Source organism: Lepisosteus platostomus, chromosome 10, assembly GCF_059453375.1.
Source record: "Lepisosteus platostomus isolate fLepPlt1 chromosome 10, fLepPlt1.hap1, whole genome shotgun sequence".
Classification (NCBI taxonomy): Eukaryota; Metazoa; Chordata; class Actinopteri; order Semionotiformes; family Lepisosteidae; genus Lepisosteus; species Lepisosteus platostomus.
This window is the reverse complement of record NC_142620.1, coordinates 49,111,062-49,232,957: the sequence shown is the minus strand read 5'-3', so window position 1 is coordinate 49,232,957 and position 121,896 is coordinate 49,111,062. Positions and strand designations below refer to the sequence as shown.

The 121,896-nt window shown below is 36.7% G+C and overlaps 2 protein-coding genes across 5 annotated transcripts; one reads left to right on the top strand and one right to left on the bottom strand.

Moving 5' to 3' along the window:
* Positions 1-243: 243 nt before the first annotated feature.
* tbc1d8b (TBC1 domain family member 8B) lies at positions 244-27,541 on the top strand. 2 transcript variants are annotated; one of them, XM_088596831.1, is made up of 21 exons: positions 244-500; positions 5,488-5,598; positions 7,064-7,182; positions 7,830-8,055; positions 8,254-8,494; positions 9,188-9,395; positions 10,150-10,317; positions 11,714-11,875; positions 13,375-13,525; positions 13,943-14,157; positions 14,290-14,407; positions 14,998-15,283; positions 15,579-15,711; positions 16,452-16,550; positions 16,808-16,876; positions 17,974-18,214; positions 18,670-18,735; positions 19,051-19,140; positions 19,520-19,573; positions 21,034-21,131; positions 22,273-27,541. In XM_088596831.1, the coding sequence occupies exons 1-21, from the start codon at positions 374-376 to the stop codon at positions 22,693-22,695; spliced, it is 3,405 nt and encodes a 1,134-aa protein (XP_088452957.1). In that variant the 5' UTR covers positions 244-373; the 3' UTR covers positions 22,696-27,541. The 2 variants fall into 2 exon arrangements, with proteins under 2 accessions (XP_088452957.1, XP_088452958.1); XM_088596832.1 differs by lacking the exon at positions 19,051-19,140 and having other exon boundaries at positions 10,150-10,328; positions 11,722-11,875.
* A 1,747-nt stretch (positions 27,542-29,288) lies between these two features.
* Positions 29,289-120,665, bottom strand: npas2 (neuronal PAS domain protein 2). Of its 3 annotated transcripts, none has more exons than XM_088596834.1 (22): positions 120,048-120,665; positions 63,583-63,779; positions 60,426-60,482; positions 59,090-59,244; positions 58,434-58,525; positions 57,475-57,564; positions 56,765-56,885; positions 51,077-51,190; positions 50,510-50,628; positions 49,915-49,997; positions 47,666-47,772; positions 47,095-47,242; positions 45,700-45,781; positions 43,664-43,790; positions 43,049-43,146; positions 42,299-42,385; positions 41,529-41,690; positions 40,353-40,568; positions 36,988-37,187; positions 36,111-36,203; positions 35,497-35,707; positions 29,289-35,363 (listed from the first exon to the last, which is right to left on the bottom strand). In XM_088596834.1, the coding sequence occupies exons 2-22, from the start codon at positions 63,636-63,638 to the stop codon at positions 35,163-35,165; spliced, it is 2,619 nt and encodes an 872-aa protein (XP_088452960.1). In that variant the 5' UTR covers positions 63,639-63,779; positions 120,048-120,665; the 3' UTR covers positions 29,289-35,162. The 3 variants fall into 3 exon arrangements, with proteins under 3 accessions (XP_088452960.1, XP_088452961.1, XP_088452959.1); XM_088596835.1 differs by lacking the exon at positions 120,048-120,665 and adding an exon at positions 89,039-89,155; XM_088596833.1 differs by lacking the exon at positions 120,048-120,665 and adding an exon at positions 78,409-78,749.
* Positions 120,666-121,896: the final 1,231 nt, after the last annotated feature.

Below are 121,896 nucleotides of genomic sequence, written 5' to 3'. Positions count from 1 at the left end.
CTATATGTAGCCTCACACCTGTAAGCAATTTGCTGTCAGCACTATGAACGCAATATTACCAACGTCACATGTAAATCATTAATGAAGTATTTTCTTGCTGAATAAGCATTCAACTGAATGAAGTACCTAGTTTTCGGCCGAAAGTATGGGATTGTGGGAAATGAAGTCCGTGGCGTGAGGAATGTGAAGTCTTCCTATAGAATTTAACCAGTCCGTGAAACTACTATCCCAGAAACGCCTGGCGCTGTTGACTTTGGCAGGCTTGCTGCCTACGTGGGAAATGATTCAACTGCAAACAGAAACAATTATGGGGAGTAGGTGTTTCTGGCGATGAACCCCTTGTCGTGCGACTCTGAAACAGCTGAGTTACAAAATGTGGCTAAAACCTGAAGAAGTGCTGTTGAAGAATGCCCTAAAGCTCTGGGTCACTGAGAAGTCAAATGATTATTTCATCTTGCAGAGAAGGCGAGGATATGGAGAGGGAGGAGGTGGCTTAACAGGTACAGAACTAGCATTGCACTGTAATTTACCGTAACAATAAGAATTTGCACCACTAACGCGTGTCAGCAACCTATTTTTTTGTTTAAATATGGTTTATACAGCAGCTGCACGGTGTTATGTACTGCGGAACGTTTTTTTCCCCTAAATGTAACTTTACAATTTCATTAAGTGACCAAACTGCACGTTGCAGTCTCCTTAGGAGAAATATAATTTAATTATTATTTAATTGATCAACGTCGGTATGTTTTCATCGTTGCTGCTGTGCCCGTTCTTGCGTAGTGATGAACTTTTCATTCCTAGAGTTCATGTCCGCAAATCATCATTCTAGAGAAAGGACGAATACCGCATCACTCTTTCAATCCAGTATGCTGTTTCGGTGTCACGATCCCTGTGTTTATGCAGAATATTATCGAAACAGAGACTGGCATGATAGGTCCCATTCTTTAGCGAATCCTTTGTCTTCTGCTGCTACAGCCCCAGATGTTGAGATGATAAAACAATCCGCACGCTGTCAGTGTCATAGACCCAGATGTGTTTACGGCTCCGAATTTCGAAGATGTTTTTTTTTTATAAGTGTGTTTTTGGGTGGAGCCTTAAAAGTAGTGTAGTTCAAAATATTCTTCCTGTCAGACGGTATGCTAGAATACATAATACTGCAGCTATTAATGTCTTAAAAAAGATATGGACAGCAGTAATTTTCACTCAAGTAAAATTTAATACTTGTGCATGCCTCCTATTGCCACCTTTTGTGTTTTTTTTATCAATTTTTATTATGTGCACAGCATGTGTGAAAAATTGCTTTTGCATTATGTTTCTTCGCTACAATAGACATCATTAACCTTGAAAACATTTCTTGTCCATACACTACGCATGGGGAGTGTATAGACATTAACATAATAGAGGACAGCTGCTTACTGAAGAAATTCTGTCACTGTACCTTGCATACTATATCATTGTTAGTGTGACCTCGCTGACATAACAGATTGGCCCCTCTTCATGAAGTGACAAGGTCAGTAAAAGCCATTCACAAATCAGTACCAAGCACACTACCAGATAAATAATACTTCACTCTGGTGTAGTATATACATGGACAGAACACTGCTATGTTGTTTTATCTTTTTAATGAACATTATGAGAGCAGTGGTTTATACCTAGTTGTGAATGTTCTTGATCTTGTATTGTACAGTATGGTTTGCTGATTACTAGTTGCTGTTGAGATTTGACAAGGGAAGTCCAAAGTGTTTCTAAAATGGATTTTCATATTTTAATGTAAGTAAATGAGGTGGGTAAGAAGGGACAGCTGTAGGCATTTCAGTTACTAAAGCTTAATCAGTGGGCTTACAGTCTTCCCCTTACTTTGATGAAGGCGACCACATTTAATGCCCCTAAATTTGCTTCAGATTTTAGATCCTTAAATTGTCAGTCTCTGAAGTTAATCAGCAGATGTGTAATTGCACAAACGCTGACCTTTGCTTCATTTGTTTCTATTGTTTTCTCTTGAGAATTTATTTTTGCTTTGAAAGATTTAAAAATTGCGTGGAAGGCAAATGAGCTTGACTCAATGGACAATGCAAAACACATCCAAGCAAACGTACAGTGAAGCTCTTTTTTTTTGTGGTGGTATCTGCGATGTGGCAGGTTGGCCTATTGGCTCACAGCTTTTGATTCCCGGGCCCAAGTCAAGACTTGAGTGCCTTATTGTGTGGAGTTTGCATGTTCACCTCATGTCTTTGTGTTTTTTTCTGGGTGCTGTCCAGTCCACCTCCTAAAGACATGCTGTTAAGGTCAATTAAAGTATCTAAATTGCCTGTGTATATTTGTATGTACAGTATGTGTATCTGTGCCTTTTGATGGAGTGCTGTTCCACTTTGTGTTCTATGATTCTGGAATAGGCTCTGGACTGCTGTGAATCTTACCTGCAAAAACCAGCTATATGCTAATGTTTGGAATAGGACAGAGTCTCTTTTGATATTTTTATGGAGTACAAATACAACAATACTCAGCCTGGCTATAAATGTGTGCGTTAGGTGATGAACAGTATTTTTGGATTGTGAAAACACACATATTTCAATCAATAACAATAACTCACCTTTAATATCGAGATTCATAATTAGGAAATTAAATGGAAAGAAGAACGACCCTGCTCATATCTACAGCTATTAAAAGCTTTGGGAAAATTAGAAGTCACTAATTGCCTGTGTTAAAATCTTCTTTCATGAGCGATAAAACCATCAGTAAGGAAGACAGAAGCTTCCTGTGGTTGTAAATGTCACTGCAGAAATAGAGAATTAATTAATTTCTGTAAAGAAATGTAAAGCAATTGACAGGTTTTGACTGCACAATATGTGTTGTGAATTCCACTAGATGAAGTAATTATATAGAATAAAGTGTTAAAAAGAGCACTATTCCAAATAATGTGCTTCTATTTTTCAAAGACAAGTATTTTTAGAAATGATCAATGAAAGTGGATGTGTAATCTCACTTCAGCATACTTTATGTTGATGCTGTTGTTTGTGTTAATTATTGGATTGTGTTAAAGTACAGTATATCTCAAATGCTTGATTAACTCCCATAGCATTTAAGGCTGGTGTCTGACATAAGTAATATAAATACATAAGTAAGAACGTACAGAAATGATTACAGGCAAAGGCTGCTATTTATTTATTCTCAGAGTGTAAGAAAAGAAACATTAAAGGGAAAACAGAGACAATGCTGTCTTTCCAGTGACATTTCAAAAAGTCTTCTCCTTAAAAAAATAAAAATAATTAATTAGAAAAATTTGTGTGTGTAGTTTTTGTCTGCTTTTGGTTATTTTTGATTGTTAAAACAGTTTAAAAGGTGGCATTGAAGACCTTATTGCTTGCTGTTTGGATAAAAGCTGATGACTTAGTTACACAACTATTTTAAACAGCTTGGAATGAACTGTTATAAGTACTGTTTTGTGTGGATTTTAATTTGCAGACAACCATCTTGGCTGATTTTCACCAAATGAAAATGTTGACTTTGAGTACAATGAAAGGGGAGCTTTCAGAAAGGTCACTGACTCAGAGGCATATTGAACTGTCATTACAGCTTATTAGCAAGTAATGTCCTGAAGTGGGCTGTACGTTCAGTGACGTATCCTTTTGAGCCAAGGAGTCTGGGATGAGCACTTCGCTGCCCACTCTCCAGTGAAGTGCCTCTTTTGAAAGCCATTCCATGTTCAAGGATCTGCACTGCAAACTTTGCATAGACACATTAAAGCTGCTCAATTTATCAAATAACCCATGAGAGACAGAAGCCGCCTGTCAGAAGTTTAAAAAAAATAATAAATAATAACTAAATAATATATCATCAATGTATTCTGTTCTGCTAAAAAAAAGGAGTAGAAGCCTGTGAATAGTTAGTAAAGCCAAAAGTAGCTCTTTACAGTGTGTTATCACTGCATGCCATAGAGCAGTGGTTCCTAATTCTGGTCCTTGGGTCCCACACACCTAACAGTTTTCATTCCATCCCACCTTTGTTATAAAATCGAACCCTTACCTTAATTTAGCAATCTAACTAACTACTCTAATTGAATTTGCATTTTGTTTCTAGTCACAGGTTTGCAGTTTTATTTCACTTACCAAATACAACGGTTAAAGTCCCAATATTTTTAAGAGCTGGGGACAAACAGTTCATTTTAATCTTATTGGTAAGTCAATGCAGGATTTGATTGCGTAACTGAAAGTGTGGCAGGGACAAAAACCAACAGGTATGGGGATCAGCAGGACCAGGATGGGCAACTACTGCTATAGGGCTTGACTACCTTATCGGATATGAGTTTTTTGTTTTAAGTGTGGCAACTATTCTATGAGAAACCCAAAGCTACGGGAAAAATAATTTGGTGTATGTACAGTGCTTTGCAAAAGTATTCATAGCCTTTCTTGGTGTCTCATTGTTGCAGTAAATGTTAGCAAAAACTACAGAGAAAAAAGTGAAATATGTTGATTGCTTATTCAAAACTGTGAACTGTTTTTGGTGGAAGCACCTTTGGTAGCAAATATGACTCCACGTTTTTTGGGTAAGTTGCTCCCACTTTGCACACTGATACAGTATCTGCCCATTCAAGCTTAGGGATCATTTATGGACAGCAGTTTTCAAATCTTTAAGCAGATTCTTAATAAGAGTAAAGTCGGGACTTTGATTGGGCTACACAAGGAGTTCACTTTCTCGTTCATAAGCCACTCAAGAGTAGCTTTGGATCATCATGTCGAAAGGTGAATATTCACCCCAGTTTTAAGTCTTTAGCAGACTTGGATGGATTTTTCTCTAGACTTTTCCAGTCCTTTGCTCCTTCCATTTTTCCTTCAATCCTAACAAGCTTTCCAGTCCCTTTCCTTCCCCTTAGGGAAGGATGAGGATGTTCCTTTTCCTGTTCACAGTTTTCCACCTTACCTGGTGGCTCATTTTGGAGGAACACCCCGGCCTAGGCAGTGTCTGTGTGCGACGATGCACCTTCCATTTCTTGAGACTGTGCTCACAGGGCTATTCAAAGACTTTGATGTTGTTTTGTACCCTTCTTCTTAGTGTGAATTTTCCTTAGTCTTGCTTATGCAAATACATTCACAGAACACATTTCTGAGTATCATGTAGCTCTGTGTAAGGTGACCTCGAATTAATTTTCTAAATAAACTGCTGTTTCATGTTGCCTCAATACAACAAAATGTCCTGCCAATACTTGGATACAACTGTTCCAAGCAGCAAAATAGCACGATGCAGGTTTGTTTCCTCTTTGACACTGCTGCTTCCAATACTTGTGACCTGTATATTAATAATCTCATATTGACAGGTTTAGAAGGGAGGAGAAGGGTGCGAAAAGAGGAAGCAGACCTGTATTTGTACATGGCAATGAGCTGCATTGTAACCTTGAATTCCCCTGTTGTGCTTCTGTTGTCACCAGTGCAGAGTAGTGTTACATACTGCAGAGTAACCTTTTTTTCCCCTTCTCTGTGAACACTGACACAGGTCTCCTTGTGGGAACACTAGACACCGTCCTGGACTCCACGGCTAAAGTTGCACCATTCCGTATACTCCACCAGACGCCCGACTCCCAGGTTTACTGGTCAATAGCATGTGGTGAGAACAAACCCATCAGAACTTCATTTGTTTAAAACTAGAACAGTGGTATTTCTGTGTAGGAATGCCCTTAAATCATGTTTAACGGAGTAAAATAGTTTCGTTTGTTAACATTACGGTAAGGTTTGAAGCCTTTAAAGTAAAATTAGACAGCTCAATATTAGGAAACCATTGCTTTACTTTGTATCCCAGCAGTAATACGCAGTGGTATGCAGCATGGTTATGAAACTCTGCATCTGTTTTGTCTTTTGATGTGAATAAATTATTGTGATGAGCACAAAGAATGGAATATTTAGATGTAGTTATTGTATTTTTATTGTACTGTGCAGTGAAAGCAGAGAAACAGATGGGATAAAATAGTTAATATGGACAGGTAAAATGTCTCCAGATGAAAGATGAGGCTCTGCAATAAGTGTCTGCAAAAACAACTTGCATTGTACATAAAGTAACATGTAATTTCCTATTTAATTCATTTTGAATATACAAGAGGTCAGCCTGTATTCATAAGCTATTCCACATTGATCATATTATTTTATGTTAAACATATGCTAAGTATGAACAGTTACTTGTAATAAAGTACACGTATTACCACGGCAACTACAAGGCCTTATTTTAAATAGTTCAGGTGGGGAGCTGTGTCAGCATGTATAGGCTGCAAAGGAGCAAGTAATAGGTTTATTCCATGCTGAAAAGAGAAGAAAGAAAACAATGTTTCGGCTGTGAAGCCTTCTTCGGGTGTGGCATATGGCTCCACACCCAAAACGTTGTGTTTCTTCTCTTTTCAGCATGGAATAAACCTATTACTTGTTCCTTATTTTATATAGCTTTCCATCTGACCGAGGTTTGCTATACTTTTGTCATTCTTTTTTTCCTAATTTTCTATACTACAGTGTTAAAACTATGAGGGTGCTATTTTGTATGTTATATTTTTGGAAAATGAGTATAGAAATCTGAGCTATTGATCCACTGCCATGACTTATTGCATTTGGTAAGAAACTCATTTACCCGGAGGCAGAAGTTTCATCACTGCTTTTCTGATAGCCCCTTTGTCCCAGTAAATACACTGGTTCTTTGACAAATGGAATTGCTGTGCTGTGTCAGCTTTTCAAAATCTCCTTGTCTTTGGCCCCTGTTCTAAAGTAAATAGCATGCTCCTGAGGGTACCTTAAGGCAGTGATGTAAATTATTGCTTCAAAAGGTGTCTCAGGCATCTCATGCTACTGTAATAACCTCAGGGGAAACCATAAGGTCAACTAGTGGTATTAACCTGAAAGTGCTCTTTAACCTACTTGTTTTTATTACTCTTAACATTGCACTGAATCATTTTATATAATCCTAAAGCAAGGTGATCATTTCAAAGAGGGCACACAATTCAACATCTTTCTTTTGTTTGTGTTAGAGTGTGTAGAAAATAAACCGATTCAAAAGGATTTCACATGAAATTCTAACCTTCTCCTTCACTCAGGTGCCACCAGAGAGGAGATTGTCAAACACTGGAAGTGGCTGGAGCAGAATGTCATGAGGACGCTCTCGGTCTTTGATTCCAGCGAAGACATCACCAGCTTCGTCCAGGGAAAAATAAGAGTGGGTTTCTTTTTTGATTTAAGTATTTTAGATCTCAGTTGTAGATAAAATAGTAGATACTATTTTACACGAATAGAGCTTCTTTAGCTGAACTGCATCTTTTGACTTTTTTATTTTTATTTTCTTATTAAAATACGTTGCTTAATAATGAGTAGGTTAAATCTCTTCAATGTATTTTTACTTGAATTTTTAATAAGGACCTCTTTATGCAGACTCTTTACAACATATCCTCATATGTCTGCTAAATTGTTAAAATAGTGTGTATGTATATGGTAATTGACTACACTGTGTGTAAACTCTGTGATGGATGGGCGGACGAACCTACGGATGGGCAGAGGGACGGATAATGGGAGAACCAATAGGCTGATAGATGATGGGCAGACCAATGGATGGGTGGAGGGACGGGTGATGGGTGGACCGATGGGTGGAGGGATGGGTGATGGGTGGGCCAATGGGTGAATCGATGGGCAGACCGATAGGTAGAGGGATGTGTGATGGGCTAGATTGGAAGATCAATGGTTACATAGATAGATGATTGAATGGATGAGCATTTGGTCTGCTATCCATCTTATTAGATGTGCAGTGTGCACAAGGCTTCAGTCTGGTATGTTGGTTTTTTTTAAAAGGGACTTCTGTTCATTTCACAGGGCTTGATAGCAGAGGAAGGAAAAAGCTCTCTTGTGAAAGAAGAAGATCCTGAGAAGTTCCGGGAGGCTCTGCTGCGTTTCGAGAAGTGGTTTGGCCTGCCGGAAAAAGAGAAGCTTGTTACCTATTATTCCTGCAGCTACTGGAGGGGGAGGGTCCCCTGTCAGGGCTGGCTCTATCTCAGCACCAACTTCCTCAGTTTCTACTCCTTTCTGCTTGGATCTGAGGGTGAGCAGAGAATGCAGTTCTACTTCACATTTCTTCAAGTGATCCTTTTCTTTAGTTGTATTTTCTTTAAATCTCACAAAATACACTTTTTTATTGGGGTTATGATTGGTATCCAGATATGGTTTCTGTCTTATTATTTAGTAGGTGGCAATAATGTAGAATAGAGGAAAAACGTTAATAACACGTTTTCTTTGGCAGTGAAGTTCATTATTTCATGGGATGAAATCTGGAAACTGGAGAAGACCTCCAATGTGATCCTGACTGAGAGTATTCATGTGTTTGCACGGGGGGAAGACCATTACTTCTCTATGTTCCTGCACCTCAATGAGACCTTCCTGCTGATGGAGCAGTTGGCCGATTATGCCATCAAGAGACTGTTTGACAAGGAAACCTTCGAAGGAGATCCTGCTCTTAGTGACCCTCTTCAGGTCACAAAGAGGTACAGAAATCATGGCATTGACTTGTATGCGAAGGAATGTCAGTTCAGTCAGTGAATAGGCCTTTTCTTGGATGTATCTGAAACCCAGCTCTGCATACTGCCTCAGTGTTTTTTCTTGAAATGTAAGAAAGGGATGTTTTTCAGATTTAAATAATTAATAATACTGCCTTATAGTGTTGAGAGTACTGAGAGGAATAAAATTAAACATTTGTATTTATTCATATGCTCCTGTTCGGAGCTTTATGCAAAGGCGTTTGAGTAGGGAACTGCATCACGTGCATAAGCTGCAAAGTTACAGGTAAAGGTTCATTCCATGCTAAAAAGTAAAGAAAAGAAACGCAACATTTTGGCTATGGAGCCTTATTCAGGTGTCAAAGTTCAGGTTCCTTTGAGATTTGAATTCGGATCACTGGATTCAGAGCCAAGAGTGCTAACCATTACACCACAGAACCAACATGGGACCATGACACCTGAAGAAGGCTCCACAGTCAAAAAGTTGTGTTTATGTTCTTTTCTTTCCTTTCAGGATGGAATGAACCTTTACCTGTTCCCCCGTAAAGTCATAGCACAATACTACGTATCTGGGGATTTACAGATCTTAGCTTTCTGTTTGCTACTCTGCTCACATGAGGTATTCTTGGTGACCAGCTTCATTTCTTCATTTACATTCCCCCTTCACCCTCTTTCCCCCAGAGGCTTGGAGACGCGGGCCCGGAACGAGCAGTTCAGGGCTTTTTTCCGGCTGCCGCGAGAGGAGAACCTGCTGGAGGTCCACGAGAGCTTCCTGTGGGTTCCCTTTAGCCACTTCAACACCCTGGGCAAGATCTGCGTCTCCGAGAACTATCTCTGCTTTGCAAGCCAGGACGGCAGCCAGTGCTACGTCATCATCCCCGTGCGAGAGGTAAGAAGCTGTTTTTTCGATGCCCTCCTGGACAGCACAAGATATCTGGAATTTTTTTGTGCCTTTCTGACCATGATTTTATGGATATTTCCTTTGATTCAAAATACTCAGAGGTGCTGACAAAGTCAATTCAGAGAGCTTCTAAATGAACAGTGAATCGCCAACCAGACAACAGAAGTGGAAATGGTGTGAAATTGCTTTTAAAACTGAGAACAAGAGGCGCCTCTTTTCCCAAAGGCTTGTGGGAGTATGGAACAAGTTTCTCAGTCATGTGGTTTAAGGCAAACATTCTTTGGTCTGCTTTAGGAAATAGCTAGATGAGATCAATAAGCAACTAATGACCAAACGGGCCTGATCTTCTCATTATTTTTTTAGCCCATGTAATGGCATTTTACACTATATTCTACAGCATAGGTTAGTCCTTGTCCCAAGTTAAAGAACTGTAATTCTGTAAAGGCTGGAGATTGATATATGAATGAAATACTGTACATATTAAGTGATAGAAATGAATGGTTACATATTTCTTTTAAAAAAAAATAAAATTTTGACATTTAAATCTTTGTTAGTATGCTGTTATGGTTTTCACATCCTTTGCTTTTTCCATAATGAGACCTTATCGGCTTGAGGTAAAAACTAGTGGAAATCTTCTCAAATACTGTCTGCTATGACTGTGATGAGACCAGAACTGTACTAAGCACATTTTCATGGGATTGGAAGGGATCTTTCCTGGTTTTAATGAGATACATCCTGGCAGGTTGTTGGAGTGGAGAAGTCGGACAGTGCGAACAAAGCATTGACTGTGTGTGTCAGGGGGAAAAGAGCTGTCCGCTTCTCAGAGGTCAGGGATTTTGAGCGCCTTGCCTATATAATCCGGATGAGGTGTGGGACAGCAGCCAGCCCCCAGCACAGCGGCACAAGAGAGGTATTGATCCGCTCGCTCATCCTTGCTTTCAGACAGGCCTGCCACTTGTACAGTATGATTACCAGTTGGATGCCCTTTTGAGGGCTTCCAGTCCTAAATCTGCACATACAGTACCTTCTACAGTCATGATTTCTCCTTTACAAAGAAAGGAAAAGTCAGGCTACAAGGGTGAGTGCCAAGATAAATCAGAACATCCTTTCACTTTCACTGTAGTTCAAAGATAATGAATTGTGTGTGGATTGACACTGATTCAACACAAAATCCATTTTAGGATCCCAACATACAAATCTTCTCACTGTATCATATATAATTACATTGCTTAACAACCAATGTCTGATGGCTTGTGTAGCTCAGCCAGCCTGTGCAGGCAGCAGCACTGTTAGGCTGTCTGAGTCACGCGATGATTAGCTGCTCTTCCTCCTAGTCCACAATTATTTGAACAGTTGCTTTGCCAAATTAGTAGTTTTTCCTTTTTCAAGCCAAACTCAAATGGCTAAGTTGTAATGGCATTTTAAAGGTTTTTCCCGTCATCTAGAAACATACTGTTTTTACTGAAGCAGTGAGTCGATGCATATTAATTTCCTTTAGCAACAGGTGCATGAGGGAATTAAGGCTGACAAAGAAAGAGGAGACCCTGGTCCATCTCTTCATTAGTCATTAAATTCATGTGGATTTTGGCTTTGAGTTGGACTTGCATGCATAAACGTTTGCCAACATGACTATCCTTCTCCAACACTGAAATCTGAGAGTGGCAGCCATGCACAGTGAATCCTCTAAGCTGGAAAATAAATCTTGTATTTAAAAAACGAAAGGAATATTTAATCGTTTAATCATCCCCTGTGAATTGTATGTCTTGTAAATAGAAATAACGCTATTTAATTGTTAAACTAATGGCAGTGCTTTGGTCTGTGTTTTGTGGTTCTTAGAACATGATTATCTTCTGTTATTTTGCACTTGCAACACACCTTGAAATGCTCGCCACTAGTTAAGTGTATCATTAAAAATAGTGTTGTCACTGAGAGATCATGTAACAGTATATTAAAATCCAGAACAGAGGGTGCCTGTTAAAACTAATCTTGTATCTTGAGCTGAAATTAATTCATTTTAATGCCTTTTAGCAAAAAAGATAAACCATCCGTTCTGTCTCAGTAGAGATTTGGGATATCTTTTATTGCTCCAGTTCTAATCTTTCTTAAAAATACAGATAATGTTAAGTGACAATGTGGATAATGTTAAGAATTTCAATCATTTGAGATCAATTTTCATCCACCCACATACTCACATACTGTCATATTCATCTACTGTCAAGATCTGTGTGAGAACATATCGCTTATATTCCCTGATGGTGGAAAGGGATTTTGCCCAAAGGCTGAATGGAGCACCTTTCATACCTCAGCAGATCACTGAGGCCTGTCAGAGTCTCATTGAGCATTTTGAGGACAATCCTGAGGAGGTAGCTCTGATGGTGGGACAGAAAGGCACAAGCAAGACCGTTAGCACAGAGGCCCTGATGACGGTCTTCCATCCGCAAGATGCAGAAAACCTGGATCCCAAAATGGTATGTTAAAATAGGCTGATGGACCTGAAAGATCTATCCGAGTGTGATACACGGTAGATTTACTGAGTAGAGTTCAATTCCTCGTTCTTGGGGAAAACAGCAATGGTTTTCTGTAATTACCCTGCATGCATTTCCCTGTAGCTTTCACCTTATGTTCTGTGACAGCTGGAGCAAGATTGTGCATGAGGCTTATCATTTTTTTATGCACAATACATGTTGGCTTTTGAAAATCACAACTTATTTTATCTAAGATGCAAAGGGTGCACACACAGCCTTGTGCCCAAATAAATTACTCTATGCCAGGTTATTTCAATGCCATATTAATGTACCCAAAGTCTTTTGAATTTACTTCCATGAAATAATGCAGCAGAAAATGCCAGCTCTTTTTGTCTTGTGTCAGCTGTATTGTTCAGTTAGCAATGTTTTGCTCAGAAAGACTGGGCCTCCTGGATTGCTTAAGTATTTTCAGATGACTGTGGCACCAAATTAATTTAACTGTCCCATAATCATATTACTTTCAAATCAGAGTGAGATGAGGACTTCCCTCTCAATTCTGCCTAGTGCATTCTATTTATTCTGTGTTATTGATTTTTAAATGATCTTGCTTTATAGTCCCTACGACCTTTTTATACCCTTTAGTTTCCAGGAACAAACATGAGAAGACATCGATTCAAACCACTGAAAGACAAACCTAATCCAGTTACATTCATCAGCTACAGCCTTGTAGTGATTTGTTATACCTGCAGTATTTTACAAATATTGAGAACTTCGTTTTGGTGATAAAATGACTGTTTCCAAATTGATTGAAAATTATTTGAAAAATGAAGACATTTTGGTGAGTTGTATGTTATAAAATGTAAGGAGGTGGATTTTATAGCAGTTAAGGATTTTCCATAAGAAATATCTCTCGTCAACGTTTTGCCTGTGGGTTACATGTACATAATAAGACCTCAGGGACCAGTGACACAAAAATAAGTCATATTTGTAGGTACTCCTATATTATATTAGTAACAGAAAGCAATCAACTTAAAAACTATAATTTCTTAATAATAAAGGAAAAGGTTAATCTCTTAGAAATTTGAAGTTATTTTACCTTACTGACTAGAACAAACAATATAATGTGAAAGTTTTTTTTCTGGTTGACATTTCACAAAGCAGATAAGTACATCTTAAGTGTTCTTTACTGCATTATGCTTGGGTACACAATACACAAAACAGCTGGAGACGTGAAGGTAAATTGTATTATTTCATTGTCCCTTGTGTGACAACTACAGGTGCAATGCATGAGGAAGATAGCAGTGTTGGGAAAGTGCTCAGTAGTACCCTCTAGTGCTCCAGGTTGTATTTACAAGAAGAACTGAAGTTCAGCTGCCCAGTGGAGCTAAACAAAGACATAATAAATACTGTTTTTTTTTTCTTGTCAGAATTTGCAAAATGTACTGACAGGTACTTTACGCTACTGATGTGTCTTGCTGCATCCTTCATTGATGTGTTAACAGCTTAAAGAGAAGATGAAGGAGCAGTCGTGGAACATTCACTTTGCAGAGTATGGTCGGGGAATGAGCATGTTCCGCACGAAGAAGACCCGTGACCTCATTGTCCGTGGTGTTCCCGAAGCCTTACGAGGAGAGCTGTGGCTGCTATTTTCAGGTGCTCATTCTGGCTGATCAGATAAATCCTTCTAGAAACTAGCTGAATGACTGCCAGCAGCCATTTTGTTCCAGTATATGCATCTTCAAAGCCAGTATATGATCATAACAGCAAGTAGTTTACTCTCACTGGCACTGGGAGTTTATAAAACTGATACCTGTTCTATGGTCTTGGCTACCTAATGGAAAGTAAAAATAGACTTCTGGGTTTTATTTAAAATCTGACTTTGTGAAATGAAAGACGTTTCCAACCATGTAGGTTTCCTTTTCCATCTAAAAGCCCAAGGGCTTTTAAACAATTTTCCTTACAGTAGGTCTGAAGGAAATTCTTCATTCGTTAATGTAGCCAAATTAAGTGTAAAATGTAGTGAAAATTGAAATAGGATTCTTCAGTCAGAGATTTCTTCATATCTCCCAGGTGCTGTCAATGATATGGCCACTCACCCTGGTTACTACACTGAGCTGGTAGAGAAGTCTATGGGCACGTGCACCTTGGCCACCGATGAGATCGAGAGGGACCTGCACCGCTCTCTCCCTGAGCACCCCGCCTTTCAGAGCGACACGGGGATCTCCGCCCTGCGCAGGGTGCTCACGGCCTACGCCTACAGGAACCCCAAAATTGGATACTGTCAGGTAACCCCACCCCGTTCCACAACTGCTCCAAATTGAAGACTGGAGGTTTGCATTTTCTAAAGCTATGTCATGAAGCGGCATTTTGTCAGGAGATGTTTCTTGTTCATTCGTTTTTGTCTTTGATTCGTGAAGGCGATGAACATTCTCACATCAGTCCTGCTCCTGTATGCAAAAGAAGAGGAGGCCTTTTGGCTGCTGGTGGCAGTATGTGAGAGGATGCTGCCAGACTATTTCAACCGGAGAATCATCGGTAAGTGGGCAGTTTCATTCCAGGGCTGTAAAGGTAAACTTACCAGGTATTGCATCGGTTTATCTCCTTACTGCACTGTTCTTTTTTTCCAGTTTTAGAATTGGTTGTAATCTTTAGCCAGTGTGCTTTGTAACTTTTTCTGTTGTGTGCTTGTGCACACATGCTTGGCTTACACTTGTTTTGCAGATAGAAGATCCTTTTTATTTGCCTATAGAATAAACTGCTTAGCAAATCGAACCAGATTCCTAATAATTTGTGCACCACACTAGGGAATTGCAAAAATGTGTCTAAATAACTTGCAAAAACCCTACAGGTAGGCAGTACAGCTTTTACGATCTTAACTCCAAGGTTTTTTTTAAATCGTAAATGGCTTGGAAAGAGAGAAGAAAATTATCTTTTTATCTCGTATTTCATTGCTATTTTGATTCCACGGAGATGATTTAAAGAAGCCTCATCCCTCCATTGGAGACAAAGTAGACAGACTTTACTGTTACTATGTGTGTCTGGCACTGCTAGGCAGTTCTTCCTCTTGAGCTGATTGGTGTGCTGTGCTGTCAGTCACACGGTTCCACAAATGTGTGCGCCTGCAGGAGCCTTAGTGGATCAGGCTGTGTTTGAGGAGTTGATCAGGGAGCGCCTGTCCCAGCTGACTGAACACATGACAGACATGACCTTCTTCTCGTCTGTGTCGCTGTCCTGGTTCCTGACTCTGTTCATCAGCGTGCTACCCATCGAGAGCGCCGTGAATGTAGTGGACTGCTTCTTCTACGATGGCATCAAGGCCATCTTGCAGCTGGGGCTGGCTGTGCTGGACTACAACATGGACCGGCTGCTCACCTGCCGTGATGATGCTGAGGCTGTCACTGTTCTCAACAAGTAAGGCGCTTATGGCTCCTTGATACTGCTTCCCTTCTCTGGACTTTTTGATAGTACTTGTTTTGTCAGCTCTGCTGTTACGCCAAATCAGTAAGGTGATTTTAGAAGGCAAGTGTACTTTTGACATTGTAGAAGATGAATCACAGTAGGTGTATACATAATGGTTAATGTTACATCATAGCATTACGTACTGTAGAGTAAAATGCCACACTACATAACTGTCATTTTATCTGCTACAATACATTTTCGACTCACTGCTTTTATTTTCGGATCTCTAATAAAATCTTGTTTTCAGGTTCTTTGACAATGTTGCCAACAAGGACAGCCCTTTGCCAGCTACTGTGCTGCAACAGGCTCCTGTAGGGAGCGATGGGAATAAGTCTCATCCCAGAGTGGATATCACTGACCTTATCAAAGACTCCTATGAGGTACTATACCCTTTTGATCAATTGGATTGTTTTCTGTAAAGGCTGCCCTGGCTGTTTGGAAAGAGAACGGAGGCTAGCATTAAGTCCAGATGTTCCTAAAGATTTATAACAGTTTTAGAACTAAAATAAAAGCATGTAAACCTCATTGCAAAATAGCTCTAGATTATTTTTATTGTACAATATAAGCTTTATATTAATCTTCATTTTATTCTGAATGTTGTAGTTTCGTAGTCTTGTGTTTCAGTATTCATTCTAATTCACCTTTGTAGAGCCAAACGTGGTCGTCTTTGTTACACAGTTCCATCAGGATACTACTTCCATGTATCTTTTTTAATCTTTGTGGATGAGGGTCTTCAGATACCAAACCAGACTTTTTTGTGTCATATTCTTCATAGCCAGACTATCAAAAAAACATGTGTTAACAAGATGATTGGCTTGGGCAGGTTGGAGGAGTCTTCCTGCACTTCCTCATTCTCCTCTGTGTGCAGGATTTATAGTCACAAGCCGGGCCTGGAGTGGTGATTCCAAAACAGATGGATAGAATGGAAAATAATTGGTGATTCTAAATTGATGGCACAAATCATTAAGGTAGTGCTAAAGCTGTCCATTGAATGAAATTTATAGTTCAAAACTATCAACAGTGTGTTAAAATGGAGCAGTCTGAATTAAACTGTGTACTTTTCTGAATAAGTATAAGTAATTTAATGCTGAATGCTTACAAAGAACAATGTAATCCTTAGAAATATGGTGGCATTCGATCTGAGGAAGTGGAGAGCATGAGGAGAAGAAACAAACTGTATGTGATCCAGACTTTAGAAGACACAACAAAACAAAATGTTGTAAGTAATATATACTCCTGTTACCATTAAAATTCTTGAAATTTAAGAGCTATCTGGGAACAGTAGAATATTTAAACATCTGAACAGGAATTCCAGATGTTTTCACTTATATTCTGTCAGCTTGTAATAGCTTGCTGTTTCATATTTTTCTAAAAAATGATGAACGTTTTGTGTAGAGTTGGTTTGTCTATGCCCTCTGATGATTGAATACACTGTTTCCAAAAGCTTCTGAAAATATAATGTAACTTATTTTTCAGTTAAGAGTTGTGTCTCAGGAGGTGAAGTTTAGTTCAACTGAACTGGAAGACCTTTACAATCTTTTCAAGGTATGAATGAAAGCCTTTCATGTCTTATACTTGTAACGGCATTGTTATCTAGCCAGTTAATGAGAAATTTAAAATTAATGATCCCAGCAGAGTTTTGTAACAAGACAGGTAGATGGCGGTGGTTTACCCTAACCACAATGCAAAACCTGACATGCTGAATGAGAACTAAAAACCTGAAAATCAGTAAGACTTTTCAGTTAGGCTTTTAAATATTTTCTTATCAAAATTGAGTATCAGCTGGTTCACTGTGTTTATTTTAATGGCTTTCCTTGGAGCTGTCCGTGTGCTGGAATGCTCAGCATTAAAATTTAGGACAACAGACAAGTGATTTGGCTTAGCCAGTTCCACAACGCTGGGTGAAAAACATGTGACTCTACAGATTAACATGTTATTTATCAGTTACTACACAAAAAAAACACAAACTTTCAGTTCCTGTTCTTTCAAATTTTTCAGGCAACTCTTGGTTGTCCAGCTTTTCAAATAGGATGTCTGTACAAGCAAAGGCTTCTGTGATGTCAAACGTTTAGGGAATTTCATGCGTGTCTGTTTTCAAGTAGGTCTTTGTAACAAGGATGTCACTGCGGTTTGTAAGATGGAGCTACAGTTTCAGCTTTAGCCTCTTTTGATGAAAATTAGAATCCATCCTTTTCAGGAATGATCCACAGTGAAATTACAGGAAGTTCTGAAGAGCTTACTTCATTCTCTATGTAAAGCTCCTGGTGGATACTATTTTGTATGATCAGTTGCCAATACACTTAACTTTCCATCACCTTGCCTTACTTTTGCCCTGTATTACACTATGTGTATAGTATATTGAGCATAACACAATGATGTCAATGAAAGAATGACCACTTTCTCTCAATATCCATGAGGATTAATATGATGTGTGATTGTGGAAGTTCTGGTTAAGGATTGTTTGTACAAAAGACTTCATCTATGTATTGAAACAGGAATACTTCAAAAAAGTAAAAGCGGTCCATGGTGTTTGGCCAATTTCTTGATTTCCATGCAGTTGGTCAAATTTCATAGAGCCTTAAATCTGATTGTGCTTGTGGTTTTAGCATGTGGTCTGTTTCATGGGTCTCGGCTTTATACAGAGGCAGCATTTCCTGAGTTGTTACTGGACGATGAACAGCCCCATCCTCCTGCACCATGACCCCAGCCTGCCATATCTCGAGCAGTACCAGCTGAGTCACCACCAGTTCCGTGCCCTCTTCCTCCTTCTGAGTCCCTGGGCCCATTGTGCCAACCTGGATGCCCTTACTCTCTGGACGTTCCGCCTCCTAGATGAAAATCAAGATGGCCTTATCAACTTCAAAGAATTCTGCTGTGCCCTGGGTAACAGGAGTCCATTGACCTACATTCTTGAGTTCTCTAAACATAAGAAGGGCTGAATGGCACCCTGTTGTTTGTAACCATGTTCGTATCTGGCCCGTTTGGTACTTAGTAGTTAATTGATCTGAGGCTTTCATTCAGCGGTTTCTACTTGAGGCCTCTGGTTTGTGTTTGACTCTTTATTCTAAAGATATCTGCTATAAGAAATATTACTGGATATCATAACAAAAACATGTACAGTACTGCTATCAAGATAAAGTTCCAGAACAATTTTTTTGGTTGCAGTGGCTAATAGACTTTGAGTAGCTTCAAGGCCACTGACAAAAAAAAAATCTGCTATAAAGTAATGTGGGGAAGTTGAGATGTGTGGGTGGTCTAAATTAGTGAACTACAGATACACCATCACTATAGTAACAATAGCATCAGTACCCCTTTGTATGTCTATTTTGTGTTTACAGATGTTACATACAGCGGAACATTTACGGAAAAACTGAAATTCCTTTTCAAGATACATTTACCACCAGGTAAATCTGTCACTCCAAAAATCAGGATAATAAAAGTCAAGTTATCATTAAATGGTAGTTTCAGTATTGGTACTTTACTGTTTCTGCTCAGTCGAATTACTGTCTGTATCTATCGCAAACTGTCTCAACCTTTAGGCTATTTTATAGTTTTTTTAACACTACAAATAATCCAACTTGTTTTTTTACCATTCACTGCTACAGCAGGACATTCCCTTGTGTCCTTAATAGCTACTGACTTGTAATCTTCCGGCTTTCTCTCTACTTACAGTATCTTGCCTTTCTAACATCTTTCTTTCACTGCTGTATGTCTTTCAGCATTTACAGAGATAGAAACAGAGAGTCCTGTGTTCTCAAAAGGCAACAGCTTTTCTAAAGAAGATCTGTCACACTTGAGTCGCCTGAATGGTCAGCTTTGTTTCTCTCTTTTCTCACCTCTGCTGCTTTTATCCACTTCACTGTCTGAGAGAGAGCTTCATTTTCTTTTCCTTCATTTGCTGTGCGTTGCTTTTACATCAGTCTTCAGAATCTAGGTGCCATCTTTTGAGCAAGAGTCAGATCTCTGACAAGGCAGTTATAGTTCTTAACCAAAAGCCTGTCAAAGTTCCAGAAAACCTGACATTTGAGCAACAAATGAGAGGGCGGTGACCAACTGCAAGCTAGCATTTCTTCTCAAAAGTTCTGGTGCCTAATTTTTCATAGCAGCAATATGAAAGACTCAGTATATAGGGATGAAGTCTGATGTTTTTCTGCTTTGTCTTGTGACACAGTTATTTATCCATTTCAGTGTCTGTACCAGATGCTTCTGAAGATGGAGTCATCAGGAAAAGCCCAGAAAGAGGTAATCTTCTTACAGAAAACGTCCTCTCTGATAGTTGTTGCAGCAGGGAACACTCGGTCTTAACATTAAAATACACAGTCCCTTTTCAGTTTAAGTTGAACATCTCATAGTTTCAATAACTAGAAAAATAATAAAGCTGACATTTTTCCTCTCACAGATATAAATAAATCCATGCTCAGGACATAAATGGCTTGAAAGCCTGCTGAAGTTAATTTTCATTGAGAAAGTATTTGGCCTGAGGTCTTTTGTGGCCCAGCTGTTCCTTGTGAGAATGCCCTGGACTGAGCTGTTTTCATTGATAATCAATCAAGCTTAAATAGGCTTTGAGAGTGTTTTTATTACACAGATTCCTTGTGGTTATTCATGTGTCAGCTACCATGGCTATAATATTTTATTTCTATATAAAAAGGAATACTTCTAATACACGGATACAGTCAGTTTTTATGTACTGCTGTTCATGAAATGTAGTGTTGCTGCAAAGCAGTGGAAGTGTCTAGAAATAATACTCACATGAAACAGGAGGCAAATGAGCTGAGCTTTTCAAATTAAAGTCAAAGGAAATGTCAGTACAGAGAAGAAGCTGGTCAGGTAGGAATATCACTATCAGACATCTCCGATACTGCCTTTCAGATAGTTTTTTTTCCTCCAGTGCTGGCCCTATGTTAAATGTTATTACGGCATTAAAGAAATTTCACATTTTGTAGACCAGTTTGGGAGTAGGCGTGCTTTTTTTTTGTTGAGGTTAGTGTTCAGATACTCATGAATGAGAGTGATCCATTTGAACATGTTTACATTTACTTCAGTGTACCTCTAATTCCTGTTACTGAAGGAAGTTTCGAAAATGATTTGCTTAATAAGTGATTAATCTTACTCTGAGTGCACTGTACTCACGGCTAGAGTACATTTGCAGAATCTGAATTTTATTCAGATTTATTAAGTGCTACTGTGGATTAAATTTTATCACAGTCATCTTGTTTTAATCAAACAAGTTAACAGATGTCAGAATTAACTGCACTTCCCATATTGCAAGATGTCTGGGGTGCAGGGAATTAGAGAAACATTGTGGTGAAAGTAACACCAAACTAAACTGTGACAAAGTCAGCTGTGCACAGTGACAATTCTGAATTGGATGAAGTAATTCAAACAGGCGATTAAATGAGTACTTGATGGTAAGAACTAGAGATTTTCAGCTTTTTCTGGCCCAAGGAACCCTTTTAAAGAAATATTTCCCCGTGTAAGGACACTCTGTTTAAAAATAGTTTTTTTAATTAATTATAGATAAATCAATTTTTAATTATTATAAATAGATTTTTATGAATGATCAAAATTTAAAAACATAATTAGAGGTGAACACATCCACAATAAGCATCTACAATGTAAGCAAATGAATTTACACATCATGAGACTTGGGATTGAAAATCCTTGATCTAAACTAATCACTTCTGTTGTTTTTTTTTCAGGGAAAGGTAAAGTCGATCTTCAGGCTTACCTTAAACAATGGCAGGATGAGCTCCTCAAAAAAGAAGAAAGCATTAAGGATTTGCCAAGAATAAACCAGGTAAGGAAACTTATGCTACTTGCGCTTATGTCAACTCAATGGAAAGACCTTGATTTAATTAATAAAAGTACAGAGTGTGGTTTTTGGTGAAAAATGTCCACATTTATGGTCATGACATTGTTATAACTCATGCAATGTGCAGTAAATGATGTGCACATCCATGTGGCCAAAATTTCTATTTTATATATAGCAGAAAACAACAATAGTCCAATTAGTGAGTCATTACATCACCAGTTCATGTATGTTACATTTACACTGTAAAATCACAAAATCCCTAAATAAAGATTTGGAATCCCTTTCTAAATAGGGATTTCAGTCCCAGCTTTAATGTTCTTACTGTAACCTGTAGGTGTATGCATAAGTATGTATAACAGCATCTGTAAATACAGATGCTATCTCTAAGTGATTGCTGTTTTGAATTTGCTTCTATACAAAACTGGATTTTGCATTCACACGATCTTTTCCCAGAAGACCTTTATTTACATTTTCAGAGCTAAAAACAATTTTACCCCCCTCTGTTTAACTGCAAGGCCTAAAGCAGCATGTTGTTGCACATAAGTGTTTCTAAATTTCTGGTGTGCCTGGAGCCTGAGTGGGCAAGAGTCTGCGGCAGTCTGTGACGGTATATTCTGAGCCACACCTCAGGGTATATGTGCAGATTAAGGAGGCTCCACTGGCAATGTGCATGTGCTACAATGTGAAAGAGCTACCATACAGGTGTTTTGAAATCAGTAATTGGTATACAATGAATTAACACAGGATTTGGAAAGGTGGGATATTGCATGTTTTAATGTCAGTCTACTTCCTACAGTATGTTGCCTTTAAATATACTTTTCTTTTCTCTTTACGTTTCTAAAAAGTAGTAGACTTTATGTTACATTTCAAGTTATACCACTTATCCTGAAATGAACTTCTATTGTTAAGATCTCAGGATAATGAAGATGTCAATTAATCTGCTTATCTTTTCAATTACGGGTGCAATGAGGTGGCTGTGAGTTCCACTGTAATGAAACCCAGCAAGCGCAGTGCTCGCATGGACCCGGTTATTTGAAGGCCTGCTGGTAACCACAATGAATCCTTTCACCCAGTGTTTTTAAATTAAGGAATGAATCCCAATGCTCCCTCGCTCTATGTCCTGAAGGCCCAGTTCATCCAGTTCTCCAAGACGATGTACAACCTTTTCCATGGGGACCCAGAGGAGGAGTCCCTGTACCGGGCAATCGCTCGAGTCACAAGCCTCTTACTGAAGATGGAGGAAGTCGGAAGAAGGCTGCAAGGGTCTGGCACTCTTACCCAGGCTGCCTCAGTGCAGTCGGACACCGTGCAGCCAGAGAGCAAGGCCCTGCTGCCATCTGAGAGCTCCCCAGGCAGCCCCAGCATGCCAAGCACAGCAGAGGGTGGGTTGCAGCCAGAAGAGATGGAGTGGTCTTTCTCCTTCGAGCAGATCCTTCCTTCCCTTCTCAATGAGCCTGTGATCGTCCGATTCTTCGAAAAACCCGCAGGCATCCAGGCAAAACTGGAGCACGCCAAGACTGCTCAGCTCCGAGCTCAAAACAAGAAGTGAAGGATCCTTTTTCCAATCCTTCATTAAAGCCATAAATGATTTCTTACTTATTTGTGTTAAAGGGATGCACCTTATATACCCTTTTATTAAACACACCAAGAATCCTATCCTTTTTCGGAAAGGTTTTGGCAACAAAGGTAATAAAAGCCTTTATTTTTCAGGACACCTCAGATACTTGCTTTCCAGTTGTGAATAGCAGGCAGGTGTCTTGTTTTAAAACACCTGCTAACTAGATTGACAACATACTGTACTAGTTGCTGTTTTGGCAGCACCAGTTTTTTTAAAGGAAATTCAAGTATTTGGGGATAAAGTTGGTTAAAGTAGAAGGAGCATTTCTCCTTGCAAGTATCAGACCATTTAAGGTACTGTCTGTTGTGAGTTTTATGTTGGCTGGAAATGGTTTGGAATGTGTTAAGCCACCATTGCTGTTGGTTTTTTTAATTGTCCCAAAACTAAAGCAAAGGGAAATAGACAGTAAACTGGCTGGCTGAAACTTGGTTCATAGATAAGGTGTCGTCCGCTGTCAAGGTGCCATACACTGAGCTGATAAATTTCAACATCAAAAAAGGCATAAAGAGAATTTTTTCTTATACTTTAATGATTTGTTAATGCACAAAACACCTGTTTGGAAACAGCAGTACCCAAAGGTTTCCTTAGTACGGATGATTATTGAGTATTGAAATACACAAACTCCACTGGTTGTGAGCAGATTTTACTGTTTTTAAAGAACCAGTTTTAACCAAATTCAAAACAATAACCTCTTAAAACTGGTCGAGTCTGAACAAGCTGTTGGCATTTTCCTTTCAGGGAAATGAAATGAAACCGCGGGTCTGAAAATTCTTGGGTCACCTTCAAAAAACTATAAAAGTCCTATCTGAATTATCAAGATCAAGATCTGGGCACTTTCCTTTATCAGCATCAGGAAAAAATATCAGTTTGAAAGCAGTAGTTCAAATGTTGAGAGTTTTAAAGCATGTTAATACCTACATTAATCAGCTGTGATCTGTGCTTTGTACGTTTAACACTGAAAGGTATTTGGAAAGCGGGAAATGCAGAGGATCTTTTGAAAAGCTTTTATTAAATGCTTTTTAGACAAAGTATGTAAAGTTGGCCACTTCTTTATGCATGCTCTTTAGGAACATATTTTCCTGATTTTTTAAAGTAAACATTATTGAAAGGTGTATTTAATAGCAATGTAAAGTTTCTTGTTAAAATCGCCCTAAGAATCTTTTAGGTCATCTTAAAAGTTCTAATTTGATAACACGTTTTGCTCGATTGTGCATGTAATTTCTCATTGCTGATAAGCTAGCCAAATATTCGTTTGCAGCATTGTTAGAAGACTTAATAAAAAAAGAGAATTCAGGCAGGTTTTGAGGGTCAGCAAAATGCAGAGGGTTGTGGTGTTGCTATGCCTCTGTTGAAATTAAATTTAACAAGAGATTTTTTTCTTTCAGTTTGAACATTTCTTAATTTTGTTGATAATGGAATGTATTAGGAAAAAAAATTGGAGAAACAGGTGTTTAGTGTGTGTTAAGTGAACTTTAAGTTAAGAGTTTCAGTTTTTAATAAGGGTGCTGTAACTGTTCGGCTGTTAACAGATTTAATTGTGGAAGGTACAATGTTGTGTCTTTAATTCAGTACTATGCCTTCAGATGGCAACAGCTGATCTCTTACTTTAGATGAAGGGAACAATAATGTGTTCTAAAGTATGTTTATTTCAAAATACTGTAGCAAACAAAGGGGCATGTTTCTTTTGCTGTTTAAAACAAGTTGGATTCATGTACAGATAACATTCCTGTAGTATATTAGGTTTGGTGAGTCTTGAAAATTATTAACTATATTATTTAATATATTTTATAATTTAATATTAATTTATAAAAAAGAATGCATTGGTTAATGGATTTTGAAACAAATACAGACAGTCTTTTAAACAGGCATTAACAGTTGGAGTGTTTAAGACGTGGTAGATAAGACCTTGAAATAAAGTCTGTTTCATTCAACAGTATGTTCTGAAGTACTGTACGTACCAGTATTAAAAACTTCAGAACAAATATCATGCTAGATGCAAAAGTACTACTTGATATATCAACTGTATTGCAATTTGCAGTTTGCCTTTAATCAATATGCAACTTTGTTATGCTAATTAAATGAGTTGTCTGATGATATCCATCATTAATATTCCCACAACAAAAAACAGAAGGGTATAACTAAAACCACAGAAACCACTTTCACTGTGTCAATGCGAGCGTTTTCTGAAATTGTATTTTAACGTATTCCAGCTTTACAGACAATACTACATACCTCTATAAGTGTCCCAGTAAGAGTGCTCACTTTCAAGTAGTACATATACTTTTATATTTCTTGTATATTAGTCTCATAAAGAGAAGAAAATATAATTTAAAAATGTTAGTTGAACAATGTTTGATACTTTAAAACGTTGTACCCTCATACATAACTAGACAGCTGGTTTCTAAGACTATTTTCGCAATGTCTGTGTGAACCATACTGCCAAATAATACAGTATATGTAGAAAGTCTACATCTACTAAATTGTGTTGAATAGGAAGACTTAAATACCTTCTGTGTAGTCAGGAGGAAAAATGTGTTAAATTTAAAAAATGAACCACTTATAAGAAAGTTTGACTAGCATGTAGAATTAGGAGTGTCACATTTTTGCACTTATAGTTCAGTGCTTTAGATAGGGAGGACATCTGCAGTCTAATACAAAAGAAATATAAGGTATTTATCAGAAAAAATGGCTGTACAAATAGAGAACTCTTTTGTTTTGACTTTATAATTATTATATTCTTTAGTATGAAAATGTAGTAAATCAAGTGTATGTCATAAAAATAAACATTTTGATCCCATTAAATATGGCATTTTCCAAGATTTGCTCCAGGTTTTGTAAAGTAAAATGCAGAAACATATGTGGTTAAGTATGAAGACAGCCGTACAGAAACGAGATGGAGTATCCCCTTATTTCTGAGACCTGGTGCTTCCACAGAAAGCACCCAGACATCATTTTTTTACGTCTTCCTCATCAATGTAGTTACGTATTTCCTCTGCTGAAGCTATTGGGGTCTCGTCTTTCAGTTTTCTGAAGCACACCACAACTGTACAGTTTTCTGGCTAATAGCAAAAACATGAAAGGAACTGTAATATACAGTACACCTGTATACATTGATTTTATGATATTGTAGCTTTAGAAATGTTGCCCCTTATTGTGGTAATGTATTTATAGGAGCACAGAAACTAGAAAAAGTTAAATAATATATTTTCCTTATCTTCAGATGTCTTAATAGGAAAAAAGATGGCCTACTTATATCACTAGTGAAACATCATTTAACATGAATTAGGAAATATTTATGAGAGCATATATAATTTGTTTACATTGAGAACAGTAGGATGTACAAATTGAATGAGTATAATATGCAGTAATTTAAAATGGAAATATGAAGCAAACTAGTCTAGACTTAACTTAGATTAATCTATTTTTTTAATTTTTGAAACTTGAGGCCTGTAGACAAAGTAAGACCTTCAGCGAGTTTAAGTAATTTCATAGTGAAACACTAAACCTGGCAGCAACTTAATTGTAGAACAATTTCTAGAATCTTTTTGACAGATCAATGGTAGTCCTGGAGCTATTGTATGATTAAACTTGTGAAGGGTGATGTTTTATCGGTGCATGAAAGAGCTGTGTAATTATGAAACAAAAGCTATCATCCAAACTAATAAGCAGTGTCAGTGGTTATAATTTGCAAAAAAAACAAGTCGCATAATCCTGACTTTGAAATAGATGCTTTATTTTTTTTAAATAAAGCAGTGTTTGAAACTAAGATTTTTGAGGCATTTTAAATGAACAATTGTAAAGCTGGAAGGAGACTGTTACTGTACCTTCAGTTTCTTTAAATCAGCTGTTACCTATTTGGGTGTTGAAGAATTTGAATTGCAGTGATTTGCATCTCAAACTGCTGTGTCCTTATGTGTGCATTTTTTAAACTAGGACCACTCTTTAGTTTGAATCTCACTAACTAAAGGATGTTTCCACAATAAAAGATAAAGGAAGAACGGTTATAAAAAAAAAACCTATAATATTTGCTGTTAAAAGGAAATAAAAATGTGTTTTGCAGCAAAATGTTGACGTCTAAACATTTCAAATGTGGTAACTTTGAACAGAATGTGGACAAAATGAAACTTTTTCACTTGTTTTACACAAGTCAACTGAATTAACATAGCATTGCTGCCCTGCAGTGCTGGGGCTCTGGGTTCGGTTCCTGGTGTGATATCTGCATGGAGTTAGTATGTTCTCCCCGTGTTTGTATGGGTGTCCTCCAGCTGTTCCAGTTTCCTCCAAAGACATGCTGGTGGGTCAACTGGCTTCTAAGAAAAAGTGTCCCTGGGGGTGAGTGTGTGCGTGCGTGTTTGTGTCTGCTTCTGTGTATGCCCTGCAGTGGACTGGCGTCCCATCTATGTTGTATGCTGCCTTGTGTCCGTTGTTTGTTGAGATAGGCTTCAGCTTCCCCGCGACCCTGAATTGGATAAAATGGTTAGAAAATGGATGCATGGATTATTTATGCGAAAGATTTATCCAGTTTTCCCCTAGATAACACCCTATAGTTTACAGTTTATCATACTGTTTGTTGTGCAATCAATAATTAGAACACTTTTGGGGTTTGTTTTTCTTCTAGTATTCTGAAGCATTTATGCGTATTGTAATGAATTTACTCTAGTATGTTTTAGTGCTCAGAAACACTTTATATCATGTTTTTTTTTTCAGATTGATATATATGTAAAATGGATCCAGTAGTGAAAATGGACAAATAAACTGCCACTTTTCTTTAAAGATATTCCTCTGGGGTGTAAATTTATTTAGTGCCAGTTGTCTTTTTGCATATATATATACAGTATACTGTATGTGCCAGGTAAATCAATTAATAATCACACAACATGTACAGTATTTACAATACGACATTATGAATACAGTATAAGGCAAAAGAAAATTGTACCATGCAATATATAATAAACTTGTGTTATATATATATATCAATACATCAAGTGTCTATGTGCAATGGAAATAACTTTTTGAGCATCTCCATGAACCATTTTATCCCTAGCTAATTTGCCAGTAAATTGTTAGTTTCTGAACAAATGCATTGGCTGAAATTCTCGCATATTATATTGCTGTCTTCAGTATGGCTGAGCTTAGGCATTTATACGTTATATTCAAATGGTGATTCCTATTTTTCTGATGGTGGATTCTTCATATAATGATGTCTTATTTTATAATAATAAATGAATAATAATTCTTCACACTTATATAGTGCTTTTCTGGACATTCCACTCAAAGCGCTTTACAGGTAATGGGGACTCCCCTCCACCACCACTAATGTGCAGAATCCACCTGGATGATGCGACAGCAGCCATAGTGCGCTCGAACCACACACCCACTATTAGTGTGGAGGAGAACAGAATGATGAAGCCAATTGATAGATGGGGAATATGATTGGTAAAGGCCGGGGGTAATTTAGCCAGGACAATCCCTGGGATTTTTAATGACCACAGAGAGTCGGGGACTTTTTAAGGTGTAGTGTCCCTGTCACTATACTGGGGCATTCAGGACCCACACAGACCGCAGGGTGAGTACCTCCTATTGGCCCCACTAACACCTCTTCCAGCAGCAAACTTTCCCAGGTCTCCCATCCAGGTAAAAACTCACACCTGCTGAGCTTGAGTGTGTTGCTTGAGTAAGTTGCAGGGTGATATAGCACTGGCATATCACTATTACTGTATATGTATACATGCTATTTAATTGAACCATGTTAAAAAGCAAGACTATAACTTATGATGTGCAGTTGGACTATGTAAGCAGAAAGTATTTGTCCTTGAAATTGCTGGGCTATGCCCATTGCACCCGATCTCCTTGTAGATGCACGCTTGGGTATAAATAGTTTAAGTACAGTACATGCCACAAAGGGCAGGTTATTAAAAGAGGTGTGTTTCATTTTTAGATCCATTATTACAGTATGTAACCAACATGGTAATGCAATACAGTTCTTGGGAACAGAACTTACCATCTGTTGCTGAACTTTTTCCATTTACAAATTTAGCTAGGTAATAAGTCTGTACACACCTGCCCTGTGATTAGTGAGTCAAGCAATGTCTCTCATTAAGTGAACCTCCATTCAGTTCATTCAGCTCGGTGTTTACTTGAGCAATATGACAGCATTAGACTTCAGGAGCGCTGCTAATGGTACACTTGAATACCATCTACTATCAATTTTCAAATGTTTTTTTTAGAAAATATTGCTGCATACATGGTTAACTAATAATAAATGTTTTAAATTCGATTTATATAAATATTTACATAGTTTCTCTATGGCCATTGATTCAGTGATCCATTTCTTGTTTTCACTTTGTGATATGTAAATTGAAGAGTTTATTTTTATAGCATTCATAAAGGTAAACAGGTTTCTTTATTTTGGAAGCATACTGCCACAATTTATCTTGATTTCGTTACAAATAGGTCTCGGATCTTTTTCTAATTCTTAAACTAACACAAACCTTATAAAAATAAAACTTCAAAGCAACACAAGATGCTTTCTTCCTGAAATATTTATTTTATAGATATAACCACATTATTCAAATTAAACTTCTGAAATTATTTTAACATCACTGTAAACAGCTGTCCACAGTTAATATTCCACCTGTTCCAGAATGTAAACAGCTTTTAAACAATATTAACATGTTAAAGCTTATTTTGATGGTACCTGTACAGCAAGAGACAAGCAATACTGTATGTTGCCTATCACTGATTTTGTGGACTTGCGGACCTCAACAATAGAAAGACTGCACCTCCTCCAATAAGACACTTCAATAATTATTCTGTTACAAAATACTTGTTTTTCTCTTTTAAATCATATAACATTTATAAACGTATTTAAATCTATTTTACGTCATATAAAATAAACTACTATATATTCTAAATTATTTTGTACACCATATGATACAATATCTACAAGGTAGATTCTGCTGAATTTTGGCAGAAATGGCTGTAATTTTGTACCAGGCTTCTTCTTATGTAGCTCATGAGCCTCATTTATCAAGATTGTGTTTTTTTACAATTACAATACACTATGCTTGGGTGTGGACAATGTGAGGTACCAGTCTAGTAAAAAGAAAAAAGTAATGGGCAATTTGCAATCCAGGTTGAGAGCTTGTATAACATAGACAAGTATAACAAATAACAAAAATTTCACTATCATCAATCATCTTTGATAAATGGGGCCACGAGTCTAAAACTTAAAAGTGCATATTCTGAAGTCAGGGGCAAACAGTATTACAAAAACGGAAAGAAAATCTGCACCATTTCATCTAATAAAACAAATACAAAGAAACAGAGACCAAAAAAAAAGTTAATACTGAAGCAACACAAAACAAACACAAAAATTGGCTTTTAATGAACAAATGATTTCTCTGGATTGTCGGCAAGTTGTGCGCTGAGAATGTAAAAACTGCACAGTGAGGGGTATTCACTTGCTAAATCCCACATGTCAAAGCTAGACAAACTCAAATGGACTCCAATAGGTCAGCCACAATTACAATTGCTTTTTTCTTCCATACCTTCAGTTATGAAGGCGGTAACAGGTGTTTCTATTTACAACAAATAGTCTAAGAGCAATATTGGTATAAAAATGATATTAAGTAAGACAGCTCTGATTAGTAACTCGTGAAGGACTGGCTTCATTTTAATAACAGCTCCTTTGTTGTTAGGTAACATTCCTATTATCAATAATCATACAATAATCCCAATGGAGTGCACAGTCTGTCAACTTTCTTTTGGCCTTTTCATTTAATTTGAATGGTTATTTTAAACCAATCTTTTTAAACTAAGCAGGGTATGTCAAATTCTAATCATCTTTTATTTTTGATTTGAGAAATAAGGGTCTGAAAGCTCATATTAGATTTTGTTTTAGGAAAATGTCCTGGTTGAAGGAGAAACTGTTCTACTTGTATTTGGTATCCAAGATTATCAATTACCAAGACATAATGCCTAATGTACAGTTTCCCCCAAGATGGTTGGACATATCTGTGGCCCAAAGAAAACTGTTAATTCATATTTTCTTTAGTTTTTTTATTGTTATTTCATCTGCACTGTTAACGAATTGAGATCTCACAGGTTTGGGTGATTATCTAAAGACAAAAGTTTCACCTTTCCTTTGTCGGAAATATCTCCATGCTGCATTAGTAATAATTAGGTAATTGCAGGTAATTATCTTTTAATCCCTCACTGATTTATTTTTGTCTTATGATGTACTATAAATAAAACTGAATTGTATATTATATATTTGTATATTGTATACTGGACTGACATTCAGGAACCTTTCCAATAATGTATGAGATAGGTGTGATGAAGAAAACATTAATTTTTCAATAACAACAATACACTATGCTTTCTATTATCTATTCTCTTTTCATATCAGTCATACCAGATTATAATTGTTCAGAGCTGTTCTAATATGAGTTGTTGACCTGCTCAAAATATAGATCTCTGAAGTACAGGATACAAATAAATTTAAAGAGTACTGGTCTCAAAAGTTGATAATTTTGTTCACAGTATTATTATTTGAAGGTCTACAGTGTTTATATCACAGTAAAGATAAAATAGACTGATTTAATAACTCCCAAATTATTCAAAAATATTACCTTATCTTACTATGGGATACAAAATTTTACCCTTTGTAAAGATATAGCTGATATAATTGGTAGTAGGAATGTTTCGGATAATATTTGTACAAAAATATTTAAATCTTGTTTGCACAGTACCTGGTTTACATTATATATAGTTTTACATTTATATATAAGTGCCTAATAAATCTTTTTAAAAGTATAAATTAAACATTCTTGCTTTTAAAACTACATTGCACACAATAGTAGTGAAACACTGGGCATAAATATTTAACAACTGTGGCTTCACCATCTTTAAACTCTTAACACACTAAACATCACAGTCAACAGGCTATATATGACAGGGAAACAAGGACTAGTGACAAACAGTACAGTATCCAGTCCAAAACTGCACACCAGAAAATAATGGCTTACTGGACAAGACTGGGTAGTGTGAACTTTTAACTCGAACTAAATTAACTTTATACATTTTGAATAAAAAAAATGATTTTCCATTAGAAAATCCATTAGAATATCAAATAAATATATAACACCTTTACACTTCCTTATTATTTATAAATGTATATTTTTATAAGCTTCTCTTTAAACCTTTTACCTTAAGGGTAAATAAAAACAACTGAAAAGTACATACATTATAACAGTCCTCTAGGTTATGTAAAAAAAAATGGAAAAAAAGGCTTTACTGTGAAGGACCAGTACAATAGGACCTATAAATAGTAAAGTTCTAGAAAATGTCATTTACAGTACGTTTATCTACATTTATTATAATAACCTGGGCAATGGGTAAATTAATTTAAACATAGCATATCTTCAACAAATCAATGGCATGAATCAGAGTATTTTAAGCTGTCAACCCGACTAATTACTTCAAAAGAGAAACAAATGTGCCAGTATTTTGCTAGTGCCACCATAATTCAAATTTCAATTTTAACACTCAACGGCTTATTTTGGTTGTGTGCAGTGGAGAGTTGTATAACGACACTATAGTGGACAAATCCTTGTATAGTTACAGAAATGTGCATGATCAGTAACCTCACTGTGTTAATTCAATAGTGTACTACATATAAACACTAAAATAGTTCCAGCACAGCAGTGGCAACACTTTGTAATTAACATAGTCGATGCAAGTGAAAGCTATAAAAAATCTGAAAGTTTTTCTTTTGGTAGAAAGCTGAAAAGAAAGACACTATACTTGAAGAAGGAGCTCCTCTGCGATTGCAATACAATTGTAGAATATTATCAATGAAACTGGAGATTCTTTAATATTTGTTATGTAAAGTTTCCTTATGTCAATGTCTTTGCAGAATAATTAGTTTTTACTTTTATTTAGGTTATAAATCTTACAGATACCAAAATGTGCTCAATCATTGCTCCAAATGAGCACAATTATTGGTTGAGCAACTTAGGAGCTTGAATTCATTGCAACACCTTACTGGAAATGAAAGACTGTAGTGTAAAATTAATTTTAGCACATATTTTTTTCAAAAACCACTCAAAGGCTGCTGCTACCTAGTATTATGAAGACTAGATGTGGCCTTTTGTCATTTGTAAATATTTAGGTTTTTTTTAAGCATATTGAAATACATTTAAAAACCCAGTGGCTTGTCCAAGTGCCTTCAACAATTATCACTACATTTGCAACATTTACATTGATGGCTGGATTATGATAACATTATAATTTAATGACTTTTAAAGTGTTTTTTTTTTCCTTTACCACCTGCTTTTCCCTATTCATACAGTTCAATGTAATGCGTTAGGAAAAGGTTAGACTATTTCTAATATGACTTTAATGGATTTAATCAACAAATTGTGCCATTTTAAAGACTAGTACATCAAGGCCTGACAACTAGGAGAAATATGACAGACTTGATTTTGTCCCCTATTCACACAGAGTAGAATTAGAGTTCAATTCTACTCTTCAGTATAAATGCACAACTACATAAATGGATGTACAAAAATAATGACAAGCACCAATTTTGTTACTGTTACTTTTCTATAAATTATTATTAGAACCTTCCATCATAAAGCAGGCTGTTGTGAAATTCATGGTCAAGTGGCTGGCTGATGTCTCTTTATGTGCAGGGCCTGCAGATTTATTCAAAGGACACATAAATGAGAGTGAATTACATATAACATAACAGAAAGTTCTGTCATTGCTCCTGACTGATCCACAACTTTTCAAAATATAGTAATAGTATTATGATAAATTTACCACAGCAGTAAAGTTACTGTAATCTTTTTTTGTACCAAGTGACTGCTATCATCTCCCTATATAATAACATGCCATACACTTGTATATCGCTCAGCCCAAGTGTTCAATAGGTTTACATAAAATACTATAGTGGCAAAAACTACCGACCTAGAAAAATCAGTTGAGAGGCAGATATGCCATCTTAAAGAAAAGGTTGCCTTCACCAGGAATACAATATCACAGCAGTACCTTATGTCTCTGAAAAGTGAAGGTGGAATGAATATAGTGTTAAGACCAGAGTAAATCTCTTGTTACCAAGAACTGTCCTCTCCATCCAGGATTACGTTACATAAAATTAAACATTTTTCTATTTGTTGTCATTAAGAAAAACAATTGAATATTTTTGCTTTGCTATACAACTGGAAAAGAAGCACCTTGAGTTAGCAGCCAGCTTGAACACCCACATTACTGCAGACTCATCATGCAGAGCATACATTATGTTTTGTAAATAAAACTGTATTTTTCTTCTGGCTTTAAAAATGAGAAAATCAGGTTTTTTAAAATGCTGTTAAGAAGGGGACTAATGTTTTATATTTTTCCAACAGCAAAAGCATTGTAGCCAAAACACAACTGAGAAATTGACTTGGATGACATACTTTGCAAATCTTAAGCCTTAACCCTTACCCTCGGTAAGGGTAAAATCTATTAACTAAATTTTAAAAATGGGCTTCTGTCTTTTGAAAGGTGAAAACTTTAACAGATACATTTTTCTAGTGACTTTGAACAGACTAATGTTAAATATCTAGAAGTGTTGTCAGTAGTGTTCATATGTGCTCAATACTACCATCGCATAATACTGTGAAAAAGACTGTCATTTATGCTAGTTCTCTGAGGTCTCAAGAGTACTTGGCTCCTTAAAAACTCTTCTTTAATGCCCAAATATGTTGTCTTCTTATACAAACCCAAGGTAGTGCAGCTTGATATTCTTGTCAGTAATACCGCAGCATTCTATGAAATGAAGTGCTCAGGATTTAGCACCTTTATGCCAGGGCAATTAACAGGGTCCATTTCCGCTTACTGTTAGACTTCCAGGACAGACACTGGAGCCTTGCCAATATTACGGCCCACTTAGCTATTGATAGAGCTCATCCCACCTCAAGAAAATACCCAGAACATTTCCTTTTTCATACCCAGCTTCAGGCAAGTGCCATTTCTGTTTCTGTTTCACACAGCGTGTGGCCCCAGCGCATGAATAGAAATGGCCTTTGAAGCGCTTCTGCACTCCAATTTGGGCTGCACTGGCCAGAGGTTATGCTTGAAAAGCAGGGACCTGTCTTGGTAGCTTTTGCCCACAGTACACAGAACATGTGTAATACAAAAATAGAATAGTTAAATGCATAAAAAGGCAGTACCTTATCCAGTGTAAGGCCACCAAAGACAGATTTCATAGCTCTGTTTGCCACCAGGGGGCAGCAGTTTTGGCCTTCATACTGGGGCCCATTAGCGCCACAAGCTACTGATGCTCCAGGCATCCCTTTGAATCCTGTCAGAGGAACTGTAATGTTCTCCGCCACATTCCTATTCCTCTGTGGCTACCGGGGAAGCAGCATGTTTCGCATGTCTGAAAGGCTGCCAGTCTGGTTCTGAGAATGGTGGAGCTGCTGTTGTTGTGGTTGCTGCTGCTGCTGTTGTGACTGCTGTTGGCTGTATCCTATGGTGCTTTGCTGTGGTAGATGAGTGGTGTGGAAGAGAGTCTGAGTCTGTCCACTATGTAACAACCCAGGAGGCTGCATCTGTTGACAAGACGAAGCAGATTATGAACCACGGTACAATTTCAAAGATCTCGGCCACATGAAATCGATTAAGGACCTGGCTTTTCACATCTGATTTTTCTCAAAGCAAACATTAGCGAGGTTATGGTGTTACCTGAAAGAACTGATGGTGCTGCTGGAGCTGAAGTGACTGCTGTGACACAGGAGGCTGCTGATGATAGGCAGGCTGTGCTTGATGGGTAATAAAGCTGTTGTGCGGAATCATGATGGGTGATGTGAACACAGGGGATGGGACTATAACAGCACTACAGTTCATCTGCTGCAGTGGTAATGAAGGGGTCACCATCTGCTGGTCGAGTGTGTATCTGAAAAGAAGGATAGTTAATAAAATCTATAGTATTTCCCACATAATTTGCATTTAATATATTGAGAGTCATTTGGTCTCTTTAGCATCTTCACATTCCTTCCTGAGGAAGTTACATATTATATATAGACGTTTCCAGGGATGTCAACAGAACATGCAACAATGCAACCATAAACATCAAACCACAAATCATAAAAGTATGCTTTCAAGCATATTTCAAAGGACTATTTTATGCTAAATTCCAAATACAAATACTCATAAAGGTATAAATTAAACACATAAACTGATATTTAGAACAATTTTTACAATCCATTTCGGAACACCTATTTAGACAAGTCAGACAGAGTTTAAAGGCATTAATCTTTAACTCTTGGGGTGTTGATCTCTACACATGTAATACTCACTTGGTTTGCTGCATTGCTGTATTGCACTGTGAGGGCTGTCCACTTCCACTGCTGTCTGGCATTAATGGTTGAATTGGCTGATTGAGCAGCATGCTGTGGATGAAGCAGAAAGTCTTGATCAATCATGCCCCTGTGCTCCACCTTTTTCACAGCTTTAATGTTTGAAACCCGTTGCAAAACTAAGCACTATAAACCAATATCCATTTTTGTAAGACAAAAGCACGATCTGTTTTTGAAATACAGGAAAGAATGTCTTCTCAAATACATCCATTTCCAACCCACCCATAGATTCCCTTTGTGAAACCACACCGCCTCTTTCACAGTATAGGCTCCTTACAAAAAGAAAATTCCATCTTATATCCGAAGAGATGGACCACATACCAACCAACCATTTACGGCAGCAACCTGCTTTTCTTTAGAGCAGGGCTGTCCAGTCCTAGTCATGGCCCTAAACCTGAACACCAGGGAGAAGCTAGTAAACTGCAACAATTAAAGCCTGAAAACAACTAAGCCTGAAACTACTTCATGTAGCTTCTGAGAAGCTGAAGTGGAATGAAAACCCGAAGAGACATCAGCCCTCCAGAACCAGAATTCGTCAGCCCTACTTCAGATGTCAACCATCCCAGTACTGATCAGGCTCAACCTTGCTATGCTCCTCAGATGTGACAACACCTGGCTACAAAGTGGTGATGCTGCTGTCAAACAAAGACCTCACGACATTCTGACTTACATCTTTGAAGATGTTCACCAAAACTGTTGTCCCCACTGTTTTTCATCAAAGCCTAGATGAGCCAAATATTTATGCTCAATGCAAAACAATCAAGGGCAGTTAAGTCCCTGCAGTTCTAATGGGTAATGAAAAAACAAGCAAACAAACCGTAATTGTCTGTCCTGGTTGAAGTCAGCATCCGAGTGTTGCTGGCTCACATCCTGAGACACTGGCAACTGTGCTTGCCGGGAACTGGTCTGTGAGAACATCATGGGGTTGCTGTAAAGTGGCATCGTCAGGCTAGCATGGGTCTGCACTGGCAGACTGGACGGCTGCATCTGACTCCCATGGATGGCTCTCTGCTGGACCTGGGAGAGGGCGAAAAATATGTGGTCAAAAGGGAAATGGTAATGAGTAAGTCTAATGTGGGTTCTTTGTGTCCTCTGGTAGAAACCTTGCATAGCATCATGGTCCGTATCTTGTATTGATCAGGGAATAGGTGAGGAATGCAATCTTATTACTATTGTACTTGAAACTGAAATTATTACAGTATACATAATGAATTAGTTCTTCATCATTATTTTAGGACATTTCATAACCCATATTAAAATGGCTTTGTTAGGATGGAGGACAAAAGACCATGACTAAGATCGTTAAAAACGAATCAATGACGGGAAAAAATAAAATTCATGGTCATTTAAACATTCAGCTCTTATCAGAAAATTGCTTCTTCCTGGTAAGGGTCAAAGAACAGCTGAGAGTAACCCAAGGGTCTAGAACACAGGAAGACCAACTCCTATATTTGACACCCTGCAGGGACACACATGCGCACACACAAGCATAATTTAAAGCCAGTATGTCTTTGTAAAGTGGGAGGAAACCAGAGCAACCTGTAAAAAAGAAACAGAACATGCGAACCTCTCTTTTAAGGTCCATATACAACCATGCACTGTACATCATCTAATATATGATGAGTGTAGAATCTGCTCAGCAGCCACTTGGCTAGACTCTGTATTGACTGAAGTATGTGTGATAAAGATAGGCGGCAATAAGCAAGTACTAATTTTAAAGAAATTTAATTTTTTTTGCAAATTTTGCAAATTTTTAAAGTATACATCTAAAATGAAGACTCATGAAGTTGTTCCATTTTCACATTCACAAGATTTAGCATTTATTATATAATTTATTTAACCTTGCTTTTCATTGGGCAGCTTCATTCCAGTCTGAAAAACTTTGATACATTCTATTTTTTTAATAGAAATTCCTTGAAGGGGTGCCACATGCCATAAGTGTGGATTCACTCAAATTTCGTGTCGTAATTTCATCTTGACAGGAGAAAAGCAATTCAGGCAGGAAGTAGGAATATACACTACAGATATTACATGGGTAATTCTGAGCTGCAGGAAGCCATATTGAATATGAAAGGAATATGGGTGTATAAGGAGATCATATAAAACACTGTATTTGTGTTTAGTCATAATAAAAGGATATCATAGCCTTAGAGACAGTTGTAATAAGAGCCACAAGAATGATTTATTGTTTTATGGGACTGTCACTTACAAAGAGAGTCAAGGAACTAAGCCTCTTTAGTCCCTAAACAAAGGCAATTGACAGACTTAACCTCAGTATGAAAAACCCTTAGGTATTTTTAAAAAGTCAGCTCAGGGGTCCATAATAATAAGGACATGGGTTACAACTGAATTAATTAAGTGTGAACAATTTGAAATTTACAGTGTTGTGGGTGCCATGGGCCAAATTCTGGCCTGCTACAAAAAGGCCAAAATCCTAGCTACACCTAGCTACTACACTTCCAAATGAGCAAGATTACACATATGGTATTATGTGATGTGTAATCTATTTTATGTTCTTAACTATCATTAATTTTAATTTCTAGCATCCAAGGAAGATACATTATGTCACACCTCTGCTGGATAATTAGCTAAATAGGTTTCCTGATACCTTTAACACAATATAATGTTTCAAATACCACCTGCAGGGCATAATTAACATTCCTTAGGCTATAAAGAGTGATGAGAAAAATAAAGTGAATTCTGTAATCCTCTACCCCAAGCTTTTTGGCGTCGTTGTCGAATACAACAAAGCAGTAAACTCGGAATTGTTGGTGGCAAAGGTCTGACGTTCATTTATAGCAAAAGGAGGAGAAAAATATTCCATTCACATTTCAAAAACTAACAATAGAGACAAGAATAAAAAATAATCTTGAAAGGAGGAGCTCACGTTTTGTTATATTGCTTTAATGAATAAAATCTACCCCGTTCACTAAATCAATAAAAGGTTCTAACAGAACTTGGCCAAAGCAACCAGATTGTGATTTCAGCACCAAAATACTGGAAATAAATGCCTGCTGAGAGTTTAATTATTCAAGTTGCTGCATTAAAAATGCTTTTGTCATTCCACAATGTACAGCATGACTTGCTTAGTAGAGCAGAACTAAATTGCTGATCTAGCCAAAGGATGGTTGGTTTGCAAACAGCTATGACATTTGGTCTATATAGTCCAGGAGGTCCCCAGGGAATAGGATTCCATATCTACTACAGAACTAATGATGCTAAAAACACTGTGGTAATTGCATTGGCATGTACATATCACCAAAAAACATGAGGGCAGCCAATACTGCTCAAAACAAAGATGATGTGTGAAATACAATGTGTTGAACTGGTGGCATTTTCTGAAGGGGAAAGGGCTTGTTGTCGTTTTTTAAAAAGGGATAACCCATTGGTTAATGAACTTTGTTGCACCAAAATCAGGAAAACTTGCAGAGGAAAAGATTTTATTGTTTTATGTCTTAATTTAAATCTGTTTAGAAAATAAAAGGGAAAAAGTACACGTTTAGAAAAATAACTTGAGGCATTTGTCTTAAACTTTCTGGATTTGTATAAAACTCCAGAAGATTATGCCCTCCATTTATCAAAATAAAAGCAAAAGTAAGGAAATACAAACATTAAAATTATCTACACTATTCAACTTAAGTGCATCACCTCACATGACCTTACTCCTTCAGTCAAGTTAAACTGTCTCACCATTTTACAAGGTGAAGAAAAGCTTATTTATTTTTCAACTACAGTATGGGCAACAGTCTGTAGTAATGCCTGGCATTAGGAAACATATGTAAAACAACTCATATAATTAGACTGTTACATATAAGAGATAAGTAAAATCACTAGTACAATTTATTAAGAAAGTGTGCTTAGGTCATGAAAAACCAAAACAATTTTCTGTTCTAATTTTAGAATATAATAAGCACCACAGCTCAATAAAAATAGGAAGGTCACTATTTACCTTGTTTTTATGGTAGAACAAAACAGCTTTTAACTAAAGGGGAAATACGAACCTGGAAATTGATTTTCAATAACATCAAAATGGATGAGTGAGAAAGTTACTATGGTGATACGAGGTGAGAAAAAACTTGGTTCAAAATTGTGTGGGTTGTTGCCTGGTAACAGTGATTACCCCATCAAAGGTTGTGGGTTTCAACACAAAGAGCTGGCTTGAGAGGCCCCCTGGCCTTTTACCTGTGGAGAGGGTGTGCTGGGTTCCCTCATGAGTGAGTGTGGCGAGGAACTGTGTGGTCTGCAGAGGTGCTCAGATCCCATTAGAGGCTGTTTGGAGTGACCAGATGCCTGCCTGATAACCCCTGATTGCTGCTGCTGCTGTGGCTGGCTGGACCTTCCAGGCCCTTGGTGTTGCGCTGAGCTAAATCCCACAGGAGCGGGTTGCTGCAACAACATCTGGAGAAAGATTTAAAAAAGCAGATGTAGTGATATCTGATATATACTGTATCACATATTCTGATATAGATTAATCTCCATCAGAAAATATTGCAGACTAGAGGAGTTTGTCTCTCCTTGACATCACGGAAAGCCTGCTGATGCTTCTTAAGTTGAAGGGGTTGCTGTTTCACCAAAAGCCAAGAGGGTCTAAGCAACTCCATGTTGACACTCAGAGTCCAGGTCAAAATCTACTAGTGACTCGGCCATGGTTTAAACTGAAAGGCTAGGCCACAGGGCACAACTTGTGCCATGAGTAAGAACTTTTACTAGTTAAACCACTCACGACCCCAGCCTTTCAGTATTTTGAAGTCTAATCTTGGGGAGGTCTGGTCTACTTTCAAGGCATGTTCAGTTTTTCTTACTTGCAGTAGATTTCATTACTTAAATATCACCATCTGTTTTACTCAATCAAATTGTACTTTTCAAGGCAGTTTTGTTGCTCAACATTTCAATGTAGCTCAACTCCTCTTCGTAGCACAGAATAGAATTTGAAAGCTCTAGGTCCGTCAATACAGACAGAAAACTTAAATTTAAAGACTTTTGATTAATTTTGATTGCTGTAGTAAAATAGTACAGGAATGAGGTAATAACATACATATTTTATAACAGACAGCCATTGAAGTTATTTTAATATGAGTAAAACATTTCTGTTACGATTATTACTAAAGTCATGATTCCTTTGACCATATGTTCAGTTCCTCTGTCAGCAAGGTTTGTTACAGGAAAGATATACTGAAAGAGGGCGAAAGAGGATTCCCACTAAAGAGATGGTTGCATCTTCGATACTGTATAAATACAGTATAGTGTGCTGTTCTGAAGCAGCTGGAGATCATCAGCTGTGATGACTTGCTCTGCACAAGAGGTAGGTTGCTGTGATGAGTTTGATGGGAAATAATTGTCTTCAGAATTGAATGTTACCTGCAGATTAGAGTTGTTTACAAGCTGCAGTTGTTCCTTGATCACATGCAACTCCTGCTGTTGTGTCTTGATGTCAGCCTGTAGAATCCGAGTTCGCTCCTCCAGCTGCTCTTTCAGCTGGTGCATCACCCCCAGCTGGGGTGGGAACTGGTACATCGGCTGCTGAAACCCCAAGAACCACAGACACAGCATGAGCACCAACCTCCATGTGTGCGTGAAGGAAACTTGTTTATTACCGTTGATCATTCTCCTTTACAGTTTTTTATGTTCCTATTTTTTCTCTTTGCCCGTGTCTCTCAATGACAGTCTGAATGTTTAATTAGAAAAACAATGATTATTAAGAACAATCTAAGGCACTCTTGAGTGGATCCACTGAAACGACAGATTTAACTCAAACAAATACAAATCCTGCAAATATCCAGGTGTTGTACAAAAAGATAAAAGATAATTAAATTGTTCATGAGGTGCGAAAGAAAATGCAGAAAATGTCCTAGACAATTTAATTTCAATCTTTTACTTCCAGCTGTATGTAGAAAAACATGTTTCAATCGCCAATTGGTTGATTGTTGTTACTATAAGCCACAGTTTTTGGGAGTGTTGTGATCCGACGTTTCACCTATGAAACAACAACAACTTCCTGCCTGTTTCTACAGTGAAAATGATGTAAAACACTCTACTCATTTCCTTACTGTCTAAAACGACAACTATGTGCGAGGGTGGCACTTTTACCGGTGCTCTTGACTATAAAATGAGCTTAACTACAAACGAACCATGAGAGAGTGCTGACTGGAAGCCGGAGATGGTGGTACATGTTGCTGAGGAAGAATTTCAGAAGCGGTCTGGCTGGGTACCAAAGTCTGAGAGGAAAAGGAAACAAAACAAGAGTCATCTTCTTGCACTCAGTAAAAACCAGAGGAAGTATTGAGGTTAAATAATCAGACGGAGACAGTGAAATGCTACAGAGCTAGCATTTCACTGAATTAATCTATGGCAGTTCTTTTACAGTCATGGATTAAACTGACAGAGATCAACCGAAAAGTTAACACGGCTTAACAAATGATAAGGATTAATTATTGCACAGCCTTTGGATTGTTTTCTGAGAAAAAGGAAATGAATGTCTGCACTTCCATAAAACCATTAAAAGCTAGGCAGGCCTTTATCTGTTTAATCTCAGACAAATTAAAAGTAGTGTGGAAAGAGTGTTCTTTATAAAGTTTTCTTTTATAACTGTAAGTGTCCATGTCTTTCTCTTGTATCTGCTAGTATCACAATAGGTATTAACAAAACAAGCCATGGACAGGTTCCAATCAGCTTTTGAACTGATGCACTTTTGTTCGTTGGTACTGTATGTAAATAATCTTCAGGATGAAGGTTAATGATTCTAGTCTTAAAACGCTAAAGAAAAAAAAAATTTGAGCAAGAGAACATATTAACTAAGAAGCGTACCTACATTTCAGAAAAATCCCTACTATTATTATTTCACATTTTCTTCTTTGAGGACATTTTGTATATGAAATTACCTTAGAACTGCTAGGCTGAATTCTTGAAGCAGGCTTTTCTGCCCCCATGGACTGGCGGGAGGGCGTACTTGTTTCTGTGTACCTGATTGAAGAGTTTGCTGCGTTCAATGACAAAGAACAATAATTATTTTGTTTCATTTTATTATGTAATAGAAAGGCCACTACTATGATGCTACAAGGGCCTGACAATGGAGTACAATATTGTCTTACAGTTGTGTCAAAAAGCAATAAGCATATAGCTCCAGAGCTTTGTTGTAAAGTGTTTTAAACCACATGCACAATGCTAGCAAAAATATCACTGGTTTTCTCAAAATAAGCCATGTGTTTCATGGTAGTACTAATAAAAACTCATATCTTGAAATGAACAGCTGTGAACTTCCGTTACAAAACACGCTGTTTTATGTACAGCGTTTACGATTTTAAGTTCAGGGAAAGTTGATTTCAAAATGACGCACTAAAAATAATTTCAAAGCTTCAAAACTGATTTCAAAGACCAGGGTGTAATCAATGAATCCATTTAATCAATTCAATCAATACATTTAATGAACCCTCTCTCACAGTCACACAGATCAACTTGCATCAGATTGTAAGAGGAAAGGCTGGGCTGGCACGTACATGCCGAGTCCGAAAGGGCCGTGTGTGAGGACTTGTGCGAGCTGTGAGAGGACAGAGATTGGGCTTGGCTGCCGCTGGCTCGCTCCCTCGGCACCTCCTGATGCACGTCAGGGTACACCTCGTGGCTCTACAATTAGACAAGGACGTAACGATCAGTGTGAGCGCTCCATGATGGCCTAATGAGAGCAGGACTCAAATTATTATTACTCAGAGCTTTCAGTCACGGATCACAAGCAACCTAATGTGCCGAGAGACCATCACTAACCAGACTTATCACCCAGACATGATGAAAGCATGTCTACCCCTGCAATGTAATAAAGGGTTGAACTGGGTAGTGTAGAAAATTAAGCATTTGCTGCATCTGTAGGCAGTTTGAATAGCTCATCATACTCACTCTTTTTCCATGTTATGCTTACAACTATTACTTTTACATAAATCTGTAAAAATATTACAATTGAGATTCAGGGCTAGACTTACATTTAATGTATTACATTTAGCAGATGGCTATACTTTAGCGATACAATGCATGTCAATGTCTGCTACTAAAACAAACTCCTAGTTTCTGTTTCAAAGACATTATTTTCCAAACAGGAGCATAAAATACATATCACTCCTTTCATCAACAGAGATGATAACTCTGATTACTGTCATAGTTCAGGCGGGTAGCTGCGTCAGCATGCGTAGGCTGCAAATGAAACGAAACATTAACTGTCATGTTATGGACAACCAAATCCTTTTGGTGAGGCATTATTTGAAACTCAGAATGACCATTGCAGTTCTACGCGGGCTCGTTCCCTTGCCACTCCACCCTGCCGGTTCGTCCCTCACTACCTGGGCGCGAACCCGGGTCTCTGGCGTCACGCAACAGAGAACCAGCCGGCTGAGCTGAAGGAGACCTCCCTCAGCCCAGGCAGCTGAGTTCCCTGTTATGCGCAGGGAGGGCTGTGACGTCACCGCACTGCAACCACTTGTTTAGAGAAGCCTCTAAACAAGTGGTATGCCCAAACATCAGCTTGGACATAGGTTTGCATTACATATAGGTCATATAGGTCTAGCTCCTTATATAGGCCATATCCCAGCCTCTTAATTCAACCTCAAGAGATTTTTTATCATTTTCAACTACAATGCACAGTGAGAAAGGTTTCCAAGGCAACAGGACATGCAGCTTCAGATTTCTCTTTAAGACATTACCATGGAAACACAGACAAATAACAAAGACAGAAATGACCCGTTGTAATTTTTTTCATTGTCCAGCAAGTGCCCAACCTGTCCCAGGTGTGACAAAAATAATCAAGAAACTGTTGAAAGTACAGACTAGGCCAGAAACAGTGGAGACACTGATTTATAAGTTGTTTTAAGAATTTAGATAGCTACAGTATAACTGTATTGCATGCTTCATGCAGTAAATAAATATATAAATTAGAAATTATTTGACAAAAAGGCTTTATCAATTAATCAATGCATCACATTTAAACTCACTTAAAGTGTATAAATTTGCAGTTTAACCAGAAATTACCTAAGAACATGGAATAATGATGATAAAGGTAGTTAAGCTCTATAAACAGACTGGATGCTTACAAATCACAAAGTATCACTGTAAAGTGACTTCCATTTCCTTCTATGGCATTTCTTCCTTTTTTGCATTTGTTTTAACAGTACTGTCATCTTCATATAATCTCGCCTCACAGCGAGCAGCACATTGACTTAAAGAAGTATTAATGTCCCACATTAAACTACACAACACCACCATACAATGAGGTTATAATGAATTTTCTGTAACTTGTTTCTTTGATAAGAAATGGGGCTATTCAATTATTTTCAGAATTGTGCTGAATGGGGTGCTGAATACTTTGGGTGCTGACAATTCATCTCGGACGCACACACCGGACCATCTAGGATAGTTATAAGGAGGCCAAGGACGATGAAAGGTTTTCCAAGCTCCTCCTCAACCATCTCCTGATCCACCTTTCTAAATCAAAACAACAGTTCTCAATGGTATATACTAGTGGCCCGCATTACAATATTCAGACCGCTACCTTAATGGATGAGGAGGCCATTTCAGAATTTGATTCCTCCAGCCCAAGTTCTCTCCTTCGCTCTGCTCGCACTTCTGCATAGCTAGAGGAACAAATGCAAAGAGTAAGGTAACGTAATCTAGATTAAAAACAACATCAATCAACAGGCTTCCATATCAACTCAGATAACTTTTCTGTTAAAGTCTGTTTTTATTCCTAGTGCTTTTGTTTTTCAAACAAGAAACAGGATTTCCAAACACAAGCCACAAACAAGGAAGACTGAATGAAAATTTGGAGGGCTATTACATTATTTTCAGTACCCAAAGGTATATTTGCCATCATGGACTTTCTTAAAATGAAAGATCTCAAAAAGGTTTTTAAGAACTTTTTTTTTCTTAATTTTGGTCTGGCACAATGCTACTGTACAGTTATTTCACTAAAAGAAAAAAGGAAACAAGCGTCAAACTAAAAAAAACACAGAACTATTTGAGGCACATAAAATTGAGACTACATTAAACCCTTGGTTTAATGGATTTTCCTTTTGCAGGCAAAAAAAAGAGGGACTTTTGGTTGTAAAATCAAAAATATCAGACTTGCCTCAGATTAATGATGAAATGTACAAATAACAAAACACAATAAAAATAAATATTAGCAGGCCATGATTGATAAAGGTGAGGGGGAAATTTGGCCAGGACACCCAGAAAATATAAGTAGAATATATACTTATAAAATAGTGTGTTGATGGACTGAAAAATGTCATTCTTGATTTAATAGACATTCAACAATAACAGAAACCCCTTCCCTCCTATTAGTTCATTAAACCAAGGGTTAACTGTGTACTGCACATTGGAACAAAAACTGAAATACACTACATAAAAATGTCTTATACGTAATTTCCAAATAATTAATTTGCAGTATGATATTTACAGTTTCAGGTGCACTAAAATGCACCACGGTTTTGAGGGTGATGGACAGATTTATTTCACGGCACATAAAACATGCACAATCCAGAATATTGGTGCAAAATAGTGTATAAGATGTTGAAAATGAATAAACAAGATAAGAAACATTCAATTAATCTCTCTGTGCTGTGGGCATAAAATGTGTTAATTTTAAAACACTCAATTATTTCTACAACAAATGCACTCATAAATTTATTAAGAGATAAAAAGAATCTACCAAATCAGAAGACTATGCTATATTCATCTCTTGCTGCAAGGCATAATATCAGATGTGTCACAATGATGAAAGGATATATTATTTCCCAATAACACTTTGTGTCATCAGATCTTTTAGGATTCTCTATGCCCTTTTGAATGCAATCAAAACTTGAAATTAAACATAATGCAGACAAACAAGCGTTTGGCTGTATATCTAGGCCTCTGAGGTACATCAGTGAAGTTCATTAAAGTCTACCTGACAACAGTATGCGTGCACACAATGAACTCTGGCTTGGAGTTCCACTGGTGATAAGTAATGTAATAATGTGTCTGAAGCCAAATCCATTGCTGTCCTTTGGTCAGAAATCGGTAGTAGCAGGATTTTCCCTTCCCAAATTGCATTACTGAAAAATATAAAAAACGGTTTCAGAGATACAGGGAAATAAACCCTAGAAATATAATACATTATAATGATACCTTGTCTGTTCTACTGATTCAATTTCAACTATAATGCTATTTTTTGTAAGACTGGATTGAACTTTTTATCACAATCTATTATCAATTACTGTAAATTAATTTAAAACGGACCTCTCTAAAGTCAAAGAGCCTGTTGCTTGACCTTCATCTTCTTGTTCAAAAAGATTGGTTATTTTATTCAAAGGATTGTCATTTTTGCATTGTGCTTTTCCTGTCAAAAGTGTTAAATGCATGCGCTGGGTGCATATCTGTGAAAAACAAACGATTTAAATGATCCATACTTCAAACTTGCCCCTGGATCAAGTAAACAGCAGTCATGTGACCCTGAGGCAGTAGATCCATTGACTCACATTGCTTATGACACCGTGCTATAAGCTCCAGATCGTCAGCATGATAATAATCATAGCCAGAAGTTCCTAGCACCTCGAAGGGTAAGTAGCCTATTATGGGTGAAGCTCTAAAGAGAAAAAAATAAAGCTCTTTAGAAACGCAGGACTCAAGATGTCGCATGCTAAAAGACAAAACAGGGTAAAAAGCCTGGGAAAAAATAGGTCAGCTCCTTCTGTTTACAACACACAAATTCCCAAAAATATTTTTCACAAATTCAAGGTCTTGATTCTTTCAGAAAAATTTTGGGGAAAAAAATCAGCCTACTTACTATTAAATTTTCTCTCAATTAAGCTTATTTACCACAAATTTTACTTTGACCACAACATGCTGTATGGCTTTGTGATTTCATAGCAGGTAAATAATTTGAAAGGGACAGGAGCCAGTTGGAGGTAAACATTCAGTAGATTTTAAACACATTTTATTATAAGCCTTAACAACATGTTAAAAAACAGTTGAAAGTATAATTTGCTAAATCAGATGAGTTTAAAAGAGATTAAATACACAGTAGTTTACAAAGGTAATCTGGAATGGAAAAAAGGACAATAGAATAGGAGGGTTAAGATCTAAAGTGAGATTCACAGGTCTATTAATAGACGTGCCACAGACACAACATGCTGTTTTTCCTTCATTCCTTTTGATTCCTTCATTGCATGTTGTACAGAGTGATTCTCTAATATTATTATAATGAATGGGACTCCAACAAAGCTATTCAGATAAATTAAGAAATGTTTAAATTTGTAAGTACTCTACATACTGATTTGTATTGCTAATCCACCCCCATTTTATTAAAATATTGTATTTTACTGCAAGAATACACCCCTGCATAAGGCTGACAAATTAGATTGCACACATCGATGAGAGGAGTGGTGTGGAAATGACTAATTTGAAAAGAGAAGCATATCCTGTTTTTTTTGCCAGGAAACAATTTACACAGAGGTTACCTAAGGAGCTAGACCAGATAAGAATGAATGTGCTGACAGATACACGAGGGCATCTCACAAAAGCTAGCTGCAGCACCTTTACTGTGGTGACTGCATAGGTCACATTAAATTCCAACACCTTGTTTGGATTTTTTTTAAGGATTCAAGAGAGCTTTAGCAAAACTGCACGATTTCATTTACCAGTTAACTGATGGGCAATTCTTAATAGATCTGTCTGTGAGGAGGAGATTTGTCATGCTCTTCTTGACTTTTTTCCATCAGAAGTGTGGGAAAGTCGTGAGGTGACAAGCATTTTTCACAACTTTTGACATCTAGGGCCTCTTTTGTGATAGATTTTTTAAATATCTCATATGATAAGAATCGATATAAACAAATAGGATAGACAGATGGCAAAACAAAAAAAATATATATAAAACATTATTTCCATTACTTTTTTTGATTCAGAATATTAACAGTCCAGAATCTCGTCATTATTCAAGTAACTTTAACAACACCAGACACTGTGCAGAAAGCAAATTTCAGAGATAGATATGAAGACCAAATATCTCATGATCTTTTCAACATTTTGTTTTAGTGAACCTTCCTTATTTCACACACACACCTATTGCTATCATCCTTTTACTGCAATAACTGTAGATCACACATGGTATTCATTTCTGAAAACTACATGTGAAAATGATTAAGTACCCTATAAAGACGAAACAGTCTATTAAATCCTTGAGATAAACAATGTTTTGTGCAAAAGGTGTTTATCTCAGAACGTTCTAGAACCTTTTTAGCACTGCCAAGAGAGGAAGTAAAAATATAAATGAAAACCAATCAAAAAGAATAAGTAATATTCTATTAGAGTTGTACAGCGAAAACTCCCGTAAGACACTGCATGACCTAACTAAAATGATAGTCGGAAAGACACAGGAAATAAAGAGAATATCAATAACCACTGGAAACAGGACAAGAGCAAACTGAATGGGTGTGTTTGTCTCCTTGAACTTCTGATTATTTGTCTTATTACAATTTTTTGTTCAAAGCCCAACATTTCCTAAATAAATTTCCATCAAGGTCTTGAAGGATTATCTAGGAAAACAAGAGCACTACCTCCCTGTGTACTTAGTTCTTAAACTGATTATACTGTAATTAGAATAGCCGAAATTAACAGAACCATAAATTAAAGAAATACAGCAGTGATTCAGATCTTGACAAGGGCACTCTGAAGTGCTATATGTTTTACAACAGAAAACCAACATCTGAAAAACAAAAAAAAATCTCACCTATGGTCTAAAAACAGGAATTTCCATTCTAGACTATGCCGAGATGTGAATTCATCACAAGGATCCTCTACATTACACAGATCCTGTCAAATCATAAAAGATAGTTTAGAGATGTGGACAAACTGTAGACATTGACTTAAGAGAATAAGAAACAATCACACAAAAAGTTAATTGTAATACTTTTGGCAAGTTGACAAGTGCAATCTGGTTTATCCTGAAATTGACAAAACACTTTCTGATCTTTCACTACAATGATAAAACATACCCATTCAATAAGGAAATAAAAATGTGTATTTAAATGACAATAGTACAGAGTCTGGAACTCTTGATATGACAATGTGATATGACAGATATGACAATTCTCACATTATAAAAAGCACTTACTGAACTTTGGTGTAATGTACTCATAAGTATTTAGCTGTAATAATCAGTGAGATGGTCAGGGACAAATAGCACTATGCAGAACTAGACAAATGTCAAAGTTTCTTAAGATATGTAGCCTAAGATGTGAAACGCTATCCAGTATATGGATTGTAAAAGAAAAAAATAAGAATCTGGAACAATTTTAACAGCAAAGATGATGTTCTTGTCTTACCTTCAAAAACTGTGGTGTTGCAAGCCGGACAGTAGCTACAAGGCAGACTTGTTCTTCTGGTGAGGACTGCATTGGTCTTGGCAATGCTAATTCAAAGCTGTTACATGAGGACGTAGGCACTAAGCAACAGAAAATATTGATACTATTAAATGTAGATACAAAAATCACCCCTTTACACATAGAATAGGCCATTACATATTACTCTAATACCCAAAGAGATAGATTTGATTGATATTGTCCCTTCTCTACCACCATATGAGTAGTTCACAAATGTTTGTGAAATTCAGATAAGCATAAAAGTTCAGAATACCTGCAAAAATGTAATGTGGGTTAAAACACTAATTGATCACTTCATTATAACGTATAATTATTTGCTGTGCAGCAACTTTATTCCATAATCCATAAAGTCTGTCTGAGATATTTATTGGAGTGCATCAATACAAGTTATGCAACTTGATTTCAACTGACATGACTAAAGTATCAAAACTTGACACTGTTACTTCGTGTATTTTTTTAAAATGATTAAACCACCGTTTTATGCCTTGAAGGATTTTACTTGACACCTACCATAGTTATGAAACTTAAAGTCTCCTACAAATTTCACATATTCATATGTAGGGGGCTCCTTTGGATCTATGTTTCCTCTAGCTAGATGACAGCAAAACTCAATATGTGTCTCATCTGAAAAAAAAAAGAACACATAAGTATATGAATAATAACGCACAAGCAAGAACAAGCATGCAAATGATCTGCATCCTGAAATGCATCACAGGAAAAGAAAGAGGTTTTCACTTTGTAAAGTAGGCCTCAAACAATCAGACCACAGTTTACAGTATAAGGCAAACTAAAAATTGCAAAAAAAAGTTACACAAGTTAAAAGAAGTAAAAAACAAGTTACACACTCTAGCAAAGTGTAACTAAAGTTAAACTTCATATTAGAAACCAAGTGGCTTAAATAAAAACACCATGTACACCATACAGTATACCTCATTCCTAAATTTTTCTTCATAGTTTCACAGCAACAGGTTACTTTACTTTTTAGAGAGGCTTATACAAATTTCCTTTGAAGTGTAGTTTATAAATGTCATCTGAATCATTTTTAAATGTATACTGTAGTTGCAAAGGCACTTCCAAGAACAATTCATAAGAATTAAATAAAGCAAAAGGTGACCTGATCAGGCATTGTTCCACCTGGACCTTGTTTGGTAAAAGTGCACCTAACGAGCTTTTGTGTGATTGGCAAGTTGCAATGCCTCACTGCACAAGCTTGTATTGCTGGTCAGAGGGCTTAAAACAAATTCACAACCTTTTGTGAAAGTACATAGGCTATAACTATAGTATTCTCATTCCAGAAAATGTTGCATTTCTTTTTTCCATCAGTATATATACATACAATATTTTTGCAGCAAGTACACCACAAATTCCTTGTACAGTCCAGATGCAGGCACTCAGAATGCGCTATATTTCTTCCAATTGCGTTACCTACAGTATAATGTGGCGTGTTGCGTTATGTAACTTACTGGGTAAAGACAATCAATAGGTGGCACTTGTGGTGGGTTAGATGTTAGTGAAACGATTGCTTCATTTAATCTGTTTCTCTACTGTGCATGTTTTAAATCCACTTAATAAAGAATATTCATGTGGAATTTTACAATAATATGGAAATGTTGATAAATGAAAATAAAAACAACAGAAGCATATCTTCATAAAAAGATATAATGTTTTATAATGTTGTTGATTTGTTTTAAGAATACATAATAAAAACACTATTGCTTTGTTTCTTTCACATGGCCTGATCTATAAAAAAGAGTTTATCATTATAGCTTGTTGTGAACGCAATGTGCCTCATTCAGGTTTACATCTGTATTGAGAAAATATATATTTTGTCTTAATGCAAATTTCAGCAATGAGTAATCAGGAAAGAATTTAACAATTTTTAGTTTGAAAAATATATTTCACGCATATTGTACTGTTGTGGCTTTAAAACCATATGGCATCATACTGTATATACAGTATATGTATACGGTATACAATCACATTGCAGTTCATTGGTGTATATGCTACTGCTTCGGTATATCTGTGGATACGACTTCATGTGATTCGTGTGTGTGGAACATCAGGAGACAAGACCCAGCAAGTGTTTTGTTTTGACTATACTATGAATTAGTCCTTGAGGCATAGTGTCCAACTGAGTAAATATGTTTTTGTAAAATAGTCCTGTTTCCTTTTTTAATTAAATATTTAACATTCTGAAATATGCAGTTTAAAAATAATAAAAGTCTAAACAGTATACAACTCAACTTACATTCTACAATTGGACAAAGACTATCTCAAGGTGCTCAGCATTAACCGGGATTTAAAAACCAAACGTTTTCTGGCGGCATCCCAAATGCTTCTACACGCCACATTTAGCGTTCACTGCTCCACCTGGTGGTTTTACAAAATAGTGCATCCGACAACAGAATATTTAAAACTGCTGTGCAGAACGTTACTCTGAGGCATGTGCACCGCAAATTGCTGCATTGCCCGCCGTGCATTCTGAATGGTGGGATCTGTACATGAAATGTGCTTGGCAAATAAAGATGAAAAGAAAGAAACAGAATTATTTTTGAAAATAATGTGTTGAAAATAATGTTTTGAATATGTGTTCAAACTAAGAGATGGAACACTGATGAAAGGGTCCAGGCTACCAGGACATCACTGAAAATCTGGACCACTGAAAATCAAATAGATGCAGGAAAGCACTCCCTGGGTTTTGTGAGTGAGAAACACATCACGGGGGTATGAATAGCGCTTCAATAAAATGTTCGTTCCCCACTGTTTCCTTATCACTTTCCTGTCTGAATCTATTGTCCCTGTACTTCAAGACTACATTAGGGAAAGCATTTAGTATCTAAAGAGCCTAGAGTACACCATTAAAACATGGACCTAGATGAAAACCTTGCAACATTTACGATAACAATTGCCAACAATAACAATGGTATACTGGGAAGAAAAGTGTTAGGGTTTGTATCTGAGAGGGAGGTTGGGAAGAAAATTAAAACACACCTGTTGTGAATTATTTTTTTGTTGTTAATAATACTGAAATTGCTGTTAATGTTCTGCTTTTGATCTTGAACACTTAACTATGCACCCAAGTAGGGAGCTTCTAAACACTTGACTCATTTTCAGGGGCATCCAGTTACATAGAAGGATTAAGGTCACAGTGTACAGTCCCAGATACTGGTGTGGATTATGGCGAGAAACACAGCAGTGATTAAAACCAGAAACAACAGTGAAGTTGCTATAATTAGCTCAAGTACTAACTACACAAACAGACCTTATAAATAGCCTTAGTTGTTAATCACTGCATCCTTACAGAATGTTCATTAGGTTACTGTCTGTCACTGTTTAACACAATGGAAATATAATTGTATTCTTCATTTGCACAATGTAAAAAATAATATTTTTTTCAGAAATGGATACCTTCTTCAGTTAAAACTCAAATGTAGTTTCTTTTACCTGACCTTTCTTAAGTTTTTTTTTTCAAAAACACAAGTCACTGGATATAAGTCTATTTGGTTAATAAATAAAGTGGGCTTACAGAGGTCTGGAAAATGTATTTCTTATTTTTACGCCAACAGGTCACTGAATTTTCTAAGCAAGAATACAAATGCTAATTAATCATAGGTAATGCTTGTAATAGGTAATTAATTACCCCCCAGTACAGCTGTTAACAAGACACACAGAGGAGTTAATGTGGACGACATCAGCTACGAAGGATGCACCTTCCTTGCAGCAAAAATCTATTTATAAATCGAGAACAAGAACTCAGTTCAGTATAATATTTAGCTCATGATTAACTGCAAATAAGAGTTATTTAAAGTGAACAAAAAAATATTTGGTTTATTAGTCTTGAACGAAAAGTTCAGCTTCATCATTTATAATAAAACAAAGGGGAAGCAACCAAATGCAACTTGGTTTACCTATTTTCCTTAAAGATCCATTTCTTTGGCTCCTGCACATAATCACCGCTTGCGTGAGACTATAACGGTACATCAGTGTATTGCTGCGTCGCTCGGTTTGATGTATAATTCACAAATGCTACTTTCAGAAAGAAATGCTACAGCAAACATCAAAAGTACTAAAGGTCATCCCAGCCTTTTTCATAACAGCATTCCAATAAATAAAAAAGAAATCTTTCTACGCTTCAGGAAAAGGGGTGCAGTGATTCTCAGCATTTAAAGCACTATAGAGTACTTTATTATTTTCCATTTACTGCAACAATGGATTTAGAGTTACCTGTAGTGTGTTATGCCCCTTATTTGTTCTGATGCAGCAGGATCTTATTTTAAGACCAATGTGTTTTAGTTTATATCTTTTTTTCCTAATTTCCTCCACAGAATCAACTAAAACTTTTACAAACATATCACTATTGGCACAGTTTATCTTATAATGTATTAAGGCAAAACAAGGAATAGACATTATAGCCCAAATACTTGCAGTAGTTATCTGAAAACGTGAAAGATGTTTTGGGTGTGCATCCATTTCATTTACTTCAGCCTCAGCCCCAGAATGTAAGGAGGCATCTAAGTCTTTTGAAAGAGAAGCGACCACATACTATATTCTCAACTCTGTAGCAAGAAAGGTTTTTAGGAGCCCTGGCTTTTTTGATTTTATTTCTAAGTCTTTGTTTTGTTTCCACTGTCTATTTGTTTTAACTCTGACACACCTGTATCTTATTGTCTACTGCAGTGGTTCTCAAACTGTGGTACGCGTACCAGGAGTGGTACGTGGAGTGTCGCCAGCTGGTACGCCATATGACCCTGGAACTTCGTTGTGTGCACTGAAAAATCGGGACGGGTTTCGCTCCCATGCGCATGAAATAAAAACTTCTTTTAACTTCCGAGACAGACTCCTGAAACGGAAACGGGGAAAAATGCAAGCTTGCGGATTGCTAAAGCAGGAAAGCCCTACACTATTTATGAAGAACCTTATTTACCGTTGGCAAAAGAGCTGACATGTATTACGTGTGGAGAAAAAGCTGCTAAACAGCTCGACCTGCTGCCCCCTCTGAAAGACACAGCCACTCATAGAATTATTGAAATGGCGGATCTTATCAAAAGTAGCTGGTAGAGAGCGTTAAGATGAGCAGATGCTTTTCACTGCAATTAGATGAGTCTATAAATGTAGTTGATTCGGCCAATTCGCTCGTTTACATTAGATACGAGTTTCAGGGCATGTCCCATGAGGACTTTCTGTTCTGTAAACCGCTACCAACAGGAACTACAGGAAAGCACATATTTCAGCTTCTGAATGAATTTATGGCATCGACTGGATAAAATGCGTCGGAGTTTGTACAGATGGTGCTAGAGCGATAACAAGCCGACACAGCGGTGTAGTTGCACGAATTAGAGAGGTTGCTCCAGAAATGAATGGATGCATTGCAACATCCACCGCGAGACCTTTGCCGTCAAGAAAATGCCTGACGATTTAAAATCTGTTAAACTCTGTTGTGAATTGTATCAAGGCTCGAAAACATACTCACATCTGCTTTGCTCGACTAAACAGGCTCACCCCTCTCACTGAAATGGTGCTTTTTTGTTTATTTGTATTTGTTGTTGTTCCTGTTTTTTTCTGTAAAGTGCTTTGAGAAGCCACCTTTAAAGGCGCTATATCAAATAAAGTTTATTATTATAATATTTATTATATGTGTGTGAGTGAGTGTGCACACACGCGCACGCATGTTGGTCACTGAGAATTTCTGGGGTTCCTATGAGAAGATGACTTGTAGGTGGTACTTGGATGCTTTGGTTTGATCAGGGGTGGTACTTGGTCCAAAACGTTTGAGAACCACTGGTCTACTGAAAAAGTTCAAGACCTGATGGCTGGGGTAAAGTAAATTTCTCCTGTTTTTGTAAAGGTATGTAAAACATATAAAACAACATCCATTAACCAACATTGAAAATCATTAGCAACCTGAAATATGCGGGAATATCACTATTAGATAAACAGATCACTATTGCAGCATTCATTTGAAATAACCTGTTTTTTAAAGCCTAATCAGTCGAGCTTTTCTTTAAAATAGTGAAAAGGGAAAAAAAAGACAGCAGAGTACATTGGCCTACATTTTTGCTTTGACAAGGGCACTACAATAGGAAACAATCCAGCAAACTGATAATCAAGAACTCTTAGTTTTGACTGAAAAAAACAAACACTAAATGAACATAAAGCTATTCACTTGGAACAATATATAAAGCTCCACTAGGCACTCACTTTCCAGGAAATCTGCAGCAATGGGGTCTGTCATCAACATGTGTGATGATAGAAGCTTGTAGACCTCCCCATGTTCTCTCTCAGGGAGAAAGTTTAAGATATTTTGGTCCACCATATCTGACTGATACAAAAGAACATGGTCATTTTTCATAATTTTGTTATAAAACAAGCTGTCTGCTCTAGAGAACAAGGTTGCATCCTATACAGTATACATTTTGTACATTTATGCCATCTATTGGAGTTCTTTTGCTTGAGAGTTTTCATGCTTTTTTATGCATTTGTACAATTTGGTGACATTTTCACGCAGGTTTGCAGCATATGGAAACTGGAATAAAGTGAACACAAAAGTGTAGTATTATAAATGAATTTCTCTAAACGTCTAACACACAATAATGTACAGCACAGTGGCAATGGTAAATAAGTAACTAATAATAACTAAGAAATAACCAGACCTTTTTATTAAGTTCATACTACACTTGCTATTATACTGTATTTTCATATGTATCTAATTATTTCACCTGCACCATATCAAGGGCTATTTTCTACCCTTAAAGAATAGCCAAAATGTCCTCAGAACTGCATTTGCAGAGACCGATGTATTGTAGACATGTAAATACTATAAACATGCGAGCTGAGACCTTCTATACTGATCAGTTTCAATCAAGGCATCAAATATATTTTGCTTAGATAGCAAGCAATGTCTGACTTACCGGTAAATGACCAATAAGTGATGAAACACTATCCGACACATATATTATGTTTCCATCAGTTGTAAGTGCTATAAGAAAACCATCTAAAGCCTAGAAAAGAAAAGGCCATAAAGTTAAACTCTGTTTCTTTCAATGGTGTCTTAAGCAGGTTCCGGAGATGTTGTATCGTGACTGATTACTTATTACTAATCTGTCAATTGCATCATTTTAAGTGAATAATGGACTTCAATACAGTTCAGTAAAAAATATTAGATTTTAACACATGCTTTTTTTTCAATATTTCATGCTTTTTATGCCAGACAAATTAACTGCCCAGCAGTGCCGAACACTTTAGAATTAATACACTTTTTCTTCACTTACTAAAAAATGATAGGATACACTGAGGATCCTACAAAATAAGTACTGTACATCCAGAAAATTCAAGATTTCAGTATAATAAACATTTTGCTTTTGTTCAATGACAATTTATGAAGAGCTACAGTACATCTCACTCCTTACTTTCTCAAATAAAGTGATTTGAGGTAGTGGTACATCTAGAATTAAAACCATTAAATATAGTTGTTAAAAAAGACCAATGATAACTTGAAAGTCATCATACTGAACATAAAAATTGTTCGTTTTCTGACTGGACCAAGAACACAATTAATACGGTAAAACTAAAAATAACAGATAACTTTATAAAAGGTGAGTTCTCATATTTAAAATAAGAATGCTAAAGAAACATATCAATACAGAACACAGTTTCTCCCATATTAGAATTAAGAGTTTATGCACTGTATCTCTTTGGATGTCTAAGGCGCAGAATAATCCAAAACATCTTCTACTGACTTTTTGAATATTTTAAGAATAGTGAACCAAGCATTTCTGAACTACTGATCTTCTGACATACAGTACAGTAAAGAGTAAAGATTCCTTTACCAATTGTGTTCATTTTAGATGAGGGAGACTGGCAGTCTTACCTCCAGCATTAACTGAGTAAACTCTTCATTACTAAGAAACGAAGGTTTCCAATCTTGCCGGATCTCACATGACTCTGTCTGTGCTGTGATTTCTGAAATAAAACAGAAGGTTTCACAAACCTCACATGGTAGACATTTTCCTGTGTTAAAACCATCTGTAATCTAGGAGGGAAGGTTTTGCCTCAGACAGGAAATACTGGTTTCCCCACCAGCTCAGATGTGACACGAGCCTCTCAACATTTTTTTCAGTTTAATAAAACGAGGCAAAAATGGTTTTCCCGTTACTCTCCCTAAGGATCATGCTGAAACCAGGCAAAGGGAGTAAAACCCATCTTGGGAAACAGCAGAAGGCAGACACAGTCAAATCTGGAATAACAACAGAAATTTGGAAACAATTTCTATTGCACAATTTGGTAGTTTCTATTTAACCCCTCGGTGCATTATTAGATATTGAATAGAATAATATTCAAGAATATAATAACGAAACAGAAATTAAAGCTGCAAGTTATGCAAAGAGGTCCCTTGTTTCAGATTTTTTGGGGAATGGATTCTTCGAGTGCCAGATGGTACTCACTCCTACTAAACTGGACTACATGTTATACATCTTAACCTCACCCTTATTTTACAGCAAACCCCAAATTTTTACCATAGGATACCTTTCTGTTTCTGTAGAAAGTCAATTGTTCTTTGCAATATGGTTGACTTGTCCATTTTCCTGGGATGACCTTGTCCCTGTAACATAGTACAGAGCTCCTTAATGAGGACATTGAACTGGTCTCTTCGTTTCTTCTCCGATTTGTTACGTGATGCCCTTTTGAAAGGGAGACAAAAGGAAGTAATTAGAATAACAGCACTGATTAGCATAGTACTCTTACGCAACTGGACTTAATGTCCCTCAGATACATCTTTGATAAAAATGTGGCCATTAGGCCCTATTATGAAAATTTGCTTCTCTCATTGAATGAAAATGAACAATTGTAGATATATTTCAATTTTTAAATCAGTGACCTGCTTGTATAATTATCATTGTAATTATGTATCATTACTAGAATTTTGTTAATTTCCAAGGTAGAAGTACAGTAGGTCTTGCTCCAGATAGTTTAGCTTCAAGAAGACATCTCTGAACTTTTAAGTTTCATCTACATTTAAGGAATTATTTCTTTCACATTCTTTAAAATTAAATTTCCCTGCTGTTCACAATGTGTAAAAGTAATTTAATAGGGTAAACACAAAACACCTGGGCAATTATTAATCACCCTGAGGTTCCTTAGGTGCAAATTAAAATAAATATGACTACTCTCTAGTCTAAAGCTTCAAAGCTTTAGTGAACTGTAAGTTGCTGTAACAATCCCCTGAAAAAAACATCAAACATCACAATTGCTGTCTTCATGTAAAAACAAAGCTTAGTTTTTGTTTTCCTTAAAAGAATAAGGAAAAACATAAAAAAACAGAGAATTTTAAACTTATGCTAGTAAACTGTAAAACTGCACTGGAACCAATTGGACCATCTTTATAAATTAACTCTAAAAGTAGAATATTAGTTATAATATTCTAGAGCAAATTAACAATCTCAGTCTCATACTGTAAACTGGCAGAATTGTGAACTTTAATTTGTTTGACATGATCTGTTCTTTTCAGGCATTTTGTCTGCTCCTAATATTACATATAGAGAAGAGTAATACAACCATATGAAACCTAAGACATGCACTAGATGCTTACAAAATGATTCTCAAAACACTGTGTGGTGTAACAATTAAATTTTCTCTTGTAGAAACAGTGCTCATTATATTCAGCAACAAATGCTTTTTTTCGACTTTGTATTAATTTGCTTTAGAGATGCATTTATCAGCTTTTGAAGGTTAGGGTTTTCTTTGAGCACAAACAAAATTACCACATACAAAATAAAAATTGGTAATTTAATAAAAAAAAGAACACTTTATTTTAATGTTGATAAACTGTAGTGATTTTTAGAAACCTAAAAATTACAAATACCTTTTTGCCCTGTCCTTCTCATCTTCATCCATCAGATCATCCACACAACTGCTGGTTCTGGAAAAACACAACAATATCTCCTTTAAGTAGATGACATTACCACATAAGACTAGTAATGTAGTGTGGCTTTTGATGGTGTCAACATGACTGCTTTACATTAAATGTTTTTTTTACTAAGTGCCGTCTTTGAAAGCTCTTGTCAAAAATATCCACAGGGTGTCATTTTTCATTTATGCAATGTTGCCCAGTTAAGGACGTTTTTGTATATAATTGATGCCAAAAATTAATTCAGATATTGATTTAATCATGAATGCACTGCTGTCGTGTATTACTGCTAGAAACTTAATTAATCTCCAGTATACACAGCCTGGATGGATATAAAATAAAACATTTTTGTCTCAGCACATAACCGACTGTACTGGCTCCCTGGGAAATATGAGGTTGTTTACAGACTTTACTCATTACTTGCAAGGCTGTAAATGGTTATCCTCTGATTGTCAAATCATACATCCCCCTACTACTTATACTTAATAATTTTAATAGTATAAACTATTGAAATATATCATTACTCCAATGATACCAGCAAAAACAAGGCTTTGTCCACATCTGGTATGAAAACACACCTTTTCACTGTGTCTGTTTCAGATTAATTTTATCTTCTGGCTTTGTTTTTCAAGTAAATCTGTTTTGTCTGTATTATTTGTGTTTGTAAATTGTCTTGAACTTAAGAAAAAGCACTTTATAACTATAATGATTATTCAATATGTGAATGTCTAATGTAATAAATTATTATTTAACTTCTTTTCACAATGGGTAATGTTATGAGCAGATAGATGCTGAGCAGATGTCAACACAAAGCTGTTTCACTCTGAATATTTCCTCCCAGCTGCTTTGTGCAGAGATAAGTATTCCCTTGGGGGCAATACATATTTTTCAAAGATTAAAGACCCATACATACACTGTTAACCTTAGGCAATGCAGTGCTCATTAAGACTACAATATGAACATTGGTGTTGTAAAATAAATATCCCGCTATGAATTCAACAGTGGCAAAGGTTGACAAAGCCAACCAAATGAACTTCTTCCGAATCATCAAACAGGAACTAGAGGATTACAAGTGCAAACTACATAGAAATGCATTTAATACTGAGAACAGGAAAGATTTTTTACAAAAATGGTTGTGGAGATCTGAAACAAGCTCCCCAGATACGATGTTGATGGTGAAACCTTGGCTTCTTTAAAAAATGGTTGGCAATCCACAGATCACTTAGCTACTAGTAACCAAATGAGTTAAATGCGCCCAATGGCCTAATCGTTTGTAAAACGTTGTAAGATTATTATGTCTACAGGTGTCATAATAAATGCTGTCAAAAGTAATGTTACATAAATTTGGAATTGCTTTACCATTCACATGCTTAGGGAATACCAGTCACAGTTAGTTAGTGACATAACCCAAGCTTGAACCACTCATCTCTAGACCACAAGGTTCAACCATAGCTCTGATCCTTCTTTGGCTAAGACAGGCCCCTGTGTTAATCAAGCCAAAGAAAGCAAAGTGTGCTTAGAGGGTCATGTATAAAATGTCGGACAGACCTAGTTGCTTCTAATAATGGCTGCCAGGGGATCCTTTCCATTTTCCACACCCGTTAACCAGGGCGTTGACATTGATATTTCCATTTTATTGTACAGTACAGGTTGTTCTGTCTATAGTAGCATGCAGATTTAGCGCAGTACATGGAAAACCAGACTAACACATCTAGAAATTGTGTGAAAATGTCAAATAGCGGAATTGTTCATCTTCTAATTTTAATGATTTCACACATGCAATTCATTCAATTTGATGAAATGTTGATATTGCATACAGTACATGTGCACGATTCCCCGAGAACTAAGCCAAAAAACAGTCAAGCACTTAGGACTCCAAAGTTTGGAGTTGGCTTGAGACAGAATTAGCCCAAGTATGGTACCTGGAGACACAATGCTATATGACAGGCTGTCCTCTAGATGAGACATTAACTCAAGGTTCTGACTACTTTGTCATTAAAGATATCATGCATTGCTCATAAGAGTAAGGGTGTTACATTGAGTGTCCTGCCCAAATTACATTCTGGGCTTGCACAATCTGGCCTTCCAGAGATTCCCTCTTAATTCAATAGGTGAAGTAATTACTCACTTCTCCACCTGATCTGTTGTGCATGGGGACTGCTGGCACATAATGGCTGCTGCACAAGTGTGTTCTGCACTTCAGTGGTGAATGAAGTGGGTCCCCTCCTACATGTAAAGCGCTTTGGGATGACTTTGGGATGAAAAGCGCTATAAAAATGTAAAGAATTATTATTATTACTTTAGCTTGTCTTGCTTTTCTCTTTTGTTAAAAGCAGACTAGGAGGGATTTCTTAATTAAAGAAGCCAATAACACCAAAAGACTTCCCAGATATGACAACCTGTGTCTCTTTTAGATTTGAATTAGGTTATTGTGAGTTACGAGCATTTGAACTATTTTTTATGACCGATTTTTATGTCTGACAATGAGGTACATTAATATACTTTAAACCCACACTAGAATATCTAATTTATGACATGTTGTGTCATGTTATGTATGGTCTCGTATCAAATACAGAGAGCATATTTTTTCAATATACCAGTGCAAATGTAAAAACAAAAGGCCGTTTCCTTGAAAAATCCTTGTCCTTCCCTCATTTGCACAACGAGCCAAAAAATTCTATTTCCAAAAATAAGAAACACAAGATGATTGCCCTACCAACTCCAGGATATAAGTTAACCACAATGCTTCAGATTACTTCCTGCATCATATTTCTGCTGTTTATTGTACAGCATGAACTGTAGTGTTTACCTGCTGAATATGTGTAGCCCAATGTTACACCATTTTACAAAGCAAAAGCGGACAACAAACTGAACAATATGAGATAAAAGTGTTTCCACTTTTACAGTTAGTAGAAATACTTTCCAATGTAAAGGAAAGGAACCTTTCAGACAACCCTGACAAATAGAAATCCCATCATGTCCTGTTGGGTGCAGATTCAGTCACTGTTACTGAAGCAAACGAACGAGATGAGGCAGAAGACACTGCTGTAAAAGACCAGTTAAGATTTTAAGTGGTCAAAAACCCCTTTTCCGGCTTGGTCCTGATACTCACTCCCATTCCCTCCTGCCGGTTGGACAGCGACTCCCAAACTCCACGAGGTTTTCCATCTTCACTCCCACTCCCGTCCAGGCCCTCTCCGGAATCCTGCCTTTCCCATTCAGACTACTGGGCTGTGGCTCCCGAAAAGTCCCAAAATGTGTTCTCTGTCCACCAGGGCTGCCAAGGGCTGCACAAAAAATGACCAGGATCTGAAAGAAATAAAAACCAAATTGAAGCGATTCAAAAATGGGCTAAACAAAGCTTTTTATTTTCATGAAGCTTTGCGGCACTTCAATTCTTTGTGCAGCAAAACAGCGCTGTCTGGTACTACCCCAGTCTATTAACTGAAAGACACATGTATAGTATTATTGCTAACTTTACCACAGAGCTAAAATACACTTCCTGCGTGTTGTTTGGTTGTACAGTATTTTATGCTTTTCTCATGCTGAGTGTGAAAGATATTAGAGGGCACTTCCGGTGGCTGACTATATCAAGGTATTCTAAATTTCCTGACTCATCAGTAAAACAAGCTTCTGTTTCCAGTTTTAAAGCACTTTTGTCTTCTTACCAAGATTCCTCCCAGCAAATTATTAGAAGGAAATCCAGTTAATGAAATCCAACATCAGCACAAGACTGCCAATAAGATCTTGATTGTAGATAGAAAATCTCGAGTGCCTTTATTCTTTTATCTGACTCCCATCGTAACTTCAGGCATCATCAAAACTGCATTGCCTGACTCCATGAATGCAGAAGTCATAAGAGTGGTCTGTGTTAAAGACGTTTCCACATTTAAATAATGCTACTTTAGTCCCTATATAAAGACTATATTAGTAAATGTCAATACCATGCAGGCATGACTTTTCCCTTAAAGAATTTTGCAGGTTTGGAAAAAGATTCACAAATCCTTTTGAAAGAAAGCACAGAATATTTCAGATGGAACTAATTTAACAGGCCCATATACTTCGATTTTGAAATTTAACTTTGCTGGTCTACTAAGTCTAGATGCGTTTGGATTTTATATCAATACCTTCAGTGACAATTTGAGCAACAATTTCTATCTGGCCAAGCTTTTAATCGTATTACAAGGAGGGATATGATCATTTTTGTCTGTATCTGGGAATAGCAGTTAACAAAGTAACAATGCTGAATGCCAAATTGAATTACAAACATTAATTTGAAGTCTTACAGGTTTATAATCACAATACATGAGTCTTTAAAGATAAAATGTAATCTATTTGGAAAAGCTAAGTTATTGTTTCAAACTGTACAGCATAAACCATGTAGAGTTTCTTATATATGAACTGTTGTACTGCCATGGCAACTCAAATGAATTCTATAAAACAGCAAAATCTTAATATAAATACAAGGACAAGGCTAGGTCATGGTTTATTGAAGGGCAGACCAAGTTCAGGTGTCACATGCTAGAAAGAACATAGTCAATCTTATAACACAGATCATAAATCTAGCTGGAAACATACAATAAAGTGTTTCATGTCAAAAACAGCTCTTAGGAAAACTGGTTTTGCGCTATTTTTTTCCACTAACCTGCTACTTAAATACCAGATTCAATTGAAACGAATGATGCACATGCTCAGGATCGCAATTAACATGGTGTCCAGTATGTATTATTAAAATGTTCTGTTCGGGATGTACAGTAACTGAAATCATGTTTCTGCATGTCCAGTGTCTATGAATTCACAATTCGCAGTGTTAACAATTTTAACAATTCCCCAGTCGAAGAAAATGCTTCCATTTTACTGTCATCCAGTATTTCCCAATCTACTCTTGAGAGCTTTGGTTTCCTACTGTTGCTGTGGTTTGATATTGTACACTGGTTAAACTAATCTCCTCTGAATTTCTCTTCTGATTTTTTTTATCAAGGTGGATTTCTTGTTATAATACTTGTTTATATTTTTTAAACATTTTTTTAATCTTTTGAATGAAACCCTGTCTTCAGTAGGGTGGCTCAGTGACTTAAGCGCATGAAAACTTCACTTCAGCCCAGCTGAAACACAATTATCCTAGCTTTTGTCTAGCCAGAAGTTGTCACTGTCCAACATGAACCCCATTCCTGATGATAACTTCCCTTATTCATAGTGACACACCCTTATATACACAAACGCAACTCACTAATCTCACCCATGTGAGAATAGTATAGACTATAGAATACTATACACCAGGTGAACGATCTACACTGGCTATCAAACGTAGTCGTCCCACTTGAACTTTGTCACATTTTATTCTGTGTATCAATATGATATCACAATGTATTTAGTTAGAACCTTTTGCCATTGACACTAAACACTATTATGTTAATGTGAAAAAAAGTCTACTCATAAAACAGAAAATAACTGATTGCATAAGCATTCATCCTCTTTGATATGACACATCTAATGTAAATAGGCTCTGGTGCAACCAACTCACATAATTACCTGAATGCATGTGTAATTAGGGTGTTTCTCATGTGTTCAGGTGAAATACACGTATCTCTTGGAGTTAACACTGTTGGTTAGTAAGCTCCCAACAAAAACTACATCATAAAGACAGGGGATCAACCAAAGCAAGTCCAGGAAAGGGTTATTGGAAAGTACCAGTAAGGGGAAGGTACAGTATTAGCAAATTTCCAAGGCGTTGCATATCTCCCACAACACAGTAAAGTCCTTTATACAGAAATTTGGCAGAACTATGAATTTGTGCAGAACCGGGCATCCTCAAAAACTGTGAATATGGGCGAGAAGGGCACTAGTCAGGCAGGACACCAAGAGGCCCTTGAAAACTCTAAAGGAATTACAGTCTTACACAGCTGAGATGGGAGAAACTGTGCATACAACAACATCTGCCTAGGTGCTTCACTAATTTTGCTGAGTGGCGAAACTAAAGCCATTGTGGAAAACAACTCACATTAGATTTCAATTACAGTTTACCAGAAGGTATATGAGAGACTCCAAGACCAAGTGGAGGAAGAATTTATGATCAGACCAAAAAGTGATCTTTTTGGCTTTGATGCTAAGTGCTGTGTTTGTCACAAGTTAACACCTCATATCAGCCCTAGACCACATCCTACCATAAAGGATGAGAAAGGCACTCTTCTCAATGACACAACTGAAAACCTGCAGGTACCTTGGGAGGTCACAGGACCTACTGTTTTGCTAACAGCTATGAAAGCTCTGGTTAACTAATCCAAGCCCTGACCCAGATATCATCCTGACAGTGGGGCTTTGCCACTTGAGAATCCCAGTCAGAAGGCTAGTGACAGGATCTAGGCTTGAACTCACTTCAATCACATCATAAAGTTATCCAGCACTTAGAGTAAGCTCTGCTGCTGGTTGAGAAACTGGAAAACCAACAAGCATTTTGGTTTCACGTACAGTATGTAGATTGCAACAAATGAATTAAACAAAGAATGCATCTTTTCCCAAGTCAGCAAATTTGGATTTCTTAAGAATGGCCACTTGTGATCTATGTGTTCTCACATAGATTCAGTTCCAAGGAGAATGACAAATGGAAAATGAATCAGACATCTTCAGTTACCATGTGAATATACAAATAATTCAAAAGAAATGTTATGCTGAACAGCTCCTGACCTAGAAATTTCTTGGAGCAAGATGAAAAAAAAGAAAAGCAAAAACACCTATTTTCATATTTATGCAAAAAAAGTAAGGAGAATTAAATTCTCTTGACATAATTCTGCAGGAAATGGTACAGAAATGATTCTATCTATAAGCAAGACCTTTGGGAACTAAAACATCTTTTTATTCCTTGTTAAACTGTAATTAAAAACTCTCAGCAAAGTTGTGGCTTCTACAGCTCATTATAATGATCAAACAGTATAGTTGGAAAACTGTCAGATTTACATGGATACAGATAGGGAATCAAAATTAACTGCCTTCACAGCAGCAGTTATGCTTGTTTTGCAGAAATCGGTCACAACCTGTGTGCTCTTTACAAAACCGAAATGCTGAACTCAAGTTGGTCACCACCAAAAAGCTAAGACAGAATTTAACATCATAGGCTTAATTTTTACTACATCATTTATCACTTAAAAGGCTTCACAAGATTTTTATACTCACAACAACTGGATACTTAAGGTAGTATCCAGATCTATATAGGTCACCTGTTTATTTATCTTTGTCACAGGCCCAAGTCTGACAAGCCCTGTCCAGAGGCCACAAAGCCACCTACAATCCAATAACACTAATAATCTTCCCTCTTGCTGTGACTTGGCAGATGAGAGCTCAACTGGAACTGAGAAGCAAGAACCCACGCCTCAGTTATTTTTGTGATACAAATCAGGATAAAAACAATGCACTTTCATAAAGGCCTGTGTTGATGGAAATGGGACTAGCAATAGTGTCAACGTAAATAAGCTGTTTTAAGATTAAAGTTCTAACTTGCCGTATGAAAATGAAAAAAGCTTAGCCACAGAGAATTCAGCTCAGAAGTAATATCTTTAGCATATGATACTTAACTTTATTGAATTGTAAAATGAATTTCCCAACAGAATAAGAATGACAACAATTGTTTGAAAACCTAAAGTATATTTTAATAAATTAATTAATCAGTTTTGAGCATAAACTAGTAACATTACTTAATGTTTCAGATCTACTGTACATTTTCAAAGGCTAAAATGGAGCCCACAATCTTTGGAATAAGCAGTGTTTTTGTAAACTTTTTTGTCTAACTCAATTCCATTAAGGTCAAGTTCAAACATTATTTAACCTTGTTTAAAGTTATGTCTGTGATGTTGGCTGTGAACAAAGAGATGATCATTATGTTAAAGAATGTATTGAAACCAAAATGTATCTATTTGGTTGCAAACCCCTGACCCAACATAACCCAACATCCTGTGACAATATTTAAATAACATTGTTAATGGATATCTCAGTGTATAGCTTATTGAGCTTATTAATTTGCTAAGGTAATAAGCAATGCATGAAACAAACATCATGATTTATTACTCACTTTCTAAATAGTTTAGTGGCTTTGAGAAAACATACAGTACTTGAAGCACAGCACAGTGCAGTGAGGGATCCCTTCTCATAAGGTTGCTCAGGGATCCAAAATTCCAGGCTGCAGCCATGCTAATATGGCCTGAAACTATTTGCTCAATGTTTCATGTATACTGTACAATAGAAATGTACATTTTTCACTACTGCTTTCCACTGTCAATACAGTTTCTTGTGAGTTTTGTTCAATTTCTTCAATTTGGCAGCAAATAAAAGCAACTAGGCAACATCCAGAGGCTACTACACAGTAGCTACCACAGAATGAGTGAATGAGCGATTGAAATGTCATCTTTAGGACTCTTTTTTTAAACAAGACGTATATGCTTGGGAGGGAACCAATCGACTAGAAAAGCAATAAATGTTCCACAACTTCAAACACAATGACACAACAACTTGTGACAGAAGAACAGCAAAGAGAGACGAAGATGATCAAAAGCCTACCGTATGTGTATGTGGCTATTTAAAAAAATGAGGAATCTCATTACAGTAGATGTATTTAATTTTGCACCTTCCCCATAATGAAATTACACTAGATTCAACAGAATACATGGATTTACAGTAGCAGGATTCACCATTTTTATTGATCATTGTGTAATATATATATATACTTTATATTATATTATTTGTTAATTGTAAGCTTCACTAAGACCCAGATTGAAAGCTTTTAATCTCGCTAAAATGCTACTGTAGGGTTTTCTTATTCTACATGCACTAATATCTGTCAGTTTCCCAAAATTCTGAACAAAGGCATTCTAAAAATATCAACAGCAATGGATAATGTTAAATATCAATAAACCATGTATATTAAAATGTATGAAGCTGTTTTACTTGTAAATAAATATTATAACAAACATTAGAGCTCAAGAGGATGAAAGTGGGCAACAATGTAATGGTGGATTCTGGCCTCTCGGTTCCCAATTATCAGGTTGGGGGCTCAAATCCCAGGTGATGATACAGATGTTGTTTTTTGAGCAACGTATCTAACCCAGAGTTGAATCCAGCAAACGGGGTCTTATACATTTGCATAATCTACTCTGTCCGTTTGAGAGGAATTGATAACCACAGGAAGTTGTTTTGGATAAACACAGGAGACACTTTTCAAAGCACTGAAAGTTAAAATAAATCAAGGCAGAGCCGCTTAAATTACAACAGCAGAGATAGCTTAAGTTAAAAATAGATTAGATACCGTGATTCTACTGAAGTTGATAAACTTTGTAACCTCAAAAGGGCAGTGGTATGGTGAGTAAACTAAACAGGAAGATATGCACACAAATGCACGGTTAATTTTAGTGTGTAAAGGGTTAACAAAATACTCTGATGGTACCTCCATTGCCCAGCTGGAATGTAAAAGACTATGACATAGTGTAGCAGTTATGTTAAAAGGCCACAAGACAGACATTAAGATGCTTGTGATGGTGCCTTTGAGGTATACAACATTTAATATCCATCTCAACAGAAACCTGGTGGGTTTCGTACCTCTACTTAAGTAAGAAAAGCTATTGCCCTTTTCACAAATACTGTACTTACAGTAACTCTAGAGTGACTTCCAGAAAACTTTTCAACACTTTTTGCACAAGCAGCAAAAGGTTACAAAGCTCTTTTAATGCTTTGCCAATGGGAAATGGTTCTTAGATAACAGTGAATAAGGCACCTACCTTTACACTATCCAGTGATAATTCAGTACCAAAACTGGTAAATGAACTATAACGCACTTTTGGGCAAATAACTTTATTCTGATTGAAACGTCCACATATTTATAGTTCGCATTGAAAACTGAAGCAACTGTATTCATAATAGAATAATGCTAAAATAAAACTGGCAGAGATGCCCTTAAAATACAGTAAATGCATAGTATCCTTTCTCTATGTAAATGTCTATACTTAATTCTACATGGCTTACAAAATCTTTCAATACAACACACAAAGCACAAACAACACAGAGAAGATAGAGTACAGGAGAAGATTTCTGAAAACAGACTATTGAAGGAAGAGATTTATTTTTATTTGTATTTGAAATTCACAGAGTTGATTCTTAAGGAAATGACCGGATTCAGATGACACTCATATTTCCCTCAGGATCAGAGAGCAGCAGGGGATACTGTTAAGTGAGTAGAAGAGCCTATTACACTGTCAGGCTCATCTGCTCTGAGCCAAAGAAAAGAAAATTGGGTTTGACCTCAATCAGTAAATCTCACAAGCTTAAGATCGCATCTGCTATTAAAGATGCCTGTGAACTGTGCTTTTATAAAGATGAAATACATATGAGCTTGCATACAGTATACACTGAATGAGCTGAAATAATGGGATAGCAAAATAATTACATGGGTTCATATTTTCACTGATGGCTCCAGAATCGAATAGGGTTTACTCTGTTTCATTCACACTGAACTTTGTTCAAACTAGGATCCCAAGTCCCGTAAATTCTGAAACCTGGCACCAATCTTTAATCAACATTACTACATTACTACATAGTGTTCCAGCCTATTATTTTCCAGTAGTTCAAAAACATATTATACACAGACAGTATTGTCAGACAAACATATTGTCTTGCTTAAAATTTTTACTAATATCCATAGCCACAGCTTGTGTACTGTTAATGAGGTACCTGTGTTTGCTGTCTAACTTTAGAAGTCTTAGGTTGCATAGATTAACCCAATCCATACACAGATAAACATTCAAAGCAATACTTATCTTTTTTTAACTGTGTTAGAAGAACACAGATTTTGAATTGAATGTCAGAATAAGATACAGCAACAAATGCTCGTAACAGACATAAACACATAACACAATGTGCATAATTTGTAACTCTTAAGTCTTTCGATTATCTAGAGAGAAAACATTATATTCATATTGTATAATGTTTTAATCTATTTTCAAAGAAGACACAAGAAATCTTAATAAATAACCTTTTCTGGGCCAGCGGGGGGCGCTCACCCTGCGGTCCATGTGGGTCCTAATGCCCCAGTATAGTGACGGGGACACTATACTGTAAACAGGCGCCGTCCTTCGGATGAGACGTAAAACCGAGGTCCTGACTCTCTGTGGTCATTAAAAATCCCAGGGCGCTTCTCGAAAAGAGTAGGGGTGTAACCCCGGTGTCCTGGCCAAATTTTCCAATTGGCCCTTACTAATCATGGCCTCCTAATAATCCCCCTCTATGAATTGGCTACATTACTCTGCTCTCCTCCCCACTGATAGCTGATGTATGGTGAGCGTTCTGGCGCACTATGGCTGCCGTCGCATCATCCAGGTGGATGCTGCACATTGGTGGTGGTGGAGGGGAGTCCCCATTACCTGTAAAGCGCTTTGAGTGGAGTGTCCAGAAAAAGCGCTATATAAGTGTAAGCAATTATTATTATTATTATAAATAAATACTGTAATAGAAGGGCTAATTAGTCTTCAGCCAAAGGCAAAACAATCAGGTGGTACATGATGGTCTTTTATGTCATAAATAATATTAATCACAGAATTCAGCTCTACTTCCAAGTGAGCTGTGGTTTAAATGTATGTAGCTCAAAAGTTCTTAGAAAAAAAAACATAGCATTTCACTATTAGAGTTCAAGAAGCTCCCTGACGAAAAGAAAAAAAAACTAACAAGAGAAGGGACTTAAAAATGGTTACATCTGCGGAACTTACATTGTTATTTTAATTTTTAATTGTCATTACATTGTTCTAAACAGAGCTTTAATGTTGGTTAAACCAGTGGATCTCTTACGAGATACTCAGGTTTTACTTTAATGATAGCATTACTCAGTAATGCCTTAGCCTGATCTCAAGAGATCTCAGAAGCTTAGACAGGAAGGGTGTGGTCAATACTGGGATGGGCTTCTAAGGAAACCCAAGGAAACCCAATTCTAAGGAAATCTGTAAGTGGTGTCAGTGGATCAAAATGGTGCAGCCGTCCCTGTGGACCAGAATTTCTAAACTAATGCTCCAATATGGTGACAGGTGTCACGTTAAACTGAGGTCCTTACTACTTGGCCATTAAAGATCCCATGGCCTTGTTCAGAAACGTAAGGGTATTACCTCTACCTGATCTGATGTGTACTAGGACTTCTAACTTATTATTGCTGCCACAAATCACCCAGGTGGTGGATGAAGTGGGTCCCCTTTTGTATCTTTCTAAACCGACACACAAATAGCTGGAAACCTGGAAACTCTTACCTCCATTACACCTTACAGTCTTAAAGTTTAGTTTCTTCTGTAACAGCTATCACCTCATCTTTTTGATAATGAGACAGCAAGCTGAAGCAGAACAGCTCTACCTACAGATATCAGCAATGATATACATGTACAGATTAAGTGAACATAAGAATTTCATCTACTAATTGCCAAACAGGCCAGTTAGGACTGTATAGGATAGCACCTCCTCTTATTTGTAACTAGTATGATGATAGAAAACTCACAGTCAAGAACTGAGCTTTTAAACTCCTGATTATTGGACAAGTTTATTTACTGAACTTTGAGAACATGTCTCCCAGGTGCAGCACAATCTCATTTATCTAAACTTTGTTAGATCTACAGTCAGCTTCTATACCAACTTAATAATAAGTTATAATAATAATAATAATAATAATAATAATAATAATAATAATAATAATAATAATAATAATAATTACTTAGTGATGGTAATATACAAGAAACATTTAAATACAGAACCTATAAGTCTCAATAATGATATTCATAACCAGGTATAATGTAAAGATGCAGCTATAAACAATATTGCCTCTAGTTCACATACACATACACTGTATGTTGTTCATTCTTCTGTTAAATAGTGAATACTGACAGGACACTTATATGGCTTCATTTTAATTATGTAATCTTAAATCTTAGAACAGTTCAAGCACAATTCTCCCTGCTTGGACTTTAGATTGCAAGGAATTGTTTAGCTTAATTAATTCATGTTTATTAATGCACTGTAAATCTAAAAATTCAAAAGGCACAATTGTAGGGACTCCAGTAAACCAAAATAAAAAAACAGCCTATTTTTAAATCAAAAGAAGTCCTTTCAGTCAAACTTAACTACTACCCACCACTAAGTAAAAACCAAATTCTAGACCTTAAGCCAAATGACTACAGCAAGTAGTATCTTTTCATTATATTAAATTCCCCAAATGTTGCACTTAGATATCTTTTTTCTCTTTGTCACCTGCAGTTGGCTATTTCACAAAGATCGGCAAATAATTAAGCTGCTTAAATTCACCAATGAAAAAAAAATCTTTATAATGAAATGCATAGTTTGTTACTCTCTTGTCTGGTTACATTATGTTGAAATGAATAATGCAACAATTACACATATTTGGCAGATGGCACCGCCTACAGTATATGCATAAAAAACACACCAACAGTTGTCAAAATGATGGTGATAATTTAAAATTATATTCAGAAATGAAATAGTTTTACCTATCCTTTTACTTATGTGTATACTTATTACATTATCCATTACAAACGAAAATATAACTGATCCATAAAATGCATTGCATTGTGATCCAAAATGAAAAGGAAGGTAATGTTTTGTGTCTTTGTATCTTGTATCTTTTTAAGTATACTTGTTGGTGTCTTTCACCAATTCTGTACAGCTAGCATTCAAAGTAAGTGTTCATTTATTAGGAAAGCAAAAGTGTTATAAAGTAATACATATCTCTACTGCATTTCAGTGCCAGCAAGTGCTTCCAAAAAATGCATTGGTAAGATAATTTCTATTCATTTCTTCAAAGCTTCATGTACAGTACAGTGGCTTGCAAAGGTAATCAGGTGCTTGATCAGTTTCTCATTTTTTTGCTTTAAAACTTGCTGCCATGACACTTTGAAGCCGCAATTAACTCCACATATTCAAAGCAAAAAAAAACAAAGAAAAATGGGAAACTTAAGACAGCATATGTATTCAAACCATTGGCTGTGGCAGAGCAACAACAAATTAATTTAGGCAAATCAGAGGAAAACCTGCTTAAGTCTGCTAAAGAACTGAAACTGGGACTAAGACTCACTTTAAACATGTGAATGACCCAAAGCACAAGGCTAAAGTTACACTGGAGTGGCTTAGGAATAAGGAAACGAATGTCCTTGAGGGTCCCAGTCAAAGGCCTGACTTGAATCCTCTTGAGAATACGTGGAAAGACTTGAAAACTGCTGTCCATAACCAATCCATAAGCATGAGAGAGCTTGAGCAAATCTGCCAAGACAAATGGGCAATGAATACTGTTTTTTAGAGTTTTAGAAATGTGCATTACATCATGATGTAATTACACAAAATAGGGAATCACAGGAAAGGTCTGAATACTTCTGCAAAGCACTGTATAATTCAAAATATCTAAAAGAAAATAAATGGAGTACTATAAATTACGATTATTATTCATGCAGAGATTTCAACCTAGCAGTCACTGCACATGATATTTTAACCTGTGATCTATATTGATATACGAAACAAGGTGGAATCTGTTTCAAACACTGTCAGGGTGACAGAAATATAAGCTGGTTCAGTCGGTGTACAACCTTTTATGGACATAGAACAACAAAGTTTCTAGGAACTGGTGCATAAGCTAGAAGCCATTATCCTTTTATTTTATTTATGAAACTTCCCAGATGATGAAATTATTACTTCATGCTAACTGTGTGAATGCAAGAACTCCATGTATCCTGAAAATGAAACACACGAAAGCATCTTGAAAAACACTGTTTATACTGTATGATGTAGGATCACTCCTGTTTTTCAATCCACAACAATAAAGCACTGATGAATATCCATAAAATAATCTTCTTCTTCACTTCTGAGGATTCCAAGCTATGGCATCCAAAAAACAGAGCTCCGGAGTTGCATTAGAATTTATATTTTTGGCCAAATGCCTGAGAAGCCCCGAACTCCAAATGCAAGAGCGCAAAAAAAAACCTGTTGTAACAAACTAGAATGAAAAAAGGCAAAAGACAAAGATCCACAATAGGAGGAGACAATGATAAAGGCATTCACAGTCAATACGATTTCAACTGAGATGCTCAGAACCAAACCTACATATCCTTATATTCATTCCAATGACTAATATAAATGAAAATGTTTTAAAGAGATATTTCAAAAAATGCATTAAAGGTTACACATGATTCAATAACAAAAAAAACAGACATCCATTCTAAGCACTCTTTGAAACAAGAGGACATTTTTGTCTCAAATGCCTTTTAGGTAAGAGAACAGAAAAGATTTAGTATAATTAGTACAGTATGGCTCACAGCATCCTACAGTAATACCACCCACAAAGCCGTTTACACAACACAGTTATTTAATAAAGAAACGCCATGTATTGGAACATTAAGTACAAATTTCAATAAATTATTATGATATTAACAAATAAAATAAATGTTTAACCAAATTAATTGTCAGCTGTGATTTTTCAACACTTCTTGTTGCATCACTAATGCTCCATAATTTTTTTCAGGCAGTCGTGAATACCTGTTACACTCATCTATGTCTTGTAGTACAGCAAATCTATCAAGTCTAATTAATGCATTGTTTGGGTTAATCTCTCACTTGAACACCTTTATGGCAGATAAAAATTAGAAGCAATATTTTTCCTATCTTTTTCCAGCAGCTATATCGCACTGCAGCTCTCAACTGGCTACCCAGTGAAGCTGGATGGATGGGAGACCTCTTGGAAAGCTATGGTTGCTGCTGGAAGTGGTGTTAGTGGGGCCAGCGGGGCGGCACCTACCCTGCGGTCTGTGTGGGTCCTAATGCCCCAGTATAGTGGAGGGGACACTATACTGTAGTGGGCGCCGTCTTACAGGTGAGACGTTAAACCGAGGTCCTGACTCTCAGTGGTCATTAAAGATCCTCGGGCATTTCTCAATAAGAGTAGGGAGTTATCCTGGTGTCTGGAACAAATCTCCCCCCTTGGCCTTTACCATGGCCTCCAAATTGTCCCCATGTATGATTGGCTTACACTTGCCCTGTGATGGACTGGCATCCTCTCCAGGGTGTACCCTGCCTTGCGCTCGTTGCTTGCCGGGTAGGCTCCGGTTTCCTGCGACACCGTATGGTATAAATCGGTTTGGCAAATGACATGACATGACTCTTCCTATCTTTTAACTGTGTCTGAACAAAGATTTTGAGCTGAGTGTCAGAATAACATGCAGCAACAAACTCGCCTAACATACAGAGGTGAGTAGTATACTGTACGTGTGGACTTTGTGTCAATACACTAGAATGTGAAAGGTTACAACAACACCTGAAAACAATAAAGGAGAAGGAAGTGTACAGTATATTTATTTAATAGGGACTATATACTTGAATTAAAAAGAAAGTACTGTATCAAAGTAAACTGGTTTCGACAAGTCTTTCAAGATCAAAATAAGAAACAGACAGTGCTGTTAAAAAATCGTTTTAAAATCAAATTATAATCCTTTAGAATTGATGAAAAATACGAAACTTATCTTAATTTACAGTATCTTTAAGTTTGTAATGAAAAAATAGCTTCTGGCCTTTTGTGCTTATACTTCTACTCCTCATAAAAAACACACACATGCAGAAACCTGTATGTGATATTGTACTTTTCAAACCACCTTTCAAAAGCGTAACAAGATTAGGCCTATTTTGAAGTCTAAAAAGAAATTCTTGTTTCTAGTAGTTAAAGTATATACAGCACTCATCATTGACCACTTTTAAAAAAATACATCCAAGCCTGTGTTTATACCTTATATATTTATATCTATATCTAAATGTATATACTGTAAAGAATTCATCTACACCAAAATGTACTTCAGCATACTGTATATTCAGTTATTACAGTATTTGTCCCTCAAATATAAAATTACATTCAAGCACTATCTTCTACTTAATGTTTGCTGGAGTATATTTAGATTCGTTAGCATATTTTGTTTTTTATATCTTTCTATATTTATTTGATATATTTGGTGAATCCTATGTACTGTATCCAATCAAACTTAACACTTAAAAATCCATGTTATGTATCTATAGCAGTTATACACACACACGCAATTTAATAAGAAAAGATGGAATAGATCTAAAATAATACAAATCTCTAAGTAATTCTTTACCAACAATTTTTTAACCTTGCGAAAAAGTAGGTTTTAGGACGTCATTCTAATCTTTTAACATATTAATGAAAACGGGAGATTTTCATAAACCCGGCCAGTCCAATAAATATTAGAAAACCCAAGAATCGTGCATAGTAAGCTTCCTCAAACTTTCCAACCCTTATCCATTCATTGTTTTAGCGTAACAGGTCAGCATAGGGTTTATCAGACTTTAAATCTGAAACTGCACACCTCGTGGATTAAGTACTGTAAATACTGTACAGTACATAATCAACACATTACTTCCTATTGATTAATCTTTAAAAGTGTAATTTACAAACAAAACGTTACAGTACACAATGAACAATACTGGGCACCAGTGAAGGTATCAACCATAACAAAGTGACATTTCAAACTAAATCTTATTTTAGCATTCGTGCCTATCAGATTACCATTTCCATAAAGAACCAAATTGCGTCGCTCCCCTTAACTCCTTGTAACCACCTCAAGGCACGGCGGGCATGACTTGGCCGCATACTTTCAAATAGGTTTGTGTAATACAACAATCTTACCCCATTTCTCATTTGACACATTATCAAATCAGCATTTCTAATGTTTGGTTAAGGATAATTAACTTTGGCTACGAATTTAGAATTGGACTATCATCCTTTAATGAATGGGACGGAAATAACTTGTCCGGTGGTGTGAATTACTATTAAGTACAGTACATATCACATAAGGATAAAATATTTATCTCGGCGTAAAAATATTTTCAAAGAAATATACACACAGTTAAAAACGTGACATACCTTGAATCAGAGATGAATAGTTTTAAAATCCATTCTTTTAGCCAGGGTCCGTTTTCCAATATGCAGTACACTACTAACACTGCATACATGCAACCTGATGTAAGATAGTCTTCTCGGCATAAAATAAGGCATTTGTTGAAGTACAAAACAAAGAAATATCACACTCTCTGTGGGTAAAATACAAACTTTAAATGTTGCAGACACAAATATTGTCTTTTCCGGCTTCAAAATCACGATTCCCACTGTGTGACGGCGCACTGAACTAATTTCATGTGATATTTTTTCTTTCTTCCTCCTCTCTCTTCTGTAGGCAGCTCCTAGTAAACACGACTGACTGTGAGGTACTGAGAACTAGGGAAAAGTAGGTCAGTCTGCAGCTCAGTGCTTAACGACATCATCATTAGCAACCAACTACACAACTCGCGATTCAGGGCTGTACGCACAGGAAGAAAAAAAAAACAGACTACTTCAGCAGAAAATTAATGTTTTATTAGATTAAACAGTTTTTTTTTCTATATTTTAATTCCCCTTTTACATTTTATTGACCGACGAGCTGTCGAATTTTCGAATTCGATCTTTAAATATACAACATAAGCATGATTTTAGCGGACGTATTTATCTCCCGATGCGAGTTATTTATAAACTTATTCATCTGTTTAATGTTTTCATAAACACTCTACTGAGTTGACTACTACAGGAAGAGCCGTGATCCGCACGTAGGAAATGCTTTCTCCGGTAATACTCAATATGAGCGCACCCTAAGGATTGCAACAGGTAGAGCATTTAATCATCGTCACAACTCTCTCCCGCTGCCAAAATACTTCCCAATAGCCAAGGATGAAAATAATAAGACCAGACTGAAAATAAAACTTTTTTTTACCAACTAATATAATTTCTCACATTTGAATTCGTCCTAAAGACAGTTTAACTCCCAGTTCCATTCGTTTTAGTTAATAATTAAAAATAAGAGATCTTTCTAAAAGTTGACATCTGAGATATTTTCCGTACGATATCAGTAATGGAACCCCATGGACCTGAATTATTAAACGACCTGCAAAAATATTTGTGTCATTGGAGAATAAGAATAGTTTGCTAAAACATCACAACATGCCACAAAGCGAGAAACGATATGATGCAATATCCAAAAATAATATAAAGTTAATACCAACGTGAGACGTTGTACAGTACATACAGAAGAGAGAAGTGATTCACACTAAAACATGATTTATAGAAATGCACTGATGTGTGGCTGTGAAAACTCTTCTTTGATTGTAATCAGTCAAAATCGGGAAAAAAAAAATGTTTCGACTCTTTCAACATGTGGCAAAGATTTAATACGGAATTGTTTCAGTGTCCTAGAAGCTCCCCGGTGTTGTGAAACAAAAGGCCAAAGGGTAAACCAAAGATTACTGTTATGCAACCATGACAATCAGCTTACTCCTCATTGGCTGGATCATTCCTGAAGGTGGGATTCCCGTCTTAAATAATAGACCCTCTTGAACAAGTACAATAAACCTTTAGTTTTAAGCTTAACAAGTTACTGTCCTTTCCCTTCTTGCAAGACAGGTTCATTTTCTTAAATCTCTATTTGCTGTAAGTGTTTAAAGAATATTTCTAGTACACCATGAAGAAGTACATTAATTTTTCACATGTTGAACCATTAACTGATAACTTTGACAATATACAGTAACTTTAAGCCAAATCAGCACACATGCAGTATTAGTGTTTAGTTAAGCAGCAACCGTTTTTATATAAATCAAAGAAAACCAGTGTCACAACAGCTGGCATGACCCCTTGTTAAATAAAAAATCTTAATTTCAGATACAATCTTAATTGTGATTACCTTAATAAAATAAAAACAGCTTGTAAATGTATACAGCAATTAGATTAGCACAGACCACAAAAACATAAACCCCTCCTACTGTAGCAGACACTTGTTTAAGATCTTTAAATAATAAAATCTTAAAAAAAACTAAAAATACTGTAAGTTCACTCTTAATGTACTGTATATTGAAAAGAAAAAACAGATAACATTCTGGAAACTTTTAAACATGTACAGTAGTATACAAAGAAAAACTTGAATTCAAGCACAATTTTGCTATAAATGGTGTATTTGAAATATATTATACTTTAAGAATGCTCTAAACAGTTTATTCATGATTATGATGAGATACATCCACATTGCAATATGTCAGGTACTAAATACTATATTTCAGAGCGCACCTTTTATCAATTTCATTTTTCTTAATAGTGGGAAAATAACACAACATAGATTTTCATTTACTTGCTGAGCAGAAGCACTTGTCCAGGGAAACTTAAATATACATAAATGTAACGCTGCTCTGTAGAGGTGAAAAGGATCCGATGTAGATGCAGGAGTCGTAGGGAGGTAAGTAAACGTACTGAGCAAAACCAGGAGCTGGGCCGTAGTCCGAAGGCGAAGGTAGGTCGAGATCCGGTAAAGGCACTGGTGGCGAACAATCCAAAATGTGAGACAGAATCGTGGTCAAAAAGAGGGCTGCAGGGTCAAGTCCGAAACAGGCAAAGATAGCAAACAATCCAAGGGGCGAGACGAGATCCGAAGTCCGAAGGCAAAAGGTTTAGGCAGAATTCCAGGAAGGCAAAAGGGGGTAAGAAACGCTAGGCAGAGCAACAAGTAGTGAACTCAATACCGAGCAACGGGAATCAGGTAAGAATAGTATAAATAACCCGGCGTGCCGCACGGTAGAGCAATTGCAGGTGTGTTAACTCGTGCGGCGGCGCTTGTTAATAGTAATCCGCTGCTGGTACCGATTAGCTCGCTTACGTGTTGATCTCTGCTGGTCGGTGGTCGTGACAGTACCCCCCCCTTCACGGGCGGCTCCCGACGCCCGAGACGGCCGATCAGGATAGTCCCTGTGAAAGTCGCTGATTAGTGTAGGGTCCAAAATATCCTTCTCTGGAACCCAAGATCTCTCCTCGGTGCCAAAACCCTCCCAGTCAACTAGATACTGAAGGGTACCGCGGTTCCATCTGGAGTCGATGATCTTGTGGACCGTATAAGCCGGGCGCCCCTGAATGCGACGAGGAGGTGGCGGGCAACGTTGAGGAGCCGCAAGGGGCGAGCGGTAAACGGGTTTCAGGAGGGAGACATGGAATGAGGGGTGGATTCTGAGGGTAGGGGGGAGAGCAAGGCGGAAGGTAACCGGGGTGATCCGGGAGAGAATCCGGAAGGGACCGATATACCTAGGCCCAAGCTTTTTGGAAGGCTGATGTAGAGGTAGGTTCTGTGTAGATAACCAAACAAACTGTCCTTTCCGAAAACGAGGGGCTGGTCTGCGGTGTCGGTTGGCGAATTTGGCATGGCGCTGGGTTGACTTAATAAGAGCTGTCCTCGCCATTCTCCAGGTCCTTCGCAGTTTGGCAATATATTGTTGCACTGACGGCGCTGCCGTGTCTGGAGGTGTGACAGGGATGAGAGTGGGCTAATAACCTAATGAACAAAGGAAGGGAGAGAGACCTGTGGAGGAGGAGGTAAGAGAATTGTGGGCATATTCTGCCCAGGGAAGTAGTGATGACCAATCATCCTGTGAGCTGGAGGTGATGGCTCTCAAAAAGGTCAGGAGGCTTTGGTTGGTCCTTTTCACCTGACCATTGGCCTCAGGATGATAACCAGAAGTCAAAGATACCTGGGTCCCTAGAGCTTGACAGAAAGCCTTCCAAAAGGCCGAGATAAATTGAGGTCCCCTGTCCGAGACAACATCATCAGGCAAACCATGTATCCTAAAGACCTGTTGTACAAACAAAGATGCCATTTCCTGGGCTGTGGGCAATGCTGGGAGGGGGACAAAATGGGCTGCTTTGGAAAAACGATCGGAGACCACCATGATTACCGTATGACCCTGACTGTTAGGAAGGTCCGTAATTAAGTCAAAAGCTATGTGGGACCAAGGGCGGTGTGGGATTGGAAGGGGGTGAAGGAGGCCAGCCTTCCTAGAGCGCGGAGTCTTGCTCCTGGCACAGACCTGGCAAGCCCGGATGTACTCTGCTGCATCAGATCGCATGGAAGGCCACCAAAAGTCCCTGGTGAGGAGGTCCAGAGTGCGTCTGCGGGATCCATAATCTGGCTCGGTATTCTGTAACGCTGCTCTGTAGAGGTGAAAAGGATCCGATGCAGATGCAGGAGTCGTAGGGAGGAAAGTAAACGTACTGAGCAAAACCAGGAGCTGGGTCGTAGTCCGAAGGCGAAGGTAGGTTGAGATCCGGTAAAGGCACTGGTGGTGAACAATCCAAAATGTGAGACAGAATCGTGGTCGAAAAGAGGGCTGCAGGGTCAAGTCCGAAACAGGCAAAGATAGCAAACAATCCAAGGGGCGAGATGAGATCCGAAGTCCGAAGGCAAAAGGTTTAGGCAGAATTCCAGGAAGGCAAAAGGGGGTAAGAAACGCTAGGCAGAGCAACAAGTATTGAACTCAATACCGAGCAACGGGAATTAGGTAAGAATAGTATAAATAACCCGGCGTGCCGCACGGTAGAGCAATTGCAGGTGTGTTAAATCGTGCGGCGGCGCTTGTTAATAGTAATCCGCTGCTGGTACTGATTAGCTCGCTTACGTGTTGATCTCTGCTGGCCAGTGGTCGTGACAATAAAGTTTATGTTATGAGTAACAATCAGAAAAACCATCTTTAGAAGCCATGAGCCAGAGCCTTACCCGACAGGCCCGTTGCTCAAAGAAGGACTACACCCTGCAGGAGACGCACGCTCATCGCAATTCACACACACATACTGGATACGCGGTGGGTGGCGCAGTGGTGCAGTGGTTAGTGGTTATTTATATGTTCTTCCTGTTTCACAAGGTTTCCTCCAGATGCTCTCCTTTCTTCCCACAGTCCAAAATCCTGGAAGGTTAATTGGCTTCTGTAAAATTGGCTCTTGTGTGTTTGTGTGTGTGTTTGTATCTGTGTGTCTCCACTACCATGGACTGGCGTCTCATCCAAGTTGCATCCTACCTTGTCTTAAATGCCTGGTGTCTGTTGCTTGCCAGGATAGGCTGTGGTGTCCCCCGTGACTCTGTACTAGATAAAGCACCTTAGAAAATGGATGGGTTGATGTATGCATGGAGCAATTCAGAGATACTGTACCAATTAACCTGGACAGCACGTCCAAATGAGAAATAAGCTTAGAAAATGGATGGGTTGATGCATGCATGGAGCAATTCAGAGATACTGTACCAATTAACCTGGACAGCATGTCCAAATAAGAAATAAGCTTAGAAAATGGATGGGTTGATGCATGCATGGAGCAATTCAGAGATACTGTACCAATTAACCTCGACAGCATGTCCAAATAACTCTGTGGTCATTAGAAATCCCAGGGTGTTTCTCGAAAAGGGTAGGGGTGTAACCTTGGCGTCCTGGCCAAATTTCCTATGCCTCCTAATAATCCCCCTCTATGAATTGGCTACATTACTTTGTTCTGCTCCCCCCCCACCCCCCACTCCGACGGCAGGCGGAGCAACGCGCCAGTTGGAGTATTCTTGGTCGCTTTTAATGGCAACGTCAGCTCAAAGATTTGGTTCAAACCACCAAATGGAGACGGGCGTGCCGACAAGCAGACCCTGCTGATGCGGGATTAACGCTAGGATGGGAGAGAGAGAGCATGTCCAAATAACATGTGAACACATGAAGAACATGCAAACTCCACCCAAAACCCAAGACGAATAAGGCACTAGCCACTGTACCATCTAGAATATACTGTACCAAATCATCTAACAAATTAACAATTTTCAGAAATGTATTTTATGAAAGGCTAGCACATTTGTGAATTCTCCCATAACAACTATTATGTTATCTAACAGAAAATGTAAAAAAAAACTAATTTGTATTTTAAATACATATTTGTTATTGATGTTGACAGTAATCATTCAAAGCATTGGGTTGTTTATGTATTTATATATACCTGCATACCATAAAATTGAAGGCTTAGTTGAGTATACAAACGCACAAAAAAATTATATTTTAATACCTTATACTGTACATGATCTTAGAAGCAGGTGACCAAATACATGAATTCATCTATGCCTGATTACACTTGATATTCTTTAACTAGACTACGCATAAAATGCCGAATAGTGCTTTGTACAAGATCACACAGCTCTTTAGTGTGGAAATAAAGCATCCCTTCACAAAAGTTAATGAAAGACATCTGACAAATTGACATTCCACATGTTAGAAGAATCAATTAGGAGGAAGTGTTTGATCCCTCCATGTAGGTGGAGGCATGCAACTGAGTGGAAAATCATCTATAGTACTATGTTAAGCACATCCAACCACGACAGCAAATGACCAATAGTCATTTAGTGACGCAATACCATCAGACAACCACTGTTGTGTTAGAGCTCCTGAAAAACCACAGGGGGTTGGAAAACAACCCCGTATTTGCCATGCCAATGTGGATAATTACTAAAAATAAAACTACACTGTGGATTGCTACTAGAAATAATTACTGGAAAACTACTGGAAATAACCAGTTTTTAATTCTGTCACTGCTAGTGTTTCAACAATGCAATGTGTACCACAGAAAACATCCAAAACAATTCAAAACAATTTTACCTGTGAACAACTGTGGAGAGAATATGGGCTTCGCTACTATTTTCATGAGAGCATTCCTCTGCTCATCACCTGATCAGTTCACAGCAGCTGCGCCAAGCTTCATTTCAATTGACAATAACGATTGTCCCCCAGCATGGCAGGACACCAGATGACTTTCTCAGAGATGCGTTAGTGTGCCAGGATTGATTGACCCGTAAGACTGCCTTATCTCAAATCCATTAAGCATGTCTGTTATGCTCTTTGCCAGTCACAACATCTTCAGCCTACTCCATGGCTAGTCGGTCCTGTGAGGAGAATGGAAAATTCCAGAAGTACTGTATCAAATCCTCATTATTCCCAAACCTGCGCTGCAAATTTGGGTGACCTCATACCACACCAAATAGTGTTTCTATATGTCTGATGCGAGAAACAGTAGTGGTTCTCATTTCCAAAGTGCTTACGTTACAGACGTACCTGTAGGTTGAATTTTTTCTTCTTTGTACACTGTACTACTGGCCCACATAAAATACTTGATATTTGTCAGTTTTCCAAGGCTCAGTTATACTGTCCACAAACAAACTAAATCAGCCACAAAGTAAGAGACTAACACTTTTGCAACAGAAAGTATCACCCTGGGTGTTGTGTTGATCATTTGGAGCAAGATAATATTCTTGCTTTAAAATGTTACTGATGAATTTCATACCTGTAGAAATACTGAAAAGTTTATCTTTACAGTTAAAATTTGTTATTTACTGTACTAAAAAGTAAGGATGCTATACACATGTATTGTAAGATTTCAGGCATGCGTCGGCAATTACATTCATTTTACCCTTTTGTTTGCTGTTTCATGAGTACAAATACAAGGTTATAAATAGCTAGCTTATATAAACAATAGAAGCTACAGGAAAAAGCATACCCTGTCACACACATTCTGATGCAGTGTATTTTGTAATGTTATCTTATGCAAATGCTGTTCTGAAACTACAGCACCAAAGTTGCTACCAGCAGAGACTTGATCTAAATTCAAAGTTATAGAGGCACTGCAGCATGCGGTGTCACATTTAGTGTCAGTCCTACTTCCAAATGCATTTGAAAAGTGCATGCTGTTAAAAGGTTTGTTTCTTTGAAGGTTTGCATTTAATTCATTAAATTAATCAGCACACACATTTTGGGGAAGAGAAGAGGTGCAGGCCTTCACGACGTGTGAAAGATGAGTTTGGAAAAGTTTAAACAAAAGTATTTTATATTTTAGATTGCAAAAGGATTTCATACAATGGGATAAAATTGAATTTATTTCTAGGTGACCCAATTTTACAATTTTACTATGTTAACTCAAGTATGTTAAGACAAAAGCCATCAGACTGTTTTCCTTTGCAGAACAATTGGCATTCAATGTAATAGTGCTACAGTACATGTGTTTATTATTATTTTTCTGATTAGCAGACATCCTTATATGATTATTTATGTAGAGGTCCTTATAGAACTGTCACATCTTGTCATTAGAGCACATCCCGTTAGTTGAAACAAAAGCAGTAACTCCTATCCCATCCAGAGTGTGATTCCCAATTTCAACATCTGGCATAGGCTCTAGGTTGGCATGACCCTTACCAGGATTAAGCAGCTTTCTGATAATGGATGGATAAAATTATTTATTCAAAGGTCATAAAGGTTAAATTAAGGTCATCGACGACTGGCTTTCCATCAAAGAATGACCCATATCTTTATAAAGATCACAAGTCATCAATATAAAAATGCCCTGCAGTCAACAATTAACAGGCAGATGAATTAATGTAATTGCAACCGAATGCCCTTCATACTGGTTGCCTTGGATATGTAACTGGAGCTTGTTTTCATTCTTTCTCTCACCCTGTACCTTCTTCCATTCAGACCCAATGTCAAGAAAAGAACAACACATTATACAGGTTATTGGTAATGGGCTCGAACTGCTGGCAACATGTTCAGCTTATTAATACATATCCAAAAATACACCATGATGAGACCATTCTTCATCATGAACCAATAAGTTATCTGGAGCCTTTCTGTATCTATTCTACTCTGATGAAATGTGACTCATTATAATCCAACAGAAGAATGTTTCTCTGATGTTTCTGTGGTTTAGTTTGGAGGACTGTTAAATATGACTAATTTCTGGAATTTTCACAATGTACACTATTTTATTACTGTGCAGCAGTTTTGAGGGCTTGAAGCAGACATCATCAATTGTTCACATTGGATTTCCAGCTACCTTGCAAAGTTTGACTATCAGAGAAATTAATTTTAATTACAATAACTTCCTGTCCACACTTGTCAAGGTTGATTAAGAACAGATTTCAAGTCACAAACTCATATAGACCTAAACTGAATCAGCTCTTTAATATTATAACAAGATTATTACATTATCTATAATGTAAATCATATGCATTATTTGCAATTAGATTAACTGTTAAATAATGAAATTAATCTTGTGTTACGAGCAGATATTTGGAAGCATGTTGTTCAGTAGTTTGTGGTGAGTGTCAACAACATTTTTTTAAAATGTTATTTCCGTATAACCACAGGTTCATGAAAATATTCTACAGTTAAGTAGTAAGATTATTCCTCTGCAGCCGTAGAAAAAATTGCAGTTTAATTCAATTGCGTAAGAAATGGAATATTTAATGTGCTGTTACGAAGACCCACAGATAAAATAGAGGAAGGATTAAGTGATGTGAAAAAGCTAACTGTAACATAACAAACCATTCAATTTGAAAAGCTATTTCATAACAAACACACTGATGAATTGCTTAGTTTTAAACAGTGTTAATCATGAAATGTTTAGATAGATACTTGTATCTACTTGCACTAACTTGTATTAAGGTTAGTGTCCCAAAAAGCACAACAGACGTATAATGAATTGAAATTCTAGTTTAAAGTAATATTCTTAGATGTAAGTCACTGTGGGAGATTTCTCACCATAAGGATTTTATCTCTTCAGTAGATGGCTCTTAGGGTTGGTTTTTGACGTCCGAATTATGGAGTTTCACAGAAGATGTAGTTGAAGAATCAAGATAAGTATCCAGTGCCTAAGGAGGCAGTGGAACCCTCTTTATAATCTATGATAGTACTGAACAAAAACACACCATTTCCTTTTTTCCTTCCAAGTATAAATAGCATAAATATAGACCTGCCAGTATAAATATATTTATATACGCCTTTCCAGGGAATGGTAAATACGATTAAATACTTTACCTATAAATACAGGAAACTGCAACCCAAGACATAAAACAGTATCACCATCAAATTTGCTTCTTCCAAGTTCCTATCAACATAAATCCACATGAATTCTAATGATTAGTGTTTTAGTTGAGTTAGTGTTGATTTGTGCTGTGCTCAGCCCTGTGAAGTGGATACAGCGCAATAATTTCCGTATATTAGGTAAAGATACCCAAAGGCTTACGTGCTCTATTTGCGGAGGTGAGAAAACTGGAATTTACAGTATAACCACAAGATAATGGTAAAAAATGATCTGACGTATTTATTTAGTGCTTTACTGTATTTTCTCTCATAGGATATCTTGGCTGTTTGATATAAGATGCCATGCATTTTAAATGATCTCTAAGCATCGTCCACTGCCATTTTATGATTAATTCAGAAGACAAATTTCAGAGCTGTATTTCATATATCACACTTCCCTGTGACTTTGGGGAATGAAAAGCAAAAGTCTGGAACTTAAGAGATTTTTTATAACCAAATGAAAAAACAAATCTCAAAGAATGTTGTGCTCCTGCTCTACTTGTTATTCAGTTTGTTTAATTATTTCTTATATTTTATTAAACATATCATGAATTCCCATCTAGGCAGTGCATTAAAACTTCTAAAGCAAAGACAATCTAGGTCAGTGGAGCTTGAGGTAATATTTTACAGGTGGCTTGTTTTTCTGTAAATAATATTTACAATATTATTCATAAAAATAGTTTGAAAGGCACTGTAAATCTCAAGACCTAGCCAAAAGGCAACCACAAGTCAGAAACAATTGATTGCAGAGTGAAGAAAAAGCCCACTCAGAAAGTATAGTTTCCCACCTGATATTCTGGGATCAGGCCTGAGCAGAGGCTAGCAGTTAGTGGCTTCCTGGCATGGCAGGAGTTATGTAGAAAGAAAAGATGATGCAATTCTAACTGTGGAAGAAGTGACTTATGAGTGCTTTTGAAGAACCAAGAGCTCTTCTGTGTCCTACAGTGGATCCACTCTCAAATCCCAATACTGCAATTTTACTCTATCCAATGGAGGGAGGTCAGCTGCTTTCACAGGCAGTAAGGGGAGGAGTTTGACAACAGAACTTCACCCCTACTCTCACAACATGATTTGTCTTTGGGTAAATGGAAACTGGGAGAAGGGTCGAAAATATGTTACAAACTGAACATGAGGAATTGTTGGTGCTGCTAAAATCTGTTCTGCTTAATGTCATCACCAAGGTTTGGGGCAGGGTTATCCCCACCTAATTGTTTTGACACATTGTTTTTGCACGGCTGTTAGTACTGAAATTTTGGCTGCAACTGCTCTGTGCTTAAAAAGCTGAAGAAAATACACTTTGATAATAATTCACCAAAATCCTCTTAATTATGCTATTTTTGTAGTAAAAAAACAGCATATAGTGTAATGGAGCACTTTGTATTTAGCAAGGAGTAAAAAACATATTCTGCAAACGCTGCTGGAAATAATATATTACATCTTGGTCACAATTACATCTTGGTCAAACACCATTATCCTGAGGAGAATCTTGACAAAAAGTCTACTTTTTTAAATGCAAATTAAATAAAATGTGCCCATTCCATACAGCAGGTTTAATGCAGAACTCAAACAAATTTTAGGGCTTCCAATCCAGTTCTGCAGCAGGACCCCAAGGCCTGACAAAGGAATACCAACTTACAATTAGTTGACCATAAGGTTCCTTAAGGATTAAATATACAGTATAAGGCAGCCTTTGCCTATCTGAAGTTATAAACAAAACCCATCTCAACTCCTCCACATTCCCTACCAGTTCATTGCTAGACATTTAAAACAATATTATGGATCTGCAACACTAATTCTAGAGTGTTCATGGAGATAGGATAAGAGAAAAAAGGCAAACCATTCTTGCAAACATATGGCATTCTTGTGTACAAGAAAATATCCAAATACCCTGGGCTCAGGTGACTTGGAATTGAGCCTGCTTTACTGAGTGCAATAAATGCTTATTGCTTTGTTTACCCAGAATAGCCGTGCTTTAAAAGAAAAGTCTTAAAAAACATTGTCAGTACAGTATCTGGGTTATCTCATTAATAACTTTTTTTACAGCCCATCATTTCCTGCAGCTCTGTGCATAGAAAACAACAACATTTCCTTAAAATACCTTCTGAAGTTTTACATGTTTTAATGATGAGCGCAAGAACAATTCCTCAGGCCGCGTTTTTTTTTACCCCAGGGACCAACTTCAGATGAATTAAGTTAAAATACAATAGAACTGTGCCTGCAGTATCCCTTTGTGAGCATTACCAATAAAGACCTGGTTGATGGACGCAATATTAAAAAGGACCAACTAAGTGGAAAAAGAACACAAGAAGAACATGTACACTACAAGCACTTGGTAGGACTCCCAAGTATATCCTCCAGTCACATTTTAGCTGGACATAAACACTGGCATCCTACCATGTGGGAATCGAGGAAAGAAAATGTGTTTTCTACTGAAGGTTTGCAAGGTTTTCACCCCTGTGAAAGTCTGCCATGGAGATTTGTACTGTAGTTTCAGTCTTACTCTACTTCTGCCAAGCATTTACTTCACTGCAACAATTCCCCCTGGTTTGATTCATGTCTTACTTTACGTCTCTGTGCATGGGCATCGGTTTCTCCCGGTTGTGCTGTGTTTTTTCCATAGAGTACTGCAAATATTTATTACAGTAACCATATCTACTATTTCATTTCAATAAAAAAATACCTACTTTTGTAGAACGAGTTAAAAAGCACCTCTGTCACTTTATTAGAAAACAAATGCCTTTTCTGTTTGCACTTTGTCTACCCACGGAAAAGATGTACAGCAGATAGCATTAGAATCTGACATTGTCACCATTTCTGCAGAACGTGGCAGACTGATTATTATTCTGCAAAAATGAGTATAGTAAAAACACTGTGATCTCAGTATTATGTGTATGATGATAATATATGACTAGTATTTGTCTGACTACAGTCTCATGACAAAGGTTATCATGATGCAAGAAATATGTTAAACATGCCAAAATTAAATAATTGTGATTTTCCCCTAGTTTTCTGCAGGTCTACATTTCTGATCACAAAGTAGATATTACAAACTCATATGACTGATACCCATCAGCTGGTAGTGAAGACTCAGAATACTTCCTCATAGTTAAGAATCAGAGAGCAACTGCATACTGCATGGAAAAGGTTTTTTCAGGTAAAATATCACATGGGGAGGGTATTTGGAAATATGTTGAACTCATTAAAGAATACAAATTTGAACAGTTCCTCTGATTTTGCTTGTGTCTGAGCTGAATGCAACTGGTTGTACATTAAGATTTCAATTACTCAGTTATAGTTACTTACTACATACACTGTAGTTCATTTGGTTTAAGTCTGGTATTATATCTGAAGGTAGTCCACAAGAAAAGCATGAAATAACCATGGCTGAGCCTGGCTAAGATGGTGTGAAGAACCTCAGTATAGATCAAGCAGCACTCACACCACCCACTAACCCCTCTCCCGCTGATCAGATGCTTTGTAGCAATGTTAGTGTGCTGTTAAATATTTCAATATTCTGAATTATGTTACTGATGTTGAGTCATATCTCCTTTTGTGATATTAAAGATGTCCAACCCCCTTTACAATGTGAGTTTGTGAACCCTGGTAAGGTAGCCTAATCAAAACAGTCAAGTTAAAATGTCTCTTCTAAAAAAATAAACTGAATATCTTAATCCCTTGCAGAAGAAAAAAAAAACAACAAGAGGGAAAAAAACATGCTTTATATTTGCTTAGGCTTCAATTTTCTACTTTAGTCTATATTTCACGTTACAATTATACATTTACATTTTTTGCTCTGAAAGTGCACTATACAGCTACATTTAGGATAACTGTTGAATTCCCACAATCATTTGTCTTCTGGTGATCGCCCTTTGGCCAATGTTAATAATGATAAAACTCCAGGGCAGAGGATAGTCTCTCTTACCATGTTCATTTAATCCTGGCAGTAAAGATATAACCTGACATAAAATGGTTAGCCACTGCATTATATATTATAATGTCTGTACTACTACACCCTAAAACTTGTAAAATATTATATTAGAAGTTAACTTTAACTGATTGAGGTTTTCAGATCCCTCTACAGGTAAAAGCCAGTAGAATAACTGAAATGTAGTTTTCACTTGTACCACACATTCTGTAACTGGTTGTAAATCTAGAATTACCAAAAGCTAAGCACATGGTTAACAAATTAAAAGTGAAATGACAATTTTTCAAGCAAACTGGCTTTAAAATTAAAGGTTAACATGGTTATTTAGGCAACTGACTCATCTCAAAGGAGTCAGATCACCATTGCTGAAGGTGAATATCACCAGTCCTTGGTCAAGTCAGGAAACTGACTTTTTACTGGAACTTCCCCCTTGTGTAATTCAGTTTCTATTGACTTCAGAGCATGAAACTTTAATTCACAGTGTTGACAAAACCATTGCATCACTATTTCTAATTCTTTCATTTTAATTATTTAAGACTATGCTATATTACTGGCAGCATTTTTAGTAAACTGCCAAGGGTATTCTGTAATAGGAGTTGTTGACATAAACTAAGCAATCAACCATATAAAATGCACTGCAAGGCACAGAAATCTGACAGAGCAGGCAAACCATTTTGTGAGGACTTCTTGTTTCCTTGGCAACAAACAAACAAGAAAAGAAAACAGATGTGTGTGTATGTGTGTGTTACGGGAGGGGGGTCTTTCTTAAGCTAGCAATAGGTAAAAGTTCTAACACAGTAAGCTCCAACAGAAAAGAGGCAACAAGTGCCACACGTTTAGAGAGTTTTTAAAGTCAGCAATGCCAGAAGCCTGAGAAAAACATTGAAAATAAAGGAAATAACTAAATATTAAGATTTTGCAAGACTCTGCTTTGTATACAGTATTATTTTAAATATGTTTTATGGGAAAAGGTAAATTGATCAGAACTTAACTGTTGAGCTGGGAAACTTTTTCTCCTGCTACCGACTAAATAAGGAAGTAGTACTTATAGATATTGGTTTGGGAAGAAAACCTATATACCATATAAAGCCAATCTGCAGGGTAATCATAGTATGTGGTATTGGTGCTCCAATGATACCCCAAACACTCAGGTATCACAATCGTTAAATCGTTAAATGTTTCTTTTCCTTGAAACTGGCTCACAGCCTTTATTGTCTCATTCAGGCAAGCTCTCTCACCTTTTGCCATTTTCAGAAGCAGCTGTCTTTCGGATCTTAAAAAATCCCTTTAAGATCTGTCTTTCCTGAGTGTACTTAGTGAATCAATAAAGCAGTAAATTCATGCCATTGTTCTTGGTTAGTCAAGTGTGGGCGGCAATTTAATGTAGTTAATTCCCTCAAAACAGCATAGATAAAAACAGTAGCACATCTTAAAGGTAAAGATTTAAAACCTCCAAAGAGGTTTAAATAATTTAGTCAGTTAAGAAGTGGTTGAAATATTTAAAAAGGTTTATTGTTTTTAATGGAAATAAAAGCATCATATACAGATTCCTGGGAGCAAGCAAATTGCAAAACAAGAGTTCACTATCTACAATTGGATTTGCAGTGCTCCCTTTCCTAGTTACCAGTCTTGATATGTAGGTCATGCTGTCACGCATAGTGGAGGGCCCCCACCTACAGCAAATGCTTAGATATAACTCAGTCTAAAAGCCTACCAGGTAAGCAGTGTTTCAAGTTCTGGTTTCAAGTGAAGTTGCATCTGTAATGTAAAGCCAGAAATGATATAACAAAAGTAAACTGAATGGCAAATAAATCTATGCTGTCTGTAATGAAACTACATTGACACTGTAGTGGTCTCATCTCTTGCCAGTTTCACAGGTTACATGTGGGTAGCACTGATGATGCACTGAAAATATTATATAAGAGATTATTTATCTAGTAGAGAGAATGATAATTCAAGTAGTTGAACTGCAACTACTTGTTAGTTATTATAATCATAGCTTTGTTTCTCACATCTTAGGTTTTTACCTTAAACTTAATTCAACCAATTCAATTATAAACACAGTTTTTCTTCTCTATTTACAAATGACACCGCATAACACATTTATGGTACAGATCATCATCGGATGAAATTGCAGGGAAGATGGAAAAATCCACTATGCACTTCACAATTTTCTGGTTTTGAACAAGCTTTTAAGTCACCGATTTCTATAAATTCTAGCATGGTATTCTGACCTAATACTGTATATGCAATTTAATAGTCAGAAATCAAAGCCTTTAACATCTTCATTAACGGCTAATGAAGATGTCTCTTTTCTTCAGGGATAAAGCAAATGCAGTATAAGTTACATGGCAAGATATGGAAGCTGTCTTTTTTGCCGTTAATCAGAAAAGCTGCAACATAATGAGAAGCTAAGCCTCCTCTCCATGGAAACCCTGAGTTATCCTGCAAAATGATGTAGCATCTGTGTATGGTTAAAATAGGTCAGTCAAACTGACCTGGAGCCACAGGTGATGATCTCTAATAGGAAAGGAGTATAGCATGTGTCTTCTGTCTAGGAGTCTTTCTATTTCTGTGGCTATCATATGAAAACACCCAGAGTATAACAACAATAGTAACATTGAAAGTTTCATCCATCATATGTTGGTCAAAAAAATTAAAAGTGGGTTGCTAATTCATTTTTTTTAAACAGAATATACTGTACTATAATGTGCTCTTTAAAAAGAAAAGTGACATTTTCTTCAATGCCAGAAGTTCACATTCTACAAATGCAACACAGGATCTAAATGACCCTGTTAACTAAAATCTGCATTAGAATCTATTTCCAGCACCTGATATTAATAGAGCTGAAAAGAGCCAAATGCGTAAACTCATTTAGACAATCTCAGTGCCTATTATTACACTGTAAAGACGCTGTGCCAACTGGATGTCAACACACTGTGTGAAGGTGATCTTCGCAAATCTCATGAACCTTTTCAACCTGTGATATGAAAAAAATGTGCCATATTTTCCTGGCCACAGACCAAGTCAATGTGAAGATCACAGTAAATATTATATACATATAGATGTACATATCATGAACAAATTGAATAACAAAAGCTTTCAGGGAGTACAAACAGCTTGAAGGCAGAGTTCAACTTACACAGTTGGGACTATATTCTTGTTTTAATTTTTATGCAGCAAAGATGCTTTTTTTTCCTTATAAAAAGAATGGCAATTGTAAGTCAGCAATAAACTATTTACATTCAGATACCAAATTCAATTGTTTTCCATAAAAAATATACACGAGAGAAAGAACTCTCAAGGAGTTTTAAATAATCTTCCTTTTCTCCAACCTAATTTAAAATGAAGTACTGTATTCCAACATAAACAGCTTGTAAAGACTTTTCAGTGATTATAGTCCAGAAATACTCAAGGGAAATTAGAATTATGACATACATGACATTCTTTCCCCATTTAGTAAGTCGCTGCATACGAGTGTGGTGAGACATAATATACTTCCACTGTTTCCTCTATATTTTTTCTTGTACGTTGAAATTAATAAAGACCAACAACTAATTTATGCAACCAAACCAGGAGAGACAGCATTAATGCCAAATTCACTCTCCCATGTTCTTCAGCATTCTACCCTAGAAGAGTTATTTCTTAGTAAGAGTGGATTAACTTGTTTGCCTCTTCCTTATACCATTTACAAACTGTTTCTAACTATTTGATAGGCTTATGAAGCCAAAATGTCTGTCCTTTCTGAACAAAACACCAGCTTCCTAAAACACTGTATTGCAAAAGTGTCATATTTAGATTTGCTGCTATTATCTTTTAAGTAAGTGTACAAAAAGCATTGAAGAAGCGAGACTGATGCTTGTTTGCCAAATTACACAACGAAGACGGAGAATGTTGACTTTATTCACTTGCAATTAAAAATATTAATATCATTGCATTCATTAAAAATATTCCAACAAAGTACAGATAAAAATAGGAACTTAAGTTACTCTGGGGAATAAATCACATTAAATAAAACACAGTGCTAATTAGGTTCTTGTCTACATAGTAATCAATTTTATTTAGAGCTAATGCACTATTATAACACTAAACCTTTTGATGAATGGTGTTTGTTATATTCTTCATTAGTTCATTAGTTAACAGTAACTTAATTTATTTATTGTGAGATTGTATTAATATACCTAAGAACACAAGAAAATGGCGTTAATGTACAAACAATACTCATGAGGTACTGTAACTATTTGGAGGATATGAACGTTACTAATTAAAAGGTGTTAGATATTATAGATTTGTGAATAGTAATTAGCTCTGACCATTTCACAGAGCTAGAGAACATAGCTAAGGGCTATGCTCTGTACATAAAACTTTAATATATATTTGATTTTGTTCTGCAAAAGGCACATGTATACCATGTCCCACATGTGTATTTCAACTACAGAAATCTAAAATTTCAAACACTATACTACTCTGCATCCCTATCGGATTTTATTACTCTGTATCACCCAATATTGGAATGGTGAACTTTCATGTGAATATAGAGTCATTCAGAAAGTCTAGGACAAATAGGAATAGTCCCAGCAACAATGAGCAAAATGCCATTTTTTGCTTGCAGGTGTGTCCTGTTGAAGTAGTATCAGGTTGATCACATTATGTAGGTGCAGTTTATCGAAGTCGAAAAAGCTTGTCTGTTGCACCACACATGAATAGAATCAGACTCAAAAGAAAAAGAAAACATTCATTACCTAGTATTAAAAAGACTACCTTGTAAAAACAGTGCCTGTGTGAGTATGATTTTCAATCAAAGTCATGTAAAAAAAAAATGCTATGATGTAGCAAAGAATATGAATTAGAAATTGTAGGTGTGGTGGAATTTGCCCTCTTAGAAGAACAGAATCCAAGGCATCTTATATGATTCAGAAATAACTCCTACATATTTTTTGTATTATTCATCATCCACCCACACAAAGATCAGCTCCTCTCAGTTATGTAGGTCAGCCGATAGGATAATGGGATGGTACTCATATTCATAAATGGCCTTTCTACATACTGCATTATAGAGAGAGTATCAGGGCAAGTAGTTCTTGGATCGAAGCCAAAGTGCTGGTTGTGGAGCCAGGCATGGGTGATATTCCTTTACACAAGTGTCATCATTATAGAAATTTAAGTTACATTAGACTTTAAAACTTTGAAAGAATGCTTTTACTGATGTTTTAAGCATTTGATTTCATTAATCCCTCCGGAAATATTTAATACACTGAACTGATGCCAGGAATAATAAAAAAGTAAAAAATGAAAGTTATTATATCACTATTTGCTTAACACAGAAATTAAGTTCCATCATTCAGTGACTTGCATCCTTCCTTAGATGAAGGATCTGTTACCACCTATAGTACATATCGAGGAATGTTAGAATTGCTGTTCTCCTAATTTAAAATCTGCTGGTTGAAATGGTATGTAGTGTATGGTCTTGGTGAGGAAGTGGCTCTACAGAAGACTATAATCAAAGGCAAAAAAAGCCTATAAAAAAACAACCTATTATGCTAATTTGATCACAACATTCAGCATTATTAATACAGTACATGCAGTTAACAAAAAAGTGCTGAGCATGTTTTTTTTTAAAAAATCTGTTAAAGCCCAAATAAATCAGTGGCCAAATGATTACAGAAAGTGACATCCTTTGACTAAACAATTATGCGCAATGTACCTAAATGAGCGATCAAGAACAGTAACTGACCTTCCGAGATCATTTAATTTAATGAATGTGGGAAATGTGTTTTCATGCTTTAATGAGACAGCTGAACCTGAAGGAGGAAATTGGCCTGCACTTTTAGAGAAAAATGAGTTGGAACTCGGAATGTGCGTAATACAAGACAATCAACTATCAGATCATCAAAGAGGTGGAGGCTAGCTGAACACCAAAAGAAAGGAAAAAATCAATTGAGTGCAAATGAATTCTGAGACCACGGTGTTTAATGATAGTCTAAGACCTGGGGGCTTCAGTTTATTGATTGAAGCTCCTTTCAGCAATGTAGGGTATAGGAATGCTTTATATCCAATCAGATGCCAATGACATACATGAGTATTTGCAGAAGATACATCTTCTAGTTTTCAACACTGAAGATGACAGTTATTGAACAAAGTACTATCTACCACTTTCTTATTGTTCTCTATAGATATTACAGCTGTTTATTAATGGGTCTACATACAGTACTCCGGTGATAAGTCTGCGTGACTCACATTAAAATATACCATCAGGAAAAATTATAAAAGTTTAACGGAATCAGTCTTATCTATATGAGTGTAATAAAATGGAAATGTTTGGGAAGCGAGGTAGATAATGAATAACCTTCAAAAGTCTGTTTCCTTTTAATGGTAACAGTTCTGTAGTGATCAAAGGTACTGCAAGTAAAGAAAGGAACACAGCCAGCAAAGTACTGTAGGTTTATTTTCACTTCTATACCATCCACTACTAGCTTTGCTTATTTCAAAATTTGTTGACATTATTCTTACTTACAAATAGAGAAAAACAGAGAAAAGAATTTCATTGTACTCCAGGACTACACACCAGTGAGCAGAGCTAAGCACTTTCTTTTCCTCTTGCTGGTATTATTGCAATTCAACACTGTGAGAGCTGCCTTTTCAAATCCTGCTGTTTGGAGCTGAAAACAGTAAAGAGTGTGATATTAGAAAAGCACTTTTCCAAGCCATGCACTTGGAAAAAGGATTTCATACTGTGTACATTCAGTCCCTTGTCAATAAACTTCATTAATTCAAAATGCATCTGAATTGATTAATTGCAGGAAGAATCAATTAATCATCTAAATTATGTTTTAATTACTGGGAGCCTCTAGCACACATTTAAAAAATTAATCCAACCTAATGAATTCTATGGTACTTCTTTTTTGAAGCTGGAAAGCAAGCCTAATACACATTTAATACAATTAATGTGCTGCAGCTATCAAGAGCACCAATCCACACACAAATCACCTACTTAACTATATATAACCTAACACACATTAAGGCATAAACCATTCATTCCAGATGGTTTCTTAGATAAGACAATGGAAACTTCTGGATTTTAATATTTTTCAAAATGCTAACAGGGAAAGAGATTAATATATTATCCAAGCACTATCAGGTCTCTGACTGGAGTCACATTAAATGACTTACTGGAAGATTAATATAAATCTGTAATGTATTTTACCATGGTTAACAGATGTGTGATTTTAGAAAATACAAAAAGTTTGGATTTCAGGATTTATATAAAAAATAAGGTTATTTAACGGCAGAATATAATTACTACAGGTAACTGCAGGCTAACATTGAAATGCCAGAATGACTGCCTATTTGCCAGTGATTCGGATAATTAATTTCTTGGGTAGTTTTTCTTTGCCTTGACAAGTCAGTTGTCAAAATCATAACTGAAACCTTAGTCATTTCCTTTGTAATTACTGCCATTGTATTAGCCCAGAAACACCATATCAAAAGCAATGAAACATTTTCTATTCCCTTCCTAGAAAAGGAAAAGTGGGACTACAGTTTTCTCAGAAATGGCAAACAAAAGTTAAAGGTAATATTTACACAAGATGGCCCTTGCCTTGTTTAGTGAAGCTTAATGTTTCGTATGCGAATCCTGGCTTGGGTGTTCATTTCAAGGCAAGAAATATTCTTTTAGCTGTAACATTTTCTAGCTAATCAGCCAGAAAATAATAGGGAATCAGCATAAAAGGCACAAACTCATTTTTGTTAAAAAGGAACGCCTTGTAAAATATTTCAGAGAGTCTCCATTCAGTGTAAAAATAATTCATTCTAATTTGAATGAATTTCATTGCTGTAGGGAACAAACTCCTATCATCTTATCCTATCATGAAAGACTCAGGATTTCCCCCATCTTTGTGTTTCAACACAATAAATTCTCTAGCTCTAATGAATTCTAAAAAAACAAAACAAACGATAATCCTTTAGACTGTTACAAAAATAATTTATATTAATGTGTTTAAAATGTATTATTCACTTCACTATAAAAAGTAAGTTAATAGAAACCCACAAACAACTCTAAAGTGACAGTGCGGCTAAGGATCTGGACCTGTGGCTGAAAGGTTGCCGGTTCAAATCCTGCGACCAGCAAAGGAATCCTACTCCTCTGGGCCCCTGAACAAGGCCCTTAACCCCAGCTGCTCCAGGGACGCCGTATGAATGGCTGACCCTGCGCTCTGACCCCAAGCTTCTCTCCCTGTCTGTGTGTCTCATTGAGAGCAAGTTGGGATATGCAAAAAGACAAATTCCTAATGAAAGAAACTGTATATGGCCAATAAAGTGATCTTATCTCTTAACAGGATTGAACTATGTTAACAGGCCATACCTTAAGCTGACATGTTAATTAAAGAAGATTAAAATCCTTGTTATTCAATAGTATTCATCCTTGCGTTTCAATTTTAAAATGATAACCTACCATACAATTTAGCATAGAAAAGAATACATTTAAGCTGTCTGTTAGCATCCTCTGCACTGCACTATTTTCTTCACATTCTTTTGTATTCTATAATGAAGTGGCCATGAGAGCCACAAGAGTTTGTTGAAATGGTTTTTATCAAAAATGATGGCACATTTAGGTTTGGAGGCAGATTTGTCGTGTCATTGTGCATCATTGTTTTTGTTCTGAACAACATTTTTATAAATTGTTCTGGAACAATCCAAACATTTAATTAAGCAATTAAGAGCGTTTCAACAACAGGAATCTTAAAGGAAAGGGGGCTACGCAGACTTCTGGGAATAAAAAAGCATCTGTCCAGGCTGACAGTTTGTTGCATTTGCACAGACCACTTGGATATAAATTGTTCTACAAGAACAATTTCTGCAAATGAATTCAACCGAGTTTGATTATATCAGTGTCCACCTGGCCTGCAAAACAGATATTCTGGCTGACGTTAGTGCAAAAGACATCAAAATGTGACAGTACGCTTAAAAGCAGCAGTACTCTTGGATTCACTGGCACAACCAATCCAGTTGCATCTGACAGGACATCAGCCCAGTACAGGACACTCCCAAAAAGTGTAGATACAGTACATACTGGGTACCTGAATGCATCTGTGGCAGAGGGGATCTTCATCTGCAACTGTTGGTATATTCTGTATGCAAACTTATAATGGATTTATAAAAGCTTGCACATTACATGAAGCTTTATCTATGATCTGTATCCCTCCATCCATTTTCTAACCTCTTCATCCAATTCAGGGTCACGGAGGAGCAGGAGACTATCTTGGCAAGCAACAGGCACAAGGCTGGTAACACCTTGGACGGAACTCCAGTCCATTGCAGATGTGGAAAATATATTTTACTGAAAGTTATCAATAGCACATCAATCTTTCAAGCATGGGTGTGAAGGTTTTAAGTGGTTCATGTACTATACTGTATGTTTCGATTCAATTATGAGAGGAGCTTTCCAGTTTTATGTCTGAGGTTAACAATGCCAAAGTCAGAAGCATGAGCAATGAGTCTTTACTTTTAATAAGAAGCAGCAAAAGTCAAACTTTTGATCTTTATGAGGAGAGGCAATCTCCAATGAAAAAAAACAACAACTATTTAGTTTAAGTTCAGGTAGGTAGCTGCGCCAGCATGCGTAGGCTGCAAAGGAACGAGTAATAGGTTTATTCCGTGCTGAAAAGAGAAGAAAGAAAACACAATGTTTCTGCTGTGGAGCCTTCATCGGGTGTAAGAGAAGGTTCGGGTTATCTTACACCCGAAGAAGGCTCCACAGCCGAAACGTTGTGTTTTTTTCTTCTCTTTTCAGCATGGAATTAACCTATTACTTGTTCCTATTTAGTTTTAGTCAGCTTCATTACACATTGCCAACACTACCTCAAGTAGAATGACATTTAATCCAGAAAATAAGCTGTTTGATTATAAAGGTGGTGATGAGAAGATTGCCACTGTGGCAGCATAAATATACTGTATGACTAATGAAACTGAACCTTCTTCCAGTTACTGTACTCATTGCTATGCAGAACAAATGTAAAGCATTATGGTAATCATTCAGAAGATTTTTTTAAATTCTTGTTCTGTATGTCATGTCTGAAGACATGCCATGGTATGGCCAAAAAATAAATAAAATGATCATTAGATGGAATCAAAGAGTGATAAAAGATCTAGGACTCATTTTAAGAGGAAATCAAGATACAGGAAGTTGTTTCACACATTTAGCAAAAAGTAAATTTGTAATACAAAAAAGGCAAAATTAGACACAGCCCTGCAAAGCCTGAGGTTTCCTGTTCTTCATTTCCAGAAAAAAAAAGAACAAAAAAGAGCTGAACATATTGAAGCAATAAGAAATGCACTGTGTTACTAGGTCAGTGGCTTATTATGTTTGCCAGAAACGACAGCTCAGATCCGTAATAATCCATCTAACTCTTATACAGGATGCACAAATAGCAGGCTCTTAAATGTAAAGTCCCCTGACTGTGCACCAAATAGGTGCCTTTATCAGCTAAATTTAGCTCATGTCCGTTTGCTCATGTGATATGGCCATTATTGTGAACATTTGGTGATACAATGTTCAGTATTAAACCCTATTTTTCTGTTTTTCATCCTAAACACACCCAGTTTTGAATTCTCAGAATTTTTAGCACTGTTTCAGTAATGCGATTCAATGGGTATGGATTACTAACTTTACAGACTTCTCAATATTTGTTATACAACATAGTAAAATTAAAATTATATTTCTAAAGAAATACAGAAAACACAGGAATTAAATATCTGTTTAATTTAAGGCCCCAAATTATGCGCAGTGCTTTGCAAAAGATACATTAGACATTCCACCTACAAATATTCATAGTTTTACTTGTACTAAACATTCTTATTAAATGGTAAATAAATTAAGTAGACCTAAAAACAATTTCTTACATTAATATTAATATTTCACTCATATAAACAAGAAAACCTTGGGCAAAAGTACAATAGCCTTATACAATAGCCTTCGGATGAGACGTAAAACCGAGGTCCTGACTCTCTGTGGTCATTAAAAATCCCAGGGTGTTTCTCGAAAAGAGTAGGGGTGTACCCCGGCGTCCTGGCCAAATTTCCCAGCGGCCTTTATCAATCATGGCCTCCTAACAATCCCCCTCTATAAATTGGCTTAATTACTCTGCTCTCCTCCCCACTGATCGCTGATGTGTGGTGAGCGTTCTGGCGCACTATGGCTGCCGTCGCATCATCCAGGTGGATGCTGCACATTGGTGGTGGTGGAGGGGAGTCCCCATTACCTGTAAAGCGCTTTGAGTGGAGTGTCCAGAAAAGCGCTATATAAATGTAAGCAATTATTATTATTATTATAACAAAAGCAAATACTGTAAATCCACAAAAGGCAATAATTTACTAACAAAGAAAAACGATGAAGGCAGATGGTGAATTAAAATGTTCAGTAAAGAAATTAACTGTTTTTAAGAAAATTTCATTTCAGTAATGGAGAAACAAATAAATGCATTTATCATGACTAGTGGAGTAGCAATTTTGTTTTTCATTTTCTGAATGAGATTTAATAACACTGGCAATAAACGCTATTACTTGAATCTCGTCTTCTGCAGAAATATTGTGTTAGGACAGTTTTTTCTAATAAAAAACTCGTACAAAAGCAAGAATGTCAGGAGCTTATTGCTTTGCATTTCTTTTTCAACACCTACAAAAAATTCAGAAAGAAGTAAATACAGGGGGTGGAAAGTATCCGAACTATTTGTCTTTTAATGATTGGTAGGGGAGGGCATGATCCTCAAAACCTAGAATATCACATTTACCTTAAATGGTATGTAAAGGAAAATGTGGGTCACTATTCTAGGGCACTGGAAGAAGGGATGTGCAACTCACTGCCTCAAGGATCTGAATCACCAGTGGATCTTTAATTGAATTCCAGGTTGCCAGGAGGTCAGGGTCCTACAGCAGCAACGTGCATGTTCTATCCTGTGCTTGTCTACAAAGAGTGAAGTACTGCTGGTTTGGTTAAGAGCTGAAAAATCTATTTTGGCTGGAATAAGAGCAGAAATACTGATGCTAAAAAGACCCAACACACTCAGTATAACAAACAACCTTGTCATGGGTAATGTCTTCACGCTGCAAGAATATTTCCTGAAACACATGATTCATTCTCCTAGTTATTTTTTGTGCCATTAGCCTCTGGTTATCTTTAACATTTACAAACACAAATAGGTATTTTTCTCTCGTTTGTAGGACTCTTTTTATCAGTGGCTTGATGCATAGCCACATATGTATACGCAGAGACCTTAGGATAGGTAAATATTTCGAAAGGCATTTAGAGACGGTGGTACTAAATATTAGGAGTTATTAGAAACAGAGGGGTAAAGAATGGAACCAGGCTCTTCTAAAGAAGAAGGTTTTGAGTCTGGACTTGAAGGAGTTTAGAGAAGGTCACTCTCTGATATCCTTGGGGAGAGAGTTCCAGAGCCTAGAGGCATAACAGGACCTGTTAGAGTCCGATAGAGTGTAGACGGGTTTGGGGGACAGTTAGGAGACCAGAATTAGAGGAGCGAAGTTTGCGAGATGGGTAGTAGGGTGATAATAGCTCAGACAGGTACTGAGGTGCCAAGCCATGCAGAGCCTTATAGGTGAGCATTTTGAAGTCGACACGAAACTTGACAGGAAGCCAGTGCAAAGACGTCAGGATAAGAGTAATGTGTGCACTAGACCTGGTCAGGATCCTGGCTGCTGAATTTTGGACGTACTGGAGTTTGTTCAATGTGGATTTTGATACCGCAGCGAGTATAGCATTACATTAGTCAATTTCAAAAGTAACACTTTAAGAAGCAACAAGTAACACAAGTCAAACAATCTTTAAGGAAGATGGAACTATGGCTGGGCAGCATGGTTTCGCACTGGTTAGCATTGCTGCTTCACAGCACTGGGGCTCTGGCTTCAATTCCAGACCTCCATCGGCCTGGTGTTTGTATGTTCTCCTTGTGTTTGTGTGGATTTCCTCTGGGTGTTCTGGTTTCCTCCCACAATCCAGAGACATACTTGTAGGTAAACTGACTTCTGGAAAAGCTGTCCCTAATGTGTGAGTGCGAGCGTAATTGTGTCTGTGTGTCTGCCCTGCAATGGACTGGTGTCTTGTGAACGAGGTGTATTGTGCCTCGTTCCCATTACTTGCAGGGATAGTCTCTGACTCAGTGGGACCCTGTATTGGATAAAGCATTTGAAAAATCGCTAGATTAATTGACTATAGCCCACAGTGCCTATGTTCTTTTGAAGGAAAACTAGTTTGCTGAAGTATGGTCTCTGTACACTCAAAGCACTGCAGTATGAAAATGAATATCATACATAGATGTTACACAGGTGAACCAAAACAAATACCACATTATCATTGCTATTTAATTAAACGTTTAATATTGAACTAATATTTAGGATGATTTTAAATAAATAATTCTTGAATACTGCCCGATCTCTTTACATACTTCAATCCAATCTATTACTACTGAAAGCTCAATCTTATTAATTCTGACTCAAAGTGTTCTCATATGTAGAAAAACCATCGCCCAACTACCCATGCATCAGCTGTTATTCTCAGCTTTCAACACCGATCTTTAAAGACTCCCTGGTAATTGATAACATCAGAAGTCAGACTGTATCATGTGATTCCACATCCGAGAACAGTTTCCGTACTTTCAAGCTTAGTCGATGCAAAGTTTCATACCATCTCTTTTTGCTGCAGTTATCTGAAATAATCACTAAAATGAAACTAACCACATGTTCCTGGAACCTATTCCCACTGTCTTGCTCCGTGTACGATTTGCAATTATCTGTCTCATTGTCATGCATATCATCACTGAGTCACCAAGATCTGCATGTGTTCACTCAGCCCTTAAATTTGCTCTTATCACCCCTCTGTCAAAAAAGCAGAACGTAAGACTCCAACCTATTTTACTTAATAGTTAAGCAAAGCATCTGGAATAGAACGATGCTATTCATTTGAACATTCACATTTCTGCTAATAAGCTGTATGAGCCATTTCAGCCTGGCCCAGGTCAATAAATAGTATTGAAACCCTTGTCAGCATTACTCGTGATTTTCTGAAGACTGTGGACTTTATTTTTACCCATCCTGTTTTTTGTCCTGGACATCTGTATTGCCTTGAATTCTGTTGATCATGTCATTTTGCAGAAATGATTACGGATGGTTGCTGGTAATTGTGGAAATGGTCTATCAAGGCTTAAATGTTAACTGAGTGACAGAGAATAGTCTGTGTTTTTTCTCCTTGGTAAAGCTGGTAACATCAGGTGTGCCAGAGGGATCAGTTCTTTGTTCCATTCTTTCCAATATTTAGGTTACCAGTAAGTCAGATTCTTTGTAGATATAGAATCAGTTTTCACTTCTATGCCAATAATACCCAAATTAAAATCCACACAGTTTAATCAAGTTTAATTTGCCCAGCCATAGTGCTTACATTAAAAACAATGCAACAAAAATGTTTTACGTTGACAAGTTTAAACTATGACAAGACTGAAGTTATGGTCTTACCCAGTGTGTGACTTCAATTTGACGAAGAACAGTTTTGGAATCAATCAGGTACTCAGGTCAGAAATCATTGTATGCAATGCTGTTATGGTGTCCTTTTTGTTGGATGCTTTTAATAATAATTGCTTGCTTTTGCCTTTTTTCCAAGGTAACTATTGCAATGCAGTGTTTGTTGGTGCATCCAAATATATTCTTAACAAGATGCAGAATGTTCCGACCTTACAGTAGCTGCTCTGAGCCTAGCTATAAATAAAATACAGAAGAATACAGTATATCACCAATTTTAGCTTCCCCGTGTGGAATCCCTGAGGATTTAAGAATAAAATAGAAAATAATCCGTCAGCACTTTCAACTCTATCTTATATAACATGTAGACACTAGACTTTAATTCTGTTTTATTTGTACAGTAATTTACTGTAGCAATTTATGCATACCACTCTCTATTACTTCTTGTCTTTGTCTTATTTTATTGTAAAGCACCTTGAGATGAAGTGTTATGAAAAGTGTTTTATAAAAATATAACAGTAGTAATATAACAGTAAATATAATATTATCATTATGGTCATCAAAGGTTTATAGATTATCCAAGATGAATGAATTCCCCATTCATCATTCCTCCCTTCTATAAGAATCTCATCATACAGTACATTGGATATAAAAGGCCTCATGTCACATATCCTGTAGAACATAAACAAGATAATTCAGTTCATAGCCACCAGGTTGGGACTTAACTGAGTTCAAGAATATGTCACAGCACACGATATACATCATAACATTTCAAAAAGATCCAAAGTAGTACACATACATTTTAGCTTCCTGTCTTTTTCATTAACACTATATGTATTCTGTATATTGTAATGGGCATGGGCTGACTTGTTTGTATTCACGGCCAACATGTCAAATACACACACCCAAACTAGTTTTTACTAGTGTTAGATGCAAGAGTAAAACATGCATCCCATGGGCTTAGATATAGGTCTAAAACCAAATATCTCAGCTTGTGAAAGATCTTTCTAAACTTATACACACACAAATACTGCACCTGAAGTAACTCTTCGTGCAGTGGGACAGCTGAAGGCTTAGCAAACAGAGGATTAACAACCTGAAGGCATAAGAATAAACAGGACCAGACAAAACAAAGTAATAATAGCACAACTAATTAGAAGACACTGAAGCCTGGCAGAAGGGATATGAACCAGAAATAGGACAGAATAAGGTACTTTTAAGCCTTGTAGTCTGGCATCTTGAGCTACACAGTGTATACTGATAGGTACAGTGTATTTATAGAAGCTGAAACCTATTAAAACAAATGGGCTGAACCTGATCTTAATTTATTTGCAAACTCTCAGGTCTCCTTAATAGGCAAACAACATAAATATTTTATTACATTTGGGGGTATAAGCAGACTAAATATTCTTGGGGCAATCTTTCATCAATGAATCGTGAATCAGCTCTTTAACATTCGTCCTGCATCTTCTACTATATAAAAAACTTTAGCAGTGTCAATATTCTCTGAGAAAACAGCAGGTGGATTTTTCATTGGGGATGTAATACATTGCTTTTCCTTCTTCATGCTGGTGTTTTAATTTATCTTTATTTTCCAGATAAAAATAGCACTTTTTCAAAGAAACAGGCTTGGAATATAGACTCTCACCACAAATAAGAACACTTGTCAACAAGATATCTCTAATTACAGACAGAACATGAAGGCAGAAAAAACTTCAAAATATCGTACATTGGGGAAAATACACAAACGGAAAAACAAAATCAATTAAGTGTCTAATTATGCCCCAGTAGATAACACCCTGCAGCCAGTAACTACAAAGACTCCGTTCTGAGCACAGAGATATCAGTAGAGTGTGCCGTGACGTACTTGGAGTTAGTTATATAACAGTGGAGGAAGGAACATATCATCTGTCATGGTTAAAAGGTTAAAAAGAGTGACACAAATACCAGACATGCTTGCTCCAGTCATGTGTAACAGTTTCAGGAGGCAACAGAAGTCATTCAAGAGAAATTAGAAAAATACTTTTCTTGAGTTCCTTTATATGATGAAGTGTAAACTTGGAATTGAGTTCTACAGCACAAAAAGTTACAGCACAAAAAAGACTTGGATATAAAAATTAAATGTAAATTATTTCATTATGTCCCCAAATTAAATACATTACAACGCAATATTTTTGTCATTTGTAACTCATTTAATGTAGGTCTTAAAACGGAAATATGTCTTGAAATAAGTTTAACTGTTTAAAGAAGCAGCTTCATCAATAAAAGCTTTTTTTTAACAAACTAGGGGGAAAAGGAGAATGTTAATAATCCCATCACAATACCTGTGGTATCGTCTTTGCAAAAAAATCATTTTTTGACCTATGAAGTAAAAACACAATTTTTGTGACCTTCTTACATAGAGTAACACTTAAAATGGACATGTGTGGCCTTTGGCTTCAGTTTCTAACCAAGCTTCACCAGATTGTTTAAAAAAAATATTTATAATGATTCCACAGTTTCTCTGGCTTAATGGTCTTTTCATTTTTTCCCTCCCTAAACAACTACTTTCTTTTCAGGTATCAATGTACTTTGGGGTGTGAAATCTTACTAAAAAACAATAGCGCCCCCACATTAAATTAGTTTCTTTCTTCACATGTGATCTCTGCTTTCTTAACTAGATACTGTAAATCCAGATCATTTACAGGTCAGTGCTTTATATTTTTTTCTACCAGCAGAGGGCATGTGCTGCCTCAGTACTCTCCCTACAGAGCTCCGAATATTGTAATCAGAGGCATATGGCACAGTATCTTTTTCACTGACACCTCTTAACAGATGGAAAGCTGCTGGAAACATAGCCCAAATCCCACCTTCAGTTTTCTGAGAGAAGAAGAGAAATGCGTTTCACCCAAACTATCCGTACATTTCCCTGTTCAGTCCACTGTGCTTTTATGGCAAGACCTTCTTTGATCTACTTAAATGAGTCATGCTATAAAAGTGCAGTACACAAGTTACAAAGTACATTAAAGTTACCAAAATAAGGTTCTTAAAGTAAACACACCTCAGATAAGGGTTAATGCCCTTTAAAGAGATATCATACAGGAAGCTCTTGTTTAAAGTGTTACATTTTCTATAAACACAGCAATAAAAGTTAGTAAAAGGGTCCAATTTCCACTGTACTTTATAGTTAGCACTCTGTTTATGTAAATATTCATTAAAATCAAGATGCATCTTGGAAAAGAAAAGGAAACTATGGGGAATGACACATCAGACTTTTCTATAAAGTAAGGTTAATTCTACACTTTGGTCTTAAAGTCTTACAGAACCTTCATCTTCTTAATAATGGAAACCTTCAGTGATGCACTCTACAGTATGTCAACAGCCTGGCCTACATTGGTGGTGTATGAGAATGAACTCTTGACTGTTACACCAATGTTATCTTAAATGGGGTTGTGTGATTGTCAAAGAAACCCGATTAGTACCATGGAATGATGCAACTAAAATGAGAAACTAATTAATTTGTGAAAGCAATCCAAAAAGCAAACAGCATATGGCATATGAAACTACACACAGCTTAAGTGTTTGCCACCCGCCATTGAAAAACCAATTACAGCTCAGGAATACTTAAATTGTTTTAGAAATGTGATGGTATGGGGTACATACTGCAGCAATTGGCAGAAAAAATGCAATCTTCTCCTGTTATCATCTGTTAACATCTTACACTATACTGTATACAGTATGTGCTTTCAGCGTAACATTTCTGAACACATTTGCTTAAGCATTCTTAAAGTTTAGCAGTAAAAGGAAATGACAAACAAAAATTTAAACAAACTTTCTGACCTCTGAATGCAAAAAAAAAAACCCTGTTAAAGAATGCTCGCTGCCTTATTAATCCATGAAAATGACAGAAGGTTAGTGTGTTAGGAGTTAACAGTCAGTGTCTGAACATTTAGTACGACTTTGCAGGAAAATGCCGGCTTTGTTAAAGGTATAGCCAGCCACACACAGCACAGTATGAGTGAGCAATCCTTTCCCATTTCAGCATGGACAGTCACACTAAGCAGCTCGAGCAATATTCTGGCTGGCATTCAGTTTAAGCTTGCAGAACACGGCCTAGTAACCTACTTTCCTAACATCATGCTCTGTAACATTAAAGGCTTTTCAGGCTGCAGTGTCATCAGTTACCTAACTTTCAGGCTATGCCAGCGTTGAGCCAAAGGAGAGTAAATTAAAAAGTGGTCACTTTGACTAACTAGACACCATAATTTCCATTCACAGTTTTTAGGGAACTCTAATTGGAATAGTATCTTCTAGTGCCCAAAGGCTGTCATTTTTTTCTTCTCACTTTTAAGCATCTGGATAGAGTGTAGAAGGGGCCAATATCAGCTTTGCCAACTCAAAATTAGCATGGCTAATTTTGTTTTTTTTCCCTTATCCCAGAAAAAGGACATTTTATTTCTGTTGGACTTGACCATAATTGATGACTGTGTCTCGCCTGGCATGCTGTACTGGAATCATTAAAACTGCAGAGTGATACAGAGATTATACAACTATTTATTTCAAGGCAGTGCTGAGTTTTGGCAGTAATGTGCTGCTCTTTCCGATTATAGCAGTTATGTGGAAAAAAAGGAAACAGATCGTAACCGTGGAGTTCAAATCCCAGCCTTGGCAGTTGGCTTATTGTATGATTTATTGCATGTTATCAATTCTTGACCTCACTGCATCTTGTGGTAACAGCTGATAGAATGAGGGGACAGCTTTGTCATATGTGATAGTACTTTATAAGAAAGTAAAATAAAACTGTTTTAAAGGTTCTTTGAAAACACGGGCAAGGCATAAACCTTGCTGAAGACCATTTTAATATGGAATATTAATGGAAACAAAAAGGCTCAAAATAGTTTAATTGCTTTCAGTAATAGGATACAAAGAAAGCAGCTTTCCAGCGGTGTACAAAATGGGGTTTAACTTACAATAATTGGAACGTTCCATTATGTTCGGCCTTAAAATTACATCACTTCTCATTCTTCAGTTTTTCCTACTGCACACTGCCATCCAAACCTAAGTTTGTGTTCTTGTTTCACAGTATCAGTTTTCGCTTGAATGATTCAGTTATTCCTTTAAAAGACCAAATGAAAAGCTGGCAAAGTCAGTGCCTGCCACAGTGGTGCCTGGTCACCTCAGGGAACATTCTCTCATAGTTTAAACACTGCATACAAAACTGCAATTTTATTACCAGCATGGGGTATTGCCTGAATGGAATACATCACTGAGGTGCTACCTTTAGTGAAATGTATCTTACTAGTTAGTCATTAAAACCAATCCCGGTGATTTTAAGAGGATTAATGACTAAAGCCTCTTCACTCCCAACCCAGGCTTGTACACATACTGTATGTGTACAGAATGTGTGGGGCCTAAAGCATTTATGTTATGTGTGCACCTTGATAACATATCCTGCTGTATTTTGCAGACATGCTGTACTTATTATACATAGCTCAAAACTTTGAACAAAACTCTAAATTCTTAACTCACTGTTCAGTGGAATGCATTTTCGTTACAATAGTTGTGACACTGGATTTGATGTTTTGGTGACTTTTAAACAATGCATCTAAAATTTAAAAGCACTTTAAACTATTATATTATTTAGACCATATATAAATATTATTATTTTAAAAATCCTTTAAAAAAGAAGACAAACTTCAGGAAAACAATCTGGATCAATTTGATCACTAGTAACCAGGGCTCTGTAAAAATGGGCTGACCCCGCGCTCTGACCCCAAGCTTCTCTCCCTATCTGTGTGTCTCACGGAGAGCAAGTTGGGGTATGCGAAAAAAGACAAATTCCTAATACTAGAAATTGAATATGGCCAATAAAGTGATCTTATTTTTCGGGGCGGTGCAGTGGCTCTGTGGATAAAGATCTGGGCCTGTAGCTGTTAGGTTGCCAGTTCGTAGCCAGTGGCCAGCAGAGGAATCCTACTCCATTGGGCCCTTGAGCAAGGCCCTTAACCCTAACTGCTCCAGGGGAGCTGTATAAATAGCTGAACCTGCACTCTGACCCCACGCTTCTCTCCCTGTCTGTGTGTCTCATGGAGAGCAAGTTGGGGTATGTGAAAAGACAAATTCCTAATACAAGAAATTGTATATAGCCAATAAAGTGATCTTATCTTAAAATACTGTACATGATTAATCAAACATTGTATTTTCAGGTAAAAAAAAAAAATCACATTTCAGCTTGAACTCTTTCAAAGTCGGATCCTTGGCTCTATAAAAATGGATTTATATGGAATTCATATCAGAATCACTTTCTGTCTTGGAAAATGGAATGGATCTTGACATGCTAATAACGCACAAACCAGAGGGCTAAAAGGCAGTTTCTTCATGGCCTACCCCAGATGTAGATCCTGAGAAGAGTCTCTTAATTTCCTTAACTCTAGAAGGTCCATCTTTGGCTAGGTGTTTGAAAGAAAAAAAGAAATGCGGTTGGAAAAAGTAACTCAGATGCTTACCTTGAGATTACCGTAGTGACTATGGTAAATTAAGGACATTTCCCTTAGCAAGCCACTAATCCAAAACAATTTATTATTCTTTCAATAGTATTTTGCCTTTGTGACTCTTGTTTCGTGTTATTTTTCAATAAAGAAGACACAATTATCATAAGAACATAATTATTCTAATATTTGAGGAGCCTGTGAGATTCGCTTTCTCTGTTCCTGTTTAACTCCATTTCATATCTGAAATCTGCCAAAACTGAACTGTTTGGTGTGGAACATTGCATTAACTTCAGGCTTTCTCTTGCAATAGGACTGAGACACTGGGAGCTTAAGACAATACAAGACTTGAATGACTTTTGAAAATCTTTTTTCTGATCCAGGACTTGCAATATGAACTAGGTATTTTTTAGCATCCTTAAACATTTCAGCGTGCGCTAAAATGCTCTTATCTTTCTCTTGTATTAAATGTTGGAATACTAAGAAGAATGCCTCACTTCTACCTTAGTTATAGTTCTTCCTTTGGAAGAAAAATAAAATGTTAATAAAGCACAATGTCGAATAAACATCACAGATGGTGAATTTGTTATTCAGAAATGACCATATAATCAGTGACTTGTGCATTGCCAGGATGACTAAGGCAGTGCCAATCCTATTTTAACAGAAATTTAAACCATATACTGTATTTTAACAATGCCACAGCATGATTAAGGTCATATTAACCTCCTTTTTTTAAAATTCATGTTCTGCTATGGAATCTAGTTTTGCTCATATTGTAAAAAGCCTAAATACATATGCTTCTTTAAAATTAGTTTGCTGATTACTTTGATTAAAAGGGAATGACAGGCAAATTAAAAATTCCAAGAAAGAACTATTTCAATTATGACACCATCACAGGATAGTATCTCCTTCATCCCTGACAGTGCAAAGGCAAAAGGCCAATGATTTCCTGTGATGAATTAAAGAAATTGAAAATGACAGACTGTTTAGCATCAGAATAGGATACAGCTTGCTTCAAATCCACAGGGTGCAATAGCTCATGGTTATTTACAGCATTCAAAATGTATAGCTTAGCACATGAAGGACATATGGTAATATATTACTGCTTTTAGTCCATGCACCTATGTAATTTCCTTCAATAGAAAAGGTCTTACAGGTCAGGGACTGTTAGAGATTAACAGCCAGGTCTGTATTTCCAAATACAAATACAACCTTGAGGAAACAAGGAAAAGCAACTCATTAATATACTTAGGTTATCACATTGGCCAGTTTTTTTCAGCCTGTAAGAGGTTTTTGAGAGCCAGTGAATTTCAAAATTCTAAAAAAGCATATTTTCCAATACATTGATTCTAATGGAGCCAGAGGTGATTTTGACGGACATAAACTATTTTACAAATAACAAATGTATTCTGCTGTTTTTTTTTAATTAAAGTAAGCCCAATAACAATTCTGAAACATATTAAGAAACTTTAAGACATTAACATTGACATTTTAACACAATTCTCAGACTTTTTTCACTCACAGAAATGTTACAGTATTCAGCAAGACTTCATACAACTGAGTGTGTTTCTTTAGGAACCAGCTCCCTTGATGATATCAATTAATTGTGATGTGGTATTAAAATAAACTTTCACTAAAAGAACCTAAACCACTCAGAAGAAGTAAAAATTTACCTTAAGCAGACAACATAGACAGCATACTTGGAGTGAATGATACTCTATATCCTGGTCTGGTTTTAGTATATTTAATTACTAATGTTCTCCAGGTATATTTGTATTGTTGACATTTCTCCCCATTTCACTGCCCAAACTTAACCAATCTTATTAATCTGACTCCTTTCTCTGAATAACCCTTCATTCTTTATGTTTAGCTGCTAACTAATCTTCCTCATTTGCCTGTACTCTGAAGTCAGAAATAAAATGATAAAACATTAATTCTCTAGTAATTAAAAAAAAATTGTTATAAATGCAAACCAGATCTATATTGTGTAGAAAAACATCCATCTCTTTGTACCACTGCTTTCAATATTTAAAGTAAGAGCGCCGACAAAACACAGTCACTTTTAATCCTAGACCAGCTAAGGAAAAAAGGATTTTCTAAAATATCTTCCTTAATCTTAGCTATAACAAATATCTCCAAATATCCTATAATTTTCTGTAACAGTTTAACAGATGATAAAAATCAGAAATAGAACATAAAGCAATTAACATTACAGAAAAAGAGATAAAAGTAATCTAGTGTTTCAGCCATAAACATTTACAGTATGTGATACAGGCAGACAGTCAATTTATGTGTCTTTCTTTCTCATCAGCTCAATTATTTTTAATTGTTGTAAAATCTGAAGACAAAAATAAGACGAAACAGTAGCACATTTCTGACAAACACCATACATTTTAGAGTGAATATCAAATCATACCTAAAGCATTCATGCCAATAAACTAGACAGGTGGGGATAGGAAGTGATTAATGATTAATAAAAGGTAAAAATTATGTTAATAAAACAAATATCTTCAGTAAAGAATATGGTAGACTAACACATTTACACATTCCAAAAATAGGTTTTTCAGAAAGAAATGAAAAATATTTCTTAATCAGAACAGCTACGAATTAAACCTTAATAAAAGACCTCTGAATTTTTGTAATTATTCTGTGTGATAATTTGTAAGTCACAGTGAATCGCAATTAATTATAGATCATACTGTGCTATTTTATTTACAGTATCTATGCATGGCTCAAATAAGAAACAGACAACCTCAATACATTTGAGTATGTTTAGACATAATATTCAGGCTACCACTGCAGTGTTGCTAAGGATTCTTAGGCAGGACTTCTTTGGAAGCACATTGTTAGTACAAATAACTTCTTAGGCAGGATTCTTTGGAAGTACAGTGTTAGTACCAATAAAGCTGAATAAAATTAAGATCTACTGTACATAAATGAAAACAAATTCAAATGAAACGAGACAGATAGAGTCAAGTTCATAGTGTGTATGACGCAGCTGTGGTTAAGGGATAAATGTGTACAACATTAAAAACGTGTTATAATAATAGACAATATTTATTACGAAGCTAAATCATATAAATATTTACTGAATACCTAAAATAAAATTTTCGGCATGTGGCACAAATGTTAAGACTCCAGTGAATAGTCTAGCTACCGTATGAAACACGTAGCGGAGCTAGTTTGGACATGGTGACGACAACGCCCTCCCTGCGCGTAGCAGGGACCTCAGCTGCCTGGGCTGAGGGAGGTCTCCTTTAGCTCATTCTGCTGGTTCCCTGTTGCGTTACCACATAAATACAATATTTAAAGTCATAGTATACTTTAGGTTACTTATATACAGTATGTAAAACATACACCCAGAATTTCACTATAATCCCCTTTAGTTACAGTTGATAAAGGGAGTGAATAATCTTGAGCAGCAAATTTGATCATTTTAAAAATATGATTTAAATATTAAGATGGAAAAAACTGAGAATGCCAGCAAAATTAGTTGATTACTTTCTTGAATTGTTTTTCTGCTGTTTTGGTATATCAAAAACATTGTTAAACATTGTTTAAAGATGTTTTCTCTGCCTGATTTAAAAGATGTCAAACTTAAAAGCATTTAAATTATTTATTGTATATTTCAAGTAATCTATTGGTAATACTACTTTCTCTTAGAAAAATAAAACATTTTCAAAACATACAAGGCAACACTTAAAGGAAAATGTGAGATGTCAAGATGGTCCTTTAGTGATATTATGATTCCAAATCACATTGCAGAGCAAAGGTGACTTTGGTCACATGTGCATCCTTAACATATTTGACATATTTATGGCAAATGTGGATTTTCTATTGAGTCCTTGAACATTAATGCTCTTGTCTAACAGAGGAATAGAAAAAGTGACCACGTTTTGTCACATGAAATGACATCCAGTACCAGTATAGACGTCATGCATTAAAAATTGTTTTTCAGCAGTTATAATTTTAAACAATAAGTGGACAGAGGCCAGCTGTAGTGTAGACTGTTTTCAAAATCAATTTACATCAGCAATTGCCTTCAAGATGAATTGATTGCTACATTAGATGAGCTGTGTGTATTTTGTAAGAACTGCCAGGTTGCCAAGAACAACCGGATAACCTGTCAGAAATTCTTATCAGCATGTTAAACATTTTCAAGACCAATGTAGAAGTTAATGTTAATATCCTCAACATTAATAAATCTTCTAGAATTAAAACACAAACAACTACTGTTAAACTTTGAACTTCAACCACATACAGTACTTAAAATAATATTTCATTTATACTCAAATGAAAGGGTATATTTCATCAGATGTACAGAATTATTGCTAAATCATAATCTTAAATGCACTGTAGAGTTTATAATTTTCAGCATCAGTAAAAAAGAATGTCAGATATTCAAAGGCTGCTATCCTTCATTATTTGTTGTCAAGGAAACAACAACTACAGAAACGTATTAGAAGAAAAAAACAGAAATACACATACTTTTACCTAAATCAACAGGTTTAAGATTTGACAACTAAATGGTTGACATCTACAAAAAACTTCATATTTCTTTACATTTTAAAACTTTACATTTGTATATAATTAGAGGCATTAAAATGCAACAAAACCCATTGGCTCCAATATGCATTTATTGTGTTTAAAATGCCTATCAATATATTTATATTTCATATAAGAGGAATGCTATTAAGGTAACAGTTTTTTAGATATATGAATTACACATTTACCACAGATATATAAAATAAAATAAAAAATCTCACCAGAGAACAATCTGCCACCTAGTGGAAAGGTTATTATCGTCTTTGAAAATCTGGGATAAGTTTGTTAGATAACAAAAACCTTTGGGGCAAGCAAGCACATGATTAAATACAAACCAGAATACGTACAAACTATTCTGCCAAGTTCCACTTACAATTAGCAATTAGCAATGTATTAGCAGCTGGACAGCAGATTGTGAATACAACCTCTAGTGTATTTACACATTCTGGCTTAGGCTGTCCCAAAGCTCAAATAATGGTTATTCCTGCTCCTCTTTTTCAATATAATATTCTAATGGTTGGAAATAAGGCGATACATTCGCTGTTTTTGTGTTATGCTCCATTACTGGATGCACATGGTAAATGATTTGAGAGCAGGTTTTAAATGTTCAGGGATACGGTATGTACATTTGAAGTTTATGTTCACCTTACTATATTCTCCATATTACACTTGCATTTTGGTACATGTTTTTAAATATACTTATCTAGCGGCTGAACATCAAATAATTAATGATTACTGTAGCTCCTTGTGGGACAACGAATAGGGCATCAGGACTGCATTAGCTGTTTGGATCAATTTTGAAAAGTTCCAGTTAGCAGTGCTTATTGGAAGACGTCAAATGCCTCAACGAACACAAGACGCATAATGAAAGATGGAATCATAGTTGTTCTTGCAAAGAGAAGGAATGCAAAATCTGAGATATTAGCACACGCAACAAAGTAACATGCATTAGAAGAAAATAACTTAAAACAACACAGAAAAATTTAAATATTGTATTTTGCCACTGCATTTTGTTAACCAGCATGTTAAGGTACAGACTAGATTTTGCACAATCTTGTTCATCCCTTCCTGTAAGACAATTAGTATTTAAATGCAAAAATCTAAGCGTTATTTTGTAAAGCCTGGACTGTTAGAAGAATATGCATCTCTGCTGTGGAGTTCTCTGGAACCACACGAGCTTCAATTTAGTGTAGTTCTCATTCCTATTCAAAAACAAAATGTCAACAGAAATATTAAAAGTAATTAAAGATATCCCTCCCTCTGTGCACTTCAATCGAAACACCACAACTGCAAAAAAATATTGCACTGCACAGTAATGACCTGGCAACCCTTACAATTTAGATTTTGAGAACAGCTCCATAAAAATAAAAACTTTCAACCTACAGTACATGCCATTTTCTTCTCTTTAATACCTCCGAAGCAGGTTGCTGTTAAGACATGATAAACCTTTTACGAAAATGATGAAATTTCAAGTATCACATACAGAGTAATTGTCTATATGTATTTATTAGCATTAATATCTAGATTTGTCGCAAAAACACAGCAAAACTAATCTTAAAGTGTACTGTTACACTTTATCGCTTTAAATTATTACAAAGGATATGAAACTCTTTACGTATAAACTTCATTAATCCACTAAATATAAGACAACACTTTGAAACATAGTGGCAACACAGAAGTAAAATATTGATAATAAAGATATACTGTGCAGTACAATATTATGTCTCTACGTAGAAACCGCCTAAACGCACGTTTTTTTAATTTTCATTTGCGTGGAAAGCGATTCTGATTTGATCATGTAACACATTAGTAAATGCATTCAGCAGTTTAGTAAGTAAACGTTCGTTGTTAATGAAAATCTGTGCTGGTCTTGTACAGGAAATCTGATGTAAATACACAGATTAAAAATCGGAAAGAAACTAAAAATCTAAACATTTAGAAGAAGATATTAAGAAAATATATATATTAGTAACAAATACAGACTTCCAACAAGGAATCGTTCAAGTTTTACCATCAAAATACCAGAACAGAACAAAATTGACATTACATCCAGAATGCAAACCAATTATTAAACAGTTATTAGTCACAGAAAAGCTGACAACTCCGAGAATTTATAAAAATAACTGTACGTATAGAAATAATGTTAATGACTTACGCATGAATGGCACTTAGCGTGTTGTGTACATAATTCAGTTTTGAGTGCTTTCACCTATCCCACTACGCGATCCCACATTTAAATCCAAGAAAAAAAAAAGTTGCGCGACCCCGGACACGCAAATGATATGAGATGATTATCAAATTAAAACACAGCCACGCAGGAGGGAAATTTACACTTACCTCAACTGAAGCAGCAAGAACAGGATCCCAATTTAAAGGAACAATCTCACAGAAACGCGAAAGGTTTTCCCCCCTTATTACTCACAGAAGATTGTTATATAACTGGCACCGTTTCTGTAGGCAATGAGTGAGTTCCAAATGCGTTTTCATTCAGTGATGATGTTCATTTCCCAACCCACACACAGAACATTTTACATCAGCAGCAGCAGTCGTCCGGTCTGAGAGAGAGGAGGGTGTGAGCAGCCACGAAGCCTCGTAAGCGGATACGGCTACTGTCCGCATAAGACAGACCTAGTTCAATGAACCAATTTGGAAGAGTCTGAGCAGTCCGTGCAGGTCTTTTCAGTGTCACTGAAGAATTCACACTACTTAAGCCGACACCGAGCTGGGGAGCTGGATTTGCCCAACACCTGAGAGTGACCATCCGTGCGCATACAAGTAACAAAAAAAAAACACCCCTTGGCCACCGTGATTAATACTTAGAAATGAAAATGAGACCACACAGTTAGTGTCAAAGTCATTAGACAATGAAAGCAGCTGTCAGCTCCACAGTGTGACCGGAACCGAAAATGATAATGCGGACACTGACATGTAACTGGTAAAGGATTAGGTTACACAACGCCCACTGTTTTGTAAGTCTTCTATATTGTTGACTAACCATGCACTTATAAATCGTTCAGTGAACTGTCATTGCGTCACAGCTTACCGCTTTAGTCCGAGTGACGTCACCTCTCAAAGCATGTACTGTTACATAAATCCGACCCTTAGTTCCAGACGTTCTTAAATCTGCGAGAATTAAAGGAATTCTGCGTTTTAAAGGAAAAATTGTTACTTGGAATTCTATTTACTATGTAATGCGGCATTACATTTACATGGCAGTGTGTGATTCCATGATCTTTTTTTCAGTAACCTCATAACTAAATAAGCAGTCAATAATTTGGGGGCTGCAGAAGAAGCTTTACTTTGACTGTGGCTTGTCTGTCTTGACTGTGCACTTGTCTTTAATTTATTTTTGATGGCACCTCCAGTCATCTGATTTCAAATAATGTAATTAACGATGTACCTGAAGTGGACATGGAAACAAACGTAAAAACACAGAATTGGATGTTCGGTCACTAAATATGACTGGTACAGCCTTTACACTCCATGGCATGGAGTCTACCAGTGTCTGGAATTCTGCAAGAGGGATGCCACCCATTCGTTCACAAGAAAGGCAAGCAACTCAGGCCTTGTTGATGGCTGTGGAAAACGTTGTCTCAGGCACTGTTCTAGAATATCCTGTGAAATAGAGTTCAGATCTGTTGATTGAGAATGCAATGAGAATGCCATGAGATTGACATCAGGATAGCGTCAGTGTCATGCTCCTTGAACCACCAAGTGACCAACCCCATTTGCTCTGTGGATGTGGACACTCATCCAGGAAAGCTGTAACATGGAGTTAAGATGATCACTCAGTACCATTAAGTAGCAATTAGCACCGACCAAGTCTTCCAATGGAATAAGTGCACCCCAGCTTTACCAAGAAAATTATCCCTACAACATGATGGAAACATCAGAACCCTTCACAGCTGGTACCGAACACTCAGGCCTGGTCTTTAGGTTGGCACCACACAAACATATTCATTTGCTAGTAACATGGTGGATAATTCATCTGACCATATTATATTTCTCCATGGCTTGGTAGTCCATTGCTTGAGCTCTCTATTCTACTGGAATAATGTCCATTGCCAGCTGTGAAGAGTGGTTTGTGCACAGTAACGTGACTATGGTATCTTGCTCTGTAGTGTTTTCAGAAGGCCATTCTTGATATCATGATCATGGTGTATACATTTCTACCCACTGTTGCTCT

What these genes read in the sequence shown, in the direction of transcription:
- tbc1d8b (XM_088596831.1), top strand. Translation starts at nt 374, where the DNA reads ATGTGGCTAAAACCTGAAGAAGTGCTGTTGAAGAATGCCCTAAAGCTC. An exon ending in AGCACAGCGGCACAAGAGAG is followed by an intron (nt 10,318 to 11,713) that starts GTATTGATCCGC and finishes TTCATACCTCAG; the next exon opens with CAGATCACTGAGGCCTGTCA. An exon ending in ACCTTTACAATCTTTTCAAG is followed by an intron (nt 16,877 to 17,973) that starts GTATGAATGAAA and finishes GGCTTTATACAG; the next exon opens with AGGCAGCATTTCCTGAGTTG.
- npas2 (XM_088596834.1), bottom strand. Translation starts at nt 63,638, where the DNA reads ATGGAAAACCTCGTGGAGTTTGGGAGTCGCTGTCCAACCGGCAGGAGG. An exon ending in GGCCCTTTCGGACTCGGCAT is followed by an intron (nt 43,147 to 43,663) that starts GTACGTGCCAGC and finishes CATTGAACGCAG; the next exon opens with CAAACTCTTCAATCAGGTAC. An exon ending in ACAGCAATGCAGCAAACCAA is followed by an intron (nt 35,708 to 36,110) that starts GTGAGTATTACA and finishes CCTTCTTTTCAG; the next exon opens with ATACACACTCGACCAGCAGA.